We start from the raw sequence: 139,683 nt of genomic DNA, 5'->3' as shown, positions 1-139,683 counted from the left end.
TGTATGTCCGTCCTTGTGCCAGTAATGTTTTTTCAGAAGCTAGAGGCTATGTAAGGGAGCAAAACTGGACCCAGGCTTTGAGCTTAGTCAATTTTCTGCCTTAAAAAACCCAGCAACAGACCAAAAAATAAAACAATTTAATTCCAGTAGACAGTCAGAGAATGGCAGAAATAACCGCTCAGATAGGACAGCAGAAAACCACAACAGCTGCTATATTTTTATGCAGCACACCACACCTTGAAAATTAAACAACATTATCGTTCCTCAGTATTTACAAGCCAGGAATCTAATCCTGCAGCTCTTACTTATGTCAGCAGCCCTGGCTCTTTTTAGTAGTCCCATTGACCACTCACATTAATAACGGTTGTGGGTTTGGGATGCAGAGTGATTGGGTAACTATAATTTACAAAGTTTGCAATATGTGGAGCAATAATGTCTCCTGCTATCATGTCAGCCTATTTTCTCTTAAAGAAGTGAATTTATACTTTACTTTGCTTATTTTGAACATCTTCCTATTGAAGGTTGTAAAAGGGCGTGCCTGTCCTCTAGCACTTCCTGCTGGTCAAGTGTGGCTCTGTCTCAGTTTCCCCTTCTCTCAGGGCTCTTAGCACTTCCACACAGGTTAAACAAAAATCCCCTGCTGGGGTTCTACTTTGTTAAGTCCAAATAAACTTGAAATAAAGCATGTCGCACCCAGACGCAAAATAAAGTCTCCCTGGCCGGTAGTATTTCCCCTCGGGTTCAGACGGTTGCACAGCCCTTCTTCCTGGGACTGTGTTTCTGAGCTCTCAGCAGCTCCTCCAGCAGCATCCCCAAAGCTGCTTTCTTCAGGAACCTTTCCAGAAGCTCTCTATGGAGTTCCCTGGGAGTTATCTTCCTGGACTGAGGTTTACGGGTAGGAGAGCAGCAAAGGGAGTCACCTGCTTACTTCCAAGCTGAAGGACCAGCGCTGAGGGCCAGAGAAGTCTGAAGGTGGGGGAGTAGCAGACGGGTGTACTCTGGTGACACCTCCATGCTGGAGAGCTGGAGCCAGAGGGCTGGAGAGGGATGAGGGCCAAGGGAACAGTGGAGGGGCCTATCTGATGGCCTGTCTGAGGTAAGAGAGGTTAATGGAACAGGGGAAGTAATGGATGCTCCCCTGATGACAATGAACTTCCAGCAGAGAGGCTGGGGCAGTTTCCATTGGGAAGAGGTTGCACACTAGCTGGAAGGGCTAGGGTGGCTGACCTGGCAGAAGGATAGGAGAGGACTGACGAAGAGTCCAGGTGTGGTGAAAGACACTGCAGTGTGGTCTGTGGGGTGTCGAGGGACTAGATGTTGTGGGATTTTAAGGACTACGTGCACTAGGGGTGTTTGGGGACTTTTGTTATGGACTATTTACACTATGTTTTTTGTAATAAACTGGCCCAAGAGGGAGAATTATTGAAGCAAGAGAGCCTGATGTGGAGTTACTGGAGTCTCTGAAAGAGGGAAAATGAGGCAGGTGTGACTGTTCGGCTGCAGCCTGCCATGACAGGGTGCTCTAAGTGAGGTCACCCTATCCCAAAGATATACTTTGGAACACACAAAATAGCAAAAGACTACTTTTACAAACTAAATATTATGGGTCTTTTAAGTTCTTTCCCACCAATCTTCTCTGATGAGACTAATTAGGAAATTAATAGTCTTATGAAATAGTATTGTTGAAATCCATTTGTTCCAGACTTACTGCCATTGATTTCCATGGGAGCTCGGCAGCTAAATACCTTTGAGGACAGTGGTGCTGGAACTAAGCATGCTGGGAGTGCTGCTGCACATCCCTCCCCCCCCCCCCCCCACCAGCTTGAGGTAATAATAACAAACACCAAATATATGGTTTTCATCAGTAGCATCCCCACTATAAATATTGTCCCAGCACCCTTGTTTGAGGATATGTTTGCTGTGTTGGTGTAGCCGTGTTGGTCCCAGGGTATTAGAGAGACAAAGTGGCTGAGGTAATATCTTTTATTGGACCAACTTCTGTTGGTGAAAGAGACAAGCTTTTGAGCCACACAGAGCTCTTCTTCAGGGCCTACGTGTATGGGCAAGAGAAAAGACAGTCAGTCCCTGTCCCAAAGAACTTACAATGTAAGTAAGAGTTAAAATCTACTCTCACTACCTTTTGATTTAGACCACAGTAATTCTAAAGTCATTAATTGTGTCAGGAGAATTAGGCCAACCTCATTTCTGGCCTCCAACACAGCAGCAGTACCTCATTGTTCTACCTGTTACTTTGTGCACCATCTTTGGAAATCCTACATAACCAGTCTATCTCCCTTCCTAATGTCCCAACGCAATTTGAAATGGTCTCCCAATTCTTCTTCCAGCATACGGATAGCTATATTTGGTTTCAATTTCTATGAAACAAGCTGGATCTGAAGGTAGGAGAGAGGAGTAGGATAAGCATTTCCTTTCATGTGCAGCAAATCAAGATGTTCTGGACATCTGAGCAGCTCTCGCCCAGTCTTTCACGCCCAGCTGTTCTCTAGGCTTTCCACTCCAGTGCCTTTTCACTTCCTATTAAAATATTGTTGGTCAGTGGTGTCATTAACTAAATTCTTGTAAAATTTGGAAATAAGTTTAGCTCTTATCTTCTTGCAGTAAAATACTGGAATATCTGTCCAGGGAACCAACCTCTAGACCCCAAGTGGATGTACATTTTTAACTTGCAAATAGTAATATGGAAATACAGTCTAGTCTAATGTTTTTGCTCAGTTCCTCAGAGATGTGTATCTACAATGGGACTTTATTCATATTTTAGTGTACTTTATTCACTTGAAGATTTCACTCCATCACACCCAGAAGTGACTATTGCTATTTATGCAGCTGTAACCTCCAGGGTTGATCATGCAAATGATGTCTAGACATGAAGTCGTATGCTCTGAAAAAGCTCCAAGAGTTACATAGAAGCTAGTCCGCTTAATACAGGATTGAGCACATCCCCCCAGTACATGTCTCACTGCTCTGATTCCCTGTTCAACAGAGAGTCCGATCCAAGTTATCTGTCCTGACTAATGAGCTCCTCTGGGCCTGTTCAATACCAACAAGGTACACCTGCAAGCCTTGCTCTGCCTTGGGGGGTGGGGGGAGCATAAATTGGAAAATCTGCCGCAGACAGGGGTGGTGAACTGGAAGAAGGTTGCCCTGCCTCAGACAGCTGGAACAGGCTCGTGGAGAGGGAGACAGCAACAAGCCTCATCGCCCCCGAAGCTGCAAGACCCAGCCTCAGACCAGTATGTCCCACAAGGAGGGGCTGGAAGTGGACCCCATTTAGGTCCACCCAAAGGGCTGACCCTGGGTTCCACATCACCCTTACCTCTCTCTGTTTTCCCATGGACTCCCTGTGATGCTCTGTACCTTGGGGGAACACCCTACACCCCCACATTCATCTTTATAAAATGATTGTGTGGTATCCAATGCAAAGTTTGTCATGTTGGGTGTCTTCGGAAGGCTCATAATGCACTGAGCATGGTTGTTATAGTGATGTTATAGTAATTGTTACAGTAATGTTATAGTAATGTTACAGGTTATAATTTCATGTATATAGTTATGAGGCTGAAAATGTATCCTCATGGCTTAAAGCAAACCCATGCAAAAACTCTCCAAGAACAGAGAGGCAGTTCACACCTCGTCAGGGCATGGATGGGACAAACCCAGCCCAGCCTCACAGGAACAATGGACACTGGCAAAAGAATCTGTTAGACCCTTGAGGGAGTCACCCCCTTCCTTTGGGCAGTTTGGGACTGCGCTGAGGTAATGCTCACCTGACTCTGAAGTGGGGGGCGGGGGGCAAAGCCAGGAGGAAAGAAAGGACATGATAAAAGGGAGAGACATTTTGCCATGCTCTCTCTCTTCCACCTACATCTACAGACACCACCATCACCAAGCAACTGAACCACTGATCAAAGGGGAGAGCATGGCTGAAGAACCAGCCTGTGGTGAGAAGCATCTAAGTTTGTAAAGACACTGAAAGCGTTAAGATCAGCTTAGAATGCGGTTTGCTTTTATTTCATTTGACCAAATCTGACTTGTTATGCTTTGACTTATAATCACTTAAATCGATCTTTATAGTTAATAAATCTGTTTGTTTATCCTACCCGAAGCAGTGTGTTTGGTTTGCAGTGTGTCAGAGGCTCCCCTTGGGATAACAAGCCCAGTACATACCAGTTTATTTGTTCAGTTGATGAACTTATATAAGCTTGCAGCATCCAGTGGGCATAATTGGACACTGCAAGATGGAGGTTCCTAGGGTTGTGTCTGGGATGGGAGATATTGGCTAGTGTCATTCGCTTGCAAGTAGTTGGGAGCAGCTTACATGCTAGAGGCTGTGCATGAACAGCCCAGGAGTGGAGGTTCTCACAGCAGAGCAGGGTAAGGCTGGCTCCCAGAGTCAAGGATTGGGGTGGCCTAGCAGATCACTGGTCCAGATAACACCAGAGGGAAATGTCACAGTCCCCTCTCCCAGAAGGGAAGAGAGGAGAGAACTTCTGTTTTGTTTGCTCCAAGAACCCCCTTGGGTGTCTGCCGGGGGGGGGGGGGGTGAGGGGGGAGAGAGAAAGACAGTATAAGGATTTGAAGTAGGGTCTGGAGGGAACCCCTGCCTCCCACAACAGCTACCTTCCACTGGAAAAATTAAACTGTCAGCCAGAAGTGGAAGGCTCAGAGGTCCAGGAGAGGAACTTTCATTATTGAACTTGTGACGTTGTGCAGTCTATATGGTTCTATAAAAACTTGATAAGTCAATATAATGTAACTGAGATAGTTTTAGAGAAAATACGGTAATAAGTGAATGTAAGTAACTGGGATATGCCTCATGCAAAAGGTCTCTTGTAAGGTATCATTACAAAGCTTATAATCTACTGAGTGTGATCATCTGATTTGTATAAATGTACCACTCTTGTATCTAAAACTAGAAATATAAAATGTAACTCTGAGGGCCTATTGTAATTGTGTAAAGTGTGGACCATTAATGATGGTTTGGAATCTTGATGACTCCCATTGTCTGCAGATGGCTGTATTTACCTGTGAGTCTTCCTGTATATGTGTGTGCTGGCAAGTGAGTAATGAAGTCTTGCAGTGACATGTGATCATGTCACCTGAACTGGAATCCATCTTTAACCTGGTGCTTTTCCAGTGAGGGGGGGTGGAAACCCAGAGAGACAAAGAGTTCCCGCCTTATGCAAAAGATATATAAAGGGGGGAAGAGAACAGAGAGGGAGAGGAGCCATCATGAAGAATCCCCTAGCTATCACCTGAGCTGCAACAAGAGCTGCACCAGGGGAAAGAATTGTGCCCAGGCCTGGAAGGTGTCCAGTCTGAGAAAAACTTACTGAAGCATCTCTGAGGGTGAGATTATCTGTATTCAGTTTGATTAGGCATAGATTTGCGCATTTTATTTTATTTTGCTTGTGACTTACTTTGTTCTGTCTGTTACTACTTTGAACCACTTAAATCCTACTGTCTGTATTTAATAAAATCACTTTCTATTTAGTAATTCACTCAGAGTATGTATTAATACCTGGGGGAGCAAACAACTGTGCATATCTCTCTATCAGTGTTATAGAGGGCGAACAATTTATGAGTTTGCCCTGCATAAACTTTATGCAGGGTAAAACGGATTTATCTGGGTTTAGACCCCATTGGGAGTTGGGCATCTGAGTGCTAAAGACAAGCACGCTACTGCGAGCTGTTTTCAGGTAAACTTGCAGCTTTGGGACAGGTGATTCAGACCCTGGGTCTGTGTTGGAGCCAGACGGGAGTGTCTGGCTCAGCAAGACAGGGGTGCTGGAGTCCTGAGCTGGCAGGGAAAACAGAAGCAGGGGTAGTCTTGGCACGTCTGGTGGCAGCTCCCAAGGGGGTTTCTGTGATCTAACCCGTCACAGAACTCATTTATGTAAGGAGAGAAGAATGACCATCTTTAGCATAGGCACTGTCTCTTACTCAGTATTTGTACCGCACCAGTGCAATGAAGCCCTGATCCTGACTGAAAAGCCTGGAGTGGTACTGTAATATATAAATTTTAAAAAATCACAGAATTTGCTGCTTGCAGAACTAATACAAAACTTCTTTCTTGGACTTGGCTTTCCTTCAGTTATTTCTTCACACACAGACGCAAATGATCTCTAAACTAGTCACACTGTACCTCCTGCAAGCTTAGAAGGGGAAGAGAAAGAGTGTTTCTATTTTTAAATACTTGGCAAGGTGCTCATATGGAAGGTCATGCAATTAGCACACAGATTAGATAAATCTTTACGGAAAGCTTTCATCATGGAAGAAGTATGTTTTAAGGAGGCATTGGAAGGCTGGGAAGGAAGCAGATTAGGGCATGAAAAAAGGGAGCTGGTTACAATGAGAGAAACTAAGAATCAACTTGCATGTTCACCCAAACTGAAACTTTTTGATGTGCAAAAAAAGTTTGACGACCTTTTTAATCCCACCCACCCACACACTTTTAAAGTGCCGCATAGAAGGATTAAAGGGACACTGTCAATTTGTAATCTAGTCAATTTGTAAAAGCAGTTACGGTTACTACACCTGTTCCTGAGGCCTACCTGCCAACTTTCGTGGTTTTACAAGCACTTTTTTTCCCTTTTTTGCTGTGCGAAAAAAGAACACAACCGTGGGAATCTGATGACAGTAAGTTTCTTTTTTACAGTGAAACCAGATGTTCAATAAGAACTAAAAAAAGTGATTTTTTTTCCTGTACTAACTTAAATTTATAGTAATCTTAAAGTGTTATGTGTAACAATAGTAGGCAAAACATTTGCAGACTGCCCTTATCCTAAAGCCTATCGACAATTAAAGGCTTCAAGCGGAACACACCTCTTTTGGCGGCGGCCTGATCATTTGAAGACACAATTCTCTCAGAGCCTCAGGCTTACCTATCCCAGAGAGGCTGAGCAATGTATCTAAAGAATCCATTATATTCACCTCAGTCTAAAGGCTCAGAATGGACAGAAAAAATAAAGGATGCAATAAAGGATGCAGCGGAGCAGTTGAAAGGCGGATTCCTGAAGAGCTGGAGCAGCAATGGATGCAGCCCAGCGCACAGTTCCTGGGGGAGCTCCTTCACTGACTCTGGTCAGAGAGGGACTGATGGAGAAGGCTGTAGACTGAGAGAGCTGTAGCAGTTGGAATGGGATAAGGGAAGGGGCTTTCTCCCAACTGCCACCGCACGCTAACAGCCAGGAGAGTTCCTGACCTGTCTCGCTTTAGGGAGGTGAGACTTCAGAGTGGGAATCCAGTGTGTTTGGCATCTTTAAAGAATAATAATAATTTGCATCTCCGATACCTTTTAAATCCTGAAGGATCTCAAATTGTCTTACAAACTAGGGGCCTTATTCTGCCCTAGCTGGGATTTTCCCATGCAGGGAACTAGAAATGCTATGAGTTTCCCTTCTCAAAGCCAAGCTACCTTGAAGGACAGAGTTTGTCTCCTCCCATGCAGTGGGCAGGGATTTTAGCTCTTTAAGTCACCAGGCTTCTTGACACCCTGGCAAGCCTGTGCTAACGCACAGCTACCCCACTGCAGCTTCACAACAGCAGCCACGGAGGGAAGTCTCTGGTTCTAGCAACAGTCTGTGGCACTAGCAGTCTAGTCTGACTGGATTTCACATCAAAAATCTGAGGGGTGGTGGAGAAAAGCATGTTGCAAGAGATCAGATCCTCACCAGCTTAACCCCCAGCTGCACTATGTCCCCCTGCAAATCCGGGGGTAAGCTAATGGAGCTGCAGTGGAAAAGCATATGGAAGGAGGCCCCAAGCACTCACTTCTACACTCTTCCATATACTTAGCCAGGAGCTAGTGGTTTTGGCTCGCCTCTGTTTTCAGAAATGGGGAAGAATATTGCCCTACATAGGTAAAGCATAACTGAAATGCAACCCCTTTGGAGTGGAGGGTGACAACCAGCACTCTGCACAACAGTGGAAACCTACTCTAACAAAAAGTCGTGGGGGTTATTTAATTTTCTTGCGGGCAGACAGAATCCCTATTTCTAAACATGTGTTCAAAGCTGCATGCTACTCAGCTCTTCATTTTTAGCCAGCATTCAGAACAGGGATTTGGCCTGGTGGTGTTGGCTAACAAATTCTCTCTTCCTGAGCCCTGTGTTAGTTGGCTGCCACTGTCCTCCTTACAAATGACATTTCAGGCGTGCTGCACATACATACCATAGCTGGGATAAAAGGCACAGTATAAATGTCTGTTTGCACCACATTGCAGGTATAGAGCTGGTTTATTTGGCCTAAAAAGGATCAGCACAGTACTCAGGGGGTGTAGAGGCTCCTGTGCTTCCCTTTGTTGACAGTACAGGTGGTGTGGCTGGAGGAAACGTGACCTGCTAGGACCCTACTAACCTGCACCATTCCATCGCTTTGATTTTGGCCTTTCGGGGCTGTTAGCAGCCTAATGCAGGGTGAACTGTCCTTGGGCTCAACACACTGAAACCAGGCCTGCACACAGTGGCCAGTGGGACCAGGGGAGTACAAAGGTGAGCTGTATATCATGTAAACACAAACACACCCTGGCTTGCTTTGTGTAATTTGGCTGGACCCTAGGACCTGGCCCATTATAGCAAAGAGAGCTGTGCCTGGAACAAGGGTCTCCGCCCGATCCTTTATTTAGTCACAAATTGTTTTGGATGCAGGGTATGCAGTCTGCTGTATGTTGGCTGCTGCTCTCCATCCTACAGGAAAGGGGCTGTCCTAGGCCTCTGATCTCAGTCTCCTGCTTGTTAGGGTATGACTTGGCTTACACTACAAAGTTAGGTCATTGTAAGCTGCATGGCATCCATCTAGTTGCGCATGTATCTACGCTAAAATTTGTCTCCCATCGATGTATGCGACCCATTACAGCAATGCAGTAACATCACCTCCCTGAGCGGCACTGAACTACGGTTGGTGTATTGAGGTCAATGCAGCACAAGTGTAGACACAGAGTTACTCATGTTAACCCTAACAGTTCTCCGGCAACTGTCCCACAATGCCTAACACTGACTGCTCTGGTCACAATTGTGTACTCTACTGCCCAGGGTTCACAGAGATCAGAAAGCCTCCTTACCCCTTTAAAGCCCCACACGTTTGAAATACTTTTTTCCTGATTATCCACCTTGGCAAGCACACCTAGCAGCTCTCCATTGTTGTGCACAACTGTCTAGTGGACCATGCCAGCAACATGCTCCAGATATGCTACAGCTTGGAGTAGTTGGGAGATATTGGATCTTCTGGGCTTATAGATAGGAGAGGCTGTGCAGGCAGCACTATGGACCAGCCATAGAAACGTGGATGTCTACAAACAGATTGCAGGGGGGATGTAGGAGAAGGGATACAACAGGGATCACCAGCTCTGCCACATGAAAGTGAAGGAACTGCATCAGGCACGCAGAAGGCCAGGGAGGCAAACAATTGATCCTGTGCAGAGCTGCAGAGCAGCTTTTACAAAGAGCCGCATGCCATAGAGCGGCAAAGAGTGGCATGCACCTCTCCACCACCCTGCACACCACTGTGGATACCTGAGTCACAGGCCCTTGGCATGAACAGCAAGAACGTGGAGAAGGAAGATGGAGGCATGCAGCCAGGGGATCCAGCTATGCCACAAGGAAGGACCTGTTTGAGGCTCCACGGCAGTCTCAGCAGTCAAGCTCAGGAAAGCGTGATGCAGAGGAAGGAACTCCAGGTAAGTGTGTAATTGTATTTCCCACTACAATAATGCACTGATTGGCACCCCCAACTTAACAGGACACAGCTATTGACTTTTAATTAATTTACTTAGAAGATGTAATGGTACAACAGAGAGAGATAGAGTTGGTAACTTCTTTTCATTCCCCTCAGAGTCAGGCAGGTTAGGCTATGCAGAGCAGGTTGCATGTGTATGCAGTGGTGTCCCTTGAATCCTCCTGAGAGATCTCAATGAAACTTTCATGGAGCTACTCTGCAATCCTCTTGTGAAGGTTTCTAGGGTGGCAGCCTTGTTTCTTTCTCCACAGTAGGACACTTTCCCAGGCCAGTCAGCAATAACTTCAGCAGGCACCATTGCAATACACAGGCTAGCAGCATATAGGCCAGGAAGACTTCAGACACCAGCAGCAGCTGTGTTCTGTGTTTTTGCTACCATCATGAGTGAGATAACAGCGAAAGTCATCACCACCAGTGGAAAATGGTGCTAGTGTTCAGTGCCATTGCCTTATACTCAAAGCTTCATGCAACTGAGGAATTCCTTCCTCATTACCCTCCCACCGGAAGGCCATACTCACCATGCCTGGTGCTGTGAGTGGTGCCATGCACAAGCACTCCAAAATAGAAGTGTCAATGAGAGTGTCTTGTTTAAAACTTTAGGGGGTGCAAGGGAAGGGAGTTCTGAATCTTAACGTTCGCTTTCCATTGTGACTATACTGACAATGCTATCTCTGTGTGTTTTATCTGTAGCTGTTGCTGATGCAGCTTTGAGGGGTCTGCTGTCCGCACCCATGGAACACCTGAGCCAGGTCAGGAGGAGAAAGAAGAGGACTTGGGATGACAAGTTCAGTGAGATCCTGCAAGCGAGTGCTGCATCAGACTATGAGCAAGGGGGCCTGGGAGGGTGAATATTGCAAACAGACTGGAAAAGGAAAGAGAAGACAGGAGTAAGACCCAGAAGTCCTCACAGGAAAAGGAGAGGGAGCTGCACCAGAACATAATGGGGCTTCTTTAGCAGCAAATGTAGATGGTGCAAACTCTTGTGGACCTATAGGTTCAACAATCATGGGTTCACCTCCCTATGCAGTGCTCGGAGAACTCCAGTACAGCAGTTCCCTATATCCCTTCTCAACAGTCCATGTGGCATCAGGGGCCGCATGCCTACCCCTACCTCCACCTCCACCTCCACATTGGGGGACAATAAGGACAACCACAGCTTCACATACACTGACCTGTGAAAGCCATAGTTGCTGTATGTGCAGGTAAAAGGTACATGAATGTTCTTTCTCCTTGCTAAATTCTGTTCCATTAATTTATTAATTTTTAAATGTATTTGCTTTTAAATTGCACAGATTTTTCTTTGCACTGATTTTGTTACTGAATAAAATTCTATTATTTGGAAAATAATTCATCTTTAATAATTCACAATATATGCTGCAGAACGCCTAGCAGCTCTGAGAGCACCCACTTATTTGTTATTGTACAGTGTGACACAACTCATAGGATCAGTGACAGTGTAATAATCACAACTCTACATTAAGCACCACAAAATTAATAGGTGCATTGACAGTGCTATATTCACTGGTGTGCACCAAGCACCACACAATTCCTAACAGGCCCCAAAACAGCAGGGCCAGGTAGAGCACAGTACACAGCAACGCATTACTGTGGGTCACTGTTAAAGTGCTCTTTCAAACCTTCCCTGAGCCGGATAGTTCTGCATTGAGCTCTTCTAATCGCTGTGTGTTATGTGGTTCAAACGCAACATACAGCTGCTTCACCACTGCACTCTACCCCGTCGGCAACTTTCCCTTTTTTTCACTGAGATCCAGTCTTGTGAGTAAACAACACCAGCATCTACCGAAAGCACATTCAACTGTCATTCTGCACCTGCTGAGCCAGTAGTTGAATCTTTCCTTGGTGCTGTCAAGGTGGCCAGTGTACAGCTTCATGAGCCAGAGGAGTAAGGGGCATTTCAACATCGCCAATGTTAATCCACTGGTTGAGAAAGAAAGACCTTGCTTGTAGATTTCTGAACAGCCCTGCGTTCTTAAAGATCTGAGCGTCCTGTACTTTCCCTGACCGGTCCACACGAGTGTCAGCTAAGTGATCCACCAATGCTTGCGTAGAAAAATTGCTCTTTCTGTTGATGTACTTTGTGGCAAAGTGGTCTGGTGCCAAAATAGGGATATGTGTACTGTCTATTGCTGCACCATAGTTCAGGAACCCCACTGCTTCAAATCTGTCCATTATGTCCTGCATATTGCTGAGAGTCGCAGTCCTGGGTAACAGGAGACAGTAAGGGCCCTGCACATTTGCATGACAACAGCCTCCGCAGTGGATTTTCCAACTCCAAAATGATTTCTCACTAACCAGTAGCAATCCAGCGTTGCAAGTTTCCACAGTGTGATCGCCACTCACTTCTTCATTTTCACTGCAGCTCTTCTTCTGGTGTCCCTGTGCTGGACTGGGCACGCTCAGCACACAGATCCAGGAATGTGGCCTTGCACATCGAAAAGTTGTGGAGCCACTGCTCATCAGCCCAAGCCTGCATTATGATGTGGTCCCTGTTCGTGTCTTGGGCCCAGAACCAGCACTCCACCATCTGCAACTACTCTGTGAATGCCACCTACAGCCTTGAATTTGTTCTCGCTATGTCCTGCAGCAATCTGTCCTTCAAGAAATTGTCATGTTCCATGCTGATTTGGTTCTTCTGGTGGCTCTGCAATACTTAAGGATAGTGCGTCCTGTGCTTCCAACATTCATGACAATAGTGCAGGGCTGTGCAGACGCCATACTTCTGTCAGAGATGGCACACAGCGAGAAGGGCCATGCAAATTCATGGGATTTTTTAAAAAGGTGCAAAAATTATGGGATATAGATGATATTATGGAATGGAGATAATTGCACTCTGGGAAGTTAACCCTTTGCTACCAGTCACCCTTGCGTGAATTGTTTCTCCCCCACCCTGCAGTGCCAAAAGTTCCCAAAAAACAGGGCACTGGATGGTCACTGGTTGCACCCTGGGATATCTACCCATGGTGCACCGCACCGGGCATTGACACAAGTATTCCTGGTGAGTACGTGCAGCACCGATGCAAGGAGCCAAGTGTGCACATGCACAAGGGCTTGTATATTAAGGGCTTGTCTTCGCGTAGAGTGCTGTAGCGGCGCAGCTATGCCACTGTAGTGCTTTAGTAAAGATGCTGCTACACTGATGAAAGACTTCTCCCATCGCTCCCTGAGAGGCAGCAGCTATGTCAATGGGAGGTACTGTATACACAGGAGGTTAGGTCAGTATAACTATGTCACTCAGAGAGTTTTTGTACTGTAAGTTTCACCGGTGATAGGGAACCGGTGAACGTAAAGTGCTGGTTTGTGTACTCACTTAATTCCTCAGGCATCAGAGAGTGTTTACATTAGTAGCACTTCCATCAGGGATGAGAGCAGCGCTCTAGGGCTGCTATCCCACAGTTCAGCTCTCTCCAGTTTGACCATGGGTCTTGTGGGAGGGGGGGTGATCACAGGGCAGCCTGGGTCCCTGCACAGTGCACAGCCTCCTCTCCCCAAACACTGATAAGCTCCAGTAGCTCAGCATTGCTCCAAGCAGGGGATCATTTGCTCCATGGAGCAGGTATTGTCACCTGGCCAGATAAGTGAGCACTTGCCAAGAAAACAGGAAAGGGAGTTTCAAAGTTCCCAGGTTTTACAGGGGGAGGGGTGGATGTCTGTTTACCTGGCATCAGAGCAGCAGAGCTGCTGTCCAGAATGGTCACCTAGGCACTGTGGGATATCCTCTGGAGACTAAAAGCTGTGTAAACAGGAAGAATTTGTCTTCACTTGCACATCACCACAAAAGCATCACTGGTAAGAGCTGTATGCCTCTTGTGGTGGTGTTTTTTTTTTTACGGTGAAACTTCTGAGTTTCACTGCAAAAAGTCATTGGCAAGTGTAAATGCTCCCATGGTTTTTGCGCAAAAAGGGGACATTTTCCACTTTAAATGGCAAGTGTAGACATGCCCTCAGGGGTGTGGATTTTTCACACCTCTGAGCAACATAGTTGTACCGATATAGATCTGGAGCGTAGACCTAGCCTAACTGCGGTGTCTTTGTGCCAATGTAACTTGCGTCTGCAAAAGTTTGTAGTGTAGACACGGCTTATGTTTACACAGTGACACGGCTGAAGTGCTGCAGCTATGCCATTGCAGTGGTGACACTTACTACAGCAATGGAAGGGGGGTTTCTGTCACTGTAGTAAATCTGTGCCATCAAGAGGGGGTAGGTAGTGGTCGATAGAAGAATTCTTCTGTTTGTCTAGCTCTGTCTAGAGTGGGAATTAGGTTGATCTAATTACCTCAGGCAGGGAGTGAAATTCTTAACAGCCCTGAGTGATGTAGCTAGGTGCACCTACATGTTAAGCTATGTTTACACTAGAAATGTGACAGCTGCAACTGTGCCACTGGAACATAGACACCTACTACAGTGATGGGAGAGGCTCTTTCATCATTCATTGTAGTAAATCCACCTCTCCCACAGGAGGTAGCTAGGTCGACGGAAGAATTCTCCTGTCGACCTAACGCGCTGCCGGACACCGGGGCTTTTCGGTCGACTTAACTCCACCGTCAGGGGCATGAAATTTTTCACAGCCCTGAATGCTGTAATTCAGCCTAGAGCAGAGCCCAGCAATCAGATGTAGCCCAGGCCTTAGAAAGTTACAGAGATAGCCATAGGGTGGGGGATTGTGCTTCTTAACCACAGCACTCTAAGAGCAGGAGTTTGGGGGAGGGACGTAGGGGGAGGGGAACAGTCCATAGTTTGGCTGGTCTTCCACCCCCGACCTCCCCCCCCAGCAGGGCCGTGTGCGGAGGGGCTGGGGCCCATCGCCCTGCACAACCAGTCAGCTCCTGAAGGGTGAGGGCCGTACCCCTGCCCAGCCCCGGACGACACACGGAGGCAGGCGGGGAGCCGGCGCCTGCGCGCCCCTCCGGGGGATGGGGGCCGGGCTAGGGCGGGGTCTGCGGGGCGGACGGGGCGGGCAGCGTAGGGCGCCACGTCGGCAGCAGCAGCCGCAGAGCCGCGGCGCAGGAGAGTAAAGTCTGCACCGGGCAGGGAGCGGGCTGCAGCCGGCGGGTGAGTAGCGCGGGGTCGGAGCAGCTTGACTGCTCGGCGGGGCCCCAGGGAGCCCGGGGACCGGGGCAGCGCTGGCGGGGGCCCGTTCTCGCGTGTCGCGAGAGGAGCTGGATTCCCATTAGCCCGGGGGGCTGTGTCGCGACAGTGGGGAGGGGTGTCTCTGGCTGGACCCCCCCCCGCTTGGTGGGAGGGAGCCTGCCGGAGGCAGAGCCGCCCCGAGCAACCAGCCCGGGCGGGGGATGGGAGAGGGCACAAAGGAAAGTCCTGCCCGGGGCCCCCTGCATGTGTAACCCTCCCCGGGGCTCCTCTTGCTCTGTCTCTCTCTTCCTTGCGCCTCGTTGTGCCTTAGGGGGTGACTCTGCTGCCCTCCGTGCCGCAGAAGGGAAGCGGTGGGTGTGATGTGTCTAGCTGTAGTACACGCACATCGCTCCTTAACACCCCCCCCCCGGGAAGTTAGCATCAGCTGCTTTGGGGGCGTTAGTTGCGGCTGACCCCCCCCCCCCCCAAAGTAGGGGGTTGGCCAAGTGTAACTGAGAGCAGAATTCGGCCTTCCGTGCAATCTGGCAGGGGAGGGAGGTGTTCACACTTTGTGTCTGGAGCCGGAGGTTGTGTACAACGTGGAAGAGAAGAAGGGGGTGGGGGCAAAGAAGGAGTCCAGGCAGCCTGTGGCAGAGACTCCAGGTTAAATCACTGCCTCTCCTGCCACGTCATTCCTGATGTCCAAAAAAGTTCTCTCTCTGGCTTCAGGGTCCCCATTGAAAGGAACTGCAGTTACAAAGGCAGTGGTTATAATGTCACTCAAGTTTGTTTTCAGGCCCCATCTGACAGCTGGCTACATTGGGCCAGAAGTGCCCAGAGCTTACTCAAAATAGAGAAGAAATGATAAACTGTCTCCTCACAACTTATGTGGAAATTTGCTTATATGTTCTTTGTCCTAAAATCTGACTTAGGAGATTTCCAAATATAAAATGGAGGAGGAAAAACACCAGGGAATGGAGCAGGTTTTTGCTTCAAAACAATACTCCTTGGTTCACTGGAGAGTCTGTAACATTTTAATGTATGAATTAATGTCACAGTGGTGTTACCTGTGTTTGCAAGTTGAAAGAAATTGGGCTGTATTACAGCCTTGGATTCCTCTAGTTCTCAATTAACTTCAGGATCCAGCTCAAAAGTGCCTGGGTTCTTAATTTCTCCATGGACTTCAGGCTAGCTCAAGGATCTGGCTTTATTCTTTCCCCTTTCAGCTTGTCTGGTGCTGACCCTTGCTCCACTCTTCCATAGAATATTATTTATTGCAACAGTTGGTGTGAAAGCCTTCTCTGCAGCTATTACTCTTTTCCTTTATCTCTCTGCTTCAGCTATTCTCTCACAATTTCATCTGAAAATCTTTTCTTCCTTGATCATTCCTCTTTGTTCCTTTCTTTCTTTCTTTCTTTGTTTGCGCTGTTCTTTATCAATTCAGAATTGTTTTGGGATACAGTCGTAATGTAAAAATATTAAACACTTGTCACAGTTTTTACCAACTGGGAAGTGTCTGAAGCGGAAGTGCTGAAGCTCGGGATGCTCTTCCTCTGCTAGGGGAAGTATGTAACCAACACACCTTCTGGGTGTGGTGTGAGACCACTTAGAGAGATAAAATGAGTTTTTACCAGTGTTCCCCATAGTAAGTTTCATTGTCTCCTAAATAGGCTGTTATGGCAAAGTAGATGTGAATAAGGTTCCACAAATTGTATGCAAATAGTTCATTACTTAAACTTGGTCATTATTGACTTAATACAGCTACCTACGTGGTGTAGCCTGAAAATAAACTCATTATTTTATAACCACACCACTAGCTGTGATGGTTGCACTAAGCTAATAGACAATCTCTGTGCAAATATTGTTGGGCAGGTCCCTGCACTTGTTTGTTAAAGCTCTCACTTGCAGCCCTACCAATGAAGATATGGTAGATTTCATATAGAAAACAATTGCAGAATGTGTATAGCATTGCTGAGTTACTACAAGTTTATTTTTTTACCTTTAGCTTTAAACTGAAATACTTACTATTGAAGCATAGCTCACTGAATGGAAATTGGCCTGAAAGAAGCTATGCATTTTCATAATACTCCCCTTGAGTAAGGATAGAAGTACAGTAGAATTTTGTAAGTGGGAAGGTAATTTAAATGCACAAATTAACATTCGCTTATATATACCAACGTCTAAGGCTACCCAGTAAACACTTGTTTACTTGTCTGTCACAAGAACAAATTCATATGTAAAAAGCCAAACCCTTTGTTGCCATTAAGTCAAGGTTGCAGGCACTCAGAGTTCATATTGGTATAGCGGTAAAGCCTAGGAACCTATGTCATCAACCTAGACTCCGTTGTATTAGACGCTGTACAAATTCTTAACAAAAAGAAGGTCCCTGACCCAAAGAGCCTACAATCTAAGTATAAGACAAGAATAGTCAAGTTTTAATTTTTTTTTTTAGGTATCCTAGCAAAGAAAATGTAATGAGGAATTTGCAAGAAGACAAGGAACTCATCCCAGGCATAAGAGACAGCACAAAAGTGCTCATTTGGAAAACTTAAAGTAGGCAACAAAGGCTGACTTCATTGGCAAAGTGGAGATGGGAGATGATATCTTGGTAGTGGATGAGAGATGTTAGATAGTGGGGGACAGGCCACTTTCCTTACCATGAGTTTAATTTCCAAAATACACATGTTGGAAAACAAGCAAATGTAGAGTGACGGTCACTTTGCATAACCTTAGCTCTGCCCCATTTAATTCAGTACTTTGCACCTCCCTAAACCTTTTTCTGCTTTGTGATCTCTGTCTACCAGCAGCAAGTACTCTCCAGAGCAGTGATGCTGTCTATAGCATAGTGAGGGTCCATAGGAGTACGTAAGTAAGGAGTTCTGATTTCAGATTGTTATGAGTGTAGAGAAAATTTCAAGTTCTATTAGGGTTAGGTATTGCAATGTTCCCAGTTCTTCTTGGCATTACTACAGGGAATGAGTTAAGGTTGGTATTGTGTGGGACAAATGTTACCGTGACTCTGCACTTTCAGACTTCTAACATGTTTTATTTTTTTAATGTAGTAGATTGCTTGCTAACTGGGCTGGCTCCTCCAAACTTCCTCAATGAGCCTGCTTTTAGTTGGTACTGTTCTTTCTTTGGTGGTGGTCTTGTTCGCAACTGGCACCTCCCCACTTCAGCATTGATACAGGAATAGCTCATCTCCAGAACCAAAGAACATCCAGTATTTTTTTTGCTCTACTTCTGGAGCTTAAGCCTGTTGCTGGATACTAGATCACAGTCCAGGGATATAATATATTTTTTGTTTGATTACTCCTTCCTTTCTTCTCTCTCTTCCTGCACCAAAAACAGTTTACAAAAAGATTTACAATTTAAAGCTGCTCATATGGAGGAGGGTCTGTATCTCAGGTACACTTTGATCAATTGACCTCAAATTTGCCCTGCAAACTGCGCCCTGGCCCTGGCCCCAGAAATGGTATGTTAGTTCTCTGGCTGATCTCACTGTGTGTGTAGATTTTAGAGAGGCTTGAAAATTGGGTTTTAAATAGGAGTCCTGTTTCTCCATAATACTAACACTGGGCACACTGTTGTGTCCTTAATGCCTTTCTGGCTGAGTGTATGATGCTGTTGATGCATTGTCTCTTGTTTCAGAAACCCAACAAACTTCAGACCAGTCACCTAAATTAACTGAAATAGATTTCTTGAGAGGGGCAGCAAAAACAAGACATGCCTCTCTCCTGGAAAGTAGCATGACCTACAGTGTGTCTGGGTGGATGCTGAACTAATAAGAACAGATTTATTTTTTTTATTAAAGCTATGTTAAAAAGTTATATAATAGGTTGAGAATAGAGTGTCTGTGCATCTGGGTATAGTACTTAGATTATCCACAAATACAAAGTTTGTTTTTAAAACTCGTATGATACATAGAGTACATAATCAGCAATAACCCAAATTTAGGTGAATAGATTTAACAATACAGTTTAGATATTAGAAGGTTGTCCCTTTAGACAATACAATCCATGAGGAAAGTATTTCAGTTACTTTCCTGACTGCACTTCTCATCGGAACTCCAGCTCATCTCTCCTGTTATTGCCAGTGTCTGGTGATGTGTTCTATGTAGATGTCCCTCGACCACCTGAGGGCATCTGACATCATGAGTTGCTGCATCAGCCGAGAGTAGCATTGACCGATTCCTTATTCTCTCAGCACTCGCTCATTACCGGGGTTCCATGCGCCCAAGGCTCCGACGATCAGTGTGTGTGTGTCTGAACCTGATAACCCTTAGTTCTCAAAGTTTCGGCCAGAGGGGCTTATTTCTCTGCCTTTCGAGATTGGGCATCGTGGAAGGCCGTGGTCCTGTTCTCGAAGGGCACTGTGACGTCCACCATGATGATCTTCTTCCGGTCCTCGTTGGTGATGACGATGTCTGGTCACAGTTGGCTGTCATTTCCAGGGATGGCAGAGTTTACGGCAACCTTCCCCATGGGCGGCGGGATGGCTCTGGCCAGGTGATCTTGGATGGCATTGTGTTGCAGCTGCCAGGCTCTAGAATGGGGCTTGCAGCTGCAGAGGACGTGGGGTAGCAGCTCGTTAGCGTAGCCGCATTTCCTGCATTGCTTGTCCTGATTCCCGTGGCGGACAGCTTCGTTCAGTGGGACGCAGTTGAGCCAGGCCCTGTGGATGAACCTCCAGTCGGCAAATAGGGTGAAGCTGCCCCGGGGAGGAAGTGGTTGCAGGCGTCCCACTTGCACATCCCCTCGAATGCCTTGCCCTGCTCTGGCTTCCGTTTCAGGTTTTCCATGTATTTGCAGCAGCTGGCATCCTTCAGGGTCCTCTCCAGCATGGTTCTAGCTCTTGGAGTGATGATGGTATGATCTGTATTCTTCACCTGTGGCACCAGGACTCCCAGCTCCTGGCGTTCCTCGTACCACGTCCAGTGGCAGCCGATACGCTTCTCCTGTCATCGCGTAGCATTGCAGGCATGAGTCCAGAGCAAAGCAACGTTTCCTCCCTCTCTTCCAAATTCTTCTTCCAGGGAGCCATTCAGGTACTTGGCGACATCTTGGTTGAAGGGGGTTCTTGCGATTCATTTCTTGACGGCATTCTCCATAGCACTTCCTGTGATTTTCCTTACCGTGGTGTCCGGGTACGTCAGAAGGCAAAAGGTGTGAGTGATCACCGCAATGTCACACAGATCACCTATTCGAGGGACTTTGGCGCCGCCCTGCCTGTGTGAGATGTACACCAGTTCATTGCTGGCCCTCTGGGGAAGAAACATCCATTTCTTCGCCAGCTATCTGGTGGTGGTGTCTGCCTTGTTAAGAGGTACCTTCGCCACAGCAGATCCCCTCAGGATGAATGAAATACGGGCGAACAGGAAGGTGTTCAAGGCATTGATCTTCTGCCATGGTGCCAGTAGGGAGGAGTCGATCCTGGCCACATCTCATAGGATTTCTGCGATGGTATCCTCAGGCGTCTGCTGGACATGGAAATCCCTGAGCGTGCCGAGGAAGATTTAGCATTTCTAACCATAACACTTAGCACTAAGGTTTAAAGTAGGGAATTAGTAGTCGGGGTAATCAACGTGGGAACAATACCCTGATGAGAACCTTAGTGGGAGGGCTTTCCTTCCAGTCTCCCTTCTTATCCCACACTTCTGCTGTAGTAGAAAGTGCTAGGATTCTTTCTAGGGAGCAGTTCCTTGCATCTTGTTTTGGGGGCTGCACCTTTTGTATCCGCCTATGGCTAGTAGATGTCCAATACATTTTGAAGTCTCCTATGTTTGCTGGAAAGGAGGAGGAACTCTTTCCTCATGACCTCAGTCTCCAAGCCTCCTGACCAGTGGTGGGCAACCTGCAGCCTGTGGGCCACACACGGCCCGTCAGGGCAAGCCGCTGGCGGGCTGCCAGACATTTGTTTACATTTGCACGAGGGCCTGCAGCTCCCAGAGGCCATGGTTTGCTGTTCCCGGCCAATGGGAGCTGCGGGAAGTGGCAGCCAGGCTCGCGCCACTTCCTGCAGATCCTATTGGCCAGGAATGGCAAACCATGGTCTCAAAAAAGTAAACAAATGATCTGGTGCACCGCCAGCGGCTTGCCCTGTCGGGCTGCAAGGTGCCCACTATTGCTCCTTATTGTTTGGGAGCATATAGGGGGATGGTAGTTCTCCACCCCTTCCTAAGCCTGACATGGTAATTGGTTGGTTTGGAGCACTTTTCCCAGGTAAATAGTTCCAGTGCCTGCTGCAGCCGCTTCTCATAATCTTTCCAAGCAGCAGTACCAAAGTAAAATTGACCTGCTTCTTGTCAGTTTCACTCCTTCCCACAGGGTTCTGAATAGCATCATTGAAACAAACCAGTTATGTAGATTTCACGCTGCTGCTTGGGACACCTAGCTGTGGAAACACTGGGGGTGTTTTGTCTGCAAACTCAGAAAGATAGTGCTGCATTAGTTCATGTATGGAAGGTAATCTAAACCGTAACAACTAGAAACCAAACTCTCTTAAATGAAAAGCTAAAATTCTGCACAAATTGCTGGTTTAAGACACCCCCCCCCCCCCCCCCCGCTTGTTAAGGAAAGTTTCCATCTTGACACCTAGTTCCCAAGCCTTGCACATGACACTACGTGGAGAAGGTGGACATTATTCCCATTGCCCAAGACTACAGACGTTAGAGGTGAAATAAAGCTTGTGAAATATTGGCTCCTTCCTTTAGTACTTGGGTGTCCTTATGATATTGTTTTGGTGGAGAGGGTGTATAGTGAGAGGCCCACAAATGCATGGCAGAATGACACAAGTAAGCAAATCACTTTGGAAACATTGCTCTGTAAGATGTAATTTAAAAATGTTACTTTCTCTTAAGTTTATATTGAATATTATTGTGGAAACTGCCGAATGAAGTAATATATTTGGTAAGTGATAACCTTTGTTTTATTCAGTGCAATAACTGTATTAATGCACATGAAGGATACACAACTAATCTTAGCATTTTCTAACACTTTCTGTTTTTGTTCAGGTACCTACAGCAGTGTTAATTTTATCATTTTGTACATCCTGAGTAGACTCTTGTATTTGGCACCTGTAGTAACTCCTGTGCATACAGTTGCCTACCCATGTTCATTTTCTGTTCTAAAGAACTTATTTTTTTCAGTAATTCTGTAAAACTTTCATCTTTTGGGCTGAAACTTTCCATATCTTTTTGTCTGCAAGAATGAGGGTTTTTGAAAGATAAGTCAAAACCTTTTCAGCCATTTTTTTTTTAACATGGAGAGTGATAAATACTTCTGCCTGTATGTTAAAGAAGAGAAACTACAATTCCTGTTTTGAATGGCTCTAGTACCTCAAAGATTTAGGTAGAAACAGAGACCCTACGTTGGAGATGTACCTCTTGGTCAAACCAAAATGGATTTTCACTAAGTTGAGGGTTTAAAAACTGGACTTGACACGTGCACTGGGTTTTAACATGCAGTAAGCTTTTAAACTAATGATCTCCCTATGTTTTATTAGAATTGTGCACATGTGAGAGAAAATAGAAAGAAAAATACCACCTTGCATGTGCAAATGTATATGCACACTCACAGAACGTAGGCAACGAGGCAGTGCTTCATAGAAACCTTGTCTCATTCTGTATGATCTAGTAATGTGAATTAAATGAGGTAGGGTCTTACACTCTCAATAAGGCAAGAGCCCTGGATCTCATGTATTCTAAGAACTTGTTTTCCATCCAAAAACTACATTCAATCATGTGAATTTCAAGTATGGTAAGGTTGCAGAGTTACACTGAAAAATCAAGTAGTACCAAAATTCAGGTTCCACATACAACTTTAACTTTGCTGCATGTGCATAAGCTTTATGATGTGCCTCTTAGTTACATTAACTCATACTGTCTTATGTTTCTGTCTCACTTAGTATACAGGTTGGATGGTGCAGGGGGAATGAGGCAAAAATTCACAGAAATCTTTATTTTTGGCTACATTCTGTCTGCAATTATCCACATAAATCTGGATTTATATTGTAGTTGAGGATACATTTTTAACATTTCTGTGGACATATTACACTCTGTGTAATAAATGAGGCCAAGTTTCAGAGCTCTTTAAATACACGGGTTGGCTAGCATACAGTGAATGAGACAGATTCACTCATTGAACAGTGAGGATAAAAATAAATATTCAATAACTGTCTCACTCACTGTATTTTGTCCAACCTGCACAGTCTGATGCCAGAGTCCTATACAAAATCAACAACTTCTAGCAAGCAGTGTCCTTTAAAACCCAGATGGGCCCACCTTGTCCCTCCAACCACCCTCCAGTTTCTTTCACCAACACAGGAATCTTTAATTTGAGACATGGGGTTCCATATGGGCCATCCTCTCCAAGAACCACTGTTTACTGTGGTAAGTAACTCTTCCCCCTGCCCCCTTTGAGAATAGCCCATATGTATTCCCTACTCTTGGTTAATCAAAAGTACTGAATATCTGCAACGTAGATGAGTTAACATTGATACAGGAATTCTAATTTACATAGTTCCTGTCTCTTGTGAAACATGCAACTCTGTTTCCATATTGTACATTTCTGCACTTTTTTTTTCTTTGAAGACATAAAAAGAGGACCAACAACCTCTAGCTGAGGCATCTTAGAGCTGTGTAGTTATCTGCTCTGAAAATACCTACATAATAATATAGTTGCATGGCTTTTTTGCATAACTTCATAGTTCTGCAACTTAAAACAGCAGTTTATTTTGTACTTAAGCAAAACCTCACTTTTTGATTGCTTAACTACATAATTTACTATTTTCATTCCTACAGCAGGGATTGGCAATTTTTGGCACACGGCCCATCAGGGAAAGCCGCTGGCGGGCCGGGTCAGTTTGTTTACTTGCAGCATCTGCAGGTTTGGCCGATTGCAGCTCCCACTGGCCGCGGTTCGCCGTCCCAGCCAATGGGGGCTGCGGGAAGCGGCGCGGGCTGAGGGATGTGCTGGCTGCTGCTTTCCACAGCCCCCATTGGCCTGGGACGGTGAATTGTGGCCAGTGGGAGCTGTGATTGGCTGAACCTGCGGACGCTGCAGGTAAACCAGCCCGCTAGCTGCTTTCCCTGATGGGCCACGTGCTAAAGGTTGCCAATCCCTGTCCTACAGTATTTCTTATTGAGATCTACCCATCTTTTGAAGTAGCCATGTACAAACATTTGTATTTTTTTCAGAAAGAAATTTCCTGACCCAATAACTCAAAAATAGCTGAATGGATTTTCTACACATTTACCAAAAAATAAGTCTGTTAGGAAAATTTCAGTCTAATAATATGTTTAGCAAAATTTCAGCCCACCAAAGACAACTTTTTGGAAAAATTGATTGGAAAATGGAGGCTTTCAATACATAACTTGCTACTTTAATTATGAATGTTAAGTCATATATCAGGATGGATAAAATTGAGTAATAAAATTAATTTTTTTCTTTATTTAAACCAGATTTTTATTTACATGTTGCTAATGCTTTACTTTCAATTTTAGTCTTAATTGTTAAATTGGATTTGTAGATTCCAAAGCTAGAAGGGTCCACTGTGATCTATTCTATGGCCTGTGTAATACAGGAGGTCAGAACTTCTCCAAAATAATTCCTAAAGTCTTAATTTTTAAATTGCCAGTGATGGAGAGTCCACCACAACCTTTCCAGTGGTTAATTACCCTCACTATTAAAATGTACACCTTATTCCCAGTCTGAATTTGTTTAGCTTCAACTTCCAGCCATTGGATCATGTTAGACCTTTCTCTGCTAGAATGAAGATTCCATTTATCAAGCAGTTGTTCCCCATGTAGATACGTGTAGACTATAATCAACTCACCCTTTAACCTTCTCTTTGTTAAACTAAATAGATTTTAAGGAGCTCAATCTATTACTACAAGGCATGTTTTCTAATCCTTTAATTATTCTCGTGGCTCTTTGAACCCTCTCCAATTTATCAACATCCTTCTTGAACTCTGGACACCAGAACTGGACATACTATTCCAGCAACAGTTGGACCAGTGGTAAATACAGAGGTAAAATAACCTCTCTATTCCTTCTCAATATTCCTCTTTGTGTGCATTCAAGGATCACATTAGCCCTTTTGACCAATGTGTTGCACTGGGAACTCGCGTTCAGCTGATTATCCACCATGACCCCCAGATCTTCCCAGGATAGAGTTCCCCATCCTGTAAATATGGCCTACATTCTTTATACCTAGAAGTATAAATTTACATGTATCAAAACGCATATTGCTTGCTTGAGCCCAGCTTACCAAGCAATCCAGATCACTCTGTATCAGTGACCTGTCCTTTCATTTCCCCCATTTTTTCAGTCATCTGCAAATTTGTATCAGTGACCGTCTTTTCTTCCAGGTCATTGATAAAAATGTTATAGCATAGGGCCAATAATTGATCCCGGAGGAATCCCACTACCAACCCACCCACTCGATGATGATTTCCTTACAGTTGCATTTTGAGATCTATAGCAGCTTTTAATCCACTTAATCCATGTTAATTATATCTCTTTAGGTTTTTAATCAAAAGTCATGTGGTACCAAGTCAAATGTCTTACAGAAGTCTAGGTGTATTATCTCAACACTGTTACATTTATCAACCAAACTTGTAGTCTCATTAAAAAAAACAACAACAAGAAGTTAGACAGGATCTGCTTTCCATAAAACTATGTCGATTGGCGTTAATTATGTTACCCTCCTTTAATTAAAGTCCTGCATCAGCCACTCCATTATCATGCACAGGATTGATGTCAGACTGACAAGCCTATAATTACTTGGGTCATCCAGTTTAACCTTTTTGAGTACTGGCACAACATTAGCTTTCTTCCAGTCTTCTGGAACTTCCCCAGTGTTCTCAGATTTATTGAAAATCAGCATTAATGGTCCAGCAAGCTTCTTTGCCAGGCCTTTTAAAACTCTTGAATGCAGATTATCTGGACCTGCTGACATAAATGTCTAGCTTTAGTAGCAGCTGTTTAACATGCTCCTGAGATACTAGTGGAATGGAAAGTGTTATCATGATATGACTACATCCTTGTTTTTTCCCAGAATACAGAACAGAAATATTTATTTAACACATGTGCCTTTGCTGCATTATTATTGATAACTCCACTATTTCCTTCTAGTAATGGACCAATACCATTGTTAGGATTCTTTTTGTTGTTAATATACTTAAACAACTCCTTAACTTTGGCCATAGATTTTCCCCTTGTGTCCCTTTGGTTCCTGAATCGATTTTCTGCAATTCCTAGCTTCAGATTTATATTCATTACTATCAACTTCCCCTTTCTTTTTTTTAAATTGCCCTCTAAACCATGTTGGTTTTCTAACCAGTACAGCCTTCCTCGTTTTTTGTTGTTGTTTGTTTCAGGGCATCTAGTAAAGTGTTCTTAAATAATTCACAAATAGCATTTACATTTTTCTGATTAATTTCTTCCTTCCAGCTAATTTGGGACATAATTGTTTTCAGCTTTGTGAAATTGGCCCTTTTCAAGGCATGGTGCGTGTGCATTGTTCTAACAATAAGGATGTGAATGAGACCCTGGACTTGTTTCTTACAGTAGAGTTGAAGTCTTTAAATCACGATTTGAGGACTTCAGTAACTCAGCCAGAGGTTATGGGTCTATTACAGGAGTGGGTTGGGAGGTTCTGTGGCCTGTAATGTGCAGGAGGTCAGACTAGATGATCGTGATGATACCTTCTGGCTTTTAAGTCTCAGAGTAGCAGCTGTGTTAGTCTGTATCCGCAAAAAGAACAGGAGTACTTGTGGCACCTTAGAGACTAACAAATTTATTAGAGCATAAGCTTTCGTGGACTACAGCCCACTTCTTTGGATGCATGTAGAATGGAACATATATACACACATACAGAGAGCATCCACGAAAGCTTATGCTCTAATAAATTTGTTAGTCTCTAAGGTGCCACAAGTACTCCTGCTTTTAAGTCTGTGAGTCTGAGTTAAGCTTTTAAGTGTGAAAACTTCTTAGTAGATCCGAAATCCTACCAACAATTAGGGAACAAAAGAACTAAGTGTAAAACATCCTTCTGTGCCTATCTATAATGTGTAGGAAAAAATGTTGCGTGATTATGGGGGACTTAAATTTGAGTGACACATGCTGGAGGCCTCATTCAGCCAGTATTAAAACATCCTCCGAATTTAAAAATACAGATGACAATTTCCTAACTCAAAAAGTGTTGTATCCACTGTGGGGCAATTCTATATTATGAAAATTAATAATAGCTTAGGTACCAGTGATCATGACTTAATCACATTTATAATGTGCAAACAGACTAAAGTCCAGACCAGTAATATTATATATAAAGTCCAAGGTCTCATTCACATTCTTGTGAGAGCGACACAAAATTGATAAGCATGTAGCCTGTTCTATAGTTGCGACCAACACCATCTTCTGATCCACTGAAATTCCTCAAATCAAGAAAGTTGAAACACCTTGACCAGGCTATACTCCATCAGGGTTTGGAGTTTGAAAGCAGTGGGATTTTGGTTTCAAAGTCAATTAGGAGCTCTTGAAAAATCCCTCCCTTAGGAGTGTAATTTTACGGTCCTATTTTTGAGGATTTTGGCCTGTGATTGAAGAAAACTCAAACCCAGTAACACTTAACTATGTTAATAATCTATTGAAAGTTTAAACAACTTTTCATTGTTAGAACCACTTGGTCAATTTTGTTTTGAAGCAACAAACATCTTATGCCAATAGGTTCTTTAATAAATGTTTAGCACGAGGCTGCAGGCGCTTATGCATATGTTTAAAATTAAGTACATGAGTAATACCACTGAGGTCAATAGGATTATTCCTATGAATAAAATTATGTACCTGCTTAAGTATTTTCAGGATCAGGGCTTTAATTTTCATTTTGGCTTTTGCCTGTAATTGTTTCTTAACTTTCAAGCAAGCTATCCTACTAGTAGTGGTATTTAAAAAAAACAAAAGCCCACCAGCATTTTATATTGTAATTCATCCTGAATTTTAATCTCAAATTAAAATGGCACAAATCTTCAAATTAGTCTTACAAAGTCTCAATCTGATTTAAATCAGTTCTTAAAAATCAAGTGATTTAATGGCTTAAAATAATATGTGCATAGAATAATCCATTTACCTACCTCAAAAATAGTCACTTCTATAAAACAGCGGCTGTGTTCTACTTCAGAACATAGCAATATTATTTAACTAAAGTATCACAACAAAATAAAACACAAAACCTTCAATGTAGTAGTTTTAAACCTTTATTGTATTTACTTTAAAATGTAAAGCTTGCTTTCTAGTACACTTTCTTCAGGAATATGAAAGCTCCTGTTTTGTTTTTTTCTTTTGTTTGTCACCTACACATCATGGTGAGTGGCCGTTATTAATGTATAAAATAGCTTTTTTTAAAAGTACTTTCCATTACAGTGGGCTCAGATCAAATACCCCAATAACCTAAAGGGAGATGTAGACTAGTATATAAGAATTGCCATACCAAATCAGACCAGTGTCCCATCTAATCCAGTATCCTGTTTGTCAGTATCCGATGCTTCAGGGTAATTGACAAGAAATCTTGAAGTGGACGATTATGGAATAATCTGTTCACAGGGGAAGCTTCTTCAAATCCACTAATGGGCAGGGATAGTCTTAAACTCTCATACTTCATGGTATATAGCCCACTAAAACAATATTGTTTTACCCCTTTCTAATGTAGCACTAGAGACTCATTATCCATAGAAATATCTGACTTAAAAAAAATCCTATTTGGCTCTTTGCTTCAAAGATTCCTGGTGGCGGGGTGTTCCACAGGTTAACTATGCTTTCCCCCCAGAAAGCTTTTTCCTTGTCGGTTTCAGATTTGCTGCTATTCAGTTTCACTGAACATACTTTCCTTTTATTATATGAAGGACAATAAAAGCATCTTTTTACCTTTTCTATACCTCTTGTTTTATATACTGCTATCCTTTTTCTTTTATGCTTCATCTTTAGGAATTTCTAATGTGAAATTCCATCTCCCAACTTGCTACCTGTTCACCTACCTTTGTCAGGTCCATTTGAAGTTCTTAGTTATCTTCTTGTGCTGACTAACCTAAACTTTGAATAGCTGTTCACTTAGTTATCTCTTTGTCCTACTCCCCCTCCCTCGCCCATCTGTCTCTTTTGTTGTTTCTTGTCTGTCGTGTATAGTTTGAGCTGTTTGGGGGAGACATGATTGTCTTTATTTCATGTTTGTACCCATGCCTGGTACAATGGGACCCTGATCCTTTTGGGGGACTGATAGGTGCTACCATAATACAACAAATTATTTGTGAAACTTATTGCCTCACTGGTCACCTCCTTTTTCTGTTCATTAGTACATATATTTAAACAGGTAGTCCTGGCATTAAACCTTGCTACTAATCTTTTTGCCATGTTCAGAAATATCCGTTTATTATTTAGACTAGTTTTGTCTCCCTAGCCAGTTTCTAGTACCTGGCAGTATGTTGCTTTTTATCCTATGTGACTCCGTAATTTCTTTACCAGCCTCTTATGAGGATTTTTTACAGAAGTTCTTGAAAGGCCAAACAAACTGTTTCAGCTGGTTCTCCTTTAGGCACTATTTAGTTGACGCATTCAAAGGATTCTGATAGCTTAGAAAGGCATAATTTTTATAGAAGGTAAGCTGATTAGTCTATCATACGTTCATCTGGTTGGTCTCTAATTCTGATTTTAATTATCACTTCAATCAGTTTGCCAGGTACTGAAAGATTTACTAGTCAGTAGTTCTCAATATCTGCCTTAGCATCTTTTTTTTTTTTAAGCTATTTTTCAGTTCTCTCAGGGTAACTGCTCTTAAGGATTGCAATTTGTCACAACACTTTCATTAGCAATTCAGTCACTTTGCTCTTATGTTCGTTCAGAACTCTTGGATGTATAACATCCGCGCCTATTGACTTCTCTCTTAGTTTGTGTGTGTTGCAACACCTTCTCTGTGACGGTTTGAGTCTCTTATTACCTCATCTTTATTGCCTGACAAGAATAGTCTGAGGTACTTATCTCGTCAACATAGTCTGTAGTGAAGATTCATGCAAAGAAATAACTTCGTTTTTCTGCAGCGTCCTTGTGAGCTTCAGTTGCTTCCTACTGGCGTAGCATCTCACAAACTGCATTCCTCTGATATATATATACTTCAACTATTGCGCTACAAATTCCTTTTAGCCCTAATTGCAGTTTTACATTTTATCTGCCATCGCTTATGCTTATTTCTATTGTCTTCCAGGTTTGGATTTCCACTTTGTGAAGGATACCTGTTTGGCTCAGATAATCTCTTGATCCTTGCCTTTTAGCCAACCATCCTGGCGGCTTATTTTTTCTTGTCTTCCTAGTTCCTTTTCTCTTTAAAGGTATGTATGTATTCCGAGACTTCTGCTTTAATAGCCTCCATGATAAGTCTAAGGACTCTAATTTTACTTTCCAGTTTAGGGTTTTTCTTGACTAGATATTGCACTTCTGAAATTCAGTGCTTATTATTGGTATGACGTTTGAGAGTATCTAACTTAATTATATAGTGATTGCTATTAGGGGGCTCAACTGTGGTTGCGACTTGAACAAAATCCTTACTTAAGACCGAGATGAGAGGTGTCTCCTCTGGTGTGCACTAGAACTAGCTGGTCCAAGAAGCAGTTGTTTAAGGCATAGTAGAGAAGCAACTTGATGGGTCTCTGTGTTGATGTTTAAAATAGCCCATTATTACTGTGCTGCCTCTCCCTAATCAGGAAACCAGTAATAGAACCCTTGGGTATAGTATGCTCTCCCGCACCTCTACCATTTAATCTGTTCTTCTGTAATTTATAGCCCAGGTATTGCAGTATCCTATTGGCGTCTTCACGACCCCCCCCCCCCTTTCTCCAACAACTCTAAGGCAATCTCTCCAAGCAGGGTTGAGACATGCTAGTGAGGCGAGGAGGCTTACACTGTATCTGCTGACCCTGATCTATGTTTAAAGACTTCATTTTCTAGGACTTTTCACCAGTATTGAAATTGGGGAGATGAATCTGAACCTGCAAACAGCCAGCGATAAAAATAGTCATGAATATGCTGTTTGCTTATTATCCCATACAGAAAAGAAGGTCCTTTTGAGGGAACTTTCATGTGCATGTGTTTAAATTTTAAAATTGTTTCAGATTTTGCCAGAGATGATATAAAGTGGGTGTGAATTTCTTTTTTAGGCAATAATGAATCAAACGGACAAAAATCAACAGGAAGTTCCTTCATACCTTAATGACGAACCACCAGAAGGTAGATACTAAGTTTCTGTAATCTTTTATTTGATAGTAAGAAAATGAGCTGAAGTGCAGTTCATTTCTGAAAAGAATGACTATGTGAGAATAATTTATCCTTACACACAAGGATCAAGTTAAGTACTCTAATTTTTGTTTTAATGACATTCTTTTACTGCTGCTAGCCCTGAAGAGCTAACACGTTTAAGATTGAATGAACTGAATTCTATTCTACCTGCACAACAACAGAATTGTTTACTAAGTAACAATTTATTGTCCAGTGCAAACCCATTGAAGGCAGTGAGATTGCACAAGTATTGAAAGGCATAGTTTTAAGACTGAGTTTGCATTATTGTAACTGAAAGCACAATTTACCAGTTGAACCTTTATTGCTAGTGTTAATATGTGAGATGGAAAGAGCTTGGTTTGACTTTCAGATCCCAGGCTGTATTTGAAGGGCTGGAAGCTTAAACAAAAAGATCTAGTTAAAATGCATCTGATTCAGGAATCATTGAGACAAACATTGAACCTGATGACCAGTTTTGGGATGCGTCTTCAGAATAGAACCACACTTACTTAAACTTGCGGGATTATATAAAAGCATCTTAGTCATCAGAAACTGAATTTAACCAAAATCAAATCTGTTCACTTTTTCTAATGAACTTTTTCTTCTGTTAGTGCTGCAGAGGAGAAACATGGCTATAGGCGAGTGAGCTGGATTCTTTTCTAGGTTAGAAGCAACAGAGAGTCCTGTGGCACCTGATAGACTCACAGACGTATTGGAGCATAAGCTTTCTGACGAAGGGGTATTCACCCACGAAAGCTTATGTTCCAATACGTCTTTTAGTCTATAAGGTGCCACAGGACTCTTAGTCTGGATCTGTAAACAGCAACAAACACGGCTACCTGTCTGATACTTTTCTAGGTTGTGCATCATCAGGATTATTAACCGAGTTCTGTTTGCAGAATCCTGTCTAACATGTAATCTCCTAAAACAAACACTCTTTCAGCAGCCAGGTTGTCACTCTTGTGCTGGGGGTGGGGTTTTTTTTTTTCTTTCCCCTCTCACAAACTGAACATACTTGCTATGGAGATCACTGAGTGACAAACACCAAACCCAGGATCCCATGTTCTTTAGTCACACTTCAGAATATAATAGTACTTGAAAGCTATATTTGTGTACAGTCTTTTTGTAGGTTGTTGCTAAGGCTGTAAGAAAATGGAGTGGCCTTGTGGCTTCGTGCAGGAGGTCTCAGTGCCACTTTCATTTGGCTCACCCACCCCTCTATCATGAGTCAGTGGCAGAGGGAGACAAGGAGGAGGATGGGGTTGGCCCTGCTTGCTGGCTTGGTTTTGTGCCAAATGCCACTGCTGGCACTTGGCCCTGCTGGCACTATCCTCACATTTTGCCTAGGTGCAGTTCTCCCTCTGCTAGGTGGTGCAAGCTGGGCCCATCAAGCAGCAGTGGTTCTTCTGTGACCTTCAGGACTTTGCCTTTCATGGCTGCACAGTCTCGCCAAGGGATGAGCTTGGGGAGGCCCCAATAAGTGAGGCCAGGTAGGAGCTGGGGTTTGTGCCTGCACAGGGCTGGGATAGGGGAGCTCCAGTGGTGCTAGTCCCCACCCCGCAGGACCTCCAAGGCTCTCTGAGGTGGGGCTGGCTCTGTGGTACAGGGGCTTGTTCCCCCCCACCCCCAACCTGGGGATTGGAGGAATGAGGGACAGGGTATCCAGCCCCTTTTAGAGGGTAAAGGACCCTGCTGCCAACTCAACACGTTGGCAGTTACAGAACAATAGTTCAAGTCCTGCATACACCTCAGACTGCAACTTTAACAAACTGGCCACAACTTTTGGACCAAAAAAGTCACAATTTTCTTACAGCATTAGTTACGCATTTAAAATGAAATAAGTTGTTTACTGTTTAGTAGTGCCTCCTAACTGTAGAGGAAGGGGGGGTCCAGTGGGTTAATATTGTCCTATTGGTAACAGCAGTGAGGGATAATCAGTACAAAATGCAAGGTTGGCGGGGGAAGTAAAGCAAATTGATTCCCTAGCACAGTGGTTCTCAACCTCTTCCATACTGCAAACCCATGTTACGGCAGCAAAGTCTTGAGACCTCATTCCTAGCTATAAGGAAAAGGAAGGTGGCCAGGATATTCTGAGACCTGTTCACAATCCCCAGGCTGTCAAGCCTATGCTCTCGCATGTTGTACCCAAGTTTTAGCTTTTTAAAGAGGTACAATAGAACCTCAGTTACGAACACTTCGGGGAAAAATGTTGTGGTTCTTTCAAAAGTTTACAACTGAACATTAACTTAATACAGCTTTGAAACTTTAGTATGCAAACGAAAATGCTGCTTTTAGCTATCTTAATTTAAATGAAACAAGCACAGAAACAGTTTCCTTACCTTGTCCAATCTATTTCTTAACTTTCCCTGTATTTTTTTTTTAGTAGTTTACATTTAATATAGTACTGTACTGTATTTGAATTTTTTTGGTGTCCCGTCTGCCCCTGCCCCCACCCCCACCCCCCTGTTACTGCCTGATTGCATACTTCTGGTTCCAAATGAGATGTGTGATCGACCGGTCAGTTTGTAACTGGTGTTTGTAACTCTGGTGTTCTACTGTACTGTTGTTTTTAAGTCCATAGAGAATGGGTTGTATTTAAATGTCTTGCTCAAATTGTGTACATGGGATAGCTCAAGTTAACTTTCAGTCTTTGTGGAAGACAAATAAGACAGCTGTGTTTTTTCTCAGCTTCCTACGTTCATTATCTTGAACAAGTCAGACAGATTCCCAACTTAGCAGTAGTATTTTGATCTTTTCCAAAAATTCTTGAATTACTTAAGGTAAACTTATCTCTTCATCCCTTTGTGTCATAAACTGATGTCTCTTAATCTGGCAACACTCTATTAGAGCACATCATCGGAGTAGAGAGATGGGAGTGGGGAAGGGGAGGGGAAGAGAGTGAGGAGGGAATTAAGGCACTGCCAAAACTGGATAAGAGTGAAGGGGAAAGAATAGAAGATGAACTGACAGAACAGAGAGAGAGAGAGAAGGGGATAAAAATACTATAGAGGAGCTACTGTTCATTTGGTAACAAAAAGATGGCTGAGGAGGAGGATTGCAGAGAGGAATGCGATCTCTCTCCTCTCCTCTCCTCTTCCCCCCCCCCCCCAAAAAAAAAAATGGAGTATGGAGGGGAAAGATGTTCAAACCTGCAACTGTTTATTCTCTTACTTGCATTCAGTCTGTTTTTTTCTGTGTAACCTTGTATTTGGGTTGACAGAACTGGTCAGAGGGGAGAAAATGTATGAAATAGTCAATAAAAATCTTTCAGGTATTTTAGGGAATTTTTTTTAAATGTCTGACTTGAAAAAATGTCAATTTCAATTAGCTATAAACACCCCAATTAGTTGAGTAAAATATTTATTACATATTGTTTCCCAATCAAATCAATTCAGTCTTAATCATGAAGGCATGATATTACTTACTCTCTCCTCTATTATTATGAAAGTGAAATCCATTGGCTTCAGTGGACTTCTGTTTTATGATGTCAGATGCTCATTTGTATCTTAAATCTCAGTGGGCTACATTCTGGTGTTATTCTGTGAGTGTTACTATTGACTTCAGTAGGACTGTCTGTGAGGAAAGAAATTTCTTAACCTGTGCATGGGTGTCAGAATTGGACCCTAAACTAGTCTTCACATGGCAGACGTTATGTGGCGTGGGGGAGGAAATGGAATAGAACTCCTAAGCAGGGCAAAAGTTCTGAGGATGACTTTTCGGTTTCCAGTGCAGACTTCATATTTTATGTGCTTAGTTATGCAACTTCTGTAATTAAATGTTTAAGTTGTCCTGAAGAACTTTTCTGTCCTTGCATGTCATATGGGGGGGCCTTCATATCTGATACAGTTCTAAAAATTCATCACTTTAAAGAGAGAGCCAAACATGGATGCCTGCCAATTTCAGTCTTGGCAATAAGATCAATTCTCTCAGAATTTCTTGGCAGGCTTCTCTTTTGAGGAAAGGCTTAGTTCTAAGGTCACTTGACCAGTCTTTTGTAAAGTGATGGCATAAAGAGCTTCCAAATTCTACAGATGTGACACCTGGCTAGTCCCAGGAGGTTCAACCAAAAAAACCCACTTTTGTTCTTTGAGATGTGTTGTTCATGTCCATTCCAATCAGGTGTGTGTGTGCGCGCGCACATGCACAATTGCTGGGAGATTTTTCCCCTAGCAGCATCTGTGGGGTTGGCCTGGGCATTCCCTGGAGTTGCATCTTCATGACGCCCAATAAAGGGCCCAGCCGACCCACCACCCCCTCAGTTCCTTCTTGCCAGCTACTCCGATGGAGGGGTAGGAGGGTGGGTATTGGAATGGACATGAACAACACATCTCAGAGAACAACAGTTGTGAGAAGGTGAGTAATCGTTTTTCTTCTTCGAGTGCTTGTTCATGTCAATTCCAATCAGGTGACTCTCAAGCCCAAATTCAGGAGGCGAGGTTGGAGTTGTCCACTGATGGAGCACTGCTCTTCCAAAGACCGCATCGTCTCTGGCCTGCTGGGTAATCGCATAGTGCGCGGTGAAAGTATGAATGGAGGACTATGTCGCTGCTCTGAAGATTTCCTGAGTGGGAACCTGCGGCAGGAATGCTGTTGATAAAGCCTGCGCCCTGGGGGAGTGTGCAGTGATTGGAGGTGCAGAACCCCCGCCAGGCTGTAGCACTCACGTGATCCATGACGAAATGCTTTACGACGACACAGTCAGACCTTTCATTCTGTCCGCCGCTGCCACGAATAACTGGGCTGATTTTCTGAATGGCTTCATTCTCTCAATGTAGAAGGCTAGCGCCCTACGGACATCCAGTGAGTGAAGACTCTGCTCCCTGCCACTAGAATGTGGCTTAGGGTTGAATACCAGGAGAAAGATGTCCTGGTTGATGTAAAACTGTGATACAGTCTTTGGTAGGAAAGCAGGATGAGGTCTGAGCTGAACCTTGTCTTTACAGAACATAGTGTAGGGAGGCTCTGATGTTAGGGTCTTAAATTCAGACACTCTCATAGCTGAGGTTATCACTACCAGGATTGCGACCTTGTAAGAGAGGTAGAGCAGGGAGCGCAATGCCAGGGGTTCAAAGGGTGGTCCCATGAGTCTAAAGAGGACCAGGTTGAGGTCCCAAGCTGGGCCAAGCTGCTGGACATGAGGGTATAGCCTGTTGAGACCTTTTAGAAACCATCAGGTTAGCAAAGACAGAACAGGCCTCCACGCCTGGGTGGAAGGCGGAGATGGCAGCCAAGTGAACCCTTATTGATGAGATTGAAAGCCCCTGCTGCTTCAGATGGAGGAGGTAGTCCAGAATAAGTGGCACTGAGGCCAGCGTTGGGAACAAATGGCGCTGTGCCGACCAGATTGAAAATCTCTTCCACTTGGCAAGGTAGGTAGCTCTCGTAGAGGGTTTCCTGCTGCCAAGGAGGACTTGTCTAACCTGATCTGAACAGGAAAGCTCCACTGGGTTCAACCATGCCATGAGGTACAGAGACCCGAGGCTCGGATGTTGGAGACGACCATGATCATGTGTCAGAAGGTCCAGGAAGAGCTGCAGGGCGACTGGAGCTTCCACAGACATGTCTAGGAGAGATGTATACCAGTGCTGGTGGGGCCAGGCTGGAGCTATCAATGTGACCTGAGCTTGTTCCCTCCGGATCTTGAGGAGTACCTTGTGAACGAGCAGTATGGGCAGAAAGGCATATAGGAGACAACCTCCCCATGGGAGGAGGAACACGTCTGCTCTGGAGCCTGGGCTGTGATTTTGGAAGGAGCAGAACTGCTGGCAGTTCCTGTTGCATTGCGTAGCAAATAGGCCTATCTGGAGAAATCCCCACCTTTGGAAGATTGAATTCGTGATGTCTGGGTGAAGGGACTACTCGTGGCTGTTAAAGGACCTGCTGAGGTGGTCTGCCAGCTCGTTCTATACCCGGGGAGGTCTGACGCTTGTAGGTGTATTGAATGTTCTGCACAGAGGGTCCCACAGCATGAGGGCTTCCTGGCACAGGGGAGAGGAGCATGCACCCCTCTGTTTGTTGATATAGAACATTGCCGTGGTGTTGTCTGTCATAACCGATACACATTGTCCCGTTAAGTATGCCCGGAAGGTCTGGCACACCAGGCGCACCACTCTCAGCTCTCTGATGTTGATGTAGAGAGCCAGATCCGCCTGAGACCAGAGACTCTGAGTCCTGCGATCTCCTAGATGTGCTCCCAAGTCTGATGCGTCTGTCACTAGCAAAAGAGATGGCCGTGGACTGGCAAAGGGGACTCCTGAGCATATCTCCGGAGGGTCGAGCCACCACAGGAGGGAGTTGAGGACTGGGTGAGGCAGAGTCACAATCCTCTCCCAGTTGTCCCGGGCTGGTCAATACACCGATGATAACCATGACTGGAGCAGTCAGAGCCTAGGTCTGGCATGCTGCACCGTGTAGGTACAGGCAGCCATGTGTCCTAGAAGCTTCAGGCAGTTTCTTGCTGTGGTGGTGGGAAACCATCTGAGACCTCGAATGATACCGGCCAGGGTCTTAAACCTCGCTTCCAGCAGGTATGCCTTGGCTTGGGTCAAGTCCAGTACTGCCTCTGTAAACTCTATTCTCTGAACGGAGGGACAGAGTTGATTTTGTTTCATTTAGAAGGAGACCCAGATTGTCGAAGGTGGCGCTGATGAATTTGACTTGAGTTTCCACTTGGTGAAGACTCAAGGTGCTGCTGAACAGAAGGATGGTGAATTGGTAGTGGGTATTGTTCACCACAAACCTGAGGTACTTCCTGCGGGGCTGAGTGATCGCAATATGAAAGTAAGCATCCTTCAAGTCGAGGGCGGCATACCAGTCTACTAGATCCAGTGAGGGGATGATGGAGGCCAAAGAGACCATGCGGAACTTGAGTTTCTTCATGAACATGTTGCATTCTCGCAGATCCAGGATGCACCTGAGGCTGCCTTTGGCTTTTGGTATTAGGAAATACCGGGAAGAGAAGCCCTCGCCCCTGTGGTCCTGAGGAACCTTCTCCACTGCCCCTAAAGATAGGAGCGACTGCACTTCCTGGATAAAGAGTTGCTCTTGAGAAGGGTCCCTGAAGAGGGACGGGGAAGGGGGAGTGGAAGGGCGGGAGGGCACAGAATTGGATAGAGTATCCCCCTCTACCATGCGACGCACCAAGTGGTCTGAGGTGATAGGGCCCATGCACAGTAGAAAAGGGATAGTCGGGACAAGACGGTAAGGCGGGGTGGATCCGGTCTTTGTGGTACACCGTCCTCGACCATGCCTTCAAAAGGCTGGTTTGGGCCCTGAAGACAGCTTGGGTTGTCCCAAGCCTTGGCCAGAGGGTTGACATGGCCTTCTCCTTCTGGACCTGTCCTGGCTGTTTTGGTGACCGAACCACTGAGGAGGCTGTGGACGGAAGTGTCTCTGCTATGTTGACAGTGTATAGAGGCCCAGGGACCTGAGGGTGACTCTGGAGTCTTTTAGGTTGTTTAGTCTCTTGTCCATTTTCTCCGAAAAAAGAGTCTCCCCCTCAAAAGGCAGGCCTCGTATGGTCTGCTGGACCTCAAAGGGGAGACCAGAAACCTGGAGCCATGAGCCCCTTCTCATGGCTACTTCTGTGGCCATAACTCTGGTGTCAGCATCTGCCCCATCAAGTGCCGCCTGCAGGGACGCCCTAGAGATCAGTCTCTGCTCCTCGACCAAAGCCGGAAATTCGGCACGGAAGTCCGAGGGGAGCAACTCCATGAATTTAGCCATCACCGAGCAGGTATTGTAGGAGTACCTGCTGACGACAGCCTGTTGTTAGATATTCAGAGTTATAGTCCCCCCCGGTTGAGTACACCTTTCACCCGAATAGATCTAATTTTTAGCATCCTTTTCTTGGGGGAAGGGCCCTGAAAGCCTTTCCTCTCCCACTGGTTAGCAGCGTCCACCACCAGAGAGTCCGGCTGCGGGTGGGAATATAGGTGTTCGTAACCCCTGGAGGACACAAAGTACTGGTGTTCGTTACGCTCGGTGGTGGATGGCAGCGAGGCCAGGGTCTGCCACAGGATCTTAGTCATGTCTGTAATTATCTTTTTAAACGATAAGACGATAACAGGAAGGGCCATGGGATCTGCACCATATACCACTTCCTCCGCCTTATTGCCCAGACCCTGGGTGACCCGGTGCAGCAACTGCTGCAGCACCCTGGAGTCCTCCAGAGCTGGGGCTACGGGTCAGTTGGCCTGGTGCCACGAAGGGCGCGGGTATTGGTTCCAATGTTGGTTCCCACGCCGGTGCCAGTGTAGACAGCTGGTAGAGCGTTTGCACCGGGGTCTTCATCGACATCGTCGCAGCCAGAGTCGATGACGATGCCAGTGCTGTCGTTGGTGCCAAAGGTGCAGCCAGCACCGTAGCCGCAGTCTGAGCCGCTGACGCCTCCGGTGCCGAAGGCGTTGTCGAGGGTGGCGCTCTGGTCAGTGCCGATGATGGTGCCGCGGCCGACGGTCTCGATGCTGAAGGTAATGGCTTGGTTGCTGGTCGTGGCGGAACAAACGTTGCGGATGCCGCTGATGCAGCTCCTGAGCAGGATCCTTGGCTCTGACCCTGGTCTTGATGGAAAACCTGCGGAGTCCAAAAGGGCTATGAGCCGGGTTCTGCCATTGTGAGGCCCACTGCATCGGGCAGGACCCTCTATGGTGCCTTGAGCAGGACTTTCTGCTCCTACTATAATGAGAGTGGTGCGAGTCTGACTCTGATGTTTCAGAATAGGACGCCCAGGGCAGCGCTGCACCTCTTGTTGTAGAGCGTTGGGAGCCTGGGGACGGACTGCGCTCCCTGGATGGAGGCACTGGTGTTGGGGGGTGCCGAGGTGATGGGGATCAGTGTGACATCATCACTGGCTTTCCCTTTGACTGAACGGATTGCTGGGATGGAGCCTGCGGTGCTGGCGCATCTTCCTGCCTCGGGGACGAGAACGGCGCCGTGAGTCTCAGCAGGTGCTGCGCCGCCTCAAAAGCCTCTGGTGAGGGGTTCGGCGAGTGTGATGTGCCCAGACTCAACTGCCTCACTTGGGCAGGAATCGATGTAGCCCCATTCTGAGCCTCGGAGCCGTGGCCTGACTGAGGTGCCACTGATGGCTGGTCCCTTCCAGCTGATCTTGCCGAGGGGGATCGGCCTCTTTCCATCCTCTTCTTCTGCGCCGGCAATTGGGACCGGTGCCGAAGGCTGGAGTGCCCCTGAGAGACTCCATGACAGTGCCGAGCCTCATTGGCAATGTCTTTCTTTGACACCGGATCTCTTGAAGACGGCGCTGGAGCGCTCTGCTCTGAAGAAGACGTACTGGGAGTGGGATCCCTGGTGCGTGGGTCCCACTGAGGTCAGAGATCTGCCTCCATGAGGAGGATTTTAAGTTGCTGCTCCCTCTCTTTAAGCGTTCTCAGTCAGAATTCCTGACGGATCTTGCAGCCGGCTTTTTGGTGACCCTCGTCTAGACACCGTAAACAGGAGGTGTGAGGGGGTCACTTTTAGGCATGCGCTTCGTGCAGTCCTGGCAAGTCTTGAAGCCCAGGGATTGCGGCATGCCCCAGTGACAAATAACGAGGGGGCGAAATCCCCTGGTAACTGAAACTTATAAGTGAACTCGCTACACTATACTAACCGCCTAGAACTAACCGTCTACAGCAAAATCCAAAAATACTGCTATGCTGCTTGCCGAAGCAAGAGCAAGGGGAAGTTCCAGCTACTGTCACTGGCGGTAAGAAGGAACTGAGGGGGTGGCGGATCGGCAGGGCCCTTCATTGGGCACCATGAAGGCACCACTCGGGGGCACCCAGGCTGACCCAACAGATGCTGCTAAGGGAAAAATCTTCTGGCTACTGTGCACATGCATGTGCACACCTGATTGGAATTGACATGAGCAAGCCCTCGAAGAAGAAAGGTTGGTTATGAGGTTTCTGGGTGAGAAGTACTACAGAATTGCGAAGTATTTTTTGTGTAGCGCAGTGTTGGTTCTAATGTGTCTAGTACTCTCTGCAAACTGGAAAATATAAATACCCTTTGCAGACTGCAGTCATTTTACACCAGCCCTCACTGTAAGCCGTTGTTCTGTAGGCAGCTGATTGTTCTGCATGATTGGTAGAGCCAACATCTTGAACAGGTGCTATGTGCTTATACGTTTTCTGCTTAAATAAACAGAACATTCCTAAATTAATTCTGTCTTCATTGTAGTGATCAGAAACAAGAGGGCAGTTAGCGAACAGTAAGCTTCATGGAACAGATTTAGAAAATACCAGTAGCCAGGGCTGCCCAGAAGATTCAGGGGGCTTGGGGCAAAGCAGGGGAGCGGACATAAAAAAAAAAAAAGACGCCACCAGCTGCGGCACTTGTACTCAACGGGCGTTGCTCCGAGTCTGCGGCGGCAGCGGGTCCTTCACTCACTCTGCGTCTTCTGCAGCACTGAAGGACCCACTGCCGAAGACCCGGAGCGACTGAAGGGCCCGCCGCCCAAGTGCCACCAAAGACCCGGACCGTCGCCGGATGAGTAGCCAGGGAAGGGATTCTCGGCCAGGGCTCGCGGGGCCCCTGCAGGGCCTGGGGCAAATTGCCCCACTTGCCCCCCCCGGGCGGCCCTGACAGTAGCTGCGAGGAATATTATTAATCCTGGCTGCATATCTAACCTACAACACTGGAAGAAATGAAATAATGTTGTTTCCACTGTTAAAACTACATGGTTGTACTAACAATCATACTCAAGTGAAATTATCCATAGGCTTTTGACTAAGAATTTGCTACCTAAAGCACCTTGAGGAAAGTGGGATACCAACTTCTTTGCTGTTCCTTTTTCGACAAATATATTTAATAGTATCTTTCTGGGTTGTTGTGACTGGGACTGTTATGGCCCTTCCTTCTAATGTCAATCTCTATTAGAGTTATGAGTCAATAGCAAATTTCAATAACTAGCTTCAGTGTGGCAAACTCCCTTTTCCTACTCACTCTAAACACATTAATGTTATTGAGAAGGAGTTAGTCAAGCTACCTTTTGACTGACCTTGTAACAAGATCTAGAACTCCTCCTGTCATAAGAATCGTTTGTTCCTGTCGGATACCAACAGACTGCAATCGAAATATAGATTTTTGTTTTCACTTCACAGAACTAGACAAACTGTTCTTTCAATCTATAAAACTTCAAGCGTCTTGTATATTGAAAAAAGATTTAGTATTAAATATGCCACATAATATCCTTGTATTAAGCAATCCTGAACCTTGGATATCTCCTGGACAGATTGACCAGGTCTGAGATATTGAGACTTAATCAAATTGTGCTGATAAGGGCTCCCTTTGCCTTGTGACTCATTGATGGTTTTTGTTGTTGTTGTTTTTAAAGTTTAATTTGTCCCTCTTTACTTCTTGTAAACTTCTTACAACTGTGAATCTCCCACCCTGCTAGAAAGGTTAATGCAAGCTGGCAGCATTTTAATGCCCAAATAGGGGTTACCATGCCTTCTGCTCTTTTCTTTTACCCCCGTTGTTTCCAATACAGAGATGGCACCTCTTGTCTGAAGTATTCTAGGGACATTTATAATGGATATATTACATCTCGAAGGCTGTCTACACTAGAGACCGTACAGTGACACAGCTGTACCGCTTTAAGATCTCTCATGTAGCTGCTCTGAGCTCTCCCATCAACATAATAAAACTCCCGCAATGAGCAGCGGTAGCAGCTCTCCTGTTGATATAGTGCTGTGTACACTACCACTTATGCCAGGGTGTTTTTTCATACCCTTGAGCGACATAAGTTTTGCTGACATAAGTGTAATATAGACATGGCCTAATTCACTGGTTTGACGCTGGCCCAGGTCAGTACTGATCTGAAAGCATTATCATTGACTATTCTGTGCCATACGTGAAATGAGTTGTAGATCTCCGTTCATTTCCTAGTGCATAGATGTCCACATCACAAAACTCATCATTGCAAACTGACTTTTACTGGCAGTGAGGCCTTGAAAACTGAACTATATTCTAACAACTGTTCCAAGTCAGGGCTGAGTCCTGTTGGTGGAGCAGTCTGAGAGTGACTGCATGCCTGGGGAGATAATATTTTAGATGCTTACTGTTCTTCCTGCCCTACTCCTCATTCACTTGTTTTCCTGCATGTGCTCTCTCTTTCCTTGATTGTTCCCAGTCATCTCTGCCCTACTTACTGTTTATCTCCTCTTTGCATCTCTTTTCTTTGGTTCCACCCACCACCATTCACTTGCTCACTTCTCCTCTGTGTGTAGCTTATTTCCTACACAGTTAAACTTCTTTCTTCAGATACCTATTCTCATAAGAGTTATGTAGCTCCTGAACTACTTCATTACTATGGCCCTTTGTTCGTGCCCTGCTATCTCTGAAACATCTTTCAGAGAAAGAGGAGCAATAGACTTGGTGAGGACTGAGCACTGTGGGAGGTAAACAAACATTGGCACTGTAGAATGCTGCATTGGAACACTTTGTTTTACTGTGGTATTAATGGAGTAAATTCTAGACACTGAAAATACCATGTAAACAAATGCTCTAGGTGCCTCTCTGTACGGTGAGACTAGGCTATTTGTCAGGTGTATGTGGGGAAGCTTTTCTACCCCAGCATCTAATAGGGTTGAAAATTACAAACTGCTTAAAAAGTCCTCTGTTTATAGAAGATAAAATGCTTCTATGGTTAAGGTTGTGTTAGCATTTCTACTGTAAGTTTACTCTGTGTCTTTCTCTCTCCATCTTGAAGCTTATATTTAGAAACTTGGAATACTAAAATGTGGGAGGATAATAAGAATGGATTTCCAATTTTAAGCTTGTAGAAAAGCAATCTAGTTTAGGATGTTTTCCTATAACTCTAAAACTTCCTCTTTGTTTGAGACTATTTAGTCGTACCATAAGTATAGAATATGGGCGTACTATAGAACATCTAAAACATGTAAGGAGCTTTTATAAAACACATGGTTCTTTGTTTGTACAGTGCCAGTACCAGCGGTGCTGGGGGTGCTGCCACACCCCCTGGTTTGAAGTAGTAGTAACAAACCCCAAATACATGGTTTCATCCTCAGCACCGCCACTATAAAAATTGTTCCAGCACCCCTGACTAGTACAATGGGGTCCTGTTTCATAACTGGGACTTGTAGGTGCTTCGATAATACTAACAAAAAATAATGCTCCCCAGAGCTTATAATTAAAATTTAAACATAATGCCAGGAAGAAAAAACGAGGGATACATAGGGTGACATACAGCAAGACCTTTTGGTTTGAGTTTTTCCTGTGTGTATTAACTGGTGGGTTTTCTTCTGGAAGTCTTTAGTTGCAGTTCTTAGTGACTTTTGGGATAGGAGGCACTTCAGGGCACCTGTGCACTTCCTTAAAATGTCTTTAAGGTATGTTGAATTCCCCCAAATGTAGAATAAGGGCCCAGTGTAGGCCAACTGGATGTGTGTGCATGGTGGTAGGGAGGAGGTGGGTGGACCAAAGAACCGACCTGGATGTCTGTTCTTCTTTCTTCCTTCCTTCCTTCCACCACCCAAACAAAACAAAACCAAAATTAGAGAGGAAAAAGAAACCAAACAGCCTTTTTTTCAGGCTGGGATATCCTCCCCGCAACCCCTTCCCAACATAACCTTAGTTCAGCTTCCCTTAGGCCCAGTAGATATCATGCTCTGGTACTGAATTGAAATTCTATCACTTGGGGAGACAGTCCCCCAGCAAAAAATTGAATTTTTCAGTAGCCAAAGCCCGGCAGAGAGGTACGTGGAAGTAGTGAGGTCTCCAGGGGCTGAGGTGGAACTGACACCTGGGGCAGGGGATTGGGAAGGGAAAGAGATGGGGATTAGCTGAAGGGTTCTGTGGGGAGCCTCAGTCTGGGTACCCTTCTAAGCTGATCTAAACTTGGAAGACTCGCTGTCCGTTAATCTGTGTTGTGAAAAAATGGCACTTTTAGGCTTCGCTCCATTTATCTCGCCTTTCAATAAGAATGAACCCTGGGAACACTGGCGCTTTCCAGGCAGCCAGCCAAGAGTCTGTACGATACACATCTTACAATATGTAAAAGGAGCAATACTGACGAATAAACTGTGTTCTTTTCAACTTCTTAATCGCAACATTACTGACTCGAATGTTGACACTTTGTCCTTCAGGTTCACTGAAAGATCATCCACAGCAGCAGCCTGGCATGCTTTCTCGTGTGACTGGTGGCATCTTCAGTGTAACAAAGGGAGCTGTTGGTGCCACGATCGGTGGTGTGGCCTGGATTGGAGGAAAAAGTTTGGAAGTGACCAAAACAGCTGTTACAGCGGTGCCTTCCATGGGAGTGAGTCTGGTTAAAGGAAGCGTTTCTGCTGTGGCTGGGGGCATTACAGCTGTAGGATCTGCTGTCACAAGTAAAGTGCCTTTAACAGGGAAGAAAAAGGATAAGTCTGACTAAAGGACTGAGACCTAGTTGATTTCCATAATACTACGTCGGTGGCATTGGAATCTGCTAAGATTTGGACTACAACAAAGCCACATGTCTTAGACACTTATCTTCTACAGAGCTGTGGGAAAACTTTTGCTTTCCTCTGAAGGGACAGAAGAAGCTGACAGCACAGTGTGTGAAGGTTCAATTATAACCTAGATTCAAGCTTTATATCTGGTGAAATGTTACACTTGATAAATGTAGAACCAAGTACATGTATATGAAGGGATAATAAATGTTTGAATATTCATTTACTGTAAATCTTTTGCAGTATGGGACTAAGATGTGAAAGTAAAAAATTAGTTGGCAATCTTTGTAGTACTAGATGTATGATGTGCCAGCTACCATTCTTAGTGGTTTCTGCATCCTCTTGATAAGGAATCCTTGAACTATGTAAAGGCATCTTCTGATGTGCCTGATAATTTCATATATTTTTGCTTTTGGAAACTGTATTTTTATACAGATTATAAACTGTCAGTGCATTCTGTTAGTGATGGCTGGCAAGAGACAGAACTGGAGATGTTCAGAAGTGGAGATGGGGGTGGGGAGAAAGTATGCGTCAAATGGTTTGTGATAGAAGGCATCCTTAAAAGTTTTATGTTTGCGGTATACTGATTTTAATAATTCATGCCTTATAGTTGAAAAACTATTTTTCATTTAGTGAAGCTGTGTAAAGAATGTTTTCCAATGTCCATCATTTCAACACAGTTCAAAGAACAAGCTTTAGACACTTTTTTAATATGTGTTGATATCTGAAACTTAGCCATCTTTTACTAAAGACAATACTGCTAAATCTCAGGTGTATTTTAAAGGTATCACTCTATCACCTGCAAATGAAAGCTTACTACTTGTGACCTTTTAGCTACAAAACAATAGAAGGGAAATGGCTTAGTTTCAATTAAGCCGAGGTTCATGATCCATATGGCAATGTATGGCAACCTGTAGTTATCTTGAGAGAAATTCCTTTGCTGTGAAGTTGGAAACCACTGAAGAGTGATCTAATTAAAGAAAAGCCGCTGTCTAACTGCATGCCATACCAATTTAGTTTGTTGCTTTAACCATTCACCATCTCTTATAACCAAGATATAAAGATTTTTTCACTACATTCATATCTCAAGTACATTTTTACTTAAAACACAGCCCTGTACTATTTAAACAAATAAACAAGACTGACAGAATGTTTAAAGCAGGAGAAATGTCATCTCAATGAATTGCATAGGGACAGATTTCCAACCTTGACACTCCTTTGAATGGCTGCATTCTCAAACATCTTCAAGGATGTGCATGGGCAGGATCTAAATGCATGACATGACGCAGGCTCAGTTAGTCAAGATCTGCTGCCTCTGCAGCTAAAAATAACCTTTTGACAGCCTGTAAAAGATGGCGGAAGTTTTATGTGAATATTCTGTTTGCAGTATTTCCTAAAAACGTATGTCCCTGCAGAGAATTGCTAAACATGTGAGCTTACTTTTAAGTGGCTATAGTTGTACAAGGAAGATATAAATGTGTTTGTAGACATTAAAGGTCAAAAGGTATCACTTGTCTAAAATTTTTATTCCTGTTTAACTGATGTTGATATAAATTAGTCAGCTAGTATGTCTGAACCATTGGTACTTCAGTTGTGATCTGAAGCAACTTTCTTCATTAGACAGCATTACTGTTAAGCTGTCAGATAAATATATATTTTCTAGCTACTCTGTAGAAATGGAAATGAAATCTTTAGTTGGAATCTTAAAAAAAAAAAAAAAAAATTACATACTTTAAGAAATTATTTACTCATCTTGTTTGAGTAAAGCATCTTGCATTGCTACACTAATCTGTCATATACCATTTTTGGGGATTGAAGAGGACCATGTAGTAAATGTAAGTTACCATCTGATAGTTCAGAGCCCCTAACACAGAGTGGTATGACAATCAACTATACAAAGGTTCACAAATATTACTACATTCACTGTTCAACAAAACCCTTACTAATAATCTTTATGGAAACTCTGGGGATTTTAGAATGTTAAATTTAAAACACAAACTCCTTACCCTTTTTGATAAGCCATTTAAATGTTTTTTTGGTTTTTTTTTTTAGTAACAGACATTATGAAACTTGCAGCAAACTAAGTGTAATCTGAGAAGTTTCTTGCTATAATCTATACAACTCTACCACCATCTTGCAGCATGTGTTAGGAGCAACATGTATTATTCAGTGATTCTGAATTCTTGTAACTAAATGCTTTAAAGTAGTATAGGGTTTCAGTTTAGAGCTTGGTCCTATGCTGTCTGCATATTTTTATTTTCCACTTAATGTATGACTGTGACCCTTTTTTCAAAACTGTTCTAATTCTGTCCTGCTTGGAACTTGTGAAACATTAAATTGTTGCAGTTTGACTTCTTCTCACAGCTTCCTTTCTAGATGTGGGGAAGGTAAAACTACAGGGGAGATATTCAACTCCTAGGTAGAATCAACTTGGTGGGGTGGGAGGTCTCCATATTACATTATTGGACCTAAAAGTGTCATTGATTAAAATAGTGCTTTAAAGATTCCAGCCAAGACTGCAGCTCCATTGTGCTTTCAGGTGTATGTACAGATAAGATGCACCAAGGACTTTCTTAGGCCTGGTCTACACTATGACTTTAATTCGGATTTAGCAGCATTAAATCGAATTAACCCTGCACCCGTCCACACAACGAAGCCATTTATTTCGAAATAAAGGGCTCTTAAAATCGATTTCTGTACTCCACCCCGACGAGCGGAGTAGCACCAAAATCGATTTTAGCTTGTCGAATTAGAGTTAGTGTGGCTGCAATTCGATGATATTGGCCTCCGGGAGCTATCCCACAGTGCACCATTGTGACCGCTCTGGACAGCAATATGAACTCGGATGCACTGGCCAGGTAGACAGGAAAAGCCCCGCGAACATTTGAATTTTATTTCCTGTTTGCCCAGCGTGGCGAGCACAGGTGACCACAGATAGCTCATCAGCACAGGTAACCATGCAGGCCGATAATCGAAAAAGAGCACCAGCATGGACCGTATGGGAGGTACTGGATCTGATCGCTTTATGGGGAAAGGATTCAGTGCTAGCAGAACTTTGTTCGAAAAGACGAAATGCCAAAACTTTTGAAAAAATCTCCAAGGGCATGATGGAGAGAGGCCACAATAGGGACTCAGATCAGTGCCGCGTGAAAGTCAAGGAGCTCAGACAAGCCTATCAAAAAACAAAGGAGGCAAACAGTCGCTCCGGGTCAGAGCCGTGGACATGCTGCTTCTACGCCGAGCTGCATGCAATTCTAGGGGGGCCGCCACCATTACCTCACCTCTGACCGTGGATTCCGAGGCGGGGATAATCTCATCAGCTACACCAGAGGATTCTGCGGACGGGGAGGAGGAGGAGGACGAGTTTGCGGAGAGCACCCAGCACTCCGTTCTCCCCAACAGCCAGGATCTTTTTCTCAGCCTGACTGAAGTACCCTCCCAAGCCAGTATCCAAGACGACGACCCCATGGAAGGGACCTCAGGTGAGTTTACCTATTAAAATATAAAACTTGTTTTAAAAGCAAGCGTTTTTTAATGATTACTTTGCCCTGAGGACTTGGGATGCATTCGCGGCCAGTACAGCTACTGGAAGAGTCTGTTAAAGTGTCTGGGGATGGAGCAGAAATCCTCCAGGGACATCTCCGTGAAGCTCTCCTGGAGGTACTCCAAAAGCCTTCCCACAAGGTTTCTGGGCAGTGCAGCCTTATTCCGTCCTCCATGGTAGGACACTTGACCACGCCATGCTTGCAGCAAGTAATCTGGTATCATTGCATTACAAAGCCTGGCAGCGTATGGTCCCGGTGTTTGCTGGCATTCAAGCAAAATCCGTTCTTTATCTTGTTGTGTAATCCTCAGGAGAGTGATATTGTTCATGGTAACCTGGTTGAAATATGGGAATTTAATTAAGGGGACAGAGGTGGCCATTCCTACTGGGCTGTTTGCCTGTGGCTGAAAAGAAATCCTTCCCTGCAGTTAGCCAAGCGCGGGGTGGGGGGGGGAGAATTGGCCCAGAGCTTTTTGTGTTTGGCTGGCAGGGATCTTCCCTGATACCAGCCACGTGGTGGGGGGAGGGATAAAGCGATCATCCAGAGAATTGAATGGGGGGGTGGTTAGTTTGTTTTCTGCTGCTGAAGGTTAACAGGAAAACCGCAGCACTCAACGGGCTTTGCTTGGTATGTGGGAAAGGAGGGCGAAGAAGCCGAAAGACAATGGCTTACCATGGCCGCATGCAAGCCGAATTCTGTTGCCTGGACCTGCGTCTGTGATCTCTAGCAGCAAAGCCACAAGCACTCAATATTAAGAGGCAAAATGCAACCTTGCACAGAAATCACATGTGCTATGTAATGTGAATAGTGTTGATCACCGTGAAAGAGTATAAGTATTGTTCTGCAAAATGTACCTTTTTAAAAAATTCTCTCCTTTTTTCCCTCCCTCCAGCAGCTGCAAATTCTTCAAGCCTCCCACCTCCGTCCCGAAGGCTATCTCCGATAAGGCGTCGGGAAAAAAGACGCAAGACGAGATGTTCGCAGAAATCATGGAATCCACCCGCAGTGACAGAGCTCATCTGAATGAGTGGAAGGACACGGTTTCAAAGTATAGGAAAGAAGCCAGTGAACGTGAGGACAGGAGGGACCAACGTGAGGACAGGAGGGACGCTCGAGATGAGAGGTGGCGGCAGGAAGATCAGAAGAGGCAGGATGTAACGCTAGGGCTGCTGCGTGAGCAAACAGATATGCTCCGGCGTCTGGTGGAGCTTCAGGAACGGCAGCAGGATAACAATGCCGCTACAGCCCCTGTATAACCCCCCCCCCCTCCCCGCTCCTCACATGTTCCATAGCCTCCTCACCCAGACGTATAAGAACATGGGGGGAGGGAGGGAGGCTCCATACACCCTCCCATTCCACCCCAGTGGACAGCCCAAGCAAAAGGCTGTCATTTTTTTTAACCTTTTTTTTTAGTGGCCTTTTCCTTCCTGATGATCCTCCTCCCAAACCCCACCCAGGTTCTCTCCCTCTTTTTATAATCAATTAATAAAGAATAAATGATTTTTAAACGATAGTGACTTTTTATTTCCTTTGAAAGCAACCTGGGGGAAGGGGGAGGGTGGGTTCCTTACAGAGAATGAGTCAATAAAGGGGGCGGGTTTTCATGAAGGAGAAACAAACAGATATTTCACACTGTAGCCTGGCCAGTCATTAAACTGGTTTTCAAAGCTTCTCTGATGCACAGTGCTTCCTGGTGTGCGCATAATCAGCAGCCAGGCGATTTGCCTCAGCCTCCTACCCCGCCATAAAGGTCTCCCCCTTTCTTTCACAGAGATTGTGGAGCACACAGCAAGCAGAAATAACAATGGGGAGATTGGTTTGGCTGAGGTCTGAGCGAGTCAGTAACAATTGCCAGTGACCTTTTAAACGGCCAAATGCACATTCTACCACCATTCTGCACTTGCTCAGCCTGTAGTTGAACAGCTCCTGACTACTGTCCAGGCTGCCTGTGTATGGCTTCATGAGCCATGGCATTAAGGGGTAGGCTGGGTCCCCAAGAATAACTACTGGCATTTCAACATCCCCAACAGTTATTTTCTGGTCCGGGAAGTAAGTCCCTTGCTGCAGCCGTTTAAACAGAGTAGTGTTCCTGAAGACACGAGCATCATGAACCCTTCCCAGCCAGCCCACGTTGATGTTGGTGAAATGTCCCTTGTGATCCACAAGTGCTTGCAGCACCATTGAAAAGTACCCCTTGAGGTTTATGTACTGGGTACCCTGGTGCTCCGGTGCCAAGATAGGGATGTGGGTTCCATCTATCGCCCCACCACAGTTAGGGAATCCCATTGCAGCAAAGCCATCCACTATGACCTGCACATTTCCCAGAGTCACTACCTTTTGTAGCAGCACCTGAGTGATTACTTTGGCTACTTGCATCACAGCAGTGCCCACAGTAGATTTGCCCACTCCAAATTGATTCCCGACTGACCGGTAGCTGTCTGGGGTTGCAAGCTTCCACAGGGCTATCGCCACTCGCTTCTCAACTGTGAGGGCTGCTCTCATCTTGGTATTCTGGTGTTTCAGGGCAGGGGACAGCAAGTCACAAAGTTCCATGAAAGTGCCCTTACGCATGCGAAAGTTTCTCAGCCACTGGGAATTGTCCCACACCTGCAACACTACGCGGTCCCACCAGTCTGTGCTTGTTTCCCGGGCCCAGAATCGGCGTTCCATGGATAAAACCTGCCCCATTAACAACATGATCTCCAAAACACCGGGGCCTGCGGTTTGAGAGAATTCTGTGTCCATGTCCATGTCCTCATCACGCTTGTCGCTGCGCTGCCGTCGCCGCCGCCTCCTCGCCTCGTTTTTCTGGTCCTGGCTCAGCATAAACTACACGAGAACGCGCGAGGTGTTTACAATGTTCATGATTGCTGTCTTGAGCTGAGCGGGCTCCATGCTTGCTGTGGTATGGAGTCTGCAGTGTTCACCCAGGAAAAAAGGTATGAAATGGTTGTCTGCCATTGCTTTCATGGAGGGAGGGGTGAGGCTGTACCCAGAACCACCTGCGACAATGTTTTTTGCCCCATCAGGCACTGGGAGCTCAACCCAGAATTCCAATGGGCGGGGGAGATTGTGGGAACTATGGGATAGCTACCCACAGTGCAACGCTCCGGAAATCGACACTAGCCCCGGTACATGGACACACACCACCGAATTAATGTGCTTAGTGTGGCCGCATACATTCGACTTTATACAATCTGTTTCCAAAATTCGAATTATATAAATTTGGATTAATCCTGTAGTGTAGACATACCCTTACTGTTTAGACAAGAAAAATAGTGGAAGAAAGAACATATTCCTATTTTAACAGATGGGGGAACTGAAGCATAGAGAGAGAAAATGAATTTCCCCAAGGTCCGATGAATACTAATTGCACAGGAAACTCAAGGCTGATCTCCAGAGTCACAATCCAATGTTTTAATCACAAATCTCTGTCCCAAACAGTTTACAGTCAGGAAATAAGCTTGTCTCTGTGACTCTCCATGCATGGAAAATTCTTGAGCTGTGAGACTGACTTTCTCAGTTCCAAGAGAGAGATGTCCATGGCAGCTAAAGTATGGACAGCTCTTCGCTGCTTTGTGGGCAGAGTTCTATGCAGCTTACTCTGTAGCTCTTTCTGAAAAGATCTTACAGATGGAAAACTCTGATTAAGTTATTTGAGGGGAAGGGGGACAAGAAAGAATGAGGGTTACAACAATATGATTAAGTGGTCCTCAATTCAGATGTGCACATCCTGGTGGGGGCTCAGTTTTGTTATGTGTTGGGGAAGTCAGGAGCAGTAGTAAAGATGGGAGTTCATTAGATCATGGTTGAGGTTTTAGCTGTTGGCACTGTGAGGGAAGGATCATATCCTCAAAACAGAATAAAGAGTAAAGGCAAGATTTGTACACAGACTATTGGGAGCAATTCGAGATGACTACCTGGCTGAGTCTGTGTGACTGGGAATAAGGTGGTGTTTTCAATGGTAACAGAGGAGGAAGAAGAAAATGTTGCAGGGAGGGATGTTAGAGACAAGGTGGCTCATATAATATCTTTTATTGGACCAACCTTCGGTGGGGGGGAAGAAATTTTACACTATCAGAAGCTGGATTTCTTGTGAGATACTTTTGGAAAAGTTGAAAACTAAGCTCTAGCAGAAAACAACATGCATAGGTGGTTTCTAGGACTACACATTTAGTAGTATGTAGCTGTGTAGTAAACATTTGAATGCTTATTAACCGGTGTGATTTCTTACATGATCATTTTTACATAATCTGAATTTCTGTCTGGATGAAAGAATGTTTCATTTGAGGACCAATCAGACCTTTGATCTGAAAATAGAAACAAACTGGAATGGGACTGGAGGACCAGAGAGTAAATTTGTATAGCCCTTTTAGCAAAATTATTAAATTAATCCTGTGTAGCAAAACATAACTATTAGCATGCTTGGCACTTGTTCAAAACACAGACAGTCCTTGCCTGCAGATCTTGCAGTCTGAAAAACGAAGACCAATGCGGAGACATGAAAAATGGAAACCAATTTAAATTCTTTTTATATTTGGGAAAGTGAAAGCATAATAGCAGGATAGATTAACATAGGTGGGCCTATTAAATGAGGTTTCAAGAAGGATAAGAATGAGAATTATTATGTAAGTAATATTTTTTTAGAGGTGATCCTTATAAAATGGATAAAATGTTCATCAAGTTTTGAAACTTTTTTTTAAAAGAAGCGTGGGGGGGGGGGATCCTTTCTCTTGAATCTTGCATATTAGTGGTGAAAGAAACAGGCTGGTTGTTGCAGATGCCAATGTACAGAGCAGTGAACAGCCCAATTTCTGGATTATTTCATGCTCTCGCTGAAGGATGTTTTTTAAAAAAAACACCCAGATTTGTATTAAACTATAGTTTCTTCATGCTAAGGTCTAGAGATCTGTTTTACTGGCTACTTCAACCTGCTTGCAATTTGGGGGCAAAATGAGACCTGACAGCTGGGGAATGCCCCACCCCTGAAGTTCTCTCCAGTTATTTTTCCTGTCTCCACGGTGGCAGGTAGCTTTATCAACCCTCCTTGCTGCAAAGATTTTTGTGAGAAATTCCAAACTCAGATCTGCTAGTAGCCTACTGGGTGTCCTTGGAGAATCAGAGACAAGTAGAGCAGGGCCCAGTCTGAAACATCGAAAGTTCCTAAAGGAGGATTGTCTTCAAAGTATGTCCATCTTCCCATCCTCAGACGAGTATGTTTTGCAGATGAATGGCAGCCTTTTTTTTTTTTTTTTTTTTTTTTTTTTCCCAATCTGATCTTACATGTGCTCTCAGGGTCTATCTCCAGGATCATGGGAACAATAGTACTGGCTTTAGGGAAGAAGAAAATTCATCTCTCTTCCTGAACAATCTTTCTGATCAGGGTTTTGTACAGAGAGAAAGCTGAAGCAAACACACGGTAATACAGTTACTGGAGTATCCTGGATTCAGGACAAACAATGGGGCCAGGGAAATCAGAGGCCTGGAGTGAGGACAAATACTATCAAATACTGTACAAAGGCTCATGATCTCAGATGAATGTTAACAAGATGACCATAATGGAAAACAAGTGATTTCACATAAGCAAAATTCAATTATTAGTGGAGCCTACTGAGAATTCTGATCCCTCGTACAGGCATGCTTCAGTGATCCGAAGTACATCTAATACCCAATAATGTTGGGTATCCACCTCCTCATCTCATCCATTTACAGAGAACTATTTCCAACTGTATATTCTCTGCTTTCGCAACTGGTGAATGCAGAGAATCAGATTTATTTTTTAAAGGGATCTTCCTGAGTCAGTTCAGGGAATGGGTACTAAAAAGAGAGAGAGCACAGCAGCCACCCACTGGAACACTGATTCCTGGAGGTCTCCGTGCACTGATCCTTCCATGGATAACAAACTGGTTCTAAAGCTTGTCTCTCTCGCCAACAGAAGTTGGTACAATAAAAGATATGACCTCACTCACCTTGTCTCTCTAATATCCTGGGCCTGACACAGCTACACTACATACTGTTCTGGTTGTGACAGTCAACGTGTCTGATGGGGTCTTCGCAACTAGGAAGAATAATGATCAGTCCTACCCTAGAGAGATGCTTCTGTCTTGGGAAAAGCAGTTTCCTATCTCTATATACACTCCCCACCAGCAGGGAGTAGAACACTAAGATTAGCAGAGTGGCTCCTACACCCAGAAATATCTCATGTATAGTAAGTCACAGGGGTGGGCTGCTGATCAACCTTTTGCATCTGAAAACAATAAATATGTCTATGTGCCGTATGGTATGTGAGGTGGTGAATGACCACTAGCAAAGCTTGGTGTGGTCCCTGCTATATGTCTTCCCACCTTTTCCACTGACAATACAAAAGATAGCAATAAGAGAACAGCAGTGAAACTATTTATGCCTTTCTGGCTGAAGTGACTACGGATCTCAAATTTGATTAACTTAGCACTGGCTCTTCAGCTGTTTCTGTCTCCCAGAGGAGGTCTGCTACTGCAAACCCAATCCACCATCAGGGATCAGACCGATTTAAAGGGAACATTTGGAAGAAGTGATTATTACTCTCATGGACCCCAAAAGAGAAGTCATCAAATAGAATTTATTCTATTGGCTGGTGCAAAGTCCGTAGTTTAACTATCATGTTAAACGAGTGAAATACAGTATAGCCTTGAGCTCCAACAGGAAGGCTTCATTATGGGTGCATAGTAGTGTCCAAGCAAAAAGGTCAAGCAATATGATGTTCTGAGCATATTCAAGAAAAGGATGTTTTGTACACATCCCAACATTAAATATTTCCTTAGGACAACAACCCTTATTCCAACCCTGCAGGATCACAGAGCATAACCTTGGAACCTCATTCTGCTCCTTACAGCACTATGCAGATGGAACCCCTGCTTTATACTTCCTATCCAAAAGAAGATGGCTAATATCTCCAATCAGATAAGTTCCTGGAAGGTGGAAGCTTTCTCTAGTGAGAGCCACTATTATACTTTGAATTCAGACAGACAGATGGCCCTCAGGGGGAGGGATAGCTCAGTGGTTTAAGCATTAGCCTGCTAAACCCAGGGTTGTGAGTTCAATCCTTGAGGGGGCCACTTAGGGATCTGGGTCAAAAATCTGTCTGGGAATTGCTTTGAGCAAGGGGTTAGACTAGATGATCTCCTGAGGTCCCTTCCAACCTTGATATTCTATGATTCTATGATAACTGTCATAGCATTCATTCCCTAAGTAAATTCAAGAAATATTTCTTCTTTGGGTAAGCATCAAAGTCCAGTCCTTAGGAGCAATGACAATCTCAGAGCAGAGTAGTCATGTCTCCTGTATTGATATCCGCTAGACACCTCCATAGCCATCAATACAAGTTCATAAAATTCTGGATATTAGTCATCCAGTCTTAGCCAATGACATTTCCTTTCTTTCGGCAGATGTCTTCTCCGTGCCTTAGTGCCCAGGGGAAGATGGAGGATATATACATACAGATTATAATCTACCTAATTTTGAATGTCCACATTTAAAGGAAGATCTCACTTCATATCCTGGAGGCTATGAAAATCCCACTGTAATGGATCTGTGGACCTTAGCATAAAGAAAAAGTATCCATGCTTACCTGAAAATTTCCTTTCTTTGAGTAATAAGGTCCACAGATCCAGCCCACTTTGGGGACAAATGGATCATTCAGAATAGAGATAGGAGTTTACATCCAATTTGATTTGTTGTTGTTAGGTTGAATTTATCATGTGCTGTAGTAGGAAAAATCATTGTGCTTTTCCCTCAAAATATAGAACATAATTCAAATCTACTTTTCTAAATTATAGATTATCTTGACTGTGGAAGTTCTCAACCAAAGGAAACTTCAGGAGGTGGGGCATTCCCTTGCTTCCAGTGACTGACAGGTCTGGTTCTGCCCCAAACTGCTAGCAAGCTGAAATACCCACTGTAGTGGATCTGAAAGAAAGGAAATTTTCAGGTTAGTACAGATACATTTTCCTAATACTGGACTGGGCATAGTTTAGTCTGTAAATAAAACTACCTTCTATTTTTTTCCTTTTTTAATATGAAAGAATAAGAGTGTAATCTGTCTCCTTTCCCCTATACAGAATATATCTATTTAATATGACAATGTTTTAAAGAAATCAGAATTGCATAGTTAAGCCCTCAAGCAGGGAAATTCCAAATTTAAGGCTGAATCAACACCATTGTTCTGGGTATGCATCACAATACTCAGTCACATGAATGGTGATAGAATTCCTACCTGTTTGATAAGTTGTTCTCCAGTTGGTGTTTAACACAACTGTAGAAACAACAACAAAAAACAGCCTCTCTAATCTTGTCATAGTAAGAGTTTTAAGTTAAGAAATTAATACTCTTTACTTGATATATACAGTCTTGAATAAAATATATTACTATAGTCCCATGGTTGGGTTGTGACATGCTAGACAATGGGGAACAACTGTTATGAATATATTTGTTGCCATGCAAAAACATTCTCTCACAGCAGGCTACAAATAGAAGCACCTATCTAGGAGCATAAAAAATGGAACTCATCCCCATTTCTCTTGGTCTTCAGTGCCATGTTTTTTAATTAAAAATGGACTCCATTGGTTACTGCTACCACTTGGGGAAAATCTTTAATTATAAATAAATATATAAATTATACAGCTAGGTAAGATTTACCATGTACTGAAATACAGTAGTAAAACTGGATTAATACTCTTTTTGTCAGACCTGAGCTCACAGTTCACTACATTAGCTTTTGGGATGGGAGGTTTGTTGTGCCTAGGTCGATCTCGGTAATAGAAATGTATTATGTTGATTCATCCAGCTATGGGAAAGGAGCTGTGACTCTCCTTATTTTTCTTATATCATTGAGATTCCATGAAAGCCTCTATTTTTAAAAAATAAACTGAAGGTCTACACAGTAGTGGCTGTCCTAACCTTGCTAAAAAGTAGGCTTCAGCCTGACTTTCAAGAGTAAACTATTGTAAAAAGGTTGATGACATACAATGAAAAAGTTTGACTGGCTGAAGTAAGAACAGATCAGTTTCATGCTGATTGGTTAATTTAATGCTGTGTACACTCTTCAATCTGAAAGACAGAAACTCAAGTAAGTTACTAACTTACCCAAATTTGTTAATTTTTTTTTTTTGGAAAGTACAATCCGCAGAGGCTCCATCAAATGCTTTTGCAACAGCAAGAGACTTCAGTCATATTCAGTTACCTCAAAAAGTCATCTCAAGTTAGCTGCACTGTTTCTGAAGAATTAAATGAACCCAGTATAGCAGGCTGAGCGTAATGCGCTCAAGGCAACTGGCAAACACTTTTAAATCAGTATATGAATAAGAATCAACTACATCTTGATTTAACCTCCAGCAGCAAATTCCCTTCTTCCTCTGTCTCCGAGCCACCATTTTCATCAGAAGGCATAACTAACAGGCAGTCCGTCTATTTAGTGCTGCAATGGTTCAGGGTTATCTACTATATTGCCAATTATATCCACCCTTTTGGATATCTGAAGTGTCTGCTTGTACCTGGGGGAAAATGCACTACTGAATCACAAATTACAGTTTACTTAGCATAGAGGACGAATCCCCCAGTCCCTTGAGTATTGAAAGATAGGACTATATCATAACACTGACTAGTTCCCAATGTTCTCAAACCTCATTGACAGATCAGAAAAGGAAGGGTCTATGTATTGAGGGTGTTGTTTGCAAGGAAAAAAGTATTTATCTAAATAATCCAATACCAAGTTTCTTCAGCAGTTGTAAACCTCTAAGAAAATAAGAGGAAATAAAGAAAAAACAGATTTATTGCCAACATGTCCTTAATTATACAGCGAACATAGCAAGTGTTACAGTCAATTGTACTGTATGTATGTATCTGAAATGTATACTCATGACAAGAAAAATAACAGTTCACGTATACAGCAGGGTTACTTCAAAGAGAACAGACCTGATCTTATATTTCATGCACAACAAAAATTCCCATTGTAGTCAACAGTTTTGGTTCATCGTTGAGCTCCAAGAATTTAGTAAGTTTTTCTTATAGAAATTTGATACAAAATCAATTTACAGTTTGATATTTTTGATCACAGTTGTTTGAATATAATGTTTGAGTTTCCAGACATTTTAAATATGGAACATCTCCCTTAGCAGTTGCTCACCTCACCACTCTTTCATGCATTTTTATCTCCTGCCTGCCAAGGAGGAATATATACAGACCACTTGCTCATGAAAGCTTATGCAGAAACCCCTGACAAATTTAATTTCAGTCAGGTGACATCTAATTATTGTTTTTGTCATATACCACTTCTTTCACACCCACAAAGACTAATGACTACCTACAGTAACTGCTATTAAAAGGTCAGCATTTCTCAACAGTTATTACATCATGGTATCTAAGATATCAGTTTTTCCATATGCTTAGGAAATAACTGCAGTGGCTGTTTACATATCTTGTCCACTTTTAATATTCACCAGTTTAAAAGCAAAGACTTGTGCCTGAGCCATAGCTATTGTAAAAGGCACAAGACCACACTCCTACCCTCAGACTTCTTTGCCTCCTTCCTTCTGGAAGCAGTCTTTACTTCAGCTAATTCCCTTTCTGATCCTGTTCTCCTTCTAGCCCAAGGAAGAGAAGGGGGAATTACAGACAGAAGCCAAGACCAAAAAAAAAAAAAAAGAGAGAGAGAGAGAGAGAGTGAGTGAGTTCTTGCAAAAGGAGCCAGCTTGAGGTTTCATAACCTTGAAAGAAACCCTCTAAACCCATTTTGTTATTTATTTGCATTATATTAGCACCCAGAGTCCCCAGCCAAATCAGGGCCTGTAATGGGGTGTACAAACCCCAGACTAAGCATAGACAGAGGAGAGTCTTTCCTGTTTATAAGCAAGCAGCTTGATCACAACCCCAGGCTGCTGCTAGAACTGCCAATCACGGAAGCAGGCATCCACAGCTGCAACCAATAGAGAAAACAAGAAAAAATGGAGAGTACAGAGAAGGAAAGGGAGGCAGAAAGGTGTGGAATAGTACCAGGCTGTCTCCACAAAAACAGCCAAGAGACTGCAAACCCAAAATATGAAGAGCTGATGGACTTAATTGGAGGTGAAGGTCCCGCAACTGACTGAGAGAAAACTAGGAAGGTCAGTCAGGAGAAGATAAGACCCCGTGAGAGACCACACTAAGATGGTGACAGGGCCCTCTTATAGTAATGTTGTACATAAATATGGTAAGTAGCTAGAGTCTCCACTGAGAGGATGTGCAAGGACTATGTAATCTCCTTCTACCCCATCAGACTGCCAGCTTCAATTTGGGCTCAACCTCCAGTGGCCTCTTTGTTGCAGTGGCAGTTACCTAAAGGACTTTTTGAAAGTCTTTTACTTACCTGCTGCCTGATGAATAGTATTGAAAATTCACACCGCTAACTTTTCTTGTTGGTTAGTGTAATCGTTCTTGGCATTATCATAGACTGGCTAGTGCAACACCAATCGCTAAAGACCTAGGTAAGTTGGTGGCCAGTTCGATGGGGAAACTTCTTTAAAAAGTGCGTGCTTGGGATACAATCTAAAAACCTAGTCCTTATGTAAATAATAGCAATGATACTGCTAACCTTTTATTCTGATCAGTTTTTGTAATACAACTTTTAAAAGTACTAGTGAGCTATGAATTAAAGCCAGCTACTGCACAACTTCATGCAGCAGAATACAAATTGGCTAAGGTTATTTTTATTTCAGTCCTTAAGGAAGGATAAAGTTCCCTTTTTGAATAAATTAAAGGCATTCAAATTAATCTAAAGGAGCAACAGGATTAAACATTGGTCTCTCCCTCTTTGCTTGTATCCTACAATAAGTGGCTTCAAAATCTCTCTTTGTTCCGTTCAAATTTTCTAGATTTCCATTTTTTATATTGTATCCTAAAGCAGCTAACTTTTTAATTCTGTACTGCACAATTTGAGTTGTCAGCTCCAGCACCATTGGTGTCTCTTTAATCTGATCTACAGAAATTCCTTCCTTCAACAGTCCCTTGAGTCTTTCTTCCAGAATTGGAACAGAATTGTAGAGGAGAGCAGGGCATTTCAACACTAGCTCTTTTAATTCTTGATCACTGCACTTAAAAACATCTTTGGAAAAAAACATGCTCTTCTGCATAGTGTTAGGGCTAAGATTAAAAATAAAACCTTTAAGCCTCGATAGCAGCTGCAGAACTTCAGAATCAGTGAAATCATTCTTCTGGAGAAACTCCAAGTTCTCTTGCACTGCTGTGGCACTATTTAACAAAATAAATGGGTTTTGACTCAATAATTTCAGAAGCCAGATCTTCATATTGGCATTAGAACCGCCTAAATTTAGATACATTCTCTGTAATGTCTCTACTATATGTTTGTTTTTCTCAACAGGCTTGTAAAAAATATCAGGTGCACTTGTGAAGAACCTGCTGATTATATTATTCTTCAGTCCCAACTCTTGAAAGAATTGAACATTAGATTTCTGGTTCTCATGATGTTCAACAGTAAAAAAAGACTCTGGAAATTGTTCTATTAATTTGACCAGTTGTTTTTCATTTTGGCATACTGATTGCCACAGATCTCTTTGAGAGTTTATCTCTGCTGGGGTACGGAGGATTGCCTCCGGGCAACGTTCCAAAATATTTGCTATGGCAGTCTTATCAGCTCCCATTTCACGTAAAGTGTTAGCAGTTTCTTTAACATAGGCTGCATCCTGAAAAAGGACCCACTCCTTTAGTCTCCGAATTTTTTTAATATCAACGGATAATCTGTAGAGATTCTCCACAGTTCTTTTGTTCTCCACTTTTGATTTGATATCAGTTGTATAACTGGAATGCTGTAAAAAGCTTCCATCCTTTACGTTATTCCACAGGGATGAGAGAGTCAACAGTGGTTTGCAGTGCTGAGATCTAGCCAACGAAAGTGTAAACACGTGTGTTGTACTATTCCTGATTCCTCTCAACATTCTGGAGTGCTGCACTCTACAAAATGAATGTAAAATCAAAAATTAGAAAATGTTAATTTCTGTCTTATATGGTATTTTCGAAAGACATTCATGTTCAAACCTGAGCTGCTATAAGAGACAATTACTTCTAAAAGGAATATTTTCACATACTTAGCTTTCATTCCACTTCAGAATGAACATGGAATTTTCTGCTAACATCTCAAACAATGCTTCATTAGAACAATAAAACCCCAAAATACCACGTAGGGAACATGGGGCAGAATGTGAGTGTTCTGCCCCAAATACCACACAAGTTTAATTGTTCCCACATGGTTATTATATCAGTAGTCCCCACAAGGGTGTTCATTAATAGGCTACTGGTGGATGCCTCTGATGTACTGCAAGATACAATGCATGGTTGGGAGAATCCTGCCAAAAATGCAACATTGTCCAACTCGTGGACACTCAGAAGTATCTTATTGCTATTACAGTGTAGCTTTCCAGTTGCATATTTAAAGTATGGGATTCTATGCAATTTAGCCTTTTTTTTTAAACCAAAGTTCCAATTAAAAGGATCAAATGAGAGGGAAAAGCTAAATGCCTTCCTCAAATACTTTAAATATATTCAATTTTTCCCAGACATCCTCTTTCTTTTAATGGCAGTATAGATTCTAAAAGACACTGAACTCACTTTTTATAATAAATGATAATTTGGACTATTGGACAGCTTTCTTCTGACTAGTCAGGTAGGTTAAAAGTGGTTGAACTAGCACCTTGGCATTTTGGGGAGGGAGTTGTTATCACTTTCTCCTTTAGGCCTTCAAACAACTACTTTTCTTCATCTCCCATCCCCACAGCTGCCTTATCTTTTTCTGTACTTAACTTCCACTGTCACCTGTTGAACAAAACGAGCAAACGGATTTATGTGTAAATGAGCTCCCATCTGTGTATCCTTTGGATTTGGTGCATAGATGTGACAGACCCAACCAGTCAATCAGAATGTGGTTTTGGATAATTTGTGTTCCCCAGGGATGAAAGTAACTTAAAGGACTTATCAGTATGCTGGAGTCCTGAGCAGGGGGCGTGGCCTCAACGGGAAGAGGCGTGGCCTCAACTGGACAAGGCGGGGCCTTTAAATACCAGGGACCTTTAAATCACCGCCCGAGCCCCGCTGCCGGAGCCCTGGGGTAGCAATAGCAGGGCTCCGGGGGTGATTTAAAGGGCCCGGGGCTCCAGCCGCTGCAGGGAGCCCCGGACCCTTTAAATAGCCAGCCTAGGGAAGCCCGTCTGGTCCGGCACGGCGTACTGGCTCTTGCCAGTATGCCATACCGTACCGTACCGGCTTACTTTCACCTCTGGTGTTCCCACCCACACTCTAACTGAACTTAGGTTATCATTAATGCAGCTGCACATATTCTGAGATGACAGGAAGAATAGCAGTGTTTAAATACAAAAGGGCACTATCAGGTAACTTTTTAAACTTCTTAAATTTCCACTCTTTATAAAAACCTTTTAGAAGCTAAAGGGGACAATAAAATCTTGAAAACTCAGATGTGTTTGAAAATTTTGTACCAATTACTGCTTTAAGTAACACACCACTGATTGCTATAATTGAAAGTCAGCAAAAAAATATTGAATTCAGTTTGTGCATTTGACAACTTTGTGTACTGTCAGTTTCACTGTGTAGCAGTTTCTCCTCAGCTAAAAATACCCTTATAAAGATCAAGAAGAGAGCAGGAAAAATGTCCATTTTTCATAGACTTTAAGGAAGTGGTCCCCAAACTGTGGGGCATGCCCCCATTGGGGGGCACAGAGAAATGTATGAGGGGGGTGCAGCAGGGCCTGGGCCAGCTCTCATGGGGAGGAGGAGGAGCGCAGGCCAGCCCTGCTCCACCCCCAGCTGTGGCCCCTGACCATGGCCCCCAGCTCCGACCCCCACTGCTCCTGTGCATGCCCGACCCCCACCCCCGAGCTGCGGCCCTGCTCCCAGCCCCAGCTCCCAGGCGGGGAGGATGTGGACAGGGGAGGGGAGGGGCGCAACTGTGAAAAGTTTGGGGACCACTGCTTTAAGGACAGAAGGGACCATTATGATATTCTAGTAGACTCATCTCCCACATACCACAGGACAAAGAACCCTACCCAGTAATTTCTGCATCCAACTTTTGTTTGATATTTTTTTAGAAAGATATCCAGTATTTCTTTAAAGCTCGCAAATGATGGAGAATCCATCAAGTCCTAGGTAAGTTATTCCAATGGTTAATTATTCTCACTTAAAAATCTGCCTCTTAGTTCTTGTCTGAATTTGTCTAGCTTAAACTTCTAACCATTAGCTTGTTATACCTTTTTTCTGCTAGATTAAAAAGCCTTTAATGCTTTAGAAATTTAGTTCTAATTCTTAAATAATTGTATGCACGTTTACCTTACATACAGGAGGACGCTGATGTAAAACATTTTTACTAGTATTTTTCTTTGATATTAAAATTTTTGAAGCTGAGTAAGATTTCTGCCCACAATCCAGCTACTATGTGAACATGCTAAAGTCACAATCTAAGGTTTTTAATGTGATCTCAAGAGTTAGGAAATCTTGTCTAGCAAGCTGAAGTGACTCAGGTAATCTTAAAATATCAGGGTAGGAAGGGACCTCAGGAGATCATCTAGTCAAAGCAGGACAAATCCCCAGACAGTTTTTTTTGTTTTGTTTTTTGTTTTTTTAAGACCCCAGTTCCCTAAATGGCCCCGTCAAGGATTGAACTCAGAACCCTGGGTTTAGCAAACCACTGAGCTATCTCTCCCCCTTCTAGGTCTGTCAAAGCCTTGCTGTGTAACTGTTGGCAAGTCACAACTTTCTGTGCTTTAGTTTCCCAATCTTGAAAAACTGGAATAATATTTCATGGGGTTTAAGGGCTAAGGCCCTGATCTTGCAAAGTCTTTTGCAAGTACTTAACTTTTTGTACTGTGAGTAGTCCTACTGAATTCATTGGAGCTATTTGGTGGATAAACTTAAGCATGTATGTAAGTATTTGCAGGATCAGGGCCTCAATTAAACTGTGTGAGGCACTTTAGCACCTTCAATCCATGGGCTCTCATGGAAATGAAGTGTTATTAAAAGTGCTTGGAGACTTTGGCAATAGGATCCATAAAAGTACTTACTGGTAAAATAGCCAAGCCCAACTTTTATTTTCAACTTACAAATTGTCAAAGAAAGAACTTAAAAGACTAGAATAGACTTTAGCACCATATTCACTAATAAATACACTACTCATGAACACTTTTCCAATAACATCTAATAAATTTCTTAAGCAAAATCTTAAAGAGTGAAATTTGGCCTAGTAAATGCTATCCATGCTTATTTGAGGTCAGCCATATAAGTCACAGGTTCTGTCAAAGGGACCCAGCCAACTTAAAATTTGCACTTCTGTTTCAATGTTTTACCTATAAAAAATTCCCCAGATTACTAAAGTGAAACAAACTAGATGGGGAAAAATCTTTTTGTTTTATACTGTAGTAGACACTACTTTGCGTGTAGTCAGTTTCTCTGTTGTTTAGTGAGGGTCACATAGAAACAGGAAAGATAAAAACATTTTTAAAAAGTAGAAAAATGTGATTTGTTAACATCCAATACTTGGTATGGGTACTCAGGGCATTTGTAATACATGAAATTAATCTGAACTTTAAAAAAAAAATTGAATAGATTTTTAAGTTGATAGTGTCCTGCTAAAAGTGTCTAAAAGTTATGATATCATATTGAAATATTATTATGAAGTCTGTAGATGAGAATATCATTATTTACAAGAAGCTTTGTAGGAAAACATTGTTTTCAAAATAACCAAGTTCTGGAATAATATTATGGAATAGTCTCTGTCCATAGTATTCCACAAAATCTCAGGAGATTTTTCTAACAGATGCTAGACTGTTCTTACTATACTTAAAATGTATAGTTCCAAGATATTTAGATACTAATATGTATAACTCCATTAAGACTTTTAGATATTTCATATGCTGTGGTGGCAGTAGTGCAATTTTGGGAGATGTTAAGAAAAAGGCCAGATTAGATGAGGCCTTTGATCCCATGGTCAACAAGGGTGCCCAATTACAGCCAGATGTGGTAGTAATATTAGTGAAGTATACAGCTGTCCACTATGAACTTGTCCAGGATTAAACCCATTTCACCTGCACCAATGACTATTTGCTAACTTTCAAGCAGTGTACCAAGGTGTGATACTCATGATGTTTTTTAAGTTGGAAATTCCAGTGGTGAAATATAATATATAATAGTGCAGCAGTTTACAATGCTGTATTGTAAAATAGAATAAAAAAGTTCTGAGGGGAGGGTGTAGATTCCTCCATAAGCATTACATCAATGGTATTTCTGTAATATTACATACATAGAAGTCCTCTTACATTTTAAAATGTGGGGGTAACACCATCGGTCTATGAAAATGTAACAATTATAAGGCTAAACTGCTGAAAGATTATAAATTAACTCCTTTAAGACACAGACCTGCATCAGCCTGGAGAAGACATCTCTCCACTTTACATAGGGTGACCAGATGTCCTGATTTTAAAGGGACAGTCCTGATTTTTTGGGCCTTTTTCTTATATAGCCTCCTATCACCCTCCCACCCCCAATCCCGATTTTTCACACTTGTTGTCTGGTCACGCTAACTTTACACTTCCACGATGTAAAGAATAAAACCAAGATTATAGAAAACCTATAGTCTGAGAAGGGAGGATTTCACACCTGTCAGGATTTATACAGTCTGAGCAACTGTAAGCAGCTAACGCTCAACTCAGACACCTACACTTCGCTTTTTTTACATTTCCCCTTCAATATGCTCAAATGTCTTCACCTAATTAGGAAAACAAACGCCATTTCCAGCCCCCTAGCCCCGCGTAGACAGGAAACTGGGAGCTCTCTCTCTAGCCTCAATTCTCTGGGGCAGCTCGAGAGAGGGATTCAGCGATGGGCGATCGACCCAGGAGAGCTGAGGACGTGCTAATGAGGGGATCGCGCCCCCCGCTCGCCTGGTCCGCACCCCACGGGCTGGGCGCCGCGCGGCGGATAAAGGCGTGAGGAACAGGCTGTGGCGCGCGCCCGCGCACGCTCCAACACAGCTGCGGATGGGCGGGGGCGGGCCCCAGCTCCGTGTTGGCCAGGGGGGGCCGAGGGGCTTGCGGGCGGACCTCACGGGAACCTGAGTCTGGCGCGGAAGGCGACAGGGCCCCGCTGTGGTGCTACCCGTGGGGGGAGGGACCCAGCCCTGCCGGAGCCCGCAGTGGCCGGGTTGCCTCAGTCAGCGCGGGAGCAGTCGCCAGTGCTCAGCCCCTCGGCCCCGATGTCCCCTTCGGCCGGGACGGCACCAAGCCCGGGCTCCTGACCTGGCCTCCTGGCTCACGCCGGCTCTCCTGAGGGGCGACGCGGGGAGGCGCCGGCCGGCACCAGCCGTGGGAAGAGGGAACGGAGCGACCCCCTCCTCCCCCTTTGTACCGGGTGGGAACGGCGCTAGCTGAGCTCAAGCGGCCTGCCCCATCCCTGGTGCCCGGTGGGAAGAGCAAGGAGGCTGCGGGCCCCGGCCCAGCGGGAGTAGCACAGCGTCCCCTGCTGGGAACTCCCCTGCCCTGCTGAGCCGCAAAGGTGGGGCCTTTCCCAGTGACGCCCAGGGGGGCCCAGGATCTGGCCCTTTAAAAAATTAGAATTAAACTTGTAACTCGCCAATGGGATGTTTGCATGAAATGAATGCAATGAACCCAGTCCCCAGCACGGTGGCCTGCGACTGGGTAATTTGAGGATAGCTGGGGGCGGGGGATTAGGGTGTGTCTGAGTGAGGAGGGCAATAGGGAGGCCTCTTTTGACTCCACAGAAGTGCATTGCACGGATCACTGTAAAATAGCCCATGTTTTACTATGGGCTGTCCTAGGAACAGTTTGTGGCTAAGGGCCAAATTCAAGGGAGTAGCTAACTTCACTTCTGTAGGATAAACCAGAGCTGAATCTGCCCCTACGATTTCAGCTTTGCTGGTTATCCCCATATAATAACCTGGCAACAGCTGCACCAGATTGTTGACCAAGACTGTGGAACACCCAAAAAGGTTATCCCCTGAGAATCCATCCTAGGTTTGACTGGGCCTTGTGCATGCTGGGATGGGTTTGGGGGAATTTAGGCAGTACTATGTGGATACCCTGGCAGTGCAGGGATGGGTCTGATTTCTCTCACCACTTCTATGTTGATGTAAATCCATTGATTTTAATGGAGTTAGTCCTGTTTTTCATCAGTGCAAGGAGGAGGAGAATACTTTGTCAGTCAAGCTCACAGTTGGTAGTGAAGTACAGTTGTTAATAAATTAAGTCTCAGTGCTTTAATTTACCAAGCTTGTGGTATGCTATAACTCATGTAATGTATCTTCTTCTTTAATTAGAGTGAGGATAAGCAAACCGACTACAGCATCTTTCTCACTGAGAATCACTTATGTTCATATTTCTTCCATTTGATACAACTGTTTTTGTTGCAGTTTTAAATAGAAATGTTCCAATTTAGGACACTGAAGCATGTCTAGATTTAATAAAATTCCCAGACATGAAAATGGAATTAAGGTTTTAAATAAAGCAATAGCCTTTACTTCAAAATATTATAATGTGGTTATTAAAGAAACAAACATTTGAAATTTAGGCTATTTAAAAGTAAAGTTCTATAAAATAAAAATCCGGGCCATCCTTAGAATTTATGGGGCCCTATGCAGTATTATTAAACTGGTGCCCCTATGCCTGATGGCAGCCCAGGCTCGCAGCCCAGAGTGGAGGTAGGGACGAGGCAGCAAAGGGTAGTTTGTTTGAAAACACCTGGCCCGCCTCACGGTGAGGGAGAATCACAGTTCCCCGAAGAGACCCCCTACCCTCTCTCTCATGCAGAATGGACATGCAGAAGGTACCTAATTAAAAGCACTAAACTTGGGAATAAAAAATGTCAGTTACAGGTTTTTTGGTATGCCCTGAAGTTTGTCAGACATTTATTTGCAAAGACTTTGTAGTAAGGGTGAGTCAGCTGTCTTACTGAATACAACATTAAATATTATGGAATACATGATGCAGCTCTTCTCTGTTTTACATTTTCTTAATCAGTATTTTTAAGCTGATTTTATATTTTAAATGTACTCTTAAGCCTTCATAAAGTAATCATTCCAGATTACTACATATTTAACTCACTGAAACAAAGACATTCTTTTAAATTAATCAGTCTCAGAGGTTTAGTGTGTTCATAGCAATGTTCATTGCTTTTAGAAAAAGGGAACACTTAATTTACTTTGTGTGATCTCCATAACAATAGACATGTTTATGAAATTTCACCAACTTTAAAAAATATGTTTCCAAAGATTTTAGGCATAACAAAGGATTTTATATCTTACTAAGCTACTGATTTTGCGGGAGGGTTTTCTTAAAACTAGTTCATCAGATAGAAGTGAAGAAAGCTGGACAAAGTTTCCCTATCTGGAAGGAAAGGGGTGTTGTCCCTTTAAGGGCTTTCTTCAAGGGGTGGGGGGAGGGTAAGGGAAAAAAGGATGGACAGGAAGACTGGGAGCAAGTTTTTTTTTTTACTATAGTAATTTAAATTAAAATGTGTATTTTAGATAAGGATGGTCTTTTGAAGGATTTATTTTAAAAACTATATGTCTGACGATCCAAGCATTTAAGGCTAAAGATGATTGTGCATCTAAAAATCTATGCAAGGATTTTTTTAGAGGTGTGATTTTATAATCTTCACCAACTCACTAATAAAATATTTTTAAAGCAAATTTTAAACTAAGGTCCTGTAGACTAATATGTTCTGAGTAAATATTACAGTAATGCACAACTGTTTTTGTCAGTAAATGCAGAAACTGACAGTATATACCTGGGATTTGGCAAATGCCTTCATTACCACTTGAATGGCTCTTTAACAGTTTCAGTGTTGTGCTAATAGATCTGGCTGGCTGGAAGGCTTTTTCACTTCTAAGTTACTAGATCCCCTCTGAAGTAAGAGTCACCAGGCTGCAGCAGCCAGCTGTGGGAGCCTGCAGGAAGGGTCAGAACAGGGATAGGAAGGTGGAAGGGTGGACACTAAGGGTACATCTACACTACAGGGGGGAGTCGATTTAAGATACGCAAATTCAGCTACGTGAATAGCGTAGTTGAATTCGACGTATGGCAGCCGACTTACCCCGCTGTGAGGACGGCGGCAAAATCGACTTCTGCGGCTTCCTGTCGACGGCGCTTACTCCCACCTCTGCTGGTGGAGTAAGAGCGTCGATTCGGGGATCGATTGTCGCGTCCCGACGGGACGTGATAAATCGATCCCCGAGAGGTCGATTTCTACCCGCCGATTCAGGCGGGTAGTGTAGACCTAGCCTAAGACCCAGTGGTGCCCCAAATTTTCAGGTGCCCTACATAGCCTCCTATTCTGCTTATGCCTTAGGATGGACAGCCCTGGGGACATGGAAAAATGTAAGGTATCTGAGTAGCAGCCGTGTTAGTCTGTATCCGCAAAAAGAACAGGAGTACTTGTGGCACCTTAGAGACTAACAAATTTATTAGAGCATAAGCTTTTGTGGACTACAGCCCACTTCTTCGGATGCATCCCGGATGCATCCGAAGAAGTGGGCTGTAGTCCACAAAAGCTTATGCTCTAATAAATTTGTTAGTCTCTAAGGTGCCACAAGTACTCCTGTTCTTTTTGTAAGGTATCTGTATCCCCAAACAGGCAATGAAACGGTTAATAGGAGCCCATACCTCCCAACATTTCAAGTGGGTAAAGCTGGACACAGCTCCCTTTACATTTGGCCTCTCCACCCCTCCACAGATGGGCCAAATCTGAGTGGTGCTATGACCGTGGTTCCAATGCCACTTGGTTTTCATAAAGGAAGGATCACAGGCTAATGGAGGGAAGGTCAGGGAAGAAAACTAGGAGAAAGGTAGTTTCCTCTTTTGGGTTAAAGGCTGTGAGATGCTTGTTCTAGAATCAGAAGGTCCTCAGCCAGAGGTAGTGAAGTCTAGGGCCAGAGGCAGGACCTCCTGAGCTAAAAGTAAACTTGAGGCAGTAAATCCCAAGAGGCTGTGATGGCAAATCTTAAAATGTGTTTGAGTCTGAAGTTTGAAGGGCTGCATGGGGAAAGAGAAAAATGGTCTCCTTCTGGGGAGTAGGGAAGTAGAGAGTGGAAAGACCTGTGGGGAACAGGAAAGTCTGGAGAGTAAGGAGGAAGTCCAGAGAGGGATGATAGCTGGTATCCACAGACCTGGAGTAAACTCCTGTGGCTGACCCTGACATAAGGCTAAGAACTGGACCTTTGGGGATAAGCCCTGGGAGATGCTGCTTGTTACAAAGGCCCCAGGAAGGGGCTGGGGAAAATGCCTGAAGAAAGGCTAATGATAGGAAAGAGTCCAGGGAGGCAGTGATGAAGTGTCTGACAGCAGACATAGGGTATCTGGATTGGAACACAATGTAGATGGTGGGCATGGGTTCCCCACTAGAAAGGAGAGAAGAGTGTGATGACCAGTGGGCCCCAAGTTAGAGGGCTGGAAAGACAAGGTCTTGAGATTATGTATTCCAACCTCTGTTTGTTGGACTTTCTGTTACTCCGGAAAGGATGGACTTAAATGTGATGTGACCTGACTGGAGGGCTATGTCATGAGAAGAGACCACTGAAGTGACTGTAGACAGAGGCTGCTAGAAAGGATAGCTGCTATGCCACATACAGCTGCAAAGGAGCATGCTAGTGGTGATTCCACCTTTCTACAGTACACTATTACTCTATTTACAAAAATCTACTTCAGTAGAGAATAATTAGTTTTTTTTTTAAATCGTGTTCTGCTTCTGGTCTGGGTTCATTCCTTATTGGGAGAGAAACAGGTAAATGGAGGCAGGATACTCTTGCGTAATTATTTTTATTTGTAATCAGCACAGACTTCCTGTTGTTGTCCATCCTTTAAGGCAAAACTGCAGAAGCAACAGAAAAAGTTAAAATTACCATGTGAAACTGTTTTCAGTACTCCACCAACAGCAGCAGTGTGAGGAACACATGAATTGCTATACTAAATCAGACCAGTGGTGCAGCTAATCCAATAGTTTGTTATGGACAACGGCCAACACCAGATGCTTCAGAGGAAGGTGCTAAAAGACCTGTAAGAGGCAGGGTACGTTTCCTCTTAGGCAACCTATAATTATTGGTTGCCTTTAGTCCTGAAGCATGAGGGTTTATATCTCTTCCAAAATTCATGGCTTTTTATTTGGTACTTACTGCTGTATATTATGTTTGTGTAAATGTCTAATCGCTGTTTTAAGTCTGCTAAACTTCTGGGCTCAATTATACTATTTAGTATTCAGTTCCCATCTGGAATCAGGGCATGCAGCAGAGTCAGTCACTGGGCAACCTAAAGAATGCCACTGGCCCGTAACAGATTGCTTGATTGGCTATTCCACCTGATGAGTAGGAAGAGTTAGCAGAATAGCTCTCTATCCCAGCACCAGCAGTTTGGTGCTTGCTCAAAGCATTTGCCCACAGCTGTGATAGCTCTTGCTTGTACCCAACCTTTCCCTTGCTTCTCTCTAGGTAACCCAGCTGTGAGCCTTTTTCCGATTTCCGATTTTTGGTTTGATTTCTCATTTTTTGGCTCTGACCTGGGTTTCTATTCCTGGTTGCCTGACTCCCGTTCCAACCACTAGGCATGAATGCCTAAGTCCTGGTCTCTGACTGTTCCACAGACTAACCTGCATTGTATGAAAATACTTCCTTTTATCAGTTTTCAATTTGCCATCTTCTAGATTCTGGGATGCATTAACAGGAGCATCATATGAAAGACATGGGAGCTAATTGTTCAGTTCTACTCCTCACTGATGAGGCCTCAGCTGGAGTACTGTGTCCAGTTTTGGTGAGATGAAAGAAAGATGTGGACAAAATGTACGGAATCTAGGAGAGCAACAAAAATGGTAAGTTTAGAAAACCTGACCTAGGAGGAAAAGTTCTTTTTTTTTTTTTTTTTTAAAGTCATGCTTAGTCATGAGGAAAAGATTGAGGAGAGGACCTGGTAAGGCTTCAAATATGTTAAGAGCTGTTACAAGAGACTGTGAGCAATGTTCTCCATGTCCACTGAAGACAGGACAAGAAATGATCTGCTTAATCTGCAGAAAGGGAGATTTAGGTTAATAGTAAGAAAACTCTAAGGGTAAGTAAGCCCTGGAATAGGTTAAAGGAAGCTGTGGAATCCCCGTCTTTGGAGATTTTTAAGAACAGGGAAGACAAACACAGCCGGGGATGGTCTAGGTATACTTGGTCCTGCCCCCGTGTGGATAGCTGGATGAAAATCCAGAGGTGGATAAGGAATTGGTTAATGGGGAGAATGCAGCGGGTCGTATTAAAGGGTGAACTGTCGGGTTGGAGGGAGGTTACTAGTGGAGTGCCTCAAGGTTCGGTTTTGGGACCCATTTTATTTAATCTATTTATAACTGACCTCGGGACCGATTGCAGGAGTGGGCTGATAAAGTTTGCGGATGATACGAAGGTGGGAGGCGTTGTAAATTCGGAGGAGGATAGGGATATCCTGCAGGGAGACTTGAATGAGCTTGTGAATTGGAGTATCAGAAATAGGATGAAATTTAATAGTAAAAAGTGTAAGGTGATGCATTTGGGGATGACTAATAACAATTTTAGTTACAAGATGGGGACGCATTGGTTAGAAGTAACGGAAGAGGAGAAGGACCTAGGGGTCCTCGTAGACCGCAGGATGACTATGAGTCGACAATGCGACGTGGCGGTGAAAAAAGCCAATGCTGTCTTGGGATGCATTAGGCGAGGTATATCTAGTAGGGATAAGGAGGTCCTGCTCCCGTTGTACAAGGCGCTGGTGAGACCTCACTTGGAGTACTGTGTGCAGTTCTGGTCTCCCATGTTTAAAAAAGATGAACTCAAACTGGAACGGGTGCAGAGAAGGGCCACTAGGATGATCAGAGGAATGGAAAACCTGTCGTATGAAAAGAGACTAGAGGAGCTTGGGTTGTTTAGTCTGACAAAGCGAAGGCTGAGGGGGGATATGATTGCTATCTTTAAATATATTAGAGGGATTAATACAAGGGAGGGAGAAGAATTATTCCAGCTTAGTACTAATGTGGATACGAGAACGAATGGATATAAACTGGCCGTGGGGAAGTTCAGGCTTGAAATTAGACGAAGGTTTTTGACCGTCAGAGGGGTGAAATATTGGAACGGCCTTCCGAGGGAAACGGTGGGGGCGACGGACCTGTCTGGTTTTAAGATTAAGTTAGATAAATTTATGGAGGGAATGGTTTAATGGTAAAACATAGTAGTCAAGGAAAACCAAACAATGGTAGGTAAATCGTATAATGGCTGACAGGGGTCAGGCTGGTGACTCTTGCCTATATGCTCGGGGTCTGACTGATCGCCATTTTTGGGGTCGGGAAGGAATTTTCCTCCAGGGCAGATTGGCCGAGCCTCTGGAGGTTTTTCGCCTTCCTCCGCAGCATGGGGCAGGGATCTCTAGCAGGAGGGTCTCTGCCGATTGAAGTCACCTAAAACAGGATTGGGGACTTCAACAGCAGAGTCCAGGGAAGGGGTAGGGACGGTTTTATGGCCTGCAGCATGCAGGGGGTCAGACTAGATGATCATAATGGTCCCTTCTGACCTTAAAGTCTATGAGTCTATGAGTCTATGAAAGACCTCCCAAGGTCCCTTTCAGCCCTACATTTTTATGATTCACTGAATGTCCCCTTGTTCTTGTAATGAGCCATGGTGAACAAAAAATTCCCAGTATACCTTTCTCTACCATTATTTTGTATATTATCTGTCCCTTCTTAGTTGTTTGAAAATCTTGAGCCAGATCGTATCACATGCACAGTGCCCAACAGCTGCGCAGTCTGCATATCTTAACTGCACCTTTAATAATAATAATAATAATAAAGTAATCATTCTTTTCAAAAACATACTTAGCTGTCACTCAGGATTACCGTGAGCTTGTACTGTACTAGTTATGCTTGTATCTCTAGTTTAAACAAAACAGAAACATTGTAACCTGTTCCATAAAAAAGGACTTCCTTTTGTAAGACAAGTGGGTCAATACAATGACACTGCATTCAACTGCCTTAAATGCTAACTTACAAAGCTCTGCTTGTAGAGGATACTTTTTAAAAAATGACCTATTTCAATTCATGAATTATCTTCATCTTTGATTAGAACTTTATTCTGCTTAAGGTCTCCTGTATGTGTTCCTGCTCTCTCTTCGTAACAATAATGGCTGAGGTTTGACAGGAAAATGTACTGTGTGGGTTTATGCTGCTCTTAAACATGAAAGCTCTTTTGAGCAAGAAACAGCTAAAGTATGGAAAGTAATTACAAAAGTACAAATAAAAAAATATGTAAAGGCAAATCTGACAAGTGTCTCAGATGGAGTAGGGGAAATCTCTTTCCTTGGTAATGAAAGGTGTATTTAAAGGAACACAAGTTTTTTATTAAAGTTGATTATGAAATTTACTTCTTGGTATCTTTATTGTTTTTGTTTGTGTTTTTTTTTTCTTTCTTTCAGCAGATCATTCACGAGGAGCCATGAACTTGAGTTAGGTCTAGTCTATGCCTATAATTGACATAGCTATGTTGCTCAGAGGTGTGAAATATTCACACTGAGTGCTGTAGTTAAGCTGACCTAGATCTGGCTAGGTTGAGGGAAGCTAGTCAGCTGTAGTGAAGCCATGCCCATAGTTGTACCTTTATTTCTAATCCTTTCACTTCCTGGGTTATGTGCTAGCCCAGTGTAGCAGTGGGTGGATTATAAACTGTGCAAAGGAAAGATGGTGTTTTATAGGGTGACTACATGTTCTGTTTTGGCTGTGACAGTCCCTTTATTAAGCCCAGTCCCAGCCATCTTGACTTTTGGCAAAAGTGGGCATTTATCCCCTTTATTCTTGCCAACTTTTTCAAAAAAGTGGGGTGTGGTGCAGAGAAACAGATGGGGGAAAAGCAGAGATGCCAGTCTGGGCTGGAGGGTGGGGGAGGAAGGGTTCCACTGTGGGTGGGGAGCAGACAGGGTTCTAGTGACAGCTTCAAGTGGGGGGGCCAGCAGGATTTGAGTGACCAGTGACAATTGGGGGGGGGGGGAAATGCATTTTAGGCAAGCAATTGGGGCTAGCTTCATGTGGTGTCCCATTTTACCTTTGGGAAATATACACCCTAGGGATGGGGGAGTCTTTGGGATTAAGGAAAATAAAATCCTTTTAAATATTATCATACGAAATAGTACTTAGTATAATTCACACACACTCCGGCCCCCAAGAAAATAAGTTAGTGCAGGGGGGCTGGAACAGTGTGCATGGGGGGGGGGGTGTGCTGAGAGCCATTTAGGCACACTGTAAACCCTGAATATAATGGAAACGACTTCAAGCCAGGGCGCAGTGGGCCGCCCCTAGTTCCAGCACCTCTAGGGGAACGGGGTGGAGGGAGGACGCCGTTTGCTCGCGCTCTCTCTCGCTCTACTGAACAAGCAGTCAGGGGCACAGCTCTGCTAGATATAAGCACCAGCCTCAATGCCGTGGCGTAGGGCTGCTGGGCTCGTGCCTGTATCTCTCCGACGCCCCGCGCGCTCCCGTACTGCCTAGGGCTACCAGCGCAAGCAGTAAGGGGGGGGGGCACAAGCGATGGGAATGACGCAGGGGTAGGTGCGTGGAACAGCGGGGCGCTGGCCCTATAACTGCGCGCCTCGTGCAGCTCAGTTATGTAAGCGCCAGCCCGTGTCCCTGCGGGCTCGCGCCAGCTGCTGCTGCGGCGACTCAGGCCGGGCCCGCCCCGTTCTCTCCGCAGCGACGTGAGCAGCGCGGTAGGAGCCGGGCCCAGGCGCGCCCGTGACCGCTCCTGCCGAGCATCCTTCTGACGTACGCAGGAGTCTCTGCAAAACAGCCCGTTTACCGCCCGCGCTCCCCAGCGTGCACGCGCGCAGCGCGCCCTTCCTCCCCTCACGAGAATGGGCCGCCCCCCCACGCTCCAGCAGGGGAGCATGCGCACAAACAGACGTTTCTGCTGCCAACTGAAGGCACGCGCACGGGCGCGCCCAGAGCCGCCTCGCAGCCCCGTGCTCATCCGGGCTTCTCCGCCCTCGATACGAAGAGGGTGGGGCTCGCACTCATGGAGGTGCCGCCCCGTAACCCCCCCCCACTTCGGTTACCGAGCTGGCAGACGGGTGGATTTGCTCACGGGAACGGGATCGGTTGTTTGCCTTTAGCTCGACAGTTCCTGTCGGTTCCGTCATCGAGCCCCTCGGCCCGCGCTCCCCCTTTCCCATCCTGTCGGGGTAGTAAACACACTTTAGGAACGTGAGGGCGGCTAGTCAGGTGGGGTGGTAGCAGCCAATAGGGGGACGGGGCGGGGCTTAACGATTCCGTCAGCCCCGGAGTCCGGTGCAGTCACAGGGCGAGCGGTGAGGAAGCCACAGCCGCTTGGAGCGAGACATCCCGCGCGCCGCTAACCGTCACCTGTGGCTGCGCGCGGCCTCTCGGCGTGGGCGCGAGACCCCTGGCGCGAAGGTTTCGGGGTGATGTGTCCCCCTCAGACGGCCGGTCCCGCTGACGCCTCCGCGGGGTCCTAGCGCCAACGGACGATCGCCAAGCAGAGGGAGCGACCCGGCGGCAGCTTCACCTCTCAGTGTCACACCCGCTGCCCCGGCACGGCGCGGCCGGGGTGCGCACCGCTTTAGGGCTGCACGGGAGAGACGAAGCCGAGTCCGGCATGAGCCGCGGCGGCTCTTCCTGAGCCCGGCGCTCCGCGAGGGATCGCGCCCCCGGCCATGGGGGTGAACGCCGTGCACTGGTTCCGCAAGGGGCTGCGGCTCCACGACAACCCGGCGCTGCGGGAGTGCATCCAGGGCGCCGACAGCGTGCGCTGCGTCTACATCCTCGACCCCTGGTTCGCGGGCTCCTCCAACGTGGGCATCAACAGGTGGCGGTGAGTGAACGGGCCGGGCCCGGCCGCGCGTAAACCTTGGGTTACATATACGGTCACGCTGCTCTCCTCCATCGCTCTAATTGGCCCTGCTGCAGCCTCAGCGCCGCGGTCCCTGCCTCCCCGCGGCTCTGGCAGCCGCGAACCATCCCCAGCCTGCGCGGCGGGCCTGCTGTGCCAGCCCCAGCAACCCCGCTCCCCGCCTCCTGAGTGCTCCCAGCTGTGCTGTCATCCGGCTGCTGGGCGGCCCGCAGCCAAGGCACGGGGCTGAACGTCCCGGACGGAGCGGTAAAGTTCAGCGCCCAGCGTGCCAGGAGCTTTCCCCCGTCGAAAGAAAAGGGCCAAATAAGGGAGTCCCCGCCACCCTGGCAGCACTCATGCTAGTCCCTGGCTTTTAATCCACTGTGTTGTGTAATCACGATTCAAGGAGATCTAGATGATTTAGGTGAAATACTAGTGATTGCAGCCACTGTGACTTCCAGTAGAGGGGTATTGCTGGTAGCAGTGGCTGGGAACCGTAGGGAAAGAAACTATTTTACGAGTCCAAAGAGCTTACCTTCTAAATCATAGAAATGTAGGGCTGGAAGGGACCTTGAGAGGTCATCTAATCCAGCCACCTGTGCTGTGGCAGAACCAAGAAAACCTAGACCATCCCTGGCAGCAGGTGTTTGTCCAACCTGTTCTTAAAAACCTCCAGTGATGGGGATTTCACAAACTCCCTTGGAAGCCTATTCCAGAGCATAACTGTCCTTATAGTTAGAAAGTTTTTTGTAATATGTAACCTAAATCTCCCTTGCTGAAGATAAAGCTGATTATTGCTTGTCCTACGTTCAGTGGACATAGAGATCAGTTGATCACCATCCTTTTTATAACAGCTCTTAACCTATCTGAGGACAGTCAGGTCCCCATCAGTTTTTTTTTTTTCTTTTCTGAAAACTAAACATGAACAATTTTTTATAGCTATGAAAAAAGAAAAGTTTAGAAAAACTAACATCAACTTTTGTTCTGGACTTTTTCCAATTTATTCATAAATTTGACTCCTAGACCTGGATGCAGTGCTTCAGCTAAGGCCTCACTGGTGCTCAGTAGAGTGGGTCAGTTATCTCCCATAAATACCTGAGCTGAGATTATTTTGAGACAAAAAAAAAATGCATTGACATCAGGTATTGAATTCATGAAAGGATTTTTTAATATTTTTGACACACTGCTTAACAGATTTATATGTAAATTCTCAGAAAATCCATTCAATCCTGAAATGTATAAGTGATGTCATTTTCAGGAAGATGCAAATTTAACCAACTTCATACCAAACAATGGCTACATCTTCACACTTGTGGGGTAGCTCTCATCTGAGCTAGCATGCTAAAAAGAGTAGTGTAGCACATTCAGATGAGAGTTAGTGTGAATATGACAAGTTTCAGAGTAACAGCCGTGTTAGTCTGTATCCGCAAAAAGAAGAACAGGAGTACTTGTGGCACCTTAGAGACTAACAAATTTATTAGAGCATAAGCTTTCGTGGACTACAGCCCACTTCTTCGGATGCATATTTGAGCTGGGTATCACACCTAACTTGTAGCCAGAGGTTGAATCCTGCTTTGAGTTTTGCACTTAACTTTAACTATGAAGCTGTGACAGATACCTGTATAATAAAGAGATGACATAGCAACAAAAGAAGAAATAAGGGAGAGGGTGGTGGGGCTAGGTTATACATACAAAATGATGAGCTTACTTGAAACTTGAGTATTTGTCTGAAAGGTTTTTCTTTTCTAATAAAGTGATAATATCTTGGAATTCATGTAACATCAGCAAAGTGCCTGTAATCTTTGGATGGATGAATACTAATTTAGCTTCCACAGCACTGTAGCATTGGGTAGTGTTAACTTCACTTTACAAATGATGAAACTGAGGTACAGAAAGATGAAGTTACTTACCTAAAGTTATACAAGGAATGTATGGCAAAGTTAAGAGGAGAACTTGGACTTACTAGTCTACTAGTTTAGAGTCTTCTCTACAAGGCCTTCCTTTTATTTTATATAATCTTCTCATTCCAAGGACATCCGAGTACTTCATGGACAAGCTAACTTCTTTAAATGTTTGGAAGTTGCCAACTTCTGCTCATGGTAGTCCTATTTATAGTCTTGAGAAAGTAGAAGTACTAGACTACTCTTCCTATGATATTTTATTTTTATTGACAAACATGCATTAACCCTTAACTTAGAATTATGCAGTATAATATAGGTGTTGCTGGACACTTGTTCCGAATGGGATGATCAACAATTGTCTTTACAAGTTGTTTTCAAGATACTTTCTACTGAAAAACATCTTGTAGCTTTATAAACAATTCAGAGATTTCTGCTTTTATGGTAGAACTACATACATGCCACTACAAGCTGTGAAATTGTATTTCCTAATCATTCTATCTGCTGGAGACTGGGTCCAGCCTAAAGGGATAAGGCAAGTCTGATGTTTTTAAAATACATTGCAGGTTCCTACATTTGTTTGTAAGTGGAGTAGGAATTAAGAAAGTTAAATATCCTGAAATATGTAATATTATGGAGAAACAAATCAAGACATGTTTCTACTCCTGTAGACTGTAACAGGTCAGCATGCAGCATGGAAGCTTGTGATCTGTGAGCAGGTGTGAACTTCATGGGACCTACTAAAGAAGAAAAGCCTCATTAATATTAATACTAACATCCTTTGGGTTTCTGGCAACCATTCAGTATACAATTATATGTGTATAATATATATTACTCACATTTAGCACATGTGTTAGCTAGCTTAATCTAAAAATATTCTTAGTGCTGTACAGAAGACCAAGTCAATCCCCGCTCTGAAGAACTTATAGTCTAAAAGAAAAACATAGAACATTGGAGAATTTTTTTTTTTTTAAAGGAAGAATGCCTGCTCTGTACTAATCCTTCACCTCTCCAACGAGATCAGAGATCTCCCAGAACTAGTTCCAGATACTGCAGCACTCTCTCCTAAGAGACCATTTGAATTGCTTCAGTTTTCAGTGCCTATATGGCTCTTGCTATAAACACAGTTTTTGTACCAGAGACTCTGCCTTCTGCTTCATAGTTCTTTATTATGTGTTTTATTAAAGCTTTTTCAAGTAAAATTTACAACCACCATTAATATACCAACAAACCAGTCTCAAAAACTATTTACCAGAATGATTTCAATAAGTTTATAAAAAACCAAATAAGTTTGTTTTGAACTAAATGGAAATAACTTAAATTTTTTTCATAATTTTGTTTTCATTTTTTTAGCAGCTGTAGTGTGTGCACACACGACCTGTAAAATGGCCCTTTCAGTTTGGAGCTATCATTCAGCAGCTGAAATTGATAGTCAAGCGCTTATCTTCTCGGATATTGGTTATTTGCTCATGTGTTTTTTTTTGTTTGTTTGTTTTTTGTTTTTACAGAAAAGGGCATTGTACTGGCAAAACAACAACAAAACAACTCTGTGATTAGGAGCAGACGCTCATTCAGCAATTGAAAATCTTAAAAAAAATTCTTGTCAGTTTCCTTTTTCTGCTGCTAATTTAGCCATTTTTTAATCAACATGAGTTTAGCATTGGATTGAGGGAGGGTTTTAAACTGAGGAAATTTATGTAGACAAAAATCCTTGTCTTGCAAAGGGCTGGACCAGTGACCCAGATTCTCTTCCAGACCTGTCACCTTTTGTTCTAAATCAGTGCACCCGGAGTGACTAACATTGTCAGGTTTTCATCTGTCTTTGAAGTTTAAAGCATAGTTAACGGAATGGGCATTAGAAAAAGGTGCTGTAATAAAACTAGAAAAGAAATGAGGAGACTAGGTTTTGTTTCTTTTTGGAATAACATTACATTGTGATCACTGTCTTTACATCAATCATGATTCCTCCATTCATGTTAGAAGTTATGCAAAATAAAGAGACATTTGCAGTGTTTCTGGTTTTCAGGATTTTTTTAACCTGGCAAATTTAGAGCATACTTCAATATATTGATGTTGTATGGGAAATTCTCCTCTTAACCATGCAGGTAATTCTTGTGTGAATTAGTATTTTTGTATAAAGAACAGGAGTACTTGTGGCACCTTAGAGACTAACAAATTTATTAGAGCATAAGCTTTCGTGGACTACAGCCCACTTCTTCGGATGCATATAGAATGGAACATATATTGAGGAGATATATACACACACACACAGAGAGCATAAACAGGTGGCAGTTGTCTTACCAACTCTGAGAGGCCAATTAAGTAAGAGAAAAAAAAACAGTTAAACTGTCTGTACTGGGCTATCTTGATTATCACTTCAAAAGTTTTTTTTCCTCTTACTTAATTGGCCTCTCAGAGTTGGTAAGACAACTCCCACCTGTTTATGCTCTCTGTATGTGTGTGTATATATCTCCTCAATATATGTTCCATTCTATATGCATCCGAAGAAGTGGGCTGTAGTCCACGAAAGCTTATGCTCTAATAAATTTGTTAGTCTCTAAGGTGCCACAAGTACTCCTGTTCTTTTTGCGGATACAGACTAACACACGGCTGCTACTCTGAAACCTATTTTTGTATAGTTGCCATATTGAGCAAGTATAATTACTAATCAGTGACATGGCCTCACTGACCTCTTTTTTTTTTTTCTTGGCTTCTTTCCTAAGCCCTCTAATGCCATGTTTTTGATTATTATTCTGCCTCTCAAGTTGTTGAATTGGCACCTAAGTATATCTCCCTGTTAATCATTCCAGAGGTACTGGTTCTAGATAATGAATTTTTCATTTCCATTCTCAAATGTAAGATTCTGTCCTAACAGAAGATTGATTAAATATATGTAAAAAGTGATAGGACATGGGGCAGGAAGATGCAAAATGGAAGTTTTTGTCCTTAACTCCTTGATATCAGAGTTATGATGTCTCATTTCTGGCATTGACATATATCAGGGGTGGCCAAACTTACTGATTCTCCAAGCGACATATGACAATCTTCAGAAGTTTGAGAGCTGGGGCACAGCTGCCAGGACTCTGGGCTTCAGCCCTGCTCCTGCTGAAGATCCAAGCCCCGTGGTAGGTGCACTGCATGGGGCGGAAGCCCCGAGACCCACTACCCTGCTGGGCAGAAGCCCCTACCCTACCATGTGCTGCAAGGCAGAGGTCCCGATCTTCCCCTCTCCCCCAGTCTGGTAGGTGGAGAATGTGGAGATGTGGGTGCTCAGCGAGCTGCACATTAACTGTAAAAGAGCTCATGAGCCAATGTTTGGCCACCCCTTACATATATTAAGAAATCTAACTGGCTGTTCAGTTACTTTTACTTTACATGGTTTAAATTCTGCCCTCAAAAAAAAGATGTAGATCTCATTTCACAGTGGAACCATAGTTTAAGAAGAAACTGAATGACTTGTGAGCTTTTCTCTGCAAAATACACAAGTTAAAGGTATAACTTTTTTTTCCAGGATAGGTTATAAAGGGTTTGAGCATGACTTTGTCTCAGATTGACTGTTTTTCAATATGTTTGCCTGTTACGAGCAGAGTACAAATCACGCTTATATCACGTTTGTCTTCAGTATGAAAGAAAATGCTTTTGCTCTTGTTTTGGCATTTGATTAATAGAAATATCTCCATTTTTTTTCTTCATTGTCTTGCCATGTAAGGATTCAGTTTGACTGATCATTTACATTTCTTCTGTTTTCCTTGATTCCTGTTGGTTGGGAAGGATGTTGGCATGAAGGAGTAGTTTTGGAAAATCTTAGGGATCCTATTAATTTCATGTGGTAGAATTTTGGTTTTTTTCTCTCTCTGTTTTCTTTAAAATACTAGTATTGTTTGGTTTTTTTTTTTTTGAAATGAGAAAATATTAACTCTGCATAGAGTTAATGTATTTTTATTTTGAACTGAATTGTTCTTTTGCTGTGGGAATTTTTGGCGTGTTCAGTAGCTTATAATGTTAGGTGCTGTTTTTTATGGCAGAGAAGGTTTCACTTGGGAGGGGGAGGGAGGCATTATGTGAAGTTTCTCCATAACCTGTGCTTCATAACTTCCTGGCTTGAGGCACTGCCAGTCTTATTAATATAGTCTGTTGCTTTACCCAATCAGAGAAGTAGCGTTACAAGCATTTATTTCTGTTTTCCAGGGGCGCTGGAACAATTTGTATAGTGGAGGTGCTAAGAGCCATTGAACCAAACTGTAAACCCTGTATATTATGGAACCACCTTAAGCCAGGTGGTGCTGCAGCACCCCCAGTTCCAGCACCCTATGCTCTTTTGTGCGCTCAACTTTTCGAAACTAATTCCTCTCTAATTTTTTAAACAAACTCTCACCTTCATGGTTTGTAAGAATTATTCTTAAGTGTGAAATATTCATATTTCTGGTGCTGGAATTTCCATCTTAGGCGTCTCTTAGGTTACCCCAGCAATTCTGCAAGTCTCTCACTGTGAAGGCAAATAATAACTTCAGTGCATTTTATTTGGTAAGGACTTCACTGTGCTGGGACCTATTTGTTGAATTTGTGTTTGCAGATGAGATTACCCAGTGATAAAGGGAGAAGAGATAGGGACCAAGCGCTGTGGAACCCCTGCAGAAAGCTGGAGAGGGATCCTCCAAAGGACAAGCTGACAGAGTGATTAGAAAAGTAGGAAGAGAACTAGGATAGGATAGTCATGAAAGCCAAGGGAGGACAAGAGTTTCAAGAAGAGGAGCATGGTCAGCTGTGTCACAGGTGACCAATAGGTGAGGAAAACGATGACGGAGTACTGGTTATGAGATTTGATTAAGATGTCATGAGAGATGTTGGTGAGAGTGATTTCAGTTGAGTGTAAAGGCGGAAGCTGGATGGTAAGGGGTCTAGGATGGAGCTGGAGGAGAGGAACTCCAGACAGCAATTGTAAACAGCACAGTGTCCTTAGACAGGGAAAAGGGAGAAGGTTGGAGAGGCAAGTAAATAGAAAGGGAGCGCTCTCTCAGGATGTGAGAAGCTAACACTCTTTTTTAAAAAAAAAAAAAACAAAAAAAAAACCTAAAACACAGCAGCTGTCCTAGGTTCAGTTTTTACTTTGAGAAGTGGTGTTCTTCTGATCTAGGCATCTAACAGCCTGTTCCCTGCTCTGCCCCAGCTCTTCTGGGTGACCATTGGCAAGTCATGTCATTTTTCTGTGTCTTTTTCCCCAGTTGTAAAATGGGGATAATGATGCTTGCTTTTTAAAGCACTGAGATCTGTGGATGAAAATAATGTACTTCTGTTAAAAGCACAATATGAGAGTTGTCATTGATTTTTATGCTACATTTTAATAATAATCTGATCTTTTTCTATTCATTATATAACATAAATAGATACTCCTGAAATTAGGCTTGGTTTGAAATGCAGATCCCCACATTCTTCATCATCATCATCCAAACACCATTTGAAGGAGATGCATTAAGGAAATTCTCAGAAAAGCAATTGAGTAATTGATTTTTATAGATTTCAGTTATTACAGGACAGAGAAATAATTCTAGTCCGGGTTTACACTGTTTAGAGACCAATCCTGTGGGTAATGGGTAAACTGCCTTTTCATTCCTCAGATTAAGATGGTCTGTGGTTTTAGGGGAGAGCTTATCAGTGATTTCAAGATCTGTTCTTCATTTCATTCCCTCCAACTCTAACAGAGGTATATCCAGCATATCATCAGTGAAAACTTGACTGTGGACCTCTGACTGGGCTAAGTATCATAGAGGAGAAATGAGTTCTGAAAGGAATTATTAATGGTTATGCCATAGAATTATCTGCATTTGAGCTCTTCTCTGTTCCTGTATTCCCCACCAAGAATCCAACATAACTTCCTTCTCTTGCCCAGTATTTTTTTTAATTAAATAATGGCAATCTGACTTAGTCTGATCTTGATGTCTGTGTTGGTGCCAAGAAAATGGAAGACTCTTTCCAAGATGAAAAATCTAAAACTGAATGGAATGGTCAAATAAAGATCCTTGGAAAATAACACCCAAGAAATCCCAGTTGGGGACTACTTATTACTCAGTGGACATGAAAGCAGCTTCCTTCATGCAATCCAGTTATATAAAATGTTTTGCTTTAGTCAAGTACACAGTTTATATGTGGCATTATCAGTGAATCTTTATTTTTTAACCAGTTCTCCACACACAGTTGATTTACTGATTGCCTTCTTCTCTTTCCTTTCATGTAATAGGGAATATGGACAGTCAGGTCATGGAAGTATTTTAATTCCATGAAGTGACCAGTGACACTTGAAGAGTAGTACCATATGGATATTACAGGAAAAACGGTTTTTATCATCAGGTTAAACAAAATTTCCTGACTCAAGACAATTTTATCATTGGAGAGAAGAGAAAAATCTTCAAATTAAGGAAACTGATTTTTTCGCTTAGTTATTCCTTCCAATTTTCTGGCAAGTCGCCAGTTAGTTGCCCAAGAGATGATATTGTGTGCAAAAAAGGGGGTAATTTAAAAAAAAAAATTCCCTGAATTTTGCTATCTCCCTATCAGTATGCTATATCTTCCCTCAAACCTCAAAAACAAAAAGTTTTAAGATGCATTTGAAGAGACCCAGGTCTTGCTTGTTTTCTCTAGACATGATGATCTTCAGCTGAGTAGACTTTTCCCGGTTTCTCTGACCAAAATTTTCCTTTCCAATAAAGCAGTTGGCTACCACTATCCAGCTCAGAGGTACTTATATTTCAGCAGTGCTGCATGTATATAGGAATTCGTTGGAATGAAAATTGTAGTGAGGTTAGTGTAGATTTTCCCCCCCACACACACACACCTTTTTGTATTGGGGACAGGCGAGAGGTTGACGTGTCTTTGGAAAATCCTGTGATCCCACTTGTAAATCTTCCTTCCCATCTTCAGGAGGCTGATCACTTCTTTTTCCACAGTCTGTCTTGAGGAGTGTGACTGCACAATAGGCCTATCCCCTTCTAGAACTCAGATTCTCTGCCACTGAACAGATTCAACTCTCCTCTTACTTTTGAGTTTCCCTCCAGTATTCTCTGCTCTCCCTAGTTTCACCTTTTCAGGATTCCACATATCGCACTTGACTAGCCATGGCAAACTAAAATTACAATGGTCTTAGTTTTTTGTTTTGCTGTGTTTAGGGAAGTGCTGTTCGCAGGAGTAGTAGAGGTTCATAATCCTTACAGGATTTACCCAAGACTTGGGTGCTAGAACATCATCCAAAATTTTACATCCATGTTATCATTTGTCATGGATTCAAATAGTCTTCCTATTAACTTACAGATTTTGTCAAGACTTAAGATACAAATAAGTTACTTCTTTCCCCATAGAAACGGTTCAAACCTTTCTATTAATGTTGTCTTCATTGGGGCATATGTGTGGCTTCTGTTCGTCAGGGTTTATTAATTTCATTTTTCAGAGTTTGTTTTTTTTTTAGCAATTTTTGAGCTTTATGAGGCTGTCCAAAAATCAGGTTTTTTGGGGGGGGGCTTTCTCTTTGTACTGTAATGTATACAGGGTGGCTTTGATTTAAATATGATTTAAATCACTAGTCAGGAAGACTCGATTTAATCATGGATTTCTACATAAGTTCATGGGTTATTATAACCTTAATACATATTCTTCACAACTTAGAGATAGATGTAGGTTTCATTTTTAGAAGTTACACACTATACATTTTTTAAGTGATTTACTTTGAAAACTTTTCAGATTAGTTTTACAGCTATATCAGAAAATACCAAAGGTAATTGAAGCAGATATTTATAAAGTCATTGGGAGGTGAACTATCTCTAATTCAACAGGTTAATCATTAATATTTGGAGGATTTTCTTTCCATGCTGTATTAGGAGGAGGAGATCACCAGACAGACATTTAAATTGTTTTATTTAACTAAAACAACACCGTTATGTATTCTGAATTTTTTTCTTCAACAGCAAACATATAATATTTTAACAAAATAACTATGTGAATTTTTGAATGTAGTTAAACATTCAAGTTTTTTAAAATCAGGTTTGTTTTTGTTAAAATTGTTTTTAACTAAAATAGTTAAATGAAATATTAAAAAAATATTTAATCAACTGTCAGGTCAGCATGAGAAAATTAAAATATTGGCTTCTGCAGCTAATTCAGTCATCTTCACCTTCATTTTCCTGTTCGTAATCTGGAAGGGGGGGGGGAGGGAGGGAAAGCTTTCCTGCTTTTTCAGTGCAGTTTAATGTAGTATAGCTTCAAAGAGCTCTATGTTAAAGCATACTAGGGAACCTTTAGTATATGCTAGCAGGGTCTACATGCACCAATTACTCCTGAGGGAATTCTGCACCACTGCACAAGTGCAGCTTTCATGTCCCCTGCAGATTTCTTTGCTTCCCTGCAGAAAAATGACTTTTGACAGTGAAGCAAAGGGAAGCTGCAAAAGTGATCATGCACCCTCCCCAGCAGCGCGGGCATGCCATTTTGGGCATCTAGAGCAGCTGGCGGACCATGGGTGGGGGGAACTGGGGATGCCCTGACCAGTGGCTCTTATCCTGTACTGGACTCAGCTGCTGGGCTGGGCTGGGGAGAATGGGACTTCCTCCCTGCAAGGAGCGGCCAGGTATGGGTCAGACCCACCCCCAGAAAGCTCTCTTGACTGCAGGAAGCTCCGTGCACACACATCCCCACTTCCTGCCCCCCTTACTCCTCAGCCACAGAGGAAGGGATCATTGTACAGGGAGCTACTCCCCCATCTGCCCAACTCCCCATATCCGGACCCTTTTTCCCCCTCCCCCCAGCACCTGAACCTCCTCTCTTCCAAGTCTCACACCCCGGAATCTGGAGCCCCCATGCACAGCCCCTTCTGGACCCCCCACCCCAAAGAGCCCCCCCTGCACCTGGACTACCCTGACAAGCCCCGTGCACCCCCAGCATCCGGAGCCCCCCTCCCACTGAGCCACAATCACCTTTACCTTGACACCCCCCCCAGAAGAGTCCCATTGCCCCTGCACCCAGAACCCCAATGAGCAAATTTTGCAGAATTTTAATTTTTTAACTTTTTTGGCACAGAATTGCCTCAGGAGTAACCAATTAATGTGCAGCGTAGTGCACTTTAGAAATCACATCCCCATAGTCCATATTACTGCTCTGTGTAGACAAGCCCTTAGATACAAGTAGCCATTTCTGGTGTTTATTGGATAAATACCTATTTCTTTTTTGTGTTGAGGGTGCTCTATTGGTGTTTATTGATTAAAACCAAAAAGCAGAAACCCCAGGCATACTGTGTAATAATGGATTTGCATCTGTAGCACCTCTTGTTCTTGGAATGTGATTTTTTTTTTTTTTCACTTATAAAATTTTATTGCACAATGCCTTTTTAAGTATGTGGGCTTAATGTAAATGGTTGGGAAATTGGATAGTCGAGTAGCCATGTATTCTACAGGTAAACATTGCTGACTTTTCAGTTTTATGTAAGAGCTAGCTGTCTCCAAAATTTTAGTAGAATTCAGATTTGTTTTCATAAACTTCTGAGTAAAGGTGTACTGGTAAACTTTTATTTCTTTCTTTTTTTTTTTTGGAAATGTTAACACCAAGCTTGTGACAAACAATAGACAAGAAGTTACCAAGTTACCGTCAATGCTATTTCCTAGATTTATGTTGTATGTTTCCTCCACCACCATCTTATCTTTATACAGGGTTAAATGCAAAGTATCAATTTTAACTTTGTCATTGCTGAGTTTTGTCACAACCTTAATATTATTCAAGTCTGTAATCGAGGAATATCTCTCTCAGCTCCTCTCTGTAATGTAGTGAAGCAGCCGGTTTACAATGAAGATCGCTGTCAGAGATCAACACTGCTTTTGGACATGTTCATTCTGGCAGCTTCTCATGCTATTTTCTGTTAGCATTTTTGAGTTTTAATAATTGACTTTCTTAAATGCTTTTTGAAGTCTGAATGTGTACTGAATAGCTTTGTTTCTATACTGAATATGTTTCTAGTCAGTGTAGAGGAACTAATTGATCTGGGTTCTGAACATTCTGGAAGTCTATTTATTTTTGTTTCCAGGAAAGATGGGTTTTACAAGTTGCAGATTAGCCTTCTCTCTTTAGAATGTTTCAGATGTGAACATGAAATTCTAGTTATATGAGGCTGTCCTAGGAGGAGCTGAAAAGTAGGTCATTGTTGCGGGGAGTTGTCCAAACAGCCTACTGGTTGCTAGAGCAACGACCTACTTTAAGAGGCTAATTCAGTTGATTCATGTTGAAATGATCTTTTAGAAATCATATAAGGAAATAGGCAGGTTTGTACCAGCATATGGATGTGAATTGCACAGGTTTGTAGCTAACCCTTTTCCTCTGTATTAAAAATGTGTCTTCTCTCTTTCCTCACCTCCTCCCTTCCCATACTCTTTGGGGGTATGGGGTTTAAATAAAGGCCTCATTTTTAGTCTTCAGAGGTTTTATTTCCTCTCTTCGATCAGTGAAGAACTTCTCTTCCTCCCTAGAGGCCGCACATAACAGTTGTGCTCCCTGGGCAATGAGGTGTAGATTTAGATTTCAATCCAGAGACCATAAATGCCCCTTCCTTCCTTTCTTTGGGTATAGAAATGGCTACAGGGTTACTGTAAAACCTCAGAGTTACAAACACCTCAGGAATGGAGATAGTTCGTAACTCTAAAATGTTTGTAACCGAATGAAATGTTATGGTGGTTCTTTCAGAAGTTTACAACTGAACATTAACTTTATACAGCTTTGAAACTTTACTATGCAGAAGAAAAACAGTGCTTTGAACCATCTTAATTTAAATGAAACAAGCACAGAAATGGTTTCCTTACCTTGTCAAATCTTTTTTTAAACTTTCCTTTTTTAGTAGTTAACATTTAACACAGTATGTACAGTATTTGCTCTCCTCCCCCCCCACCTGATTGCGTACTTCTGGTTCCAAATGAGGTGTGTGGTTGACTGGTCAGTTATTAACTCTGTTGTTTTGATACTCTTGAGGTTCTACCAGTGGCGCCGGAGCCCGGGGGGCCATAGCCCTCCCACTTTTTGAAGGTGGATGGGCCTGGCCCATCCACTCTTTGCTAGAGCAGACCCCGCTCTCTTCTTTCCCCCTTAGGCCCCACGCCCTGGTTAGGCCAGTGGGGAGCCCGGGCAGTTGTGGGAGCCACATGGACCCTCCACCTGACTGCAGTGCAGGGGGGCTGAGAGCAGCCCCTGGTCTGGGTTCCCGCCCATCCCAGCTCCCCACCTGGCCCAGGATAGGTGGAGGGTCCATGACTCCGTTCCAGCTGCCCGCGTGGCTGTGATCATGCATTCTTTCTTAATTTTAAACAAAAAAAATGAGAACGGACAAGGTAGCCCAGGTGGGGTGGGGGAGAAGGGAAGGACAAGGCCACATTACTTATTGTAGCCACACTAAAAATCAAACTGTTTGAATGACAGCCTTCTGTTGCTTGGGTCATCCTCTGCAGTGGAGTGGCTGGGTGCCCGGAGCCTTCCCCCGCCGCGTTCTTGGGCGTCTGGGTGAGGAGGCTATGGAATATGGGGAGGAGGGTAGGTGGTTATACAGTGGTGCAGTGGGGGTCTGTGCTCTTGTTGGCTTTCCTGCAGCTCCAACAGACGCTTCATCATGTCCGTTTGTTCCCCCATTAACCTCAGCATCGTGTCCTGCCTCCGCTCTTTGCGCTCACTTAATTCTTTCCTGGCCTCTGCCACTGAATGGCTCCATGCATTAAGCTGTGCCCTAGCAGTGCAGGAGGACTGCATGAGCTCAGAAAACATGGCATCGCGAGTGTTGTTTTTTTTCCCCGCCTTCTAATCTGTGATAACCTCAGGGACGGCGATGATAGGGGGAGTGGAGAAACATTCTACGCTCTACGATTTGGGGGGGGGGGGGGGACTGCATGGTCACCTGTGCTGCTGAGTTTGCCATGCTGACCAAACAGGAAACGAAATTCAAAAGGTCCCAGGGCTTTTCCTGTGTACCTGGCTAGTGCATCAGAGTTCTAAGTGCTGTCCAGAGCGGTCACAATGGAGCACTCCGGGATAGCTCCCGGAGGCCAATACCATCGATTTGCATCCGCACTACTCCAAATTTGACCTAGCAAAGATTTCCAGCAAATCAGGCAGTGGGGTCATGTTCATGAGAGTACAGATCAGACAAAACAATAAAGTGCCCTAAACGCAATGTCCCTCACATTAGTTCACCCTTTCCTTGGGAGTCCTTGGGTATCATCTGTGTTCAAGCAAACAGGGTTTTCCATCCTCTTGCCTACCCTGCCCCTGCAGCAGCCTCCTTCATCTTAATCTGGTGCAAAATGGCTCCTCAGTTCGCCCTATGAGTCCCTTTATAGGCTCCTTTTGGGTCTACCTGCTCCTTTTGTTCCCCTCCCAGTAATTTTCCATTACTTCCAATTCCTTCCCGTCCCTTCTCCTCTTGGCTGAAGGGGTATCTTCTCCCAGCTACAGCAAACCCATCATCCCAAGGTGTTTTACTTTGAATATGTGATCATTGAGTGCTGATCATTCACCCTTGTTTCTGGTCTGGCAGAGACTTGACAGAACCCTGCTAACTCATGGGGCATTTGCATATATGTAGGCTTTCCATGACACAGAAATTTCATGATATGATTTCATAAAATTATCCACAATTCAGAAATGGTACAGACAGCACCCCCATTTTCTTACATTTTAACATTATAAAGTGTAATTTTCTGATGCATATTTCAGAGTAAAGGTTTCACCTGCAACTCAGGTTTGTCCCTCTTTGTGTGTATGAACACATACTATTCTGCAATACTCTTGCTCATTCCATGAACAGATTGGATTGTGCACAATAAATGAGGTTACTGAGCTATATTTTTATCCTTGCTGTTAAATTAGTGAAGCAGACCCTTGACTTAGTTACAGCACACCTTCCAACTTGTGCACTAAATTAGAGAAATGGGGTACATGAAAATGACTGAAGATGGAATGGAAACTCTTGAACCTAACTATAATGGTCACAGCTGCTGTAATTCTTTACTGTGGCTAAATTTGTTTAATGGTCATTTGTGTCAGAAGCAGCAGCTGGCTCTGTATTTGGGCAGGTTAAGAACACATGATATGTTGCTCCCAAATTGGGAAGCAGAGTGAATCATGTCACACATAGGATATGTCTACACTACGGGATTAATCCGAATTTATATCATTCGAATTTGGGAAACAGATTGTATAAAGTCGAATGTATGCGGCCATACTAAGCACATTAATTCGGCGGTGTGCGTCCATGTACCGGGGCTAGCGTCGATTTCTGGAGCGTGGCACTGTGGGTAGCTATCCCATAGTTGCTGCAGTCTCCCCTGCCCATTGGAATTCCGGGTTGAGATCCCAGTGCCTGATGGGCCAAAAAAACATCGTCGCAGGTGGTTCTGGGTACAACCTCACCGCTCCCACCCTCCCCGCATGAAAGCAACGGACGGCAGACAATCATTTCGCGCCTTTTTTCCTGGGTGAACACTGCAGACTCCACACCACGGCAAGCATGAAGCCCGCTCAGCTCAAGACAGCAGTCATGAACATTGTAAACACCTCGTGCGTTCTCGTGGAGTTTATGCTGAGCCAGGACTAGAAAAACGAGGCAGCGGCGGCAGCGGCAGCACAGCGACAAGCGTGATGAGGACATGGACACGGACACAGAATTCTCTCAAACCGCGGGCCCCGGTGCTTTGGAGATCATGTTGTTAATGGGGCAGGTTCTATCCATAAAACGCCGATTCTGGGCAAGGGAAACAAGCACAGACTCGTGGGACCGCATAGTGTTGCAGGTGTGGGATGATTCCCAGTGGCTGCGGAACTTTCGCATGCGTAAGGGCACTTTCATGGAACTTTGTGACTTGCTGTCCCCTGCCCTGAAACGCCAGAATACCAAGATGAGAGCAGCCCTCACAGTTGAGAAGCGAGTGGCGATAGCCCTGTGGAAGCTTGCAACACCAGACAGCTACCGGTCAGTCGGGAATCAATTTGGAGTGGGCAAATCTACTGTGGGGGCTGCTGTGATGCAAGTAGCCAAAGCAATCACTAAGGTGCTGCTACGAAAGGTAGTGACTCTGGGAAATGTGCAGGTCATAGTGGATGGCTTTGCTGCAATGGGATTCCCTAACTGTGGTGGGGCGATAGATGGAACCCATATCCCTATCTTGGCACCGGAGCACCAGGGTACCCAGTACATAAACCGCAAGGGGTACTTTTCAGTGGTGTTGCAATCACTTGTGGATCACAAGGGACGTTTCACCAACATCAACGTGGGCTGGCCGGGAAGGGTTCATGACGGTCGCGTCTTCAGGAACACTACTCTGTTTAAAGGGCTGTAGCAAGGGACTTACTTTCCGGACCAGAAAATAACCGTTGGGGATGTTGAAATGCCAGTAGTTATTCTTGGGGACTCAGCCTACCCCTTAATGCCATGGCTCATGAAGCCATACACAGGCAGCCTGGACAGGAGTCAGGAGCTGTTCAACTACAGGCTGAGCAAGTGCAGAATGGTGGTAGAATGTGCATTTGGCCGTTTAAAAGGTCGCTGGCGATCGTTATTGACTCGCTCAGACCTCAGCCAAACCAATCTCCTCATTGTTACTTCTGCTTGCTGTGTGCTCCACAATATCTGTGAAAGTAAGGGGGAGACCTTTATGGCGGGGTGGGAGGCTGAGGCAAATCGCCTGGCTGCTGATTACGCACAGCCAGACACCAGGGCAATTAGAAGAGCACACCAGGAAGCGCTGTGCATCAGAGAAGCTTTGAAAACCAGCTTCATGACTGGCCAGGCTACAGTGTGAAATATCTGTTTGTTTCTCCTTCATGAAAACCCGCCCCCTTTATTGACTCATTCTCTGTAAGGAACCCACCCTCCCCCTTCCCCCAGCTTGCTTTCAAACCAAATAAAGTCACTATCGTTTAAAAATCATTTATTCTTTATTAATAGATTATAAAAAGAGGGAGAGAACCCGGGTGGGGTTTGGGAGGAGGATCGTCGGGAAGGAAAAGGCCACTAAAAAAAGGTTAAAAAAATGACAGCCTTTTGCTTGGGCTGTCCACTGGGGTGGAATGGGAAGGTGTATGGAGCCTCCCCCCCCGCGTTCTTACACGTCTGGGTGAGGAGGCTATGGAACATGGTGAGGGGGGAGGGAGGTTATACAGGGGCTGTAGCGGCACTCTGTTATCCTGCTACCGTTCCTGAAGCTCCACCAGATGCAGGAGCATGTCTGTTTGCTCACGCAGCAGCCCCAGCATTGCATCCTGCCTCCTCTGATCTTCCTGCCGCCACCTCTCATCTCAAGCGTCCCTCCTGTCCTCACGTTCACTGGCTTCTTTCCTATACTTTGAAACCGTGTCCTTTCACTCATTCAGATGAGCTCTGTCACTGCGGGTGGATTTCATGATTTCTGCGAACATATCGTCTCGCGTCTTCTTTTTCCGACGCCTTATCTGCGATAGGCTTCGAGACGGAGGAGGGAGGCTTGAAGAATTTGCAGCTGCTGGAGGGAGGGGAAAAAGGGAGAGAATTTTTTAAAAAGATACATTTTGCAGAACAATGCTTATACTCTTTCACGGTGACCAACACTATTCACATTACATAGCACATGTGATTTCTGTGCAAGGTCGCATTTTGCCTCTTAATATTGAGTGCCAGTGGCTTTGCTGCTAGAGATCACAGACACAGGTCCGGGCAACAGAATTCGGCTTGCATGCGGCCATGGTAAGCCATTGTCTTTTGGCTTCTGCGCCCTCCTTTCCCACATACCAAGCAAAGCCCGTTGAGTGCTGCGGTTTTCCTGTTAACCTGCAGCAGCAGAAAACAAACTAAGCACACCCCCCCCCCCCTCCAATTCTCTGGATGATCGCTTGACCCCTCCCCCCACTGCGTGGCTGGTATCAGGGAAGATCCCTGCTAGCCAAACGCGAAAAGCTCTGGGCCAATTCCCCCCCCCCCCCCCCCCCCCGCGCGCTTGGCTAACTCCAGGGAAGGATTTCTTTTCAGCCACAGGCAAACAGCCCAGTAGGAACGGCCACCTCTGTCCCCTTAATTAAATTCCCGTATTTCAATCAGGTTACCATGAGCGATATCACTCTCCTGAGGATTACACAGCGAGATAAAGAACGGGTGTTGCTTGAATGCCAGCAAACACCGGGACCATACGCTGCCAGGCTTTGTCATGCAGTTTACTTGCTGCAAGCATGGCTCGGTCAAGTGTCCTACCATGGAGGACAGAATAAGGCTGCACTGCCCAGAAACCTTGTGGCAAGGCTTTTGGAGTACCTCCAGGAGAGCTTCATGGAGATGTCCCTGGAGGATTTCTGCCCCATCCCCAGACACGTTAACAGACTTTTCCAGTAGCTGTACTGGCTGCGAATGCATCCCAAGTCCTCAGGGCAAAGTAATCATTAGAAACCCTTGCTTTTAAAACAAGTTTTATATTTTAAACGGTAAACTCACCTGAGAAGGTCTCATGCTGGCCTAAATATCAACTGACCTACCGGTAACTGGATCAGACATATCATTACTCTTGCGTAGAAAAAGAAATTTCTAAAAGGAGAGAGAGATGTGGTTGTGTGGGGTTTTTTGGCTTGTTTGTTTTGTTTTTTAATTGTGTTGGGCTTGCCCCTTAGTTTCAAAGAAAAAGGAAAATTCCATGTGCTTTCATTTTCCAACCAGCTGCTCCTAGTAAGAAAAAACCATGCACAGACACACCACACATCTACTATGAATACTAAATATAAAGATCACACCCCACAGAATCAGTGCAGTCTGCAGTCAGTACAGCAATTCAGCTGCTGCAGGAAGGGTGGAAATGGGGTGGTAGAGATTTCATACATCCTTTGGACATGAGATATGCTAATGTTTAGTATTTAGATTACAGAATTTTATAGGTGCTAATATATCAATTGCATAGCTTTATTTGGTCTAGTTTAAATATTACTATTGTGTATATTGCCCACCAAGTGGGAAATAGGGACAGAGTACTACATTTGAGAAACACTGATGATCTTGTAGCACACAGAGAAATATTTTATTGTACACGTCACATCCTAGAGAACAATAATCTAAAAGTACATAATGTGGTTGAAAAAGGTCATAGTAGGGAGTAGAGCATAAGGAAGCAACTTTCTGTAGTTCACTAAACAAGTTGGGACCGATTCAGACACTTATTTGCTTCTAGCTAATATCAACCACTGTAACTGATCTTGTAGTGTGCTAGTTAGGGGGAACCTCACAGTTCAGGCAGTCTTCAAGGGCCTCAATGAACAGAGCTCTTGTTGCTGCATGACCAGTAACCCAGTTGGGTCTAGTTTGAAGACCTATGCCAGATAGCTCACAACTTAGTATAACTCACTGCTTTCTTTCCATCTCCTCTCATTGTTTTCCAAAATAGCTCAATCCTTTAACTTGGCCTTTTCATATATTATTAGACAGTGTGATACTCATAGAATTTGATAATGGAACTCTGCAACTACACTGGATTATCCAAAGCTATATCTTGTAGTATTCTTTTCCTCCTTCCATCACTACTTTTTGACATGGTGGCAGTGAAGAGAATAAGAATTGTTTACTGATAAAATAGCCAAAAAATCCTCTTGTTGCCTCATTCACTTTTCTTTTTTGCCTAAGGTTTAACTTGTACTAACATGTGAAAACCATGTTGTCTGTTAGTGTAAAGCATGGAGAGCAATACAAAATACCAACTTCCTTATTGAATACTTTTTCAGCCTTTGAAAGTCACAGTAACTTTCATATTGTATTGTAACAATATAAAATTGATATGGAATTAAATGAATCAATAAAACAGGCATCTTTCTAAACAGAAGGACCTTTATTTTGTGATAGGAAGGTAGCAGTCCATCCTGGTGCCAAGTGATGCTGTCAGTGTACATAACATTTAAATCTTGTCTGAGCTTAATCTGTTTACAAGAACATACTGGCCCTACTATGTAATGACTGAATGCTACAAACCAAGGTAATAAGAAAATATGCTGGCATGACATTCAATTTGCTGAAATCTCTGATAGTGCTGTACTGTATCTCAGCAGTCTAAGTGACAGTTTATCTAACTAAAACAATCATAATCATCTGGCTCATATAGATGTTAATGCAGTGAACATGTGTAGTTGAATTAAAAAAAAACTTTCATATATGATCTAACTGGATAAATGACAGAATAGCAGACCTTATTACCAAGTGCAGTAGTCTGAGGTTTGTTTGTTTGTTTTTTAACAAGGGAGGGGGAAAAGGCATTAATATGTTTAACAGTTTTAAAGCTTTAGTATAAATTAAAATTCTACATTCATATCTAACAATTTAAAGCTGACTTTGCTTAATAATACATAACCTTCTTTCTCCCTGTTACGTCTTGCATGGTACTACATTTTGTGAAAGGATGAAGCAGAAGGGTCTGACTAATGGTATCAATGAAAATGTGGGAAGGTGAAGATAAAATAGACATAGGAAATATGAGAAGCTGCTTAATAGGGTTTTGGGAGAGCGAGCCTGTGTGTGAGAGCTAGTGTCCTAACACAGTCTTGCACTTGACAGCCTTACAATTTTTTGTGTGGAGGTTCATATATAAAAATGGGGGAGAAGTTACATAGTCAAAAATGAGGTGCAGATAATTGACCAGCTAAATAAAGGAGTTTGCATGGATTGGCAATCAGTTTTAATTTAATCACAGTATGTCTGTTTAGTTTCTTATTAATATAGGCAACTTCAATTTATGAGTTTATAGATTCAAATTTTACTGCAGTAGAAAGTACTTAACAGTGGTGTCAGTTCTTTGCAATATGTCCTGGAGGGAAAATGCATGAGGTATCATGAATAAAATATTAAATTAAAATGTTTAATCTGTTCCCCTTATGTACCCGTTGCCTGTACAGAAACTTATTGGTATACTTGTTTGCGTTCCCTGTTGCAAGAATTTTTTTATGATTATACAGACACCTCCCACAGAATCCTAATGATTATTCCTAGGATAAAACTACATTGTAATTTTAAGTTTCTTGTTAAAAGCTAGGAACAAAATAATCTTAAACAAAACTCTTCAGGTCTCCTTAAAAAAAGAGAATGTATAGTATAGGATCTTATTTAAAAAGGTACAATACAAGTTTTGCATGTGTGTTGAAATGATAATTAATCTAAAATGTTTTGCTCTGCCTGGCAATTCGATATTCAAAAGAATTTATCCTGAATAAAACTTGAAATACGTTTTAAATTAACATTTGAAAATTATGTTCAGAAAAGTGACTCAAAAATGAGTGACCAAAGTTAAGCTCCTATTTCCCTATTTAGGTTCCTAAATAAGTAACCTAACTTTCAAAAGTTCTGAGCACCTAACGGTCCTAGTGAATATCTGTCTGCACTTGAGATTGCTACAGTTGGATCTACATACGTTCTGTGGGACTTTCTGGGTGATCGTTGCTCCTAAAAATCAGGCCACTTACTTAGTAAGAGCCTTAAGAGTCTTGCTGTAGTCATGCAGTTTTTGAAAACTACAGCCTAAATAAAAATGTCATCACCTTATTTGATAGTCTTATATTTAGTCTTGGCAGAATTTTGTATTTATTTCATTATAATTTTGACAGTTTATTTTTAAGCATTTTTAATTTTTTTTATCGATTTTAAATTCTTACAGTTGTGGGAAATTATGGGGGCATCAGAATAATTAATGAGAGTAAAAGTTGAGATTAAAAAGTTTTATAACCATTAAAACACAAATCGTCAATATCACATGTCAAAATGTACAAATTGAAATGAAAGTTGTCAAGCAGTATTTTTCTTTCTTGTCCTATCTGTAAATAGCGATTCAGGTTGATGGAAATGTTTTTTGTCCTGGTTTTGTGTGTGGTGAAATCAATGTTTAACAATAATAAACTTATCCTTCCAGACCTGTTTATATTCACTTTTTCCCATGGACAAAGATTTTACTCCTGTTAATACTGCAGAGCCAGTACTGCTGTGATATACTGGATTTTATTCTGGCTTTCTTGCTGTTAACACAATTATAAACTAAGATTCAAACTGTAGAATCTTAATGTTGAGTGGACATCTGTGTGTCTCAATTTCACCTTACAACTATAGTGCATCTTGGGTATGTCAGAGTTACTGGTGATAGTTAGGAAGTAAAAGCCAGAAAACACAACTTAGATTTCGGATCACAGGCAGTATGTATGTTTGGGGTTGTCAGAAATAACATCTTTTTGTGATTATAATGGTCAAATTGTATATGGAATTCATTGTCTCACTTTCAAAAGTTCACATGTAAAATCTGAACACATCAAAATAAGGCTGGTGTGCACATATGACTTTATGAACAAGTAAGATGAATATGCAGGAATGTGTAAATCCTACTAAAAATCTTGCCTGAGACCAGTAGAATCTTTCACTATATATAACTAGCAAATCTAAGCCTATTGCTTGTGGAAGTCATTTGCTGAAAAGTGACCTAATTTTTCCTCACTCAAGGCAGGACTAAGTAATAACTAGACCATTCCTGACAGGTGTTTGTCTAACCTGTTCTTAAAAACCTCCGATGATGGAGATTCCACAAACCTCCCTAAGCAGTTTGTTCCAGTGCTTAATTACCCTGACAGGAAGTCTTTCCTAATGTCCAACCTAAATTGTCCTTGCTGCAATTTAAGCCCATTGCTTCCTTGTCCTATCCTGAGAGGTTAATTAGAGAATTTTCTCCCTCGTCCTTGTAACAACCTTTTAATATACTTGAAAACTGTTATGTCCCCCTTCAGTCTTCTCTTCTCCAAACTAAACAAACCCATTTTTTTTTTTTTCAATCTTTCCTCATAGGTCATGTTTTCTAGACTTTTTAAATCATTTTTGTTACTCTCCTCTGGACTTTCTCCAATTTGTCCAGGTCTTTCCTGAAATATGACACCCAGAACTGGACACAGAACTCCAACTGAGGCTTTAGCGCTGAGTAGCTCATGTCTTCCTAACACTCCTGCTAATACATCCCAGAATGATGTTTGCTTTTTTTGCAAGAATGTTATATTGTTGGCTCATATTTAGCTTGTGATCCACTATGGCCCCCAGATCCCTTTCCACAGTACTTCTTCCTAGGCAGTCATTTCCCATTTTGTATTTGTGCAACTGATTGTTCCTTCCTAAGTGGAGTACTTTGCATTTGTCCTTATTGAATTTCATCCTATTTACTGCAGAGCATTTCTCCAGTTTGTCCAGATGATTTTGAATTTTAATCCTATTCTCCAAAGCACTTGCAACCTCTCCTAGCTTGGTATTGTCTGCAAACTTTATAAGTGTACTCTCTATGCAATTATCTAAATAATTGCATAAAGATATTTAACAGAACTGGACCCAAGACCAATCCCTGTAGGACACCACATGATATGGCATTCCAGCTTGACTGTGAACTACTGATAACTACTTCATGGGAACGGGTTTCCAACCAGTTATGCACCCATCAGCAAGGCTATGTTTATGTCACGGAAGGTGTAACTTCCTGAGACCGCCATGAAATTTTCTGCTTCAGCACCTGGGTCTGTAGGACTGGAGCTGGCAGCCAGTGTGACCATGGCAGGGTTCCAGCGACAGGCGACAACCTGCTCAGGGTCCCCCTGCAGGTTTCCAGTGACAGGTGACACAGCCTCCTCAGGGGGCCCTCAGGCTTCCAGTGACCGGGGACAGGCTTGCAGGCGGGAGGGAGGGGGAAGAACCCTGCAGCTCCCAGCCACCACGGTAGCAGGGGAAACGATGGAGCTGCAGCAGCAACAGTCACAGACAAATCACGGCTTCTGTGAATTTTTGTTTATTGCCCGTGACCGGTCCATGACTTTTACTAAAAATAACCATGACAAATCTTAGCCTTACCCATCGTATTGTAGCTTTATCTAGGCTGTATTTCCCTAGTTTGTGAGAAGGTATCAAAAGCCTTGCTAATGTTAAGATATACCACATCTACCACTTCCCTCTGTTCACAAGGCTTGTTGTCCTGTGAAAGAAAGGTATTAGGTTGGTTTGACACAATTTATTCTTGACACATCCATGCTGAGTGTTGTTTATCACCTTCTTATCTTCTAGGTGTTTGCAAATTGATTGCCTGATTATTTACTCCCTTATCTTTCTGAGTACTGAGGTTAAGATGACTGGTCTGTAATTCTCTGGGTTGTCCTTATTCCCCTTTTTATACATTGATGCTGTAGTTAATCTCTTCCATTTTCTAGGAGTTTTTGAAGCTAATTGCTCATGGCTCAGATATCTCCTCAGTCAGCTCCTTGAGTATTCTAGGATGTATTTCATCAGGCCCTGGTGACTTAAAGCCATCTAACTTGTCTAAGTAATTTTTAATTTGTTCTTTCCTTATTTTAGCCTTAGATCCTACCTCATTTTCATTGGCATTCACTATGTTAGACATCTAATCACTACTAAACTTTTTGGTGAAAATTGATGCATTCACACTCTACATACTATTGTAATAATCCTTATACAAACTATGCCTTGGGAGATATCATTTGAAAACTAAACTCGATCAATAATGTCATGGTGAAATGTATGTAGCAAGATCATATCTAAAGTTATGAAATCTTCCTGCATGATGATCTTTGCATATTTTCAAAACCACACAGCCCTGCCCAGGTAGAAGTATCCTGAACAAAGAAATGTGTGTTTACCTTAATTTACATACAAGTAGTAAGCAGGGTCCTCAAGACAGCAGGGAGAGGAGATGACAGGAGACAGAGAAAATCTGCATTTCAGCAAACACAGGTGAGCAGAAAGAACATGGAGCCTTCTTCACCACGAGACTCCATTTTGCCTTCTTTACTGTTTGAATAAACTTTGCTTTGAGAGGTAACTCTCCGAAGAATCTGTTTTAAAGGTTAACTGGACTATAAAATAAAGGGACAGAAAACCCCAGTTACTCTCCTTCTTTCACCTAAGAAAACAAAGCAAACTGCCCTTTGACTTTGGGGCAAGATCCTGACCTGAGAATTTGGTCACCCATGTTGCTGGGATCTTGTGGTAAAGATTTTTACCTTGAACCAAGTCTAGCTTAAGTTGAAGCCACTAGAAAGCATTTTATCTTTTTGTCTTGTCACCATTTCTGACTTTAATACTTGAATTCACTTAAAATTTATCTGTTTTTGTAGTTTAAACACAACATTGGATTCATTTAACTGAACTGTTTGGTAACCCCAGTTAAATTAGCAATCTCTTGAATATTGACCCTTTACAGGTGCAACGGGCCTTTAATATCAGAACTGTCCAGAACACTCATTTTGGGGGAAAATTCAGGAGTGGGAGTATGTTGGGAGCATGTTGGGAGCACTCTGCAAGTAGTAACCAAGGCTGGTGGAAGTCAGATTATGCCTGGAGTTTTGCTGAAAGGCTGCTGGGGTCAAAGTTGCTGGACGAGGGCTACAGCTATACAAAGATGCTCAGGGTGTGACATGCATGCTGGTAGGCTGTTTGTGAGCGGCCCAGGTTGAAAGTTGCAATAGCAAAGCAGTGTGAGGTGGTGGGGCAGGTGATGACACAGTTCCTCACTGGTCTGGATTGCACCCCAGAATGTGATAGTGGCATAGTCAAAGAAGGATTTATACACATCTTGGTATTTTAACTGATATTTACATGTTAAGCACTGGTAAAACAGTTTTAAGTGAGTCTGAAGTGTGGTGGCTGGGAACAGTCACAAGAAAGGCTACAGCTTTATTATTTTCTGTCTGTTTATTTCAAGAAATAGAAATAAAACCATAGTAAAACATTAATATGGGTGCCAGCGAAACAACTATAAAACTAGAGCTCGCCAGGTTGAGAGCAAAGCATCGTGAGGTACCCAAGGTTGCGAGGTAGGCAGTGACACAACTCCTCACTGGTCTGAACAGAACAAATTACAGGTTATGAAGAACTGTAATGATATCAAGACTACTAAGACCAAGTTTATTGATCTAGAAAGCCACACATGATGATGTAACATCAAGATTGTGGGTGTCCCTGAGGGAATAGAGAAAGGTGAACCCTCCAAATTTGTCCCTAAACTGCTATCTAAGTTGTAGCGGTAGATTTTGTTTTGTTTTGTGTTTTGTTTTGATGTGGAGTGAACGTACCAGGCCCTTGCCCCCAAGCCAGCTCCAGGAGGCCAGCCTACAGCATTGATTGTGAAGTTCCTGAAGTTTACCACTAAAGAGCTTATATTGCAGAAATCAAGAGGGGGGGGAAAGGGAGCTGTTATGGGGAGAACCAGCAATTTAAAATACTGCTCTTTCAAGATTATGCCTATGATGTGGTTGTAGTGAGGCCAGCTTGTAACTAAGCAAAGCAATTGGCCAGGAAGATGGACTTGAATTATTTTACTAAATACCTGCAGTACTCCATATTAAGAATGGCGAGAAGATAGTATCATTCATTTCCCCTCAAGAAGCAGGAAAGTACCTCAAAAATCTGCAAACTCCTCCCTAACAAGAGAAGACATCTTTGGAATGGTCTGACCGTATGAAATTTGTATTGCTCTCTGCAATTTGATATGGCTGTTCTAAACAAGTTGATTGGGCTCTAGTTGATATTGATATGTTAGTTCCTTTTCTTTTTTCCCCATCACTAATGGTTAAAGGGTTATTCTTGATTTAATTCCTATTGCCCTAGCTCACAGGAAAGGAGCATTAGTGTAAAATATATCATTTGGTTAGTAAATTTTATATAAAGCTTCGCTTTATTAGATACTGCTTCCTTATAGCTAGTGTATCAAGGTTCTATTGGTATTCGGTGATTACTATAGCTGTAATGTTTGGGATTCCAGGGGTGCGAGGATCTCCAAGTTTCACCTGACTTGTCTGCACCCTCTGTGTGACAAGTTTGTATATTTGGGCTGTAAACAGATTTTTCTTTTCGATTTGTATGGTACCAATGTGTATTTTTCTCTCTGCTGCCTCTTCTGTTTTGTTTTCACCTACCCTCTTTTGTTGCCCTCCTATTCTGTGAATTTCTTTCTCACTTTTTTTAGAATATGTACAGGGAAGCAATACCCTACACCTGGATTATATAACTTGTACTGCTTAGATATGCAAGAACTGTGTGCTGCTCAGGAAAACTTGCAATTTCTCATTTATTCAAAATGTGACACTATATATTTTCCAATATATTTTAACAATGAAGCTTCTTATAATTAAATGTCTTCTGGAATATAAAGGGTTTTAGTAACCCTGTTAAAAGAAAAAAAATACTCATTACTTAAAAATAATTTTGACATTGCCATGCTCCAGGAGACACATCTGGTGGAACATGAAGCTTGAAAACTGAATAGAGATTGGATAGGCCTCTCAATTTCTAGTTGCTTTAATTCTAAAGAAAGGGGCATTACTATACTAATGGATAAAAAGTTGAATGTTAATATTCTGAGCACAAGGGTAGATTTCTGACAATTAGGGTAGATTTCCTGTCCTCAAGGCTCAAAATGACAATTCTGTCATTATCATTGCCTGAGCTGGAAGTGACGTCACTTCATGGGCCGAACGCGACGGGGGAAGGTGGGGGAGGCAGTTCCTCCCCAAATAGCCAGGTGTGGCCCCGCGCACACTCCGGCCCCCCATGATGCCCACCTTCCTGGGGCTGGGAAGGCTGCAGTGGCGCCACCGCATGCTCTCCCTCCCGGTGTGCTCTCCCTCAGGTGGAAGGGGTGGGGCTGGAGGTAACCTCTCCCCCAGCCAGCAGTTCACCCTCCAGCCAATTGTGCTGGCCTGTGGGGGCCCCCCAAAGCGCAGGGCCTGAAGCGGTCACCCCGATTCACTGTTACCTAGGGACGGTTCTGCTCCCTAGTTCCTTGTAGTTCAAGTGTCTGCCTTCATTTTCTTTTGGGGTAATATTTAAAGGTCTCCTATAGGATCTGATTCTTGTTAAATAAGCTGTGTCAGGCTGCAGTAGCTAATTGTTTAGGTTTATTTGATGGTCCCCTTATTCTTTCCGGCATCAAAGGACTTCTGGAACTAAACTTACCCACCTGTGTACCTCATATGGAAGCCTCTTTGTCTCTTGGTCCTGGAAAGCAGCTTTTCAAATAGCAGTAATTTTGGCCCAGTGGGTAGGAGAATTGGCCATCCCATTACAATAATTAAACACTTTAAGTGCTAACTGAAAAAAGCATAGCATTCCAACCAGCTAGTCCTCCAACTGTGGCACATTATCCTCCTCCCATCTTCACCTACATGTACCTCCTTTTCCAGGCTCACTGTTGCATCTATTTTAGTGTTTAGTTGGGGTCTAGTTCTTCCACGTTTTCATGGAGAAACTGGGAAGCTATACCTAGATAGATGAGTATAGCTGAAACCTTTGTTTTTCCTTCTTTGTATTCATACTGCTTGGGACAGCTACTTGGAACCCATCACTTTACACTGATGCCAAGAGGACCCCAGAAAACAGAATTTCTTGATTATCCGTTCTTTTCTGTGAACAGGCTTAATTACTATTGACACTTGTCCTTTGGTCAAAAAATTGGTCCTCCTTCCCTTAAAAGTAGTTACTGTTGGTACTAATCCAAAACAAATTACAGCACTGAAAGTCCATATGCTAGGAGCAGAGAGATCCTGGCAGAGATGAAATATGGGGATTAGAAATTATCTGTTGTCAGTGTGCTTGATTGATGGGAAGGGATACCCATCACTCTGCATTTGTTGAATCATATCACGTATCAGAATTAACAGTAGAATTTCTGTGTGTATGGAGGGTAGCAGCAGGCAAAAAAACTGTATTGTTAGTTTAAAGCTATTTTTCAATGATTCTGCAATGTTTAGCTAAATTGTGATTGTTTTATGATGTCATAGACATGAGGGTCTATTTCTGTTGACTGACTTCAGCTGACAGTTAATTTAAACATTTTCATTTTTGTACAGTTTTGTACAAGGGGGAGATTACTATATTTGAGTTCCTTTTTAGTGCAGCTAAATGCCTCAGAGTTTACTGTATTAGCGTATATCGTACCCACCAAAAGTATTTTCTTCCCAACCTATGAAGGATTACTCTTGCTACATCTTATCCATGGGAAGTTTTTTGTGTGTGTTGGGTGGGTGGGGAGGTAGTGATGTATGTAACTCTTGCAACATTTGAATGCTTCAGACTTGCATAACATTTCACGAAGTAATTTATAAACATGAACTAATCCTCCACACTCCTTGTTAAATATCTAAAAACAGTTGTATCCTAATTTGCATAGATTAACTGTTGTATGGCAAAAAATTATACTGCCAATTCTTAGTAACCAATTGAACTAATAATGAATTTCACATTTAAGCTTTATGGACTTGGAGAGACTTGCTAAAATAATCTCCATTTGGAAAACTTGTAGACTACCCATACTAGAGACCATTTTTGGTTGGTTTGTAGGGTTTATGGTTTGGCTATTTCATTTGTCCTGTTTAAATAATCCTACTGGGTGGATAGCTCAGACAATGAAATTTTGTGGCTTGCAGAGGAAACCACAAATCTTAATTAGTACATAGAAGTCCTATTTTTATAGGTGTTTTTTTAAGTTCAAAAGGGACTGTTATGATCGTCTAGTGCAGGGATCGGCAACCTTTGGCATGCGGCCCGCCAGGGTAAGCACTCTGGCTGGCCAGGCCGGTTTGTTTAGCTGCCGCAGCCACAGGTTCGGCCTATCGCAGCTCCCGCTGGCTGTGGTTCGCTACTCCAGGCCAATGGGGGGGAGTGGGCGGGAAGCGGTGGCCAGCACATCCCTCGGCCTGCACCACTTCCTGCAGCCCCCATTGGCCTGGGACAGCAAACTGCAGCCGGGGGGGCCGCAATCAGCTGAACCTGCGGCCGTGGCAGGTAACCTGCCCAGCCCACCAGGGTGGCAAAGGTTCCCGATTCCTGATCTAGTGTGACCTTAGCTATACTAGTACTCCAGTCACATTTTAGGTTACTGTATTGTATGAGGCCTTACTACACAAAGTGTTTATTCTCCTAACAACTGACTGACTCCTGTTCTTCACTCCCCTGCTTCCCTTCCATTATTGAATAACTGCACTCCAAATTATGACTAGCATTCATTTTGGTACATTCCCAAAGTTAAAATGCATGATGCAGAAAAGTGAAATTGCATTGCAGATAGATTTTTTTTTTTTCAGTTCAGATAGAACAATACATGTTGTGAATATAAACAACTGCAGTCAAAATAAGTATGTATAATTTGAACCTTGGCAAGAATATGCATGTATGAATGCAGGTTTTCTGTAAAATCCTGGAAACTTGGTAATTTCTATTTGACTATCCACTTGTAGTCTTCCTCTTCCCCCTTTCCTAACTGAAAATGTTTGTTTGAACTATTTCAGGAGGATAAATGTTGCTTTGTAGTAAGGTTTTTCTTCTCTACAGGTTTCTGCTTCAGTGTCTTGAAGATCTTGATGCCAATCTACGAAAATTAAATTCTCGTTTGTTTGTGATTCGTGGACAGCCAGCAGATGTGTTTCCCAGGCTCTTTAAGGTAAACTCTAGGCAGAGGTGTGTTTTAATTCAAATGCTTCATTTTTCTTTTCATATGCTGTTTCACCTCCACTCAGAAGCTTTAGCTTTCAATCATCAAACTAGTTTTGTCTGGGAAGACTCGCTTCCTGTTGCCCTTTAACTTAAATGCCTACTCACCTAAATACCTTTGAATCCCTCACTACATTTTAAGGTGAGAGAGTTTGGTTGGGCTCCTATTCTGAGAAAGAAGGATTTAAAGAAATGTGTGGTTTTTTTGCTTAGCAGCTTCATTGTTGACTGATGTTCCCATTAATTGATTGAAATGATTTTGACTTTGCTCTTTTTTGTGTAAAATAAAATATAGCTCATAATAGCCTGCAAAGTATATAAAAATGTTATGCCGTTGCTAACTTTCCTTCTGGTTTGACAATTCCCACTGAAGTAGAGAGGAAGCTTTTTATTCTGGGAAAATTGTTCAAGGTTCATGGACAGAAATGTTATATTCATCCCTAATCTATAATGAGATTCCTGTATAGAGGTTAAATCCTTTGGTTGGTTTTTGGGTGGGTTCAGGGTAGGCTGCGAGGGCAACTCCTACCTACCCCCACCCCCCCTCGTATTATCCATTTTGTCTCACTGTCTCATCTTGTTGAGTCTGGAATCTTTTTTGGGGGGGAGGGGAAGAATCCAACATTTCAAACTGTTCCTCTTAAATTTTATAAACTTTAAACTTGGAAACTGAGGGATCATAACTTTTCTAATCGTATAGAATCAAGCTATAATTGCTAGCTGTCAAGCTAATTCTGCTAGATACTGCTTGACTTATTTTGATAAAGTTAGACACCTAGCATCTAAAAGGATTTATGTTGAGGATGTTTAAAGTTTGTGTGGGGAGTTTATTACTAAACAATTCAAACCTGCCAGGGATTGTGTGTGAATCCCTTATGCTTAACAATCTGTCCTACCTTGTATGTAGCTTGGACATCTCGGTATGTCTACGCTGCAATTAAACACTCCTGGCTGGCCCACGTCAGCTGACTTAGGCTTATGCTATGATGCTGGTTAATTGTGATGTAGCTATTCGGGCACGGGCTGGAGCCCAGGGTCTGAGACCCTGTCAGCTGACACTGGCCAGCTGTGGATATTAAATTGCAGTGTAGACATACCCTCTGGTTAACTTCTCCAGATCTGAGGAAGAGCTCTGTGAAGGTTGAAAGCTTGTTCTCCTCCTTTGAGTATTGTCCTTATGAGTGCTCCACTTCAGTTGCACATGTGCCTTCAATAGGAGATTTCTTTATAGTGGTGGGGTGTGTTTTTGCTCACTTTGGCCTGAGATGGAGTTTCAGCAGTATCCACTTTGAGCTTGCCTTATAGATATTTCTTATCCTAGTTGTTAGTTTAGTTAGTGTAGGGTAGCTGGTAGTTGGTTTATATGAATCCGTTTTGTCTTTTTTATTATATTCTCCCTCTGGGAAGGTTTTTACCTCAACGGGAGGGTATTTCTGGTTAACTGGGGTTCAAACGCTTCCCCACTTTCCAGGAGGCCATCCTGGTGAGCAGTGGGCATTCCCACTGTATCCATTGCCTTGGGGAAACACACATCCCTTAAAAGTGCAACTTCTGCTTTACACTTCAATTCAGAGTTAGGAAGAACTGGAAAATTAAATGGAGACTCCTCATGATAGAACGGGTGGCCAACCTGAGCCTGAGAAGGAGCCAGAATTTACCAATGTACATTGCCAAAGAGCCACAGTAATATGTCAGCAGCCCCCCATCAGCTCCCCCGCTCTCAGCACCTCCCCCTCCCTCCCCTTGCCTGCCGATCAGCTGTTTCTTGGCGTGCAGGAGGCTCTGGGAGGGAGGGGGAGGAGCGAGGGCATGGCAGGCTCAGGGGAGGGCGCGGGAAGGGGTGGATTGGGGGCAGGGCTTGTGGCAGAGCCAGGGGTTGAGCAGTGAGCACCCCAGCACATTGGAAAGTTGGCGCCTGTAGCTCCAGCCCCAGAGTCGGTGCCTGTACAAGGAGACGCATATTAACTTCTGAAGAGCCGCATGTGGCTCCGGAGCCACAGGTTGGCCACCCCTGTGATAGAACATTCCCTGCCACCCTTCGTCCTGCCATACACTGGTTTCCAATCAACAGAAGTGCCCCTGCCATCTCAGCACAAACACTCTCTAGAGGAAGATTCCTGTAGAGACCTCTCAGAAAGACTGTTAAGAGTATGTCTGTGCTGCAGTGTAAGCCCAGGCTTAATAGAACTCAAGTTAGCAGACGCTGGGTTTGTTAACCTAGGGCTTGAGCCTCTATACTCATTTGTAACCCCAGGTTAGGAATTGTTGAACCCTGGGTCCAGTCTCTACATTGCATCATGCGGGCCCGCATCCAACCACCCATATCCCAGACTTTCTAGTGCCCTTCCAAAATGTGTTCATTCTAGTCCTATGTTTGTGGTGCAGTGTGGGAAAACTGTCCAGGGGCAAAGAAAGTAGGTCCGTGGGATTGTGGGATACCCTGGGAGTCCACCAAAAGTATGTCTGCTGCTCAATAAAACAACTGTGACTGGCCCATGTCTGGTGATTCAAGTTGTGAGGCTATAAAACTGCATCTTGGTTTTCTCTTTCCTTTTGAGGTAATTTTTTAAAAGCCACTTTGATCATTTTTGGATTAATTCTCGCTGGGAATTTAGCTTCCCATGCAGTTAAAACTGACAGGAATGCTTAAAGGGCAGCATTCATTCTCTGAGGAGGTGGTGTTGAATAATGGCTAGAGGGAGGCCTGGCTTTTAGTTTATCTTTGCTACTGCTACTCTTAAGGTTTTTGACTTTCTGATGTGCAAGACTGGATTATTATCTAATTAGGTGTGGGGAATAAGTGTCTCTTCCCCTCCATCCCCCGGCAACTGATGTTTCTAACTAACACTTTTTTCCTGAATTTCAGGAATGGAACATTGCAAAACTTTCTATTGAATATGATTCTGAGCCATTTGGGAAGGAGAGGGATGCAGCAATTAAGAAGCTGGCTAGTGAAGCCGGAGTGGAGGTCATTGTACGAATTTCACATACATTATATGACTTAGACAAGTAAGTTACCACTGTCTTAAATGTACAGAGTAGTAATCTGTGGTTTTTATGCAGCATTCAGTCATTGTTTTGCACAGAACCTGCAATGCACAGTTTGCAGTCTTCTTTACTGTATGCTTAGTCAGGTTTCATTCCTCCTCCTTCCACCCCCTAGTGAAATAATGACATCTTATTTCAATATTAAGTAGAGTTTTGAACTCCAAAATAGGTTAAGGAAGCCAACATATCAGTCCTTTAATAAAATATGCCATAATCGGTCTATAAAAATGGCTGCATATTTTTTGGGGGGATATGGTGCGTTAGTGCCTATAATTCACTTTACGTAGGATTTATCATTTTGTTTAAATTCTAGTTTTTGTATATAGTTCAATATATACCAATTTTTAACAGTTCTATCATTCCATACCATCAGGGTGATAAAGAACCTGCTAAGAATACTAATGGTCAAGATCAGTACCTTTGCTTCAATTATTGCAGTCTTCATTATGCAAATATGTCAAGAAATTTAAAGTACTTAACTGATTCTAGTGAGCTAGTTCTGAATCAAACATTTTTCAACACTCCCTTTCTTTCATTTATGTATCTAGAAAGTTATTGAGGATTGCTTGATATCACCATCTTGCCTTGCACGATGTCGTTTATATTTTTCTACAGACCACTGTTTTTAATGGATTAGTACTAGATCCCTATTATACATACATAATCCACAAAATGTAAAGTATTGGTCCCATTGAGATTTTGATAAATTTATTAACTATGTTGTAGTTTTCCAGTTTTATACTATTATAGCTAATTTAAAAGTATTTTATTTAAAATCTCTCACATTTATATTTTTTTCCCACTGTTTGGAAGCCAGGGGTTGACCTTTCATCAGTAGGTGGGGGGAACAAATTAATTAAGTAGTTAAAAAAACAAAAACATTGCTGCTCCCTATGCACAACATGGTTTTACCATTCTGTACCACAATATTAGGGTTGGTTTGTTTAAATTCTGCTTCAGTGTTCTCTGGAGTTTTGGGTATATCTGAAGCAAATTATTCTTTTGAGGAAAAAGTGGAGTATAGAAGCGGGGTGGGGTGTGTGCATGCATGTACAATGGCTGCCATTCAAAGCATTAGATCTTCATTTTTTGCCTAAGTGAAGTTACTATAGTATTCCAATGGAATAATATCACAGTAATCTTTTCTTCCAAATTGCAGTTGTAAAGCTTTTAATTGGTGGCTTGTATGTATGTCTTTGCAATAACTTTATTTTTACTGACGTCTGTAATCTGTGTGATGTGTATATATTTTTTACCTTAAAATTGTTTATTCATTATTTGTTTACTGCAGAGAGGGTTTTTTTTCAACCCAGAAAGCAAGAATAGTAATCACTTTGTTTATGCAATTAAGTTCTTCTGTCTCCCTAGTGGGATTGGAGTGGTATAATTAAGGTTTAAACTGTCTAGTTTAGTGTGTGTATGTGTGTGTGTATATGTATGTATAAACAACAGAATTCAAACTGCAGGTAAGAACAAATTATATATATACATAATATGTAAATTTGTAATATGCACTTGTATGAAATGCAGGCATTTATGTTTTTTGAACACAGGATTATAGAATTAAATGGGGGACAGCCACCTCTTACCTATAAAAGATTTCAGACTTTAATCAGTAGAATGGAACCACTGGAGATGCCAGTGGAAACCATCACTGCAGAAGTAATGGAAAAGTGCACTACTCCAGTTTCTGATGACCATGATGAGAAATATGGTGTTCCGTCACTAGAAGAGCTAGGTATGTTATATTCATTCATTGCACTGTATTAGACATCTTTTCAATATTACTTATAAAATGTCCTACATGGTTATTTCAGTCTTGTTCAGGTGACTTTTATGCTTAAACTTCGTAATTAAACTAAAACTGCTGACATCAGATCAACTTAAAGCAAAGATGGAAAGCCTAAACAAGTGACTTCAAGACTTTTTTTAATTATTATTTTTGTACAAGGCTAGATGGATAGGTAAAACCCTATATTTTTTGGCTTCCTGCAGCATAACCATCTTCCCATGATATCAGACCACACTTCAGAGCACACTTGTTTGAAAACACTGTACTGGCTAATATGCTTAGAATCATAGGACTGGAAGGGACCTCGAGAGGTCATCTAGTCCAGTCCCCTGCATTCATGGTAGGACTAAGTATTATCTAGACCATTCCTGACAGGTTTGTCTAACCTGCTCTTCAAAACCTCCGATGATGGAGATTCCACAACCTCCCTAGGCAATTTATTCCAGTGCTTAACCACCCTGACAGGAAGTTTTTCCTAATGTCCAACCTAAGCCTTCCTTGCTGCAATTTAAGCCCATTGTTTCTTAACCTATCCTCAGAGGTCAAGAAGAACAATTTTTCTCCCTCCTCCTTGTAACAACTTTTTATTTACTTGAAAACTGTTATCGTATCCCTTCTCAGTCTTCTCTTTTCCAGACTAAACAAACCCATTTTTTTTCAATCTTCTCTCGTAGGTCATGGTTTTCTAGACCTTTAATCATTTTTGTTGCTCTTCTCTGGACTTTCTCCAATTTGTCCACACCTTTCCTGAAATGTGGTCCTCAGAACTGGACACAATACTCCAGTTGAGGTCTAATCAGCGCGGAGTAGAGCAGAAGAATTACTTCTCCTGTCTTTCTTACAACACTCCTGCTTATATACTTACAGCTCCTCTTTCGCATTGAACACCTTCCCTATCTTTGTGCTTCAGGATAGTACCCTGTGTTCATACAAAACTGTGCTAAAAACTTGTTTCTGCAAAGTCACAAAGACATTATCATGAAGTAAATGAAGTAAAATAATAAGACTCCTTTATCCTCACTCTGTAGTGTATTTAATCTTCAGTCACTTCCATTAAACACAAGCAAATATGACTTTGCCTCCAGGTTGTCACCATAGGTGTCTGGAAAAATCTTGTCAGACCTCAATTGCTCTGTCTAGTCCAGTTCAATTCAAATCACACAACTTGGTCTAATAAAACAAAAAGAAGTAAAACATGTATTTGATCAATTTAGCATATAATTAAACACTTAGTAACAACTTTGCACATCACTTTTTATATAATATTGTTTACAGTAATGATCTGTTTCATTACCATTGTTATTTGAATCTGGCAAACACAAGTACACATATGAAAACATGTCAGACTAAACATAGCATGATGAATCAAAGAGATACTGACAAATTGAACTTTTTGACATTCACCATCCGTTTCTCCTGGAACACCTTTTAAATATGTCCGGACCCTTACAAATCATTTAAAAACATTTTTATAAGGATTTTTCTGCTCCTGTAACAAATGTCTTTTCAATCTCGGGGGATTACTAGCTTCTTGTTACAGTATTCTTGAGTGTAATTTGTCACTATAGCAGGTATAGAATTGTCATACAAATTTTCAAGTTGACATCATCCATTTCAAAAATTGCAGTTTTAAGGCCCAATCTAACAAAACTCTTAAGCATTTACTTCAGTGACACTACTGCACTGATTACTGTGTCCCTTTGTTATGCAGCATACCCTTCTCATTGGTTACTGAGTTAGTCCCTGGTTCTTTGCTCTGCTCCCAGACACTCAGTTTTTCAATAGAATAGAATAATAGAACTATAGAGTTGAAAGGGACCTCAAGAGCCCATCTAATCTAGCCCCCTGTGCTGAGACAGGACCAAGTAAACCTATTCTTAAAAACCTCCAATGACAAGGATTCCACAACTTCCCTGGGAAGCCTATTCCAGTGCTTAACTATCTTTACAGTTGGAATGTTTTTCCTAGTATCGAACATCTAAGTTAAATATCCCTTGCAGCAGATTACCTTCAGTGGACATGGAGAATATAAAGACTTGTCTCTGTAAATTTTGGTTTCAAATTTAAAATTTGTCAAAAAAAGGTGTTTCCATTTTGGCTGTTTTTTGTTATGCATTCTTCAAAATCTAATGGAAAAGGTTGTCTCTTTAAAAAATAAAAACCTTGGTAGTTCTTCCATCCCAAATGTTACAGAGCTGAGAACTCAAAAATGAAACTGTAAACAAAAATAAAAATAGTTTTTTTTTTAAACTGTCCATGCCGAGGGAAATGTAAAAAGGAATTGAAGTAAGATCTGTCCACCCTTGCCTTTTATAATAGAGCATAAAAATCATATTTAAGCTGGTTGCAGGTAAATGGTGTTCTAAAGTAGTTTGCTAGGACATGTCACTTTGGCAAACATTGTTTTTAAAAGTTGTATTCTGCTATCCAGTTATGTTCTCAAACCATGATACAGTTATTCTCCAAGAACAGGGATAACTACTGTTTCTTTGTGCTACAGTATTAAAAATGTATTTTTTTTTCTTCTTTTAATTCACTCATCAGGTTTTGATACAGATGGTTTGCCTTCAGCAGTGTGGCCAGGTGGAGAAACAGAAGCTCTCACACGACTGGAAAGGCACTTGGAACGAAAGGTACATTGCAGATCATTGCTGTAAGCAAAAATTGGCATCTTGAAAACCATGGTTCATTACTGTTACAAATAAGTGTGGGGAAAAGAAGAACAGAATTTCCAGGAAACTACAACCAAAGACATCTATCCTGATACAGATTAAATAGCTATTTTATTTTTTGTAATGATTTTTAAAAGTCAATAAAAATTTAGACTTTCAACTTTTATAAAAATTGAACAACTAGAAGAAAATTTAAGAACATCTCATGTAGTTTTGAAAAATATATGAACCCTTTTTCCAGTGGAGATACCTTCAATAAAGTCACAAAAAGTGACTATAAAGATAACTTCTTAATCATCAGTTATGTTTCAATTGTATATTCAACTTTATAATCTTCTTCTCTGCCTGTGAATCATCTAGTCTGTATTCTGCCAATTTATTTTTCTTTTTCTAAGGCTTGGGTAGCAAACTTTGAAAGACCACGAATGAATGCAAATTCCCTTCTTGCAAGTCCCACAGGGCTTAGTCCCTATCTGCGGTTTGGCTGTCTGTCATGTCGCCTTTTTTATTTCAAGTTAACAGACCTATACAAAAAGGTATGAACTCAACTTGATCAGATACTCATGTTTATATATAGTGAAAAAAATGCTCATAAAATGTGTTTTCTTTTTGTGATGCCTTTCAGGTAAAGAAGAACAGATCCCCTCCCCTCTCCCTTTATGGCCAACTCCTGTGGCGTGAGTTTTTCTACACAGCAGCTACTAATAATCCACGCTTTGATAAAATGGAGGGAAATCCCATCTGTGTTCAGATTCCATGGGATAGGAATCCTGAGGCTTTGGCCAAGTGGGCAGAAGGCAGGACAGGATTTCCTTGGATTGATGCAATTATGACACAGCTCCGTCAGGAAGGTTGGATTCACCATTTAGCCAGACATGCTGTGGCATGCTTCTTGACTCGAGGTGACCTGTGGATTAGTTGGGAAGAAGGAATGAAGGTACAATTTTTCATTAATGAAAAATTTCTGATGTAGATAATAAGAATTAAATACAAACTATACCTATTGGTAAATGCATCAAAGTAGGTTTTAAAGCTTAAACTGTGGTCAAAAAATTTAAACCATGTAGTTCTGGTAGGTGTGTTGAGGCCTAACTTTCAGGTGCAGAGCATGCCCTTTTGTAGATGTCTAGAAATGACCTTTGGTGCTTAACTTTAGGTAACCCAGTTTGAAAATTGAGGCCAGCAATTATTAAATCCATGGGTTCTTTTAAAATCTAAATAGAATATGGGGGAATTGAGTAGATGACCTCTTGAGGTCCCTTTCATCCCTACATTTCTATGATAAGAATAAATACAGATTATTCATCAGATAATAGAAATTATTTCCCAAACATACTCTCCACCCCCCTTCCAAAAAAGAAACCACCCACCTTTTCTTTTCAGAGTAGCAGAGAAAACAAGATGGGGATTGAGGTGGGGGCTGGAAAGTAAGTGTTGAGGACACTCGGCACCTGGCCGTATCAGACCCATACATGTTGGACAACATGATTTGTGAGTAATCACAATTAAGTAGTCCGAGTAACTAGTACCAAATCTTCCTAAAACTGGAGACATGGCCATTCGGAGTACAAAGTTGGGTCAGTCTCATTGTTGTTATTTGCATCATTCTTTGTTCAGTCCTTGCTTTTGTTTGTGTTTCAGATAATAAAACAAATCTCTAAATATGGTCACAATTTTTTTTAACTAATTACAGTTCTAAACAAAGTTTTAACTGTTTGAAACTGAGTTGTGTTCACTTTCTTCTTCCTGTTTCACATGTAAACAGCACTCTTGGTTATGAAAGTAATTGCATGAAAAATCCTAAGGCAGCTTGTCTTATGCAATTTATACATGTGTAAATTGTATGTCTGTATGCCTATAACATACAGCTTTGTGCATTTGAGTGTACATATTAGTTATTATTTGGCCTACCCTTGGAGTAAATAACCCAAGGTACAGAGGAACATATTTGTGTAGTACAAGAAGAAATAAATGATACCTCTCTGTGCCGGTGAGAGTGAACCTCTCCTGCTAATTCTAGGTAGTGTGTTATACAATCTTAGCAAGTGTGCTTGAAGGGGAGCATCTAGTGGACCAGCTGTGTACTTACATTTTGTCTCTCACCAGCAGAAGCTGGTCCAGTAAAAGATATACCTCACCCACCCTGTATCTCTAAACTTGTTAGATTGGTAGCCACTTCAATTTAAAAATGCTTAAAAAGCATTTCAACTAATTTTTTTCAGAAAATACATAACTTAGTTATTTTAATAAAAAGGCATAGTTGCAGGTATTCATGTAACAGTTTATAGGTCTTTTTTTTTTTAATATCTTCTTTAAATAGCTCTTGTTAACGGATACTGATTGAACTCTACTTTTTAGCTTTCTGAAGTGTTCTAATAGTGAATTTGGAATGAAGTATTAAATGCAAGTTTAGCAAGAAAAGACCTAATAACCCCTACCCTCCCACACGCACTTTTTTACTGTGTATTAGACTTTACTATTTTATTTCTGATTTCTAGCAGAACATGTTAATTCTAATCATGGATCACATTAATATTTGTGGTTTACTATTGTCCTGGGAAGGGAATTAGATTTTGTTACCTAATCACAAGATGTTCTATATCAGTTTTAAAGGAAAAGTAACTACTGACTGAATACTTTTAAAATGTGTGCTAAATAAAAATATATGTATTGAAAAGGAACTTTCAAAGCAACTTTAGAAAACCTTTCCACTATTTTAGTATTTTCCTTCAAGGAATAAGATTCTCTCTCTCTCTTTCAGACAACAATCTTAATGATGCGTCTAAGCAGGGGAGCTTGTTTTATGCAAGTTAGGATTGATCAGATGGGCTTTCTCTATAGAAAGCACTGGAAATTTGAAATTCTTCTTTGAGTGTCCTCTACGACTACATAGTCCCTCTCTTGGGACTGGTGCAGCAGGATAGTAGAATCTTCTAGTAGAAGTGCCCATTAGGTGCCCACACTCGCCCGCACACCGCATCTAGTGCTCAAGTATGTTCTGAGGGTGAGATTTAAAGAGGTTGCGGCACTGTTGGCACCTCATTTCCTTCCAGCTGCAGCAGTAAAAGAATGTGAACCAACAGATCTCATGATCCACTAATACTTATTGCCTGCATCTTAGTGTAGTGTTGTTAGTTAATAGTTTTATAGTTAGTAGTCTATAGTTAGTTTTTACTGTAACCTATACATTAGGTTAGATTTAGATTAGATCGTGGATTTAAGGAAAAACTTTATTTTTCAATACAATTGATCCCAGTATGGAGAAACACAGGTTCAAGCAGTGCGTGTTGTGCCCAGAGGTCTTCCTGTTATCTGACCTGCAGGTTCAGTGTTTTAAAATGTTTTGGAGGGAGCCATTACCCATCTATAGCACATTCACATCTTGGGCTGGCAAAGAAAGACAAAAGAGTCTTTAGACCTTTTATTACTGGTGGTTTTGTCTGTCAAGCTTCTGGATCCAAGAACTCTAAAGGATCTAAAGGAAAATAAGGATGGAAGGCCTGAATCAGCTCTGAGTACATCTGAATTCAAGAAAATTGCAACACCAAAGGGATTGGTCCTGGCACTAAGTTCCAGTTCCAGATTGGTGGATTTGACCAATTCTAAACCCTCCGATGAGACTCAAATTAATGCGTTATTCTGTGGAACTGGTATCCGACTGTTTCTCATGGCTCTCCTGATAAGAGACTGAGATGGGATACTAAATGCAGAGAATCTCCAATATCCGTTCCACAATTTAAGACCCTTAACTGGATTGTTAAGAAGGGACTTGTCACCACTTTACATGATCCAGATCCCTACCATGGTCACTTCACTTGCTGCTTCAATATCGGATCCACAGATGTAGAGCCAGATCCCACGAGCATGCCTGGGATCTGATCATTTTCAGATCAGAATTTCCCTTCTTGGCACCTTATATTCTGAACAAAGAATATAATGAAGGATTGGAGTGACCAGCAGGATTGCCCTGTATGACCTTGGAGTCCTTAGCCATATTGGTCAACCTGAGCTTACCACTGTCACTTTATGAAGCATGAATCTTCAGTCCTGGTACATCTTTCACCGGAACCAAGGGGCCTGGCTCTGATACCTAGAGAATTTTCTCCATCCTTGCTACAGGAGACACTATTTGATGAAGAGCATCAGAGAACATCTCCTTTACAGAAATTTCAACAACAATATATGGAGCTTGGACAGTGGCTCATCTCCTGACGAAAATGTGGATGTAATTGCAGCAGTGTGTCCTGAGGATGTGATTTTAATTTCATGAGCTAATGAATAGGGTGGCATCAAGTTTAAAATTACCATCAGTAGCTTTGGAAGAAACCATGCATCTGTTTATGATAGCAATTACTTCCACAAGAAGAATTTGTGAACTACATGCATTGGTGGGAACCCTCCCTCCCCCTCATGCACTTTTTATAAGGACGTGGTGGTTCTTAGACCAGACCCTAAATTTCTTCCTAAAATTGTTTGAGTTTCGTGTAAATCAGCCCATTTAATCTATTCTTTCCAAAGCCTCATTCATCTAAAGAGGAGAATTTAGATTACATTCTTTAGATACCAAGAGAGTACTCTCATATTACTTAGATAGAACAAAGAGTTTTAAGTCTTCTTCCAAGTTATTTATTTCATATGTTGGTAACTCTAAAGGTAAAGTCATTTCTCTCAGTCCCCCTGTCTAGATAGGTTAGTGCATTTAAGAATGTTACAGAAGAGCTTCTTTCACCATTCCTAGCTTGTCCAGAGTTCATTCTACTAGAGCAGTAATTACATCTGTGGCTTTTTATAAACATATTGCCCTTATTGAGACATGCAAAGCTGCTATGTGGAAGTTGTTTCACATTTTCACAAAGCATTATGCATTGAATATGGCATCCCACTTGCACACCCACTTTGGTAGAGTGGTACTCCAATCCTTGTTTAGTTAGAACTCTGCATCCCTCTATTCAATTTGCTGTACTGCTTGCAAGACTATCCCAAGACTGGGGATATGCTGAGGACACTCAAAGAGGAAATTAAGGTTACTTACTTGTAACTGGAGTTCTTTGAGATGGGCTCTGCATATTCATGCTACCTGACCACCTTCCCCACTCCTGCAGAGTCCAAATTAAAATATCTTGGGTTTTCTGCTCTAGCAGTGGAAGGAACCGAGGGGGCAATGTTGCCATGCCCCCTTTAAACTCTCACCATCAGAATGTGCTCAAGTGCTAGACAGGGTGGGCAGGGGAACACGGGTGCCTAATGAGCACTGCTAATAGAAGGTTCTACTATCCTGTACTGGTCGGTATGAGTCCCAAGGAGTGACTATGCAGTGATCTCTAAGAACTCCAGTTGTAAGTAACCTTCATATGTCAAAGCTATTAAGTTCTAGAATTTTTTAGAATAAGTAATTATTAAATGTTAACTTCACCTTGAATGGTCTCTTGCAACATATGTATCCTCATGTATAACAGTCTGTTCCATTTAGCTGTGACACGGAGTACCTTTCCCAGACCTGAAGAGCTCTGTGTAAGCTCAGAAGGTTCTCTCTTTCACTAAGAGAAATAATCCAATAAAAGATATTACCTCACCTACCTTGTCTCTCTAATTATTAAGTTAACTGTTAAGTTAATTGACACATCTTCCAAAAAGCTATAAAAGTTAACTTTCTCACTAGAAAGCATTAGGAAATTAATGTAGCTTTCTAGCAGAGTACGTACAGAGCTAACTGGGAAAGAAAATTCCACCCCTGACCAGAGACAGTGTGGCCTAGTGGATAGAGCACAGCACAGGGATTCAGGAGACCTAGGTTCTATTCCTAACTCTGCCACTAGCCTACTTAAGTGACTTTGAGCGAGTTATTTCACCGTTCTTTGCCTCAGTTTTGCCTCAATCTGTAAAATGGATTTGTGCAAAATATGTCCAACTTCTGTGCTGTAGAAGCCAGACATACCTCTTTTCCACTATCCCACTTGAATGTGCTTATAAAGAGGTACTTGTGTAAGTATTGAGCACTTTTTAGATGTTACCAAGTCTGGGCAAATGTCAGAAAAGGTAGGATTTCAACGTTTAAGAGCATAGTTTCCTGTACTGACATCTTGATAGCTGAGCAATGCTTAGGAGTGTTTCTGGAAAAATTTAACACATTCAGAATAACTTGATACTCTTATTTCTCAAGGTGTTTGAAGAATTGCTGCTTGATGCGGATTGGAGTGTAAATGCTGGAAGCTGGATGTGGCTTTCCTGTAGTTCGTTTTTTCAGCAGTTTTTTCACTGCTACTGTCCTGTGAGTTTTGGCAGAAGAACTGATCCTAATGGGGATTACATCAGGTAATCTCACGTACAATCCTCCCGAGAAATATAAAGCTATCATTAAAGTTGCCTTAGTTTCAAACAGCTGTGTGTTTTAAACTATACTTTTTTTTTCTTTAAAGACGTTATTTGCCTATACTTAGAGGTTTCCCTGCAAAATACATATACGATCCTTGGAATGCCCCAGAGAGCATCCAGAAGGCTGCAAAATGTGTAATAGGAGTTCATTATCCTAAACCAATGGTAAATCATGCAGAGGCAAGCCGCCTGAATATTGAGAGGATGAAACAAATCTACCAGCAGCTTTCACGATACAGAGGATTGGGTATGACAGTAGTCTCCTTCATGTATTTATTTGAGGTTTTGTCTTCCCTTCTAGTTGTGACAACCCATTCTGTAGCCATGGTGGCCAGATATGAGCCCAGTGTCAGGGGTAGCCTCGTTAACTGACTAAAATGGATTATAAGAGCAGTGTACTGGTAACACTTATTTTTTACTGCTCACTCACCTGTTCCCAGCCCTTTGCAATGTATCTCGTCTGCACCTGCCTAGAGAGTTAGTCCCGAAGTTTCTTTTAAGGTCATGTCATCTCCAGGGCATCAAATTAGTCTTGTATAGATTAATTTTACTACCAGATAGAACTACTGCATGAAAAAGTTACAGTGGAAAAGGTCTTGCAACCTTAACTGTACAATCTGCTATTCACAAACATGGTGGTTTATCTTGAGAAATTAATTTTAACCCTTTGTTTACATTCTTCCATCTATTTAAAAAAGTCCATTTCGCTCATTGTTGTGCAACATGTGCATTTGTTGACACCTGCCTGTCCAAATAATGGCTGTAATCCAGACATACAGGGTATGCATAGATATAAAGTAACTTGTGATGTCTCTTGCACTAAAATGCACCATATTTAACATACGCAATTAAAGTTTCTTGCAAAAATAATACTGACTTTTTGATACGTAAAATAATTATAATCTAAAATTTCTTGGACAGATATTCCAATTTACAGTAGAGAGAAAAAAATAATTCTCTCCACTGATGAAGTTAAACTATTAAAGAAAATACTCTTGGGAGACCAGGGAAGATATATACTAAATCAAAATATATTTGCTTGCCTCAATATTGTTAGCAATTAATTTTGTTTCCTTGATTAGGTCTTCTTGCAACAGTGCCTTCTAACCCAAATGGAAATGGTGGCCTAATGGGATATTCACCAGGAGAAAACATCTCTGGTTGTAGTAGTGCAAGTGGTAAGTAAAATCTCCTGTTCTGACAAAAGTATTGGAACTGAGAAGTTGCACAAATTCCTTAAGTGAGCCCCCTAGCATGCTATTATGTAGAAACAGCTACCCTCACGAAAACAGTTTTGTGAAAACTGCTCTTAAGAATGTTTTCAGATCCACTCTTCCACCATAGTTAATTTTTGCATGGTTATATAAATGCTGATAAGCTGCTCATCTGAAGAATTGGTATATTCAACATAAGTAATTAAACCTTTAGAGAGGAATGTTCTAACCCTTGTAAAAGTATTAATACATTTCAAGCAATTCTCCAAAACATTTGTACATATATTTCCCTCCTAGGAATCATTAATACCTTGTGACAGTGGTAACACAGTAGATTAAATCAGACTGTAAATTCTTTGAGGCAAGGCCCATTTTTGCTATATTTGTACCATGCCTAGTACTTTTGGGGACTAGATACTCTAGGCACCACCACAATACAAATAATGGTGGTAAAATATCCCCTACATACCTACAATACATAATGTATAACTTTCAATTGGGTTTTAATGAAAAATATTTTTAGCCTACAGACATTTTTTAGGTGATGTACAGATGCTAGTATTTTATATACAGAATATAGGGAATAATAAAAAACATGCTTTGAAACTTAAACATCAAAGGCAAAACTTTTAAAAGGCCTTCAGTCCAGCATACAAAATGAGGGGACGATCTTGCATTATCAAATTCTTGTGTACATAAACTGCATTTGTACTTTTCATATCAGGAATTTGAGTCTCACCTACCTGGTTGATGCACAGAGATCTGAATTTGTTTGAGCAATACCTTGGACGTATTAAAATTTTCCCCATAACTTTCAAGGTTATGTTAAAAAAAATCTTCAAAAATTTGACCTTACAGAACCCTTTATTGCTTTAGAATGCAATATTCAATCATTCCCATTTTGTACAAGACAGTAAGTACATATTTCAAACATTATAGACTTTCAAACATTACACTTAATTATTTATTAAATGTTCGATCTGTGCTGTATTCTATGCTGAAAGTATTTTTTTTAAAATGTCCTTTTTTCAGGAGCTCAAATGGGAAGCAATGATGGTCATACAGTGGGCGTTCAGACATGTTCCCTAGAAGACTCACATGCAGGATCAAGTGGAATTCAGCAGCATGGTATTATTTAGCAAATAAAATGTGTTCAGAGACGTTCTCACGATTCTTGAAATGGTTAAAATCCTATAAATATCTCTGATATTTTTTCCCTGGTGACAGCAGAATTCTAAAATTCAGCTTGGCTCACTTTTCTTCGTTGAAACATAAATGTGTAATGATTATATCATTTAGCATGATATTAATTTGTGTCCTCAAATACAAAGAGCTGTCTCCAGAATCAAGTTGTGAACAATAGTAGCTCTGTTTGTTTTCAGGGTTGGGGTAAGGATATTTTACAGTAGTCTTTGGTAGGATACCAGCATAGAAATCAGATCTCTTTTTGTCTCCTGTTACAAATAACACTCAAGATCACTACAGCTGAGAGCTTGAAGGAAGTAAAATTTCCATTTGTTTACTTTGTGCATTTGACAGCAATTTGTGTAGAGCCCACTATTTGTATGGGTGAACAGGCAGAAGAAATATTTTTTTAAAGAGTTAGAAATACAGTTGTTGTCAAATAGGTATCCACATCACAAAATCATTACCTGAGTTGGCTTCACATTGCAATCTCAGCAGGGGTTGAGGGTTGACAGAACGGATGTGGAGACAGGACATCACTCTCACTCCTTACAGACCTCCAGAACATGGCTGAAGCAAATGTATGGGCAGAATAGGAAAACTTACTCTTGCTTCTGCAGTACCTGTTCTCTTGATGTATTGAGGGCTGTCGGGCAATTTACATGAAATAGAAAATTCTGGTTCATCCCAGTTTAGTTGTGCTGTTGACTCCTGTTATCTTGAATAGTGAAAAGGATGATTGGGCAATGTCAAAACTAAAGTTTGTAGCAGTTAGAAAAGGGGTGGGTGTGTGTGTGTGTGTGTGTGTGTGTGTGTGTGTGTGTGTAACTTTTTAGTACAAAATTTTTTCTGCGAACAAGAATGATTTCTGGCCAGATGTCTCTGTGTTTGGGAGTTCAAGGTTTGGCTCCCCTGGTTCATACAAAAGTTTAATGGATACAAGCCTATAACTGTGATAAATAAAAGGAAAACACAGGAATGATTTAAGTAAATGTGTACTGTATTTTAACAGGTTATTCTCAAGGCAACAGTATTGTACATTATGCCCAGGGAGAACATCAGCAATCACATTTACTGCAACAAGGTGACTTATGTTTTAAAAGATGTCATTTGGATACATAAAAAGCAAAATAGTTTCTCAAGTTAGATATTGATTTCATTTTTCAGGAAGAACAGGAAGCACTGGTATCAGCACCGGGAAACGCCCAAATCCAGAAAAGGAAACTCAGAGCATTGGGCCAAAAGTCCAGCGACAGAGCACTACTTAGATTGGTAAGAAAGGAAACTCTAAAACATCTTGTTAGGGAGCTAAATTACTGTATAGAGTTTGCACCCATTAATGTACAACATGTGTGCCATTGCATGGTATAAAGGGGAGCAAATATACATAACTACTGACTGAATGTGGCTGAAAAGGAACAGCAGCTGTGCTCTGCTTTCTCATGCACACAATTGTGGTGGGAGTAGAAGGCCGAAAAGCAAGTTCTTCGAGTGCTGGTCCCTATGTGTATTCCATTGTGGGTGTACATGCGCCTTAGACTAGAGAATTTTTGAAAGCAGTATCCATAGGTCAGGGCCTGTGCCTCTACTCTCTTCATGCTCTGCACCAAGTATATAAGGGATGGGGAGAATTGATGGCCTCTTCAGTTCTTCTTACCGCGCCATGGCCTAAATCTGAGTCGCCAGTGCAGTGCTGTTTGTTTCTCTTCAGCCTGATCCTTAAAACCTGTAAATATTTAAAAGTTTTCCAGTTTTATCTTTAGTATAGTTAATGTTTTTAATAGTTCTATTAGTATAGCAATGGATAGTTCAATGGATAGTTAAAATCCCCTCCCTGGGGACTCATGTGCATCCCAGAATGTGAATTAGATTGTCTAGATTATCTGGCTTTAAAAGCTTTATCTCCTGTGCTTGCACCTTTCTGGTCAGAGACAACCACCAGCACTGCGTGTACTGCTTTGGGGAAGTGCCTGTCTCTTCCAGATGCAGTATCTGTCACTTCTTTCCTAGCTAGATCCTACAAGTGCAAGAATTCTGACTTAAAAAGCACCTCATGGAAAAGGCTACGAAGCCCCAGTCAGACCTAGGTCGAGGAAACCCCCTGTACATCAGCCAGAGTCATCAAGGAGTCTGCGTCCTGGTGCGAAGCCTGATGGAGGAGTGATCAAGAATATGCCTATGGACTCTTCATCAGGGGTTCCTTGCAGGAGCAGAGCATGCTCTCATAGCACAGAAGCAGATCTCCCCTCTAAGTCCACTCCAAAGAGGACAGATCTCTCCCTGTCCAAGTCAGGCAGGTCTTTGTGTCCAGCTCCCAACGACTTAGGACATCCTAAATCCCAGATCTATGATAAAAAGGTGCATAGGAGCAAATTTATGCCACTATGGGACTCTGCACTGGCACTACCTCTGCTGGTGATCCTGTCCAGGTCAAGAGACCATGAATCACTGGTACCGATAAAGAGCACTCATCAGGAACCTCATCCACCATCCATACCACCACAACGCCATATGCATCTGACAACTCAGAGCCTTCCTACATCAGCTCCATCTGTACAGCCAGATAGAACCGCATGCCATTTGGAAATGTATACCATTCTGGAAGACATCTTTGTTTCTCCCATATCCACAATCTCCTGTGTTGTCTGAACCAACCCTCACCAAATAGATTTTGATTCCTTCCCCCGCCCCCTGAGGAGATGCAGGCTATGGGAGAAATCTGTTCCCCATCCTGCCTACTAGCCACGACTTTTCTTCAATGGAACTGATGGCACCACTGATCGAGCTGGATTTGGACCTTCCCATTGTCAGGGGAATCATATACCAGACCAGAGGAACCATATATAGAAGTGGTCATCTTATGGAACTAGTGTATCAAGAACCACACCACCCTACTTGGCAGTGTACCTTCCAGGAACCCAGAATTCATTGGCAGACAGCCTCAGCAGGCATTTTGCCATCCATGATGAGGTGGGTGGTGAACAGCATTTTCTTTCAGTGTGGGAAACCCCCACTTGGGAGGCAAACAGGAAATGCAACATATACTGCTTCAGAGAAGCTCAAGAAAAGCACTCCAGAGGCAGTGCTCTCCTATTGCCTTGGACAGATCACTTTAGATGTGTTTTCTATCCCATCCCAGTACCACCTCAAGTTCTATGGAAGATTCAACAGCACAGGGCATGGAGTCACCCTTGTCACCCCCCAAATGGCTCAGACAGTTCTGGTTTCGAAGCCTCCTACAAATGTCATCCTGCCCACCTGAATCAGCATTCAGTTCATCCTCTCATTTCTTGATTTATTTTTTGAAAGGCCTGATTAACATTTCTCTTCTCTGTCTGCTCCTGTACCTATATGGGATTTAAACTAGGCCTCTCCAAACACATGGGACCCCCTTTTGAGCCTATGGCTTACAACTTCATAATCTTTGTCTATGAAGCCAACCTTTTTGGTGGTAATCACTTCTGTCAAGAGAGTTTCAGAACTTCAGGCTATTCTGGCTGACCCTCTTTTCATGGCCTTCCATATGGACAAGGGTCCATATTCCCTTAGGATACGCCATAAGTTTATGCTTAGGGTAATGTCAGCTTTTTATGTAAACCAAACGATCAATCTTCCAGTGTGTGTTTTCCCAAAACCTCATTTGTCTAAAACTAAGGAAACAAGTTATATGTGGGATGTTTGTAGAGCCTGGCATCCTACTTGGACCACACTGGATCCTTCAGGACTTCCCTCAGGCTTTTTATAGCTTTTGCTGAGAACATTAAGGGTCAATCCGCGTTGTCTTGGCAAATCTCACTGGATTTCTGACTGCATTAAGCTCTGCTACAATCTTGCTAAAATCACTCCTCCACCAAGAGTAATAGCTCACTCCACCAGGGCTCAGTCCACTTCATCAGCTTTTCTCAGCAATGTTCCAATAGCTGTTGTATGCAAGACAGCAACATGGTTGTGTCTGCATACCTTTTCCACTCATTCTGCCATCACTCAAGTCTCCTGTAATGATACCAGTTTAGTAATACAGACTTGCCAATCTCTCTTCAAAGTCCCTCCACCTGTAAGGGGACTGCTGATGAATCACCTACAGTGGAATGTATATGCGCACTCGAAGGAGAAAAAGTTATTTATCTGTATAGTAACTCTTGTTCTTCGAGATGTATTGTGCACACATACATTTCATGACCCTCCAACCTTCCACACTACTTCAGACATTACATACAGCAATGTGAAGGAACGGAGCAGAAGGCAGCAGATACTCCGCTTGTATAATCTCACCTGAAGGCATGAGGAGATCAGGGAAGCATGCACTGCGTAGTGGTGCTGCTGCACTGAGTACAGAAACATCTACAGAGGAATGTATGTGTTCACAACATGTCTCGAAGAACAACTGTTACCATACAGATAAGTAATCATTTTTTCTTGCTAGTTTAGATTCTTCTTTTACTCTCAAGACGATGGATCTTTCCCATAGTTTGCCACCGGTTCACCTGGCACAATCAGTGCGTCACCCACCATCGGGGCTTTATTCAATCTTTACTCACCCACCAACAGCCAGTTTCCAGAAGGTTCTGATCCGAACCTTTCTGCCGGTAAGGAAACCAACCCCTCACTGGGACCTTAATTTAGTACTTTCATGTCTTACTAAGCCACTCTTTGAACTAATAGCTATGTGTTTCATGTCTCACCTGTAGATAAATGTTGCCTTCCTCATTGCTATCACCAGGGCCAGAAAGGTAGGTGAACTTGTGGTCCTAATGGCCATACACAATATCCTGTAAGGACAGAGTCTCTATATCCAACTACATCCAAAACTTACTCATAAAATTGTTCTAACATTTCATATAAACCAGTCAGTTCATTTACCTGTGCCTTTCCAAAACCTTATGCCTTTAGTGAGGAGAGGAGACTTAATTCTCTCGACGAATTATGAGCATGGTCATTTTATCTGCAGAGAACAAAACCAATCAGAAAAGCCATCTAGACTGTTCATTTCCATTCCAGAGTGAGTTTAAGGTCAAGCTATATCTTCTCAGTGGATCTCTGGGTATATCCTATTCTGTTATCAGATGGCACAGCTTCCTCCCTCACATGGGGTAAAGATTTACTATGCAAGAGAACAAGCAGCCTCAGAAGCATCACTTCAAGAAGCATCCCTGCTTAGCATTTGCAGGACAACCTATATGGAGTTTCATCCGCACATTCATGAGGCATGATTCCTGGGTCCAAGACTCTGCCATTGACTCATTGTTTGGGGCAGTGGTTCTACAAGCAGCTATACCACCTGTGTTCTTGCACCCACCTCCTCTGAGTACTGCTTGTCAGTTATCCATAGGGACCAGAACTCAAAGAAGAAAGGGAAATTGCTTACCTTGTTGTAACCGAAGTTCCTCAAGATGTGTAGTCCCTATCTGTCTTCCACTTCCCAACCTCCTTCACCTCTTCTTCGGAGCTTGGCAAGATTCACAGTAGAGAAGAAACTGGAAGAGTAGGGGTGCAGGCATGGACCAATAGACACTACTTGCAAAACTTCTTTGGTCTCAGGCGCATGGAACGCATGCGTACCCACAGTGGAATAGATAGGGACCACGCATCTTGAAGAACTCCAGTTACAACAAGGTAAGTAATTTCCCTTTGTATGGGATTGGGCAGTGAATTGCCTTGTGGTGGTGGGACAGGGCTTCAGAAAGAAAAGCACTCCGTATGGATGTCCTAAGATGTGCATTTAGAGTTTGACTCCTCTTAGATTCTCAGGCTCTGCATGGTTTCAAGGCCAAGACCTCTGTGTGATCCATACCACTGTTAATTTCTCTTAACGTGAAAGAGTAGCATGTAGTGTGTTTTTTCATGCTGTCATAGCCATATGTTTTTTACACTTTCCATTCCTTGGGTTCTTCCTGTGATAGGGAGGATTTAGCTAAGCATAATGGGCCATAACTGCAAATTTAATTCTTTGACAGGACTATTAGTCAGTTTTCTCATGGTAAGATCTAATGTATCTTGCACCCAGTGTTACTGCATGTTGATACATCATCTTCATAAAGACATTGCAGTACGTTATTGACGCTGTACTGTGATTTCTGTGGCTCTGTCTCAAATTAAGTCAGTGTCCTCTGATTCTTTATCTCCATCATCCTACTAGCTTCTTGAAGCATTGGGAATGGAATCTAGAGACCCTGCTCCATTTGCTCTGCACTACACTTCCACCCCCTGCTATCTTACATATATCAAGCAATGTGGATGTGCTGCACTGGTGGTGGTTCTTCGAGTGATGTCCCCATGGGCGTTCCACTGTAGTCGCGACAGCGCCTTTGTGTCTGGAGTCGGACATCTTCAATAGCAGTGCCCGTCGAACCGCACATGTGCACCTCCCCTCTCCGCGCACTGTGTGTGGGTAGTATAAATAGAGCTGTGCGGTCCAACTGCCCTCAGTTCCCTCTCTACCGCCTGCATTCTGGAATGGAACAGTTAGCAGAGAGTTTTTCCCTCTTGTAGTTAGCTAGCTCTTTCATCCTTTTAAAAAAAAAAAAAAAAAAAGTTTTGTTTTCCCTAATTCCCGTCAGCGAAGCTATTCCCTGACCCTTATGCCTGGTTCCTCTGGGTTTAAGCGGTGTGTGTCATGTGGGATTGTCTTCTCTATAATGGACAGCCACGCACAGTGTATCCCTTGCCTGGGAGAGGGACAGGTGTCCCAGAACTGTTCCCACTGTCTGGGCTTAAAGCCCAAGAGCAAGGAAAGACAGGGACCTTAAACTCAAACTATTCCTCATGGAAAAGTCCCTGCGACCAGCATCGGACCCCGGTTCTGATTCCTCCCTGGAGAGACCCTCACGCTCAGCAAGGTCGTCTGCCAACCCTCACTCTCCTTGCCCAAGTATGGGAAGATCATCCTCTAACCAGGCTGACACTAAGAAGATAGCAGTCCCTCCTTCAGTTCCTGAGGCGCAAACTGCAGGGATGCTATCCCCAGCTAGATCCGTGGTGTGAATGGCTTCTGAGAAGAGGCACAAAGCTGCTCTTTGACTGACTACCTCAGCCCCTGAGAGGAAGTCTAAGGACCGTACTAGGACAAAACAGCTGCTATTGGCATCACTGCCTGTTGTGGGTGACTGAAGCAAGCCCTTTACCTCCTCGGCGGCTCCAGATCCATTTCTGATGCCGAGGACACTGTCGGCACCGCCACAGGCAAAACAGCTGGCTCCAGTGAAGCCCTCGGGCCGGACGCTGCGCACAGCACTGAAGCTTTTGGTTCTGAGAGACTCCGTAAGGGTTGCAAACTACTACTAAAGCTACAGCTCTGAAAAGCTCTCTGGCACAATCCACTGACTCTTTTCCATATCACACCTCAGCACCATGCTCAACACAGGCACTGTGGAGAGATCACCCACAGGAATTCACACAGCTGTCAGACCTCACTATACCTGACATTCCAGATTCTCAACTTCTCAGACAGGAAGTGTCCTAAGTCTCACCACTTCTCAATCAACACATTCTTCGCACTCTCCCACAGGGACAGGACCTCCTTTCCTTAGTGATGTTGAGGAGGATGAAAAGACTCTCTTGCCCCCATCGACATCAGGGCAATTGACATCAACGTACCAGCCTTACCCTGCTGCAGTTCCGGGCACCCAGCCTTTTCAGGGGCCCTCATGGATGCAACCATATATTCCCTTTCCCCCTAATTGACCATATTGGGACCCCTGGGCACAATTCAGTAATCCCCCACCACCGCAAACATGCCAACCTCCATCCACCCCTCCTCAACAATCTATCGACTTCCAGAACCACAGCCCCCGCAAATACCAGGAGGAGGAACTGGAAGTAGAGCAGGATGGGGAGGTACCTCTGGTCCTCCCGTTTTCTTCAACTTCACCTGATGGAGCTGCCATGCCACCACCACCTCCCACAGTGGCTGATGATTTTCATCACTTTCAGAAGTTAGGGAGTCAGCCACTCTATGAAACAAAGATCCCCCTTGAGGCGGTCAAGGAACAACATAAACTGATTGACATTCTCCATACCTTCTCAACAACAAAAATTGCCCTACCTATTAATGGTTCACTACTTGAATCTGCAAACCTTCTTTGGCAGATTCCAGCCTCTATCCCTCCTACATGCAAACGGATAGATAGGAAATACTATGTCCCTGCAAAAAATGTGGCGGTTTTATTTTCACATCCTGCCCCGAATTCTCTCGTAGCAAATGCGGTGCAAGAGAAGGGCTGCCAATCCCAATCCAATCATCCTGACTGAACTGGAAATGTTTAGCTCTCCTGGGTATAAAATCCTATTCATCTGCTGCTCTTCATTTCGGAAGGTCACTTAATAGCCTGCATGGCCCTGCAGGCCCTTCCTAGACTCAAATGACACAGTTGCCCAGTCCATTACTACAGCAGTAGTAATGCGACGTGTATCATGGTTGAACCTTTTAGAATTCCCTAAGGAGATGCAAAATACGGTCGAGGATCTCCCAGTCAAGGGACAAAAACTCTTTTCTGAGTGCACAGACAACTCCTTACGTTCACTGAAAGACTCCCGAGCCACTCTAAAATCCCTTGGTATATACACACGGCAGCTAAAACGAAGATTGGGAAAATATCAGCTCTCTCCACCATCTCGCCCTTAGCCATACTACCCACAGCAGCAGTTTGACAACCAACACCGTCGTCACCGACTTCCTGACAGACGCAGACCGTCGCCTGCCCGAGGGACACTGGCCCAAACGCTCTAATAAGCAGCAAATTTGAAGGTGTGATCAAGGTCCAGAAAACCTCCTGCCTGCTCCAGTTGCCCCTACCATCTGTAATGCCATCTACATACCGACAGTTTGGCAACCGCTTAGCTCCACTTTTACCATCTTGGATGCTCGTTATCTGGACAGATGGGTCCTGGAAATAGTAAAGGAAGGTTACTCCATTCCCTTCCTAGTTGTACCATCCCTCTAACCCCCCCTCCACATCCCTTTTCAGGGACCCCTTTTAGGGGAGCCCATCCTGGAGGGGAAGGTGAGATGATGACTTCAACTGGGAGCCATAGAACAAGTCCCTCCACAACACAAAGGACGCGGTTTTTAGTCTCACTACTTCCTGGTACAAAAGAAGTGTGGTCGTTGGTGCCCCATCCTAGTCCTTCGCAGTCTCAGCAAAGTTTGTCAAACTGAAAGGTTTGAAAATGGTCACCCTATCCACCATCATCCCAGCACTGGAACAGGGGGATTGGTTCTCGGCCCTCAACATATAGGACGCATACTTTCATATTGCAGTACATCCTGCTCACAGACGTTTCCTACGATTCGTTGTAGGCCACAGTCACTACCGGCACAGGATACTACCCTTTGGACTATCCACAGCTCTGTCAGTTTTTCCCAAAGTACTTGCAGTGGTCGTGGCCTTCTTCCACAAACAAGGTATTACCATTTTCCCATATCTAGATGACTACCTTCTCAAAGCGCCATCCAAGACTGAAGCGCTCCGAGCAGTCCACACTACAATGACCCTCTTTACAAAACTGGGCCTCCTTATCAATTTTGAAAAGTCCACACTAACTCCAGTGCAAACACTGGAATTCAGTGACGCTCTACTTGATGCCAACCAGGCAAGAGTGTGTTTACTACCTCACAGGTTCCCAGTGATAACACAACTAGTCTCAATTACCCAGTATGCCCCCAAATCCCAGCACGTACATGCCTCCAACATATGGCTGCAGCTACATTTGTGGTCAAACATGCGAGGCTGCACATGCAGTGTCTTCAGGGCTGGCTCCATACAGTATATCTTTCTCACAAACACAGCATGCAAAAACTCCTGTCCATGCCAACCCAGGTCAAGGAGTCACTACTGTGGTGGACATGTTCCGACAATGTCTGTGCCGGGTCCCTTTTCTTCAACCTCCACCTACCGTGATACTTACCACCAATGCCTCCCTCCTCAGCTGGGGAACGCATCTATGCAAGCACACTATACAGGGCAGATGGATGCCCACTGAGTCCACCTTACACATCAACCTCCTGGAACTGAGGGCAGTCCACAATGCCTGCCAATGTTTCCTACCACTCCTCAGAAACCAGGATGTTCAAGTAATGACGGACAACCTCTCTTGCATGTGTTACATCAACAGGCAAGGAGGTGCCAGGTCCCATTCCCTACGCTCAGAAGTGATCAAGCTATGGAATGGGTGTATCCACGACAACATCTCCATCTCTGCTGCGTATCTCCCTGGACTTCAGAACACGAGAGCAGATACACTGAGCAGAACCTTCTCTCACAAGCACGAATGGCAGCTCGACATGAGAGCACTCCGACCCATCTTCCACTGATGGGGGTCACCCCACCATAGACCTTTTCATCACTCTGGAGAACACCCGTTGACCTCACTTTTGTTCCAGAGCAGGCCTGGGATGCTATTCACTAGGGCAGGGGTTCTCAAACTTGGGGTCAGGACCCCTCAGGGGGTTGCGAGGTTATTACATGGGGGATTGTGAGCTGTCAGCCTCCACCCCAAACCCCGCTTTGCCTCCAGCATTTATAATGGTGTTATAAATCAAAACCACTTTTTTTATATATATTTAAGGGGGGTCGCACGCTATTCCCTCTCATACTGGACTACCTCCTTCAACTCAAACAGCACCTGGCTGCAGTTACCACATTCCACTGCCCTGTCAAGGGATATTCAGTGTTTGCACACACCCTTGTCATACGTTTTCTTAAGGGTGTTCGAAACCTTTACCCTGATATATGTCCCCCTCATCCCACCCTGGGGCCCCAGCCTAGTCCTATGCTCTCTGACTAGACTTCTATTAGAGCCAATGGCAACCTGCTCACTCCTTCATCTAGCAATGAAAATGGCCTTCCTCATTGGCACCACGTGTGAGAGACATATAAGCTCTTATGGCATACCCATCATATACAACATGTTATAGGGACAGAGTGACCCTCCATCCCCTCCCAAAATTCCTGCTGAAGTTATAACGTCCTTCTAGCTAAACAAGCCTATATTACTCCTTCTTTCTCAAACCACACAGTTACCAAGAAGCAGCTCTCCACACATCAGATGCACATTGTCATTCTGTTTGGATAGAACCAAACTGCTCAGTAACTCGCCTGCCTTTTCATATCCATTGCCGAAGATGCTAAAGGCTCCGCTATAGCTAAACAACGCCTCTGTAAATGAATTTCACAGTGCATATGCCTGTCTTATGAACTTGACAATAAGCAACCACCTGGCTCTATCAGGATACACTCCACACGAGCGCTCTCAACCTCTATTGCATTCCTCAATAATGTTACCATAATAGATATATGCAGGGTTGCCGCCTGGGCATCCTCTGATACATTTGCCCAACATTACGCCATCTTGCAGGATTCCTCGATGGACACCATTCTTGGACATACAGTCCTGTCCTCTGTGATACCAGCCACTCCGAAGCTCCAACCTTCCAGCTAGGGACACTGCTTTATAGTTACTTACAGTGATGGGGACATCACTCGAAGAAGAAGAAGAGAGGATTACTCACCTTGTGCAGTAGCTGAGGTTCTTTGAGATGTGTGTCCCCATAGGTGCTCCATTACAGCCCTCCTCCCCTCCGCTTCGGAGCGTAGCGTTTGGGCTCTGCAGCAGAGAAGGAACTGAGGGCGGTCGGCCCACACAGCACTATTTATACTACCTGTGCACAGCGCGGGGGAGGAGAGGTACACATGTGAGGTCCAACGGGCACTGCTATTGGAAAATCTCTGACTCCAGACGCAAAGGTGCTGCCACACCTACAGTGTAGCACCCATGGGGGGACACATCTCAAAGAACCTCAGTTACTGCACAAGGTGACAGGTTTCAGAGTGGTAGCCGTGTTAGTCTGTATCAGCGAAAACAATGAGGAGTCCTTGTGGCACCTTAGAGCAGAGGTGGGCAAACTTTTTGGCCTGTGGGCCACATTGGGGTTTTAAAACTGTATGGAGCGCCGGTGTAGTGTATTAAATTGCTCCCTGTAGGAATGTGCTACTTATGGCTGCCAGTCCTGGTGCTCTGAGCAGTATGGTAATGGGGGGAAGGAGTTGGAAAAGGGGCAGGAGGTCCCAGGGAGCCGTCAGGGGACAGGGAACAGGGGCGGTTGGATGGGGCCGAGGTTCTGGGGGGGTCAGGGGACGGGGAACAGGGGGAGTTGAATAGGCATGGGAGTCCTGGGGGGCCTGTCAGGGGGCAGGGATGTGGATAGGGGTCAGGGCAGTCGGGACAGGGAGCAGGGGGTGAGGTCCCAGGAGGGGGCAGTCAGGGGACAAGGAGTAGGGGGCATTGGATGGGTCGGGAGTTCTGAAGGGGGCAGTCGGGGGTGGGAAGTGGGAGGGGGATGATGGGGCGTGGAGGCCAGGCTGTTTGGGGAGCTACAGCCTTCCCTACCCGGGTGTAGTGTATTAAATTGTTCCCCATAGGAATGTGCTACTAACTGTGTACTACTTGGTGCGCCGTAAGTAGCACATTTCTATGGGGAGCAATTTAATACACTACACCTGACAGCTCACGCAGCTGCGCTGCCCAGCAGGACCTCACAGCCCCACGGCCCAGAGCACTGGTGGCATGGCGAGCTGAGGCCGTGGGGGGGGAGGGGCTGGGGGCTAGCCTTCCCGGCCAGGAGCTCAAGGGCTGGACAGGACAGCCGGCCCGCGGGCCATAGTTTGCCCACCTCTGCCTTAGAGACTAACAAATTTATTTGGGCATAAACTTTCTGATGCATCTGATGAAGTTGGTTTTAGCCCACCAAAGCTTATGCCCAAATAAATTTGTTAGTGTCTAAGGTGCCACAAGGAATCCTCGTTGTTTTTGCACAAGGTGAGTAACCCTCTCTTCTATCTAAGTTCACTCTTCATGAAACTATGTAAACTCTGAAGAACAACTTTGGACCCTCCTACTCTAGGGCTTGATGAGCGTCTCTAAACTCCTAGGTTAGGCATTACTGGTTTGAAAGTATAATCTCTATTGTTTTATAATCTCAAATCAGTAAATGGCTGCTGAGCTCCACTTGACTCTACCTATTATTGCTTGGTCTATAATGTAGATCACAAGTGTATTACAAAGAAAAAGAAATTCTCTTTTAGGAATGTGACTCCGGTTGTACAGGTATTTGGAGGAGATACATGAAGTCACATGGACCTAAATGAGAACTTATTGAAAGCAGTAGACTAGCTAGTCATTATATGTCCCAATGTTGGCCCAATGGACAAGACACTATATATGGTATGAAACACTGATGGAAGGAGGTCTGCATGCCTCTTTTCTACATCATGTTTTTCTGTAGCTGCCGATTGGACTCTCAGCCACTCGGTGACCAGAAATTTTCAAAATTTCTTTTAGTTTTTTCTGTGAACATTGTAGTCTAGTTTGGATGAACATGTGTGTAAAGAAAGAAAGAAAACCTTTTTCCCCTGTCAAAATTAATGGACTACACATCAGGATGTGTGTGTGTTTGGATTTGGATTTCTTCCACAACTCCTGAAGAAATTCCCCATCTTTCAGTCTTTTGTGGTGAATTTTTCTTTTGAGCACAGTTACACTTTTGGGAGACCCCACTTGTCTAAAATGTCAGTTTTCATTTTGTTTAAGATGTATTATATGCTCTTCCTGGACTCTACTGAAATGCTGTCATTGTAAAATTGTAGTTAAATGTAATGTACACATCATAGTAATCTAGTAAGAGGGCTATGTTTATTGGCCAGTTTACTGTAAAGATCATCATCAAAACATACATTTTATATGGTGATGTACCGGGATCTGCAAAAATATTATTCCTCAATTGATTACTTGATTTCTTTTTTCCTACAGCATTGTTGGAAGGGAAGATGCCGCACAGAATGTGTTGAAGGCAAAATTTTGTTGCGCTGTATTGGAGCTAAAGTATTGTGATAATACTTGTATTAAAGTAACACATTTTTCATAAATTTGTTTCAATGGAATGCTTTATTTCTAATTGGCATTTTTATGGTTTTTAACTTTTTAATGACTTTCATAAAGGGCAAATTGAGATTTGTATATAAAGTATTTGGTGAGGAATTTGTTAACTTGAATGTAAATACAAACATTCATGATTAGTGATAGACTCATCAATATATTTTTGATATTTCATGTATGGTAACAGTAAAGACAGTAAAGTAATGGTGGTTCTGTAAAATAGAAACTTTGTGGGCAGAAATTGGAAGGTATGGAGGTTTTTAGACTTAATATTTTTAGAGTGGACAGGATTTTAACCTCTATGATCCAACTTCTGCATATTTTCATAATGTAAGAGCTTAGGATTTTGTTTAATTAAAATACAGTAGACTTGTAACCTCTATTAAATGCAGCTGTATTTAAGTCACAAGCCATTTATTTCTGTCAATAAGTTGTAAAGTTGTCATGTATATGTCCAGTCCTTGTATTTCCCATTGCCTTGTTCAGTTAAGCTAAAATTACCTTGTTTAATAAAAATGTATATACAGATGTATTGATTTTGTGTGTGTGTGTGTGTGTGTTTGTTTGTGTGCATGTACACTAATCGTTGTTGCTCTGGTGATTATTACCCAGAAAAACTTCTTTGGGGGGGAGGGAAAGAGATGAGCTTCAGATTTAGAATGGTTGACTGCACGGCTTCCTCTTTAATTATTTCCATAACTTTTCATAGTAGCAGAGCTAAAAAGTGTCTGTATACAATTTGCTCATCTGTTGAAATAGATATTTAAAATCTAATCATGAAAAACCCATGTGACAAGAATGCAAGGTTGCAAAGTCTAGGACTCAAAAGTTAGGAAATTCTAGAATTAAGTTGCCTGGGCAATCTTAATTCAGACCCCTTGTGCACATTGCATACTATTTTTTCCACAGGACTCCTACCTCATTCACTGGATGCTTTATATAGGCTTAAATGCCTTGTTCTGTGCTACAACTACAAGAGTAACT

At 43.0% G+C, this 139,683-nt stretch overlaps 3 protein-coding genes across 15 annotated transcripts; 2 read left to right on the top strand and 1 right to left on the bottom strand.

Moving 5' to 3' along the window:
* Positions 1 to 14,734: 14,734 nt before the first annotated feature.
* TMEM263 (transmembrane protein 263) lies at positions 14,735 to 47,961 on the top strand. 3 transcript variants are annotated; one of them, XM_054032794.1, is made up of 4 exons: positions 14,735 to 14,820; positions 30,091 to 30,214; positions 31,040 to 31,109; positions 45,266 to 47,961. In XM_054032794.1, the coding sequence occupies exons 3-4, from the start codon at positions 31,046 to 31,048 to the stop codon at positions 45,550 to 45,552; spliced, it is 351 nt and encodes a 116-aa protein (XP_053888769.1). In that variant the 5' UTR covers positions 14,735 to 14,820; positions 30,091 to 30,214; positions 31,040 to 31,045; the 3' UTR covers positions 45,553 to 47,961. The 3 variants fall into 3 exon arrangements, with proteins under 3 accessions (XP_053888769.1, XP_053888789.1, XP_053888780.1); XM_054032805.1 differs by lacking the exon at positions 14,735 to 14,820 and adding an exon at positions 21,698 to 21,746; XM_054032814.1 differs by lacking the exon at positions 30,091 to 30,214 and having other exon boundaries at positions 14,738 to 14,820.
* Positions 47,962 to 58,942: 10,981 nt separating this feature from the next.
* MTERF2 (mitochondrial transcription termination factor 2) lies at positions 58,943 to 77,515 on the bottom strand. 11 transcript variants are annotated; one of them, XR_008445488.1, is made up of 3 exons: positions 77,286 to 77,405; positions 72,832 to 73,030; positions 71,990 to 72,060 (listed from the first exon to the last, which is right to left on the bottom strand). XR_008445488.1 is itself a non-coding variant. In XM_054032762.1 (2 exons), the coding sequence occupies exon 2, from the start codon at positions 62,115 to 62,117 to the stop codon at positions 60,933 to 60,935; it is 1,185 nt and encodes a 394-aa protein (XP_053888737.1). In that variant the 5' UTR covers positions 62,118 to 62,133; positions 77,315 to 77,515; the 3' UTR covers positions 58,943 to 60,932. The 11 variants fall into 11 exon arrangements, 8 of the variants coding, with proteins under 8 accessions (XP_053888737.1, XP_053888709.1, XP_053888746.1 ...); XR_008445490.1 differs by having other exon boundaries at positions 77,315 to 77,404; XM_054032762.1 differs by lacking the exons at positions 71,990 to 72,060; positions 72,832 to 73,030 and adding an exon at positions 58,943 to 62,133 and having other exon boundaries at positions 77,315 to 77,515.
* On the top strand, positions 77,480 to 139,235 carry CRY1 (cryptochrome circadian regulator 1). Its single transcript, XM_054032697.1, has 14 exons — positions 77,480 to 78,061; positions 108,329 to 108,437; positions 111,354 to 111,496; positions 113,089 to 113,273; positions 115,872 to 115,960; positions 116,395 to 116,535; positions 116,625 to 116,936; positions 122,160 to 122,311; positions 122,416 to 122,618; positions 123,454 to 123,549; positions 124,618 to 124,713; positions 125,783 to 125,854; positions 125,938 to 126,042; positions 138,574 to 139,235. The coding sequence occupies exons 1-13, from the start codon at positions 77,904 to 77,906 to the stop codon at positions 126,036 to 126,038; spliced, it is 1,857 nt and encodes a 618-aa protein (XP_053888672.1). The 5' UTR covers positions 77,480 to 77,903; the 3' UTR covers positions 126,039 to 126,042; positions 138,574 to 139,235.
* The last annotated feature ends 448 nt before the right edge of the window (positions 139,236 to 139,683 follow it).

This window comes from Malaclemys terrapin, chromosome 1, assembly GCF_027887155.1.
Source record: "Malaclemys terrapin pileata isolate rMalTer1 chromosome 1, rMalTer1.hap1, whole genome shotgun sequence".
NCBI classification, from domain to species: domain Eukaryota; kingdom Metazoa; phylum Chordata; order Testudines; family Emydidae; genus Malaclemys; species Malaclemys terrapin.
Note: the sequence above shows the minus strand (reverse complement) of the source record. Positions and strands in the feature narration are given on the sequence as shown.

Excerpts from the sequence above, each read along its gene's own strand:
- CRY1 (XM_054032697.1), top strand. The coding sequence starts at position 77,904 with ATGGGGGTGAACGCCGTGCACTGGTTCCGCAAGGGGCTGCGGCTCCAC. Across the intron at positions 115,961-116,394 it reads AAAGGCACTTGGAACGAAAG|GCTTGGGTAGCAAACTTTGA; the intron begins GTACATTGCAGA and ends TCTTTTTCTAAG. Across the intron at positions 124,714-125,782 it reads AAGTGGAATTCAGCAGCATG|GTTATTCTCAAGGCAACAGT; the intron begins GTATTATTTAGC and ends GTATTTTAACAG.
- MTERF2 (XM_054032709.1), bottom strand. The coding sequence starts at position 66,969 with ATGGCGTTTGTTTTCCTAATTAG. Across the intron at positions 62,134-66,946 it reads GCGTTTGTTTTCCTAATTAG|AGTGCAGCACTCCAGAATGT; the intron begins GTGAAGACATTT and ends TTCATTTTGTAG.
- TMEM263 (XM_054032794.1), top strand. The coding sequence starts at position 31,046 with ATGAATCAAACGGACAAAAATCAACAGGAAGTTCCTTCATACCTTAAT. Across the intron at positions 31,110-45,265 it reads TAATGACGAACCACCAGAAG|GTTCACTGAAAGATCATCCA; the intron begins GTAGATACTAAG and ends TTTGTCCTTCAG.